The sequence below is a fragment of the Protomyctophum bolini genome (assembly GCF_963924005.1).
Source record: "Protomyctophum bolini genome assembly, chromosome: 4".
Classification (NCBI taxonomy): Eukaryota; Metazoa; Chordata; class Actinopteri; order Myctophiformes; family Myctophidae; genus Protomyctophum; species Protomyctophum bolini.
The window spans coordinates 2,394,339-2,504,200 of record NC_137865.1 but is presented as its reverse complement, the minus strand read 5'-3'; the positions used below and the strand labels follow the sequence as shown (position 1 = coordinate 2,504,200).

At 43.4% G+C, this 109,862-nt stretch overlaps 2 protein-coding genes across 2 annotated transcripts; both read right to left on the bottom strand.

Annotated features, from left to right (window-relative positions):
• Positions 1–679: 679 nt before the first annotated feature.
• LOC308313873 (fibroblast growth factor 4A-like) lies at positions 680–12,493 on the bottom strand (the record flags this gene model as incomplete). Its single annotated transcript, XM_080761201.1, has 3 exons — positions 680–3,290; positions 9,783–9,889; positions 12,025–12,493. 3 exons carry the CDS (start codon positions 12,491–12,493, stop codon positions 3,111–3,113), a joined length of 756 nt encoding a protein of 251 aa, XP_080617327.1. The 3' UTR covers positions 680–3,110.
• Positions 12,494–25,796: 13,303 nt separating this feature from the next.
• Positions 25,797–102,361, bottom strand: LOC308313872 (solute carrier family 45 member 3). Its single transcript, XM_080761200.1, has 9 exons — positions 102,243–102,361; positions 69,426–69,713; positions 58,843–59,039; positions 55,844–56,128; positions 55,288–55,583; positions 54,305–54,477; positions 37,107–37,372; positions 31,633–31,853; positions 25,797–31,572 (listed from the first exon to the last, which is right to left on the bottom strand). Exons 2-9 carry the CDS (start codon positions 69,574–69,576, stop codon positions 31,335–31,337), a joined length of 1,827 nt encoding a protein of 608 aa, XP_080617326.1. The 5' UTR covers positions 69,577–69,713; positions 102,243–102,361; the 3' UTR covers positions 25,797–31,334.
• Positions 102,362–109,862: the final 7,501 nt, after the last annotated feature.

The window sequence follows — 109,862 nt, the reverse complement described above, 5'->3', positions numbered from 1 at the left end:
AAATTGTCAATATATTTAGTCATACTTTTAGTCATCATAGCTTAGTTTCAAGTTAGTTTTAAATTTAGTTTTTTCAGTGAAAGAAGGTACTACAGTCGACAGACATTTTTAGTCATAGTTGAGAAACAGTTCACTCTAAGGCACGTTCTCTCCTCCGCGTGAATCAGTGCCCATACCCAATTGACGATATTCACACGGCGGCCATCTTGCCAGCAAGGTGCTAACTAGGTGCAACTTCCCATAGAACAGCCCATTCATCCACACAGAACAGTCCTATCTAATTGTATTAAATAACGTACCAAACTCACCAACATTGCACCACTCGGTTCACACGTGTGTGATTTTTATGAAACAAACACATTGCAGATAGTAAGACGATAACTCAAGCTTTTCGTACAGCTGCAATGTTGGTGAGTTTGACGTCATCGAATACAATTAGATGTCTATGGGAAGTTGTACCTATAGTTAGCACCTTGCTGGCAAGATGGCAGCCGTGTGCATATCGTCAATTGGTGGGGTTGGCAAAAGGGCCTCTTTCTCTGTGGACTTTGCATGTTCTGTCTCCATTTGTATTCCTTCAACAGATTACATTTTCAAAATAAATCGACCACGGGATCTACAGAAAATGCACCGATTATACACACGTGTGAAACATTAAATCCACGAGATTTCTTTACAAAACATCTTTTTTATTTTCATTCCAGGAATACAGTCGACTGCTGTGCACAGCACATGTACGTACAAAAATAAAAGGAACACCATTTGTAATATAGTATTATTATGTTTCATTTGTCATATTTCCTTTCTTCAGAAACAAATGATTGGAGTCATGTCCGTTTCAAACTAATTCACAATAATTTTCAATAAGTCAGAACTAAGGCAGAAAGGTGAGGTATATGTTCAAACAAGAGGAGGAAGCACTCTCTCCTCAGTGCAGGAATAGAGAAACTGAGAGACACATGAGCTTGATGATTATTATTATTATCAGCTGCGGCGTACGGCGGTGTCGCATGCCGGAAATAGCAGACCTACAAGTCCACGCATGTGCAAATAGCTCAAGCTATTACAGTGCACAACTCCAGCTATTAGCTCATACCGGTATAAGCTATTATTATTACCTCACAAGCTATTAGCGCAAGTATATATTTGCAAAAAGATTCACGTAACACATTAACTCACGATTCAAGCTATTGGCTCCACAAGCTAACAGCTACACAAGGTAAATGGGTCACTCACAACAATGCAAATATATAGCCAATGATTGCAGACCTATACAAGCGCACGGCGCATTGCGTCCGCGGCGCCTCGCGAGCTAGCATGTCTGCGGGGAGCACATACGTTTGTTAGACTAAGAGCATGACAGGCATTAGTCCGACAACACCCGTCGCTCCCAACATGCGCGGCCGGTTATACAACTAACCCGTGCCCGGGTTAAAACTAACCCGTGGCTACCCGACACGTGTGGCACATCTGAGCGTCTTTAGCCCACTGACACATAATCTTTATTGTCCCGATGGATATTTGTCTTCACACACACACACACACACACACACACACACACGGCAGGATTGTCAAAAAAGTTCCCTTGGACATAGCTGTGGGTGGGTGGGTGGGGGGGGGTTGAACGACATCTCCAGTTCAGGCTCTCCATATCGACCGAGTGACTTAAGTGACTTAATTGATCTAATTATGGAAGGAGAATCAAGCACAGAGTTACTTCTGGCCCTCTAGGAATTGGGTCGAAGACTCTGCAAGAGTGTCTGTTGAGAGTGACTTGCGTTTCATTCCTATTTCTGACTTGAGTAGGGGTGCATTTCTGGCACGCGAGGGTGGGTGTGTGTGTGTGTGTGTGTGTGTGTGTGTGTGTGTGTGTGTATGGGGGTGGGAGTGCCAGCTGGAATCCAAGGCAACTACCCCCCACCCCCCGCACTCGCTCGCCAACTCATGCCAATGCAAGCAAAGCTGCCACCGCCCTCACATCGAACTGTACCCACTCTCACAGCGGGGCATCGAACTGTACCCACCCTCACTGCGGGCATTGATAACAACGAAACAAGGGGGGGACAGGGGACGAAGGACGGACAACGTCCCAGTCCGTGGGGAGCGATGGCGTATAACATAACAATGTTTTTTTTGGGGGGTTTTTTGCCAGCAAACAAAGCATTCTTCTTCTCCTCTGTAGAAATGCCATATATATACACGCACTATACTTCTTCCACTACGACTAATCCTTCTTCATGTTGTCGGGACATGACGCGTTGAGGTAATAAAAGACATTTCATCATTTTCATCATCGTCTTAATAATTATAAAGTGAATGAGGGACAGGTGCGCAACCTCCCCGGTTCAGACCAGAAAAGGAGGGGGGAATAAATAAATAAATAAAAAATAAATAAAAAAAGCAGCAAAAAGAATGGCCATGTCCATAAAGTTCTAATACAAAAGTCACCCAAATATACATATACGGTTTTTTGAATAAATATCATCATCTAAAATATATATAGTGGCATTTCTTTCTTCTTGCAGTCCGTTTTCTTGTAAGTATGCATGTATACTTCATCATAATGTGTGTGTTACCTGTTGGGAAATAATCCACATGTGCAAATGGGGGTTGGTTACTGCCAGAGCCTGCCAGAGCCTGCCATCGCGCAAACTCCAGCTTTTCACCAGAGGAGAATTTCTTCTTTTTTTTGTTAATAGCAAAGGCAGACTCTTCACATATATAACTAGAGCATGTCTGAAATAAGTGTCAGAGCTGAAATCTGCATGTAAATATGTAATAAATGCTTAAACATGTAGCTAGTGTAATGTTAGAGACCACAGAAGTGAACCATTCAACTCGCCGTTTCTCTGCCAAGACATTACTCGATAAGCCATATCTCCAAAACTGATGGGTCAAACTGAACAACCAATATGTCCATTTGAAGCTATATTACCTGCTTTCATATTACATGAAAAAAAAACGGAAATTCTAAAATATCCAATGGCAGTCCCTCAGTCAAATTTGGTCACATTTGTGTGTTTACCTGGCGGGGAAATAATCCACACGTGCAAATCGGGGGTTGGTTTACTACTGCCAGTCTTTTTTTTTTTCTCCTCCTGCTCGTCCGTCTATATTATCCGCGGTAGGAAGTGTGTGGCGGTCGTGGCGGTGGTGGCCCTGTCGCCTCGCTTGGCGCGGCCGCGCTTGCTGAGGGCGATGTAGGAGCCACGGTGCGCCCAGGACTCGTAGGCGTTGTAGTGGTTGGGCAGCAAGCTCTCCTTGAACTTACACTCGTCGTGGAAGACCGTCTGGGGAAAGGGGGGTTGAAAAGGAACAGGGAGTGTTAACTCTATCTCTACCGCTAGCTGTTAGCATAAACCCCAGTTCCCAGGTGCCCAGCATACGCGTTCACTTTAAAAGACGGAATTTGCCAGCCCCCCCCCCCCTACTCCCGCCCCCCACACACTCGCTACACACACTCTAGCAGCAATGGAACAAGCACACACTATTTTACCTTTCGTCAGAAGCTTTTACATGGCGGCAGCGTCGCAGTACACAAAAGGCACAAATTAAATGGATGGCAGAAAATGCGCCAAGGACATGCTCTCCTGGATTCCGACTTATAGAGGTTTGAAAATCCTCCTTTCAACTGGTTTGCACTGAGATTATATTTGCAGTCCCATAGTTGGAACGGTGGGGCGTTGCTATAGGAACCGGACCAATGTTAAAAGCTTCCGTAGGACTCAACCATTATATAGACGGAGTATACGTTGGGGTACGTGTATATACGGATTACGGACCTGGGGGAGAAAGATTTAAACGATGCAGCCCCGTGTAGTTTTAGTCATAGTCTTTCGAATAGGTTTCACTTAGTTTTAGTCACATTTTAGTCACTTGGAATGCTTTAGTCTTTAGTCTAATTTTAGTCGACTAAATATTATACCTCGTATGAATCTGATCTCAGGTCAGAATGGGTTAATGCATGTGAAGTTGCCCGAACGGCCAATGCTCCAAGAACAAGTCAGAAATGTTAGTTAAGGGCTTTTATTTTCCCCTAACTCCTCCACCAAACCTCCAGACAGTTTTCTTCAGTGCAATTCACATACACAAACTAAATACTGGCCAACAATAGACCAACAAAACAAATACTTATAGGCAAACATAATTGAACAAAACCAAACGGGATGAGAACTCTCTTCAGGTTAAACCTTGGTCACACAAGGCCCTGTAGCTCTCCCTCAGGACTGTTACCCGTGTTAAAGCCCACAACCAACTAATAGTAAGGGCATTTTATCAGGTATTTGACCAATCTGGGAACTAAATCTTTACCAAGAAATGTATAACACCAATGTGTTTCTAAAGGTGTCTAATAACATGTACTAAAAGTTTGAAATTCAACTCCTCCAAAGTCCAAATTTCATCATTCTTTCAGTAGCATGTGACATATGAAACATTAGCATTAGCATTAGTTTTGCACAAAAAACACTCCTTGGGAGGAAAACGGCCATAGCCGTCATCACACACGTGATGACACATTTGGTCAAGTGGATATGGCCTAATTTAGCCCAAGGAGTGTTTTTTGTGCAAAACTAATTGGAATGGATTCAGAATCATGAAAAACCCCTAGTTTCATATGTCACATGCTACTTAAAGAATGATGAAATTTGGACTTTGGAGGAGTTGAATTTCAAACTTTTAGTACATGTTTTGACTTTTTGGCCTTATATAGGATGTTATGGGTATGGTTACATATTATGCTAATAACTCAATTTCCCACAGGAGTTGAATTTCAAACTTTTAGTAAATGTTATTAGACACATTTAGAAACACATTGGTGAAGAAATGTCTTGGTAACGATTTAGTTCCCAGATTTTCATAGATTTCTCTTACTATAACCCTCCTGTCCCTGCAGCCTCCATTCAATAGGGGTGGATCCTACGGCAGGTCACAGAGCAATTAGCAACCTTTCTTCTCAATAAATACTTATAAATAAATACTGCCATAAATAATCGTAATTGTATAAAAGTAACCTAAACATACTAAAGATGTGTTACCATTAAACCAATATAAATAAGCATGAAAACTCAATGACAAATACTCATTTGAAGTAACCCACCCCTCCCCAGCATAGCACTTGGCCCCTTCCTAAATCAAGGGAAATGCCACCACCAGCAGTGCAGGAGAGACAATTAGCAAACAATCAGTGAACACACAGTTTTCAATATACAAGTTTAAAACATTAGTCCTTGCATGTTATAGAAAGCAGTTATACTATACGTATTAACTTGTGTAAAGGTCAGAAATGAGCAATAGTAGGGGAGAGCCGCCTTGGATGTAACGCGTCACGGTTGTAACATGGACGTTATCTCTTGATTGGTCAACGCCACCATGACGCCATCGCGTCAGTATGTGTACAGCAACGTACTCTACGTGCCCAGGAAGTTTGAAGTGTTTACCTTCATCCTGCGGGGAGCTATTGGCGAAAAACTGACTTTTTTCAAAATGCGTATAATTTTACACCTGGAGTATTTGTGTTCTACAAGTTTTTTCTTTGGTGTTGGTGAATAAAAATCCACATGGATGTCTTCATGCTTATGTTCTTCATTAGTTTGCATCGTGTTTAGACGGAATTCACGTTCATTCTGGTCTGTAAGCAACGGCAAAGAAAACTTCGGAGGGAGGGTCAATTGTAACATGTGTTACAAATGGTCCGCTTCCATTCAATGCCATTATAAGTAATATTTACATATTTGACATATTGGCCAATATTATATGTTCTAAAATTGTATTGTATTGTGTAGTGTATTCTAAAATTAGTTTAGGGTTGTATAACATTGTACAACTCAATCAATCAAACGTTTGTTTAATCAATGTATTTCCCCATTGAACTGAAAAAAAAGCCCAAACTGCACACCCGATACTATTTAATATTTCCCAATATGTTTGATACATTTTCTTATCACATCCATGGTATGAAAACAATGCTAAGGAGTTGCTTCAATGAAATATAATTGCTTTAAGCTGAAAACGATATGTTTAATGGTGTTTTTTAGCGTTGTTACATTTATACTCCATGCTGTTACAATTAATCCGATATGCGCAGCAAATGTAACACTGAAACAGCGTCCACGTTCGGTTTAATAACTCCCGACCTGTTTTATCAAAAAAATAACTTGAAGTGGTTTATGGTAGCTGACATGTGTAGGTCCGTTGCCTGAAAATATTACATGTGTAGCTAAACGGATCTCCGAGTAAAAAAATGAAACGTGCAAAATGTTACATCTGTGGCGGCTCTCCCCTACAAGTAGTGCCAGTAGCATGAACCACCCGTTTCCACTGATATCAATCGACAAGACCGCAGCTGTGATCACTTAGTATCAGGACGATTGTTTTCGACAAATATGGGCATGCTCTGCTGACTGAAAAAAGAAAACCCGACAGGATTAAGGTTGGCGAACATGCGTTAATATTAGGACCGCGCTTGCGACATGCTTGCGGTTATGTTTAGGGGAGGGTATGAGGAGGCTTGTCATTTTCAGTAGGCTCAGTAGACCTGACTATAGACCGATAAGATCGGTTAACGTGTCATCAACGCCAATCGTAGCCAGTATAGGCTCCAGGCGAGCCGATCGGCTGGATGAGATCGGCGTAATAAGTAATCTATACTGGGAATTATCGGTTGATTTGCGGTCGAAACGGCTGCATGAACAAGAGGTTGTTTCGAGGTACAAGGGAGTCCTGAAGCAGCCACGGGAGGTATAACAGATCTGAGAGAAAGAGGAAGATTGTTCCAGTCAGATGGAGCTTTGTATAGTGGAATTAATGACCGGCGTCCAGATTCAGAAAATATTCTTTTGGGAACAGTATAGGATGTTGTGTGTGTGTGTGTGTGTGTGTGTGTGTGTGTGTGTGTGTGTGTGTGTGTGTGTGTGTGTGTGTGTGTGTGTGTCAGAGTGGATATGGAGATGTATATGGTTTCAGTGACTGTTTCAAGTATGGAGGATAGTTATGGGGTAGTTATGAATGAATGAATGAAAAACGTTATTCCGAACATGATGAAATTAGACAAAAAAAGTCAAAGAATTAAAATAAGTGCAATATAGAGACAATAAAATAATATTCCCCAAACAGAAAACAACAACAAAAAAACAAGCCTCACTGGCCGCAAGTATAATTTTTAGTTTTTTCTTTTCTTTTTTATATAATTATAAAATTGCTGTTTTAGTTATAACACATTTGAAGAGGAATAGGTACCAGTGAAATTGTCTTCTTGCCTTATAGGCTGCAAGCCAATGAAATTAGCCCCAACCTTTTTTCTATAAATACACTTTTGCTGCTCCTACTGTAGTATTGATGATTTCTTGTATAGTATTATAGTCTACTGTACTGTATGTCTCTTATATTTATTGATGAATTGAATACACAGGACCACAATGTGGGGGGAGAAAGCCCTACAGGGATTTCTATGTTATCCTTTTAGCATCATTGCATAACTTCTATAACGCTATACTTTTTGCAAACTGTTATTAAAGCATTCAATCAAATCAAGCAAGCAGTGAAAGTGCCAAAAACAGTTTTAGAAAGGGCGTGTTGGTCATTTTAGTCTAGTGGAATGTTCATGAACCGAGAAATGTTGGTCAGTATAAACTTTTGTGATTCAAATGTCATCCGCGTAGAAGATGAGATCAAACTTGTTTGCTAAAACGTTGAGCAATTTCAGTCATTAGCATTATGTACCATTAACATCCTGTATAAGGCAAAAAACAGGGCATGTTGGACGACTTACATTTCGAATTTCGTCAAAGATGAAAGTCACAAGTTTCGCAAAACTGCAACCACCATATCCGAACTACACTATACGTGGCAGCGCAGCCGCGTGTCCGATCGATTCACGTGGCTGATAATCTGTGCATTTTGTCATCGTTAATAACGACGGTGGAAAACGTACGACAGCAGAGCCATTCACATCCATCTAAAGAGCGCTCTGATGAAAGCCTTAATTCAATCAGTGTTCAGATCAACAGTTTCCAGAGATTATCCAGGGCACACACACCATCACCCCTGAGCCACTGATCGCCTCGCGTTGTGTTCCAGAGATTAGCCAGGGCGCACACACACCATCACCCCTGAGACACTGTGTGTCAAGGGTGTGTTGACTGAGGCTCCCACATGGAAATGGCAGCACACAATATGGAATAGGGGTGGGACGATATCTCGATATCGCGATATATCGCTGCAATATATATCGTATCGTCCTGCCAATATTGTTGATTAATTAGTGCTAGTAGTAGTATGCTACCCATTGCTGTGGACAGACAAGTTGCGGACAAGTTGCAAAGTTGCATTCAGTGTTTTACAGTGTGGAGGAGGCAAGAGTCATTATTGGCCAGTTCATGACACAGAACATATTTGTTAAGATTTTGGAATAAATACATGATTCCAGATTTTTGCCTTTTATGGTTATTTATTGCATTTTCAGTTAGAGATATCAAGATATAATCGTTGATGAAATCTCTTGCAATATATTGAATATCGCAATATCACAATTTATCGAATATCGTGATATAATCATTATCGAAGGCTTAACAGTGGATTGTGCCTTATACCTGCACTATTCAAAATGAATTCGTCATTTTAATGCCAATAGAAAAGTCTGTGACATACACACTATATCTCATTCTAACGCGGTAATCCTATAGTATTATACCCAGTCCTGATGGTGGCGGTAACGTCACCATTATGCCGATTTTTACCAAATAGAGCTAATCTGGCGATGTCATTTCCAGTTCTACGGATCACAACATCCGCTAGTTTTCTTCACTGTGTTACACAGTCAGATGTCCGGGATGCTAAGCTATCATCATTTATTTTAATAACTAAGTCAAATTAAGCTGTAATCAAGCCCCAACTATCGCATGTTACGCACGCAGACTGCGCGTGCGTGCGAGAGCGTGCACGCGAGGATTTCGGCCGTTAGCCAAACAAGCTAAAGGTTGCTACATTTTGCTACATCAAGCCCCCGATTATAGGGAATAAAACGTGTACGTCATTTACGTCAACGGTTATGATGGCTTTTTTTCCCTTTAGTGAATAGCCATAAGGGGGTTAATATCGCCACAGATCGTGAGGTAGCCATATCGTCCATCCCCTAACGTGAAAGCCACGGGTGAGTCTTAAACCAAAACCGGTCTTAACTGGCCACACATGTCGGGAGCCACAGGCGAGTCTTAACCGGACCAAAAGGGGTTCCTGCCCAGAATGGATTAAGCCTAATGTTAGGCTACAGCTTAGACTAGTTTGTACTACTATACTTTTGAGAGATGCACATCCTCCACATGGGCTTCGGGGCTTTGACTTGACCCCCTTTCACATACAGCTCTGTAAAGCAGTTACAGTATGTATGTACAGTAGCCAACATAAGTCCTATGCGATACGTGGTATGTTAACGGATTTGGTGCTCAAAGCAGCCTCATTTATATAGCCCCGACCACGCCATAGTACTACAACGGCTAAGAAGGATGACGACATTGTGCGACTATTTGGCACACAGACCCTCTAAGCTGTTAAGGGGTCACAGAATAGATCGTCTATGATCATCAGGGCCAAAGAAGCCATGCAACAAGCACACACAAGCGCGCCAATCCACAATAATGGCATCCTAATAAAAACCGGATCGGGGCTGCCCAATAACACTATAATTATACCAGCAAGCAAAGGCATAGCATGCATGAAGTGACTATTTCAGGGAGGCCGTTAATAAGTCAAATATGCAAAATGGAATAGCTTTGTAGCGTACCTACCGTTGCGTACAGCCGTCCGCGGCCGCTCATCGCGACAAAGCGCCCGCTCTGCACGCCGTAGAGGCTGACGACCCCTCGCTCCTCCACCGCCGAGATCTCTATTAGACCTGTTAGCAGACAAAGTGCCGTTAGATTATTAGGCTCAGTGGTGGGGAAAAAAAGTACTCAGTTCAGTTCCGTTTATTTTTCGGAAGGAGGACATACATTCATACATTGCACACAGTTTCCATGAATCTCGTATGAATCTGATCTCAGGTCGGAATGGGTTAAGTAAAAGTACCAATACTGCAATGTAGAAGTACTTCGTTAGTGTCAATCTGGGGGTCCTTTAGGCATGACAACGTTTGGGAAGCACTGCACTATAGAGGGCGCTGTTCCCCTCGGTTCGTGTTTTTGAGGGGGCGCTATAGCCCCAGCTTTGTGTGTGTAGTGTACCCCATAGCGATGATTCGATTGGCTGAGCACGGAATTGAGGATAAAAATCACACCTGTGTGAACCAAGTGGTGCAACTCCCCTCTCTCTCTCTCTCTCTCTCTCTCTCAGAGACACAGCACTACCCCTCTCTCTGTTTCTGGCGCCCCCTACTGCTATGAATAAGTCACATACTCGTGCTCATTGATGTACACAAACAGACAAACACGTACACACACGGACACTGCAAGCTGGTTGTAGAAGTGGTTGCACCACTTAAAAACTAAAAAGGTGAGGACAGACAAGTGAGGACGGCAATTGTGATTGGCTGCAGAGCATGGAATTGACGGATAAAAAAATCACACCCGTGTGAAGTGAGAGGCTCTCTTATCATCCATGATCCATCGTACATCATCATCATACATCATCTCACTCCGGTATAACTCTGTAATTTCTCAAAGATTTCTTTCCAAAAAAAACCTGAACCCACCTCACCCCTGCCCACTTTGACAGGGCTGGAATGGCTTAGGGTCGAGGACAGAGTACAGCATCTTGCAATGGGTCTGGTCCACAAGATTCGCTATGCATGCACCAAGATACCCATGTATACCTGTCTAAATACTTCCTTAATGTCGCTGCAATTCGAAACTGGCCCCCGTAAAATCTGAATCCCCCTCCCACCCCTCACTGTACATTTTTTTCCCCTTTTTTTATGATGAATTCCTGTTTTTGGCTACATTGTAGTGTATATTTGTACGTCTCTAAATGTTATGATGAATTGAACATGGTGGACCCTATTGTAAAAAAGTCTAATGCTCCATGGTGTCATCCACTCACAGTTAACAGTTCTTGTATTGAGTTGTGCTTGAAATGTAGGCTACTGTAATTCTCCAAAACTGTTAATAAATTATTCAATCAATCAATCAATCAATCCATACTTCAATACAGTACAGAGTACAGTACAGTACAGTACAGTACAGTACAGTAATGTATAGTTGTTTTATGTATTTTTAAATCATGTGAAGTGAGGGGCGCTCTTATCATGATACATCATCACATTCCGTGGTCAGCCAATCAAATCATCACAAATGTCATTCCGGCCAATCACTTATATAGGCGTCTTCACTTGTCTACCCTCACTTTTATCTTCAATTTTATTAATATGTACTTTGCTCATGTTCTCAGAGACACCCAAAGCTGTGCATATAGGAGGGGCTCGCGCCCCTCAAAAATAAAACACGAACCAAGGGAATAGTGCCACCTATCTGCAGTGACGTCAGGACTTCAGTGCTATGTCCACCTTAAACCTAGATTAATTTAAATAACTGTCACAATGTCCATTCTTTAGTGCTTGATTTATGTATCCGTTTCTGCCAACTCTGAGATGGGGGGCAGGGTCCATTTGGTACCCCCCACCCCTTCAAAGAGTATGTGTAGGGCAGGCTAATGGTTAGGCTACTATGTTATGTAGCCTATACAGGCTCTGCTCCATAGCCCTAATGCCCTTTGCTGCCGAAGGCATTAGAGCTATGGTCTGGAGCAGAGCTACATGTTGTGTGAATGAAGCGATCTGATTCTGAACTTAAACCGATGGTCGGTCAATATTTCCGAATGAAATTTCATTTGGATGAAGAAACCCATTTAAGCTGCGGCCATAATATATAGCCTTACGTGTGTGACTACAGTGTGACATAATATGATCATCATGTCATCATGATGTTAACAGAATAGGCGGGGGTAGATAGTAGTCTAGCCTATCGCAGATCGATATCCACTATAGTAGGCCTAGGCCTATTGATCGATCAATCATTCAGCATAACACCAACTCACTGTATTGGTTCTCTTGGTGCGCGCCGCTGATCCTCCCGTCGGGCAGCACCTCCAGGTGGAAGCCGATGCCCGCGTTGCAGTAGAGCCTCCGCAGCCTCTTGGTGCCCCCCAGCAGGTAGCCCCCCAGATGCGACCCCCCGGCGGCGGAGGATAATGAGGAGGAGGAGGACGAGGAGAGCCCCAGAATGGAGCGGGACAGCAGCGACTCCCAGTCCCAGGCGGAGGCTGCTGCAGGGCTCCTCGCCGGGTTGTGGTGGTGGTGGTGTAGGAGAACCGTGCTGGGGTTAGGGGAGGAGGAGGAGGACACGGACACGGCCGGGTGGTGGCGCTGCACCGTGGCCGCGGCGGGGTAGCAGGACACCGTGGCGCCCGCCGCCAGGAGGAGGGCCAGCAGCGGCAGGGTCAGAGTACTCAGCGTGCGGGTCCAACAGTGCGTGGTGGTGCCGGTGCCCCCTGCCTCGCAGGACATAGTCCTTATACTACCGATGAGGAGCGAGGAGCCTTATGTGCGCAATGTGGCCATATCATATACCCCCACCACGCCGCGCCGCGGTGCGTGGCGTGCGAGGTGTGTGTGTGTGTGTCTGTGTGTGTGTGTGTGTGTGTGGGGGGGGGGGGTATTGATGACCCCTAAAAATACCCAGCGCAGCAGCGCCCATGCACCGTCCGTACCGACCCCGCGTCGCAGCCAGCAGGAGTCGACGTCTTGTTTTGCTAGTTTCAGCATGCCGCTGCAATGCATGGCGGAGGGGGGGAGGGGGGGGGGGATATTTCGGGAGCAGCGCGGAGTCGGAAGAGCGAAGGGGGGCCATGAAGCGACGCGAAGAGCCGAAGAGAGAAAGAGAGAGAGAGAGAGAGAGAGAAAGAGAGCTCGTGTGTGTGTGTGTGTGTGTGTGTGTGTGCGTGCGTGTACGCGGCCGTGGCCCGTGGTATGCGTGCGTGCGTGTGTCACTGCTGCGTGCAGTAGATATCATATTAGTTTGGAATTTAAGACTAAAATCACTGCATAGATTTTACTTTTAGTCTGGAACTTCAGACTATATCACTGCATAGATATTAGTCTGGTACTTCAGACCAACAAACAACACTATTAGTCTGGAACTTCAGACCAACATCACGGCGTATATATTAGTCTGGAACTTCAGACCAACAACACTGTGTATATATTAGTCTGGCACTTGATCAGACCAACATCACGGCGTATATATTAGTCTGGAACGTCAGACCAACATCACTGTGTATATATTAGTCTGGAACTTCAGACTAACATCACTGTGTATATGTTAGTCTGGAACTTCAGACTAACATCACTGTGTATGTTAGTCTGGAACTTCAGACTAACATCACTGTGTATGTTAGTCTAGAACTTCAGACAATCACTGAGTAGCCTATATGTTAGTCTAGAACGTCAGACCAACGTCACTGTGTATATATTAGTCTGGAACTTCAGACTAACATCACTGTATAGATATTAGTCTGGAACTTCAGACTAACATCACTGCACAGATATTAGTCTGGAACTTCAGACTAACATCACTGCATAGATATTATTCTGGAACTTCAGAGTAGTACCTACCACAGATATTAGTCTGGAACTTCAGACTAGTATCACAGATATTAGTCTGGAACTTCAGACTAACATCACTGCACAGATATTAGTCTGGAACTTCAGACTAACATCACTGTATATATATTAGTCTGGAACTTCAGACTAACATCACTGCATAGATATTAGTCTGGAACTTCAGACTAACATCACTGCATAGATATTAGTCTGGAACTTCAGACTATCATCACTGTATATCACTCATTCTTGAGATGAGGGACAAAAGTGGAAAAAACATGTCCCACACATAAGAGCCTTATTTTATGTAAAAAATAAATTAATTCATAAAAATAAAAGCACTTGCAAAGTTAAGTGTAATACAGTTGTGTATTATTATGCCCTTAATTTCATTATAATTGTTTTCATATTCCATCTGAATTAGTTAAAAGCAGGCCCTGTACCCAAAAAGGCCTGTATTTAGCCTGTCCCCAGCAAGTGGCCACAATTTCAAACTGCCAAAAAAGTGTCTAATACTGTCACAATCACATAAATATACATACTAAATTAAAGTAGATTGTCAACAACATAGCAAATAATATACACAGTTAATTTTTATTTATATTTTCTATTAAATATCTCATATCAAATGTTCGTCCCACGTCTCCGTCAACTCCGTCAGGTTTTTTTAAAAGTCTTAAATTAATCAGAAAATATTGTCGACAGATTTAGCCTGAAGACTCCTTTTCCAAGTCCCATTTATATTTGTTGCAACAGTGGAGTACCTGGTCTGACAAGCATTCAATTGTTTGATATTTTAAACAAACAATGTTGATAACAATGTGGTCACAGCTTTTACATGTCAACTCCGTCTGCACATTTTTATGATCTTTGTTAAGAATTCCAAAATAATGTTTATTATTTTAGTTTAGGGGTTAGGTTTAGCTAACAAAATTAAGCAAAAACAAAATGGCTACATTGTACTAAAGAGGGTTAAGATGAAAACAAATGCCATTTTGTCAACTCCGTCAGACGTCAACTCCGTCAGATTTTGTGTCTGACGGAGTTGACGTGTATCTGACGGAGTTGACAAAAGTGTTCCTAAAACAATAAAATTATTGTTTTTGAATAATGGGCAGTATTCTAATTTGGCACACAGTTAGAGCATGCCTTAAGGAACATTTTTGGCTATGGGGCCATCACAGATTTGTCTCGTGGTGACCATGGCAGCCATATTACAAAAGAGCCGCCACCTGATGTTATTTTACAATAACTCAAGTTCTACACCACCTAGGATCTTGATTCTGGTGACTAAGACCTCATTTTCAAGGATGAGGGATACAGTGGTACAATTTAGACTTTCCCTGTGACCATGGCAGCCATTTTTCAAAATGGCCGCCACCTGCTGTTATTTTACAATAACTCAAGTTCTACACCACCTAGGATCTTGATTCTGGTGACTAATCATACATTTTCAAGGATGTGGGGTACATTGGTAATATTTAGATTTGTCCTGTGACCATAGCAGCCATTTCTTTTTTCAAAATGGCCGCCACCTGCTGTTATTTTACAATAACTCAAGTTTTAGACCACCTAGGATCTTGATTTTGGCGACTAATCATACATTTTAAAAGATGAGAAATACAGTGGTACTATTTAGATTTGTCCTGTGACCATGGCAGCCATTGTTTTTCAAAATGACCACCAACCTGCTGTTATTTTACCAATAACTCAAGTTTTAGACCACCAAGGATCTTGATTCTGGCGACTAATCATTACATTTTCAAGGATGAACTTTCTCTGGGAGAAGTAAGGGCTTATTTCAGGTGCAGGTTGAGTTTCTACTGACAGGACATTAAAAGGAGGTGGGCTTTCTGGCCTTTGACTTGCCCCTTTCAGGTACAGATGCACAGTTTGACTTCACTGGCCACTGCAGGGAACTGTGGGGGAGAAACTTTGGTCTCTTGACACCCCGATTAGGTTCAGGGTTTTTTTTGGTGGAGACTTGCCTTTCATGACATCTTTACTGCAGCAGTTGATCTCCTTACTGCCAGTGGTGGCACACTCTGGGTCTCTGGGGCATTGTATCTTGGTGGCCTCCTGCCAGTGTTTCTCCATCCTTCTCCTGAGCTCTGTGTTCTGGGGCTCTGTTATAGTCAACTTACATTGTCTTGGCTGGAGATTGCTTTCCTGCAGGGTCCAGCCCAGTCTTGTGCAGATGGCTGCTGGCCCACCTGGAGGCCCCAACCTCACTTGTTCGGTTGGTGTGATTAGGTGGGGTGGTCTTCCCCAATCAGGATGAGGGGTTTGACCCTTTCAAACGGCAGTCTGGCCAAGTGTCTGTATTTAGTTGTGAGTTTAGATACAGGATACGATTGCTCACCCATCCCCAGGTGACATGAGGTGAAGGCTCCTTTGATTTGGTAACATTGCTTTGGTTGACATGCTGGGGACACAGAGAAAGACACTGATGCCTTCAGTGTCTGCACATCCTGCCTGATGGTCCTGAAGCCAAATCTTCTGTCTTCAGTCTTTCGCTCACTGTTCACTGCTCACTGTTCACCTCACCGAATTTAGCCCAAGGAGTTTGACCCCTAGTTTGGCCATAGACCCCCTAGTTTGGCCATAGCCACTTGTCCAAATGTGCCGGCATGTGCTGACCTCATCACATCTGTGATGATGGCTATGGCCGTTTTTAGCCAACGTAGTGTTTTTTGTGCAAAACTAATGCTTGGAATGGATCCAGAATCATGAAAAGCCCCTAGTTTGACATGCCACATGCTACTTAAAGCATAATGAAATTTAGAACATTTAGCCTTATATTGGTTGTTGATGGTACCCAACTTTCAGCAGCTGTCAAACATGCCCCTAGGGTGGTCAAATAGAAACCAATGTGGGATATGTTAGTAGACACCTTTACAAACATTGGTGAAGAAAATTCTTGGTAAGAAATGTATTCACAGATTTTATATTATTCTGATAATATTCCCTGAGTAAATTGGTAAAATAATAGCAGGTCCACCATTTTTGAAAATGTCTACCATCCATGGTCACAGGATAAATCTAAATAGTACAACTGTATTCCTCACCCTTGAAAATGTATGATTAGTCACCAGAATCAAGATCCTAGGTGGTGTAGAACTTGAGTTATTGGGAAATAACAGAAAGTTGGCGGCCATTTTGAAAAATGTCTACCATGGTCACAGGACAAATCTAAATAGTACCAATGTATCCCACATCCTTGAAAATGTATGATTAGTCACCAGAATCAAGATCCTAGGTGGTGTAGAACTTGAGTTATTGGGAAATAACAGAAAGTTGGCGGCCATTTTGAAAAATGGCTGCCATGTTCACAGGGCAAATCTAAATAGTACCACTGTATTCCTCATCCTTGAAAATGTGGGATTAGTCACCAGAATCAAGATCCTAGGTGGTCTAGAACCTAAATCAGTTAAACTTGTCAACTCCGTCAGATGTTCGTCAACTCCGTCAGACGTTCGTCCCGTGATGTTTTTGTTAATTTCCAAAGAAATAGAAAATTCGCTGTCAAATCTTTTGTGCTTATGTATTGAAACACCAACTGAAATGATACGTAATGATGTTTTTTTTTTCTTTTACATGGTTTTCATGTTATAATATTGAAAATAAAGGTTGAAATGACAGTTTTGAGAAATTGGATATTTCATAATAGTGTGATATTGGAACAAAATAATATTAAAAGATTTGTATTACTTAACTTGATTACTGAAAGCCATTATAAGATAACTGAGGACTTTATATTATTGTTGAAATGATAAAATTCAATTTAAAGGGATTTTAGTGTGTCTGACGGAGTTGACATGAATCAGGTATTAAGTGCATAAATGTCCCATTTTAGAAAGAAATGTTATGCGAAAAACCTGTTCCTTCTCAAGATTGGTAGTTGAGACCTGTGTCTACAAATACATCTATTTAAAAAAAATCCAGTTTGAAAAAAGTTTTGTCCCTTATCTCAAGAATGGGTGATATATATTAGTCTGGAACTTCAGACTAACATCACTGCCTATAATATTAGTCTGGAACTTCAGACTAACATCACTGCACAGATATTAGTCTGGAACTTCAGACTAACATCACTGCATAGATATTATTCTGGAACTTCAGACTAGTACCACAGATATTAGTCTGGAACTTCAGACTAGTATCACAGATATAAGGGTCGATTCATACTCCTATTTTAGAGCCGAATAAAAGTCGGTTCGGCGCTGTAGAGCCTACAATTTGACGTCATTTGAGGTTCGGGGGGGCGGCCCGTCCTAAAGTCGGCTCTTCGGTGCTACTGACATTTTCTGACGAGCCGAAATCATTTCGGCACTACAGCGCCGAAACAGGAGTATGAATCGGCCCTTAGTCTGGTACTTCAGACTAACGTCACTGCAAAGATATTAGTCTAGAACTTCAGACTAATTCGTCTGGTTTTCAGGCTCATCATCATCATCATCATAACCTTTATTTAAACTCGGAGTACAATTGAGGGGCAAGCCCTCATTTTCAATGTAGCCGAAATACAAAGCATAAAATACAAAAAACAAACTCAACAACATATACAATACAGCAATATCAAAATATGAAATGTAAAACAGTGTCCAAAGCTAGAATAAATATAATAAATAGATGAGGCTCAATTAAAACAGTTACATTGCTGAGTAAAAGTGCTAGAAATAATTTCCCTGAATTGACCTAGGGAAGGCAGCTAGTGATCTGATTTTTAAGGATTTTTGGAGTTTTGTTCCAATCAAAAGGAGCACTGACAGAAAAAGTTGCTTTGCCATGTTCAGTTTTTGCAAAAGGAACCTTGAGGGTCAGGAAGTCACCCGAGCGGGTCTGATACGGGCTAGTTCTGCAATGCCAAGTGTGTGGAGACACAACCCTGAAGTCAAAATCCAAAACCCCAAATCTCAGCCACTCGCTCACCCACACTCGAGCACTCCAGCATGGTGTTGTTACGGTGACATTGGTGACCTGACAAAATGTGTGACCATCTTGTGGACTTCACACAACTTACAATATTTTGTGCTGAACAAATGTGTTGTAACTTGTAACCTGCCGTTTTTTTCTTCTTTCTAATTGTTCTGCCCAAAAAAATGGTGTCACATTTGTTGTCATGATTTGTCACAACTCGAGTTGTCTTTGTACGAGGCTTAAAGGGTCTTTAAATACAATAAAAAAAATGTTTTGAAATGTCTATGGGGGAAATTAACAGGGAATTATTTCCTGGGTCGCCGTAGAGCAGTGATACTCAACCTCAGGCCCGCGGGCCACATCAGGCCCGCGGGACCATGACTGGCCCACCAATGAAAATCTAAAAAAAAAAAAAAAAAAAAATCTGAATGAAGTTATCTTTAATTACATTATTATAAGTAATACTATTAGAGTTGTACTATTACTCGAACGAAAATAAAAGCTTGGGGGGGGGGGGGGAGATGCAATGCAAATGAAAGACATATACTGTGTATCCCTATTCCCTGACATAATTTTATAGCTAAACGGACAGAATTCTATTTTATTTGAATGATGAAACCCAGCTGCCATTAATAGTTGGAAATGGAAATGGAAATTGCGGAAATTGCGGAAATTGTAATTGCGGAAATTGTAATTGCGGAAATTGCGGAAATGATGGAAATGGAAATTGCGGAAATTGCGGAAATGGTGGAAATGGAAATTGCGGAAATTGCGGAAATGGTGGAAATGGAAATTGCGGAAATTGTGGAAATTGTGGAAATGGAAATTGCGGAAATGGAAATTGCGGAAATTGCGGAAATGGTAATTGCGGAAATTGCTCTTCACTTATAGCTATCTATTTTCAGGTAGATTGTTTTATTTTACTCAGTCAGCCATATCACTACTCATTTTTTTTCATGAAAAATGTCATAGCTGGGTAATCTATTTTCAGGCAAATTGTGTTTATTGTATTTTATTTTACTCAGCCATAACAATTTATTTTCTGTTAACCAACTTGCTGGCTGGCAGGCAGGCAGACAGACAGCTACTCATAGACAGGCAGACAGACAGACAGCTACTCATGGAGAATTGGACAGGCAGGCAGTCAGACAGCTACTCATAGACAGGCAGACAGACAGCTACTCATGGAGAATTGGACAGGCAGGCAGACAGCTACTCATGGACAATTGGACAGGCAGGAAGGCAGACAGCTACTCATAGACAGACAGACAGCTACTCATGGACAATTGGACAGGCAGGAAGGCAGACAGCTACTCATAGACAGACAGACAGCTACTCATAGACAATTGGGCAGGCAGGCAGACAGCTACTCATAGACAGACAGACAGCTACTCATGGACAATTGGACAGGCAGGAAGGCAGACAGCTACTCATAGACAGGCAGACAGACAGCTACTCATGGACAATTAGGCAGGCAGGCAGACAGCTACTCATAGACAGGCAGACAGACAGCTACTCATGGACAATTAGGCAGGCAGGCAGACAGCCCTTGCAAGTATGATCGAACCCTACAAACCCTCCCGCTCACTCAGATCAGCCAACGCAGGGAAGCTGGAAGTACCGTCACTAAAAACGCCGGGACAACGCTCCACACGTCCCAAACTCTTCTCCCTTCTGGCTCCAAAACTGTGGAATGCACTTCCCATTGCAGTCAGAACTGCAGCATCACTCCCAATCTTCTGCCGTAGTTTGAAAACCCACCTTTTCAGACTCCATCATGGCCCATAGCTCTTACCCCACCCCCTTAGATAGCAATTCTGTAGACTTAGATAGCATTTGATACAGACTTATAGCATGTTATGTAAACAGCATAAGTGCATTGTATGTAGTCATAGCACGTCATAGTACATAATGTATATCATAGTAGTATAGATGTATAGCTTATATGTATAGTTTCATTATAGATATTCCACTGTTACTTTCTTAGCTTACACATGTTTCATGATAAATGTTTTTATGTGATTCCCCATGCTTTTTGTTCTTGCTTAATGTAAGTCGCTCTGGATTAAGAGCGTCTGCTAAATGCCTAAATTGTAAATTGTAAATTGTAAATTGTAAATTGTACAGCTACTCAGACAGGCAGACAGACAGCTACTCATGGACAATTGGACAGGCAGGCAGGCAGACAGACAGCTACTCATAGACAGGCAGGCAGACAGCTACTCATAGACAGGCAGACAGTAAGACAGCTACTCATTGACAGACAGACAAATAACTACTCATGGACAGACAGACAGACAGACAGACAGGCAGGCAGGCAGGCAAAGAGCTACTCATGTTATGTTATTATGTTATTATAACAGCTACTCATGTTATGTGCAATAATTTGTGCAGTTATGGAAACAGCTCTTTGTGTTTATGCAAGAAAATGTAACACATTTATTTATTTACATATTGTGTGCATGCACATTGTACTTTGATACATTTTGCGAAAATAAAGCAATTGAAAGAGAGAAGTTATCAAGTATCATTAATGTCGTAATTTTATCTACTGGCCCCTGGCCCCTTGCCATTTTTGTAATGTGGCCCACAGGTAAATCTATTTGAGTATCCCTGCCGTAGGGGGCGCGATTGCAACGCTCTATAAACAAACAACTGCAACAATTCACATTTCGGACACGTTGTGTGAAGTCCACAAGCTGGTCACATATTTCGGCAGGTCACCAATTTCACCATTGCCAATGTGGAGTGACCGAGTGTGAGTGAGCGAGTGGCTGAGATTTTGGGTATTGGAATTTAGCTTGAGTGTTTGGCAGCTGGATTTGACAGTGCACTTTCAGCATGGTGTGCGTCTCTGGGCTCATGATGATGGAACCCTTTGGCAGTGGGGCTCCTGAATTGGGTCGGTGGTCATATGTCTTTCCTTATTTAGAAGGTGGGACCGTGTAAAAACACGTTGCACTTGCTTATCACCGGAGAGTGGTGGTGGTGGCTTTTCCTTTGCGGCGAGGGACACTTCAGCCACATACTGCTGCTATTACAAACTTTCTTTATTTCTCCACACACCCTCCCGGAAAATGTCTCCTTTGGTTAGCCTGGACTCTAGTCTAAATCATATTTCATTCTTGTTACAATTAACACCATGCCTGGGGGGAATATATAGCCTATGGCCCATAGCCTTGCATAATTATACGGTGTGTATTCCTTCCTCCTAGGAGACTTGTGGTGGGAAGCAAACAGGATAGGCCTGTGGCACTGCATTGCTAGCATGCCATTCCCAGCAGCGACATGATAAGCTCTCTCATCTTTTCCATGTAACAGATAATGCCTCTAGCAGCAGGCAGCAACATTGGCTCATGCATCGCATGCATACGTCAGGGGTGTGAGGGCCGGTTCCAGGCATAAGCATTATAAGCGGTCGCTTAGGGCCACAACCACTAAGGGGGCCACGTCACAGGGAGAAGATTTTTTATTCCCCTATCCATCCCATATAGTGTGGTACGAGGTGTATTTCCGTAGGATCTTTTTGCTAAAAGTGTTTTTTTTTTGCTTTGTTGGCTTTCATAGGGACCAAACTGTCAGAAAATTATGGGGTTCAAATTTCTCTCATCTCAGTATACTCATATCTCAGTATACTCATTACATTCCTCGCTCTGCTCCTGTTCCAGAACAATACAAAAAAGGGTAGTAGTTAATACCAGGGGTAGGGGTCTTCCACAGGGGGCCGGGTCTAGTTTTGCCCCTATTCTTGCACCCATATATGTGATTTGCAAGTATTTCGAATAGTATTTCTATCTTGCTTTTATGTAAAGTACTTTGATAGTTTATTAGTATTCTACCATTATTGTTGACAGATGTTACTGCAGGGAATAAAGGTATTGCAACTTCTCACTTTGGGCACGCAGAACGTGTCCATTTCACACAGTGTGCTCACACTAACAACACAACACACACACACACACACACACACACCTATCCTCTTAAAGAGCCCATGGTCAATTATGCCTACAATACATTATTTGTAGGATCTATTCATCTTCGTCATCATCATCTTGAATGTCCTCCCTAATAGTGTTGACACAGTCTCCACCATAGCATTTGCAGAGAGGAGTGCAAGGCAGGTTATTGTTTGAGCAGCTGCACCGTCCCTTGCAACCTGCTTTGCAACCACATTTGATGAGCTCAAGTACTGCCTTTGGAGCAGGGAGGGCAAGACACCTGACTGAAACATACCCTCCACTATCTGAATTCCATCCATTTGTTCGATTGGTGGAAGCTCAGGGAAATTTGTCAGGTATGAATGACTTATCCCGCATTGTGACGTATAGTTGGCACAGAATTGGAGGTAGCACCTCACCCTCCAAGTTCTTTGACCGAAATAGTTCCCATCTGAGTAATGGCAAGGTTGTTGGGCCTTTTGGACTGTAAACACGGCATGCAAAATGCTCCAATGACTCCAATGGTGATGGAAGCTTGCCGTTAACAAGCTCAGGAGGAATGGAACCCATTCCAAGGTCCTTGAAGCAATTAATGGCAGGATCATCATCATCAAGCCTCAAGTAGGCATTGACCCATGTCTTCTTGGAGATTCCAACTAATTTTCCTCCCCAGTCAGCACCAGAAAAATTGTGTAGGCCCAGGAAGAATGTCATTTTTTGACATTTTTTTGACAAGCGCTGATGAAACCAGACTCTTCAAAGGTGTGTTCTCTTTGAACAGATTGTCTCCACAGTGCAACTCAATCAATTTACATTGCTTGAGAGCATTTTCTCTTGACCTCTGATGTGGTAGACCTGGAAGCTTTTGGGAAGCTGTTGAGGTAGTGATTCACTAGACCAGAAAGATGAGGTGTGGTATAGTGACTAGTCGGTCCAGAGCTGCTTCATCTCTACTGAGTACAACCATCCCACCATGTCCCTTTAGCTTCTTGATTTCCTGCTCAAGGGCTTGCTCTGTGAAGAGATGAGTGAACGGTATGTCTGACTTTGCCACCACAAATTCACCTGACTTCAGTGCGTTCCATGTTTCTGGGTCATCCTGTTCAAGAGCGTTCATTTGGGCAAGATAGACTGGCATCAGTCGAGCATATTTAAGGAGATCACGGGCAAAGAAATACTTGATGAGTATCAAGTAGCCCTCCCAGTCACCTGACCGACAACAGAAAGACAAAGAGAAAAGAGAAAGACAGCAGCAGCCTGGCTGATCTTTATTTAGCAGCAATATTTGCTACACTTGGGTCTGAGGTACCTTACTTTGAAAATAGCTGATCTACAAGCTCAAACTACAACCTTGTAGATCAGCTATTGTTGGCTTTGTTTGTTTGTTTGTTTCTCCTTGGAAAAGGGATGCTATATGGCAGGGATACTCAAATAGATTTACCTGTGGGCCACATTACAAAAATGGCAAGGGGCCAGGGGCCAGTAGATAAAATTACGACATTAATGATACTTGATAACTTCTCTCTTTCAATTGCTTTATTTTCGCAAAATGTATCAAAGTACAATGTGCATGCACACAATATGTAAATAAATAAATGTGTTACATTTTCTTGCATAAACACAAAGAGCTGTTTCCATAACTGCACAAATTATTGCACATAACATGAGTAGCTGTTATAATAACATAACATGAGTAGCTCTTTGCCTGCCTGCCTGCCTGCCTGCCTGCCTGTCTGTCTGTCTGTCTGTCTGTCTGTCTGTCTGTCCATGAGTAGTTATTTGTCTGTCTGTCAATGAGTAGCTGTCTTACTGTCTGCTGAGTAGCTGTCTGTCTGTCTGCCTGTCTATGAGTAGCTGTCTGTCTGACTGCCTGCCTGTCCAATTATCCATGAGTAGCTGTCTGTCTGTCTGCCTGTCTATGAGTAGCCTGCCAGCCAGCAAGTTGGTTAACAGAAAATAAATTGTTATGGCTGAGTAAAATAAAATACAATAAACACAATTTGCCTGAAAATAGATTACCCAGCTATGACCTTTTTCATGAAAAAAAATGAGTAGTGATATGGCTGACTGAGTAAAATAAAACAATCTACCTGAAAATAGATAGCTATAAGTGAAGAGCAATTTCCGCAATTTCCGCAATGACCATTTCCGCAATTTCCACAATTTCCATTTCCGCAATTTCCGCAATTTCCATTTCCGCAATTTCCTCAATTTCCATTTCCGCAATTTCCGCAATTTCCATTTCCACCATTTCCGCAATTTCCGCAAATTACCATTTCCGCAATTTCCGCAATTTCCATTTCCGCATTTCCGCAATTTCCGCAATTTCCATTTCCGCAATTTCCATTTCCAACTATTAATGGCAGCTGGGTTTCATCATTCAAATAAAATAGAATTCTGTCCGTTTAGCTATAAAATTATGTCAGGGAATAGGGATACACAGTATATGTCTTTCATTTGCATTGCATCTCCCCCCCCCCCCCCCAAGCTTTTATTTTCGTTCGAGTAATAGTACAACTCTAATAGTATTACTTATAATAATGTAATTAAAGATAACTTCATTCAGATTTATTTATTTTTATTTCATTTTCCAGATTTATTTTTCTTCTTTTTTTTAGATTTTCATTGGTGGGCCAGTCATAATGGTCCCGCGGGCCTGATGTGGCCCGCGGGCCTGAGGTTGAGTATCACTGCTATATGGTTCAAGTGGTTTAATGTAAAAAAAGAAAAAAAAGTTCCTATCCCACAAATGATTTGGTGGGCCCCTGTATAGTAACTCTTAGGACCCGCTAGGGGTCATGTGCCCCCTGTGGAAGACCCCTGGTATAGGCTACTACTATTTTTTTAAATATCAGAGCCCAGCTACAAATACTTTTATGCTTTATTTGCAGAGCAAGGAATGTAATGAGAACTGGGATAGGCCCAGGGGTCAGTCCGGGAGGTCCCCGGTGAGGAAACAGATTCTTCTAACCACTTTAAAAGTTTAAGAAATCAACTCAGAATGTTTTAACACATACAAAATAATTATAATATTATGAAAATCAGACATTAACTGGCTGGCATACACACACACAAACATTGTTTGTATTACATCTAAAGTGCCTTGCAGAGTCGAACGTAAGACGCAAGAATACATACACAACGGAGGGTGAGAGAAATGTCTCCCTTGTATTGCGTCAGTTACGTGATATGTCTCGTTCCGTAGGGGTTGAGATCTGATCCCGAGCCGACGCAACCATATTGCTTGCGTTGCATACAAAGGCCCAATATTCCTATACAAATGCTAACACAAAAGTCATTTTGGGGACAGAATTTGTCGTTATGAAATTACTAGACAAACAGAACCACAATGTATTCATAATGCAGTTTATTTTGTATAAAATCTATTTTTGTAACTGCACAATTATAGACAATCTTACACAAGGAAAATAAAATACATCTTTCTGTAAGGGATGGATTATGCAATAATAATAATAATAATAATGGCACTGGTATGGTATACAGTTAGAAAAGTGACATTTATGTCCTCTGAGAAGATGGTACAAATTATGTGAAAATAATATCCCTGAACATCTTTGTGTACGTGTGCTTGTGCGTGTGTTGTGTGTGTGTGTACAGGCACTTTTACCGTCTGTAAATTAGACAGCAATATTTAGGCAAAAACAAAGGGCCTGGTGGATGTACTGAACTGTACACTGCAGTCCCCTAATTATTCTGGGGGGTGTCCCCAGACGAATAGCTTAATGTGCAACATTGTTTTCCTCACTCAACAGTTAACAAACCAACATGCGGTAAAGAAGTGTGTATCTTGCACATCTCTTAAAGTTACAATTTAACCGAATACCCAAGTATATCCTGTACGTGTTAAGGGAGAGGCCACACATTGTGGAAATAGCCGACCCCTTACAGTATACAAGCTCAAAAGGTCGGTTTGAGCGAGCTTGTCGTTCGGCGGGCATTTTGACAATGTTTACATGTTAGAACGTAGAGTCAAACTAAACGTAACGCCCCTAACCACACCACATAGGTCAAGACGGTTGCACGTTGACCCACGTAGTGATTCAACGCATGGAATTCAATGGCCCCAAACCACAACAAAAGGGTCAAGACGACGGTTTTAGCTCCTTTAGCAACCGTTTGGGAACCAAGGAGTCACAGCATTGGTGACCCTTTGGTGTGGTTATAAGGCTTAAGGCGGCCTAACAGGCTCTATAGTGCTGCATGTATGCTGAACATCAACTGTAAGAATAGTAAGAAATAACAAGTGGTTATGATCCAGTTAAAAGCAGAAGAGACAAAAAATTAACAGCTTGTTGCCTGCATCTCAACCAACACATACAATACAAAGATGGTCGAAGAAACCCCACTGAGGTTTTAGTCGCGCGGCTTCGCGACATGCCGTGAGCTTATATAAAACCAGCTAGATTTCGAACTCCTGTTCGAACAGCTCAACAGGGATACGTTTTTATGTTAACCGAGTTTTAAGACCCTCCCGCTGAGCAATTGTCGGCTTTTAGACGTCTAAATGACTGTCTAAATAAATTGGGTTTAAATAGTCTAAAATTTTAAGTTGTTTAGCAGTCTAGCTAGCCTGGCTAATCAAGGTCTAAATGTATAGACCTTGAATATATAGATAGAATATATTATATTCTATAATATATTATATTATATAATATAATAGATAGAATATATACAGTTTCAATGTCTTATCTAAGCCTAGACTGCTAAGAAACTTTCATTTTTAGACTATATTCACCCCAGTTTTTAGACCAATTATTTTTGCCATTTAGAGTCTATTAGACTACAATAAAGCTCAGTGGGCTATTTTTCTTTTAATATTATTATGATTAAGTATTTGGAATAGGCCATGCAGCATATAAGGTCCATTTCAACAGCCCCAGCAGGACGCTATCAAAGCTATACAGTAAACAGGTGTGTAAAATATTAATAAATTACAGCCTCCTTGAGTAATAACGAGTCATAGGACACGTTCGTACAAATAATTTATATTCTTCACAGAAATAGCCTCGTCCTCGTGGCGCCCCCCCCCCCCCCCGTGACCCGTGCCAAAAGAAAGGCCAACGTTTTATGTGCTTATAATCCGTAGTAAAAACAAAAAAAAAACAAACAGAATAAATAAATGTATATTATGTACAACGTCGTGTTTATCGTGTGTAGAGGCACTTTGACGAGGGGGTTATATTATAAACCTTTAAACCTGAATCTTCAAAAAAGGCTGCCGAGCTTTTGATTTAGTCGTATTCTTCATGAATGTGAATGTCACTTGGTTTTAGTCATAATTTAAGTCATCTGTAATGTTTTTCTAGTTTTAGTCTATAGTCTCAGTCGACTATAAATATCATGAGATTTTAGTCGACTGAATCTGCAGTTTTGCCTTCGATTTCTTTCATTTTGTCCGTGGTGGTAATGGCAGATTTTTACACTGCTATTTCCAGAGCATAAAAGGAGTCGTCTTTTTAGCTCCACTGGATCTCGATCGGGGGTGGAAAACAAGGTACTCGACAGATAATTGTCGTCATAGTTTTGGTCGACGGAGCCCATTTTGGTGTTTTATACTTTAGCTATTGAAAAATAGCAGATCTACACGCTCATACGAACTTGTAGGTCTTCTATTTTTGAAAAATAGGGAAAATGTGCCTCAAATCTTTGAATATATATTATTACAGAGTGAACTCAAACCTTTGCTTTCCCTGGAACAACATATTTTCAGATGGGGGGGGGGGCAAGGGCATATAACATATTTTTTGGGGTCCTTGACATGAAATATTGAGCACCACCTGATACAGAAACATAAGGTTTTTCAGATTTTGAAGACATTTTGTTTAATTTTCGATATTAATCGGGCCTGAATGGGTTAAGCGGTCAGATGGGTGAGCCGTTCATCTGAACGACAATCAAACGATCGATCAATCGTGTTCCTATACTATAGGTGGCTAATTTGTGCCAGATGAAAAAAGGACAAAAACAAACAAACTATGATAAGCTATAATAAGCCTATAGATAGATGCCATTAATTGACTGTACTTCCGTGCTTAGACATACAGTACATACAGTACATACATACATACATACATACATACCAAAACAAGCCCCACTCAAAACCACATGTCCTAAATGGCAAACATCAGTCAATACTACATTTCTGTGCGTGGTATTTAGCAATTTTTAGAAGAAAAAATAAAGAAGGTTTTAATTGCTTAGTTTAAAATGATGTCAATGTATTTTAAATAGTTACTGTATCGATTTCAAATCATTGAATCGTATCGTATCGTATCGCCATAATGAACCAATATGGTCCATGTATCGCATCGTCAACCACGGAACCATAAATGGACCCTTACGGGTCGGTAACTCTGAGAGCGTAACACATGGAACCAAATGGACCCTTACGGGTCTGTAACATGGAAACTAAATGTTTATTTTTTTTGTTTTTTTTTGTCAGGCCTAAGCTGGACATACTATACTGGACTGTGGTGTGTTTGTTCAGTAACAGGGAGTCTTTCCCTTTCTCTTTAGTAAACATTAACCCATTTTGATCGGGAACCCGTTTTGGTGTTAGAATCATGTTATGCTTTAGCTATTGAAAAATAGCAGATCTACAAGCTCATAGCGCGCCACCGAGTGGCGCGCTACGAGCTTGTAGGTCTGCTATTTTAGAAAAATCGAAGAACGACTGACATTTTTTAGAATCTGATCTCAGGTCAGAATGGGTTAATCAGACCCAGTGTGTGTCCAGTGGAAACCTCGTATGAATCTGATCTCAGGTCAGAATGGGTAAAAATACATTTTCAGGTGGGGATACCAACCCTAATAGTTGGCTCTCTTGCCTATCTTTCCTGCAAGATGTGCTATTATTATTATGTCTGTTAAAATAACATAGGCTATGGTACCAAGTCGGCCATAGGCCTATATACCACCCATGACCAAAATGTGCATTTAAAACAAAAACGTGAGACATCAGTTTGGATCCGATTCTGGTCACTAAAAAGGGCATTGAGGGGGCTTTTTCCAGTTGTTCTGTATAGCTGCTGTCTATGGAGGTCTATAGTGGCTCAGTGCAGGGTGACAGGGTTTGAACTGCATGGCCAAATTGTGTCTCTTTATAGACGGTGTTCTCAGTTGATATTCTGGTTGGTTTACATTACTGGTCAGGTCAGTGGTCAGGCTTGTTGTGTACATGAGGAGGAGAAAGGTGGGCACACACACGCCCAGCACAGCCGAGAGTGTATAAGAGGTCGGACACCGTAGAAAGCTTTAGAGTAGATTTGCACTCAATTCTACGCCATTTCAGTTCCTCCCATGCAGTGCACTAGTTAGAGCACTAGGGGGCAGTGCAGGCAAGCCTATACGTCTTTGTTTGTAAACTGTCGACTGTACATGAGTTGGCTCTGGAACTGCGGGGGCCACGTCTTTACGTCTAGATATAGAACAAATCTTTTCGGAAAAATTGCAGATCTGCTATCTATAGATCTGCTATTTTTGGCTAATGTTCCGCCCAGAGTGTGGATGATGGGGTTCAAGTGGTCACACGGTCACACACAGACACAGACACACACACACACACACACACACACACACACACACACACACACACACACACACACACACACACACACACACACACACACACACACACAGAGGCAGCATGGGGAAACCTGAAAGCGTCCAAAGTAATTATGACCAAAAACTGTTACTTTTCACGGCTCAAATTCCAAATTAGCAAGACTAGCTGTGTTGAGCTTGTAGATCAAGCTCAACAACACGCGCCACATTTTCTGAGATTGTGGATCAGCAATTTTTTGGCACATTTTTATGACAAAGTAGAGCATTCATTTACGAAATACGAATAAACATTAAAAGTTTTAAATAGGCAGATAAGACAACTTTCTACCCGACAGCAACAGAAAGCAACACCAGCGCACCGGTAACAACAACAACAACAACAACAACAACTGAAGGCATTGTGGGGAATCGTAGTGCATTGTGGGCCGAGTCGCGTTCCAAATGACAACCTGAACCGGAAAACCACCAAAAAAATGAATCCATAATTTTCCGCGACTGGCGAGTCCGTGAACTCGCATACGCGATACTAATAATCACAGCATGGATATTAGTCTCGTCCATAGACATACAGTATATAAAGGCTAGATGGCTCAAGGCGGAGTCTCTGACGTAGTTCGCCCGGCGGCCATCTTGTTCCGGGGCTACAGTACAGTATGTTCTATGGCGGCTCAAACAAAAACAAGTCATAACTCGCTCAAATCTTGACGGATTTACAACCGGGGTCGGTTTATTACAAACGTTGTCAACGGGGGCTATATGATTCAGTCAGGACTGCTTAATTTTGTTTTACATATGAACGTCGTATAAAAGCATATAAGTATGCGGACGTCTCTGGCGTTTATAACAAACCAAACAGTTTGAAAAATCGGTTGAAAATTTTGAGTAAGTTATGGTTATTTAAAAAGTACATCACGCCCCCCATAGACACAATGTTATGCTGCCCCGAGGTAAGATGGCCGCCACGTAGCGACGTCGCTCTCCATTGGCCAGCAGCGCGGAGTGAGCCATCTAGCTTTTCTTAGATATTTCTATGGTCTCGTCCCTCTCAGTTCCCCCCCCGCAAATGTCCCACAACCCCATATTTGCATACTGGGGGCCCTGGTTGGTTACAGCCTGGTTCCAAGACGAATCTGGTTGGCTATACCTCACCACATCGGCCGTGAAAGTCCTCCCACAATTGAGAGGGGGGGCCCAGACTCAATCTGCCCATAGGGGGGCGATGTTGCATTGCAAAAGGCAGATGAAGGCGGCTATATACTCTTCCAAACTCGCCCAGCAGCCTGCCTCTCTCTCACTCTCTCTCTTCAGGTCCGCAGGTCCTTCTGCTCGAAGACGATCCGATTGGCCAGGAAGATGGCGACGGCGCCGAAGAAGGCCGAGCAGGCGATGTAGGCCGTGACGGACTGGGCGAGCTGCACGATCATGCCCATGAGGAGCGTGGGGAACACCTGGGAGAGGAGGAAGGTGCTGTCCAGGATGGCGAAGTCCAGGCCCACGCCGCGGCGCTCGAACTCCGCCGCCTCCGCCGCCTCCTGCCCTCCCCCCCCCGCCGCCGCCCACCCCTCCCCCTCCTCCTCCTCCCCCCCCTCCCCCTCCTCGTGCTCCTCCAGGCTGTCGGGGCCGTTGTAGTAGGAGTGGCCGTTGTTGGCGACGCCACCGCCACCGCCGCCGGCGGCCATCTTGTGGTTCAGCGAGCCTTCCTCGACTGCCGCCGCCGCCGACGACGCCTCCGGCGGCGTCAGAAGCAACGTGGAGGAGGAGGAGGAGTCTCTCTTGACGCCGTTTTTATGTTTGCTCTTGCTTTTCCTTTTTGGCATAAACACCTGGACGAGATAAATGAAAGAAAGAGAAGGTTCCTTAGACCAGTGTTGATTTCGTCGACTACTAAAACTAAGACGAAAGATGTTCGTCGACTACTAAACTAAGACGAAAGATATGTTCGTCGACTACTAAACTAAGACGAAAGATATGTTCGTCGACTACTAAACTAAGACGAAAGATATGTTCGTCGACTACTAAACCAAGACGAAAGATGTTCGTCGACTACTAAACTAAGACGAAAGATGTTCGTCGACTACTAAACCAAGACGAAAGATGTTCGTCGACTACTAAACTAAGACGAAAGATGTTCGTCGACTACTAAACTAAGCCGAAAGATGTTCGTCGACTACTAAACTAAGACGAAAGATGTTCGTCGACTACTAAACTAAGACGAAAGATGTTCGTCGACTACTAAACTAAGACGAAAGATGTTCACCGACTACTAAACTAAGACGAAAGATGTTCGTCGACTACTAAACTAAGACGAAAGATGTTTGTCCACTACTAAACTAAGACGAAAGATGTTCGTCGACTACTAAACTAAGACGAAAGATATGTTCGTCGACTACTAAACTAAGACGAAAGATGTTCGTCGACTACTAAACTAAGACGAAAGATGTTCGCCGACTACTAAACTAAGACGAAAGATGTTCGTCGACTACTAAACTAAGACGAAAGATGTTTCGTCGACTACTAAACTAAGACGAAAGATGTTCGTCGACTACTAAACTAAGACAAAAGATGTTCGTCGACTACTAAACTAAGACGTAAGATGTTCGTCGACTACTAAACTAAGACAAAAGATGTTCACCGACTACTAAACTAAGACGAAAGATGTTCGTCGACTACTAAACTAAGACGAAAGATGTTCGTCGACTACTAAACTAAGACGAAAGATGTTCGTCGACTACTAAACTAAGACGAAAAATGTTCGTCGACTACTAAACTAAGACGAAAGATGTTCACCGACTACTAAACCAAGACGAAAGATGTTCGTCGACTACTAAACTAAGGCAAAAGATGTTCGCCGACTACTAAACTAAGACAAAAGATGTTCACCGACTACTAAACTAAGACGAAAGATGTTCGTCGACTACTAAACTAAGACGAAAGATGTTCGTCGACTACTAAACCAAGACGAAAGATGTTCGTCGACTACTAAACTAAGACGAAAGATGTTCGCCGACTACTAAACCAAGACGAAAGATGTTCGTCGACTACTAAACTAAGCCGAAAGATGTTCGTCGACTACTAAACTAAGCCGAAAGATGTTCGTCGACTACTAAACTAAGCCGAAAGATGTTCGTCGACTACTAAACTAAGACGAAAGATGTTCGTCAACTACTAAACTAAGACGAAAGATGTTCGTCGACTACTAAACTAAGACGAAAGATGTTCGCCGACTACTAAACTAAGACGAAAGATGTTCGTCGACTACTAAACTAAGACGTAAGATGTTCGTCGACTACTAAACTAAGACGAAAGATGTTCGCCGACTACTAAACTAAGACGAAAGATGTTCGTCGACTACTAAACTAAGACGAAAGATGTTCGCCGACTACTAAACTAAGACGAAAGATGTTCGTCGACTACTAAACTAAGGCAAAAGATGTTCGTCGACTACTAAACTAAGCCGAAAGATGTTCGTCGACTACTAAACCAAGACGAAAGATGTTCGTCGACTACTAAACTAAGACGAAAGATATGTTCGTCGACTACTAAACTAAGACGAAAGATGTTCGTCGACTACTAAACTAAGACGAAAGATGTTCGTCGACTACTAAACTAAGACGAAAGATGTTCGTCGACTACTAAACTAAGACGAAAGATATGTTCGTCGACTACTAAACTAAGACGAAAGATATGTTCGTCGACTACTAAACTAAGGCAAAAGATGTTCACCGACTACTAAACTAAGACGAAAGATGTTCGTCGACTACTAAACTAAGACGAAAGATGTTCGTCGACTACTAAACTAAGACGAAAGATGTTCACCGACTACTAAACTAAGACGAAAGATGTTCGTCGACTACTAAACTAAGACGTAAGATGTTCGTCGACTACTAAACTAAGACGAAAGATGTTCGTCGACTACTAAACTAAGGCAAAAGATGTTCACCGACTACTAAACTAAGCCGAAAGATGTTCGTCGACTACTAAACCAAGACGAAAGATGTTCGTCGACTACTAAACTAAGACGAAAGATATGTTCGTCGACTACTAAACTAAGACGAAAGATGTTCGTCGACTACTAAACTAAGACGAAAGATATGTTCGTCGACTACTAAACTAAGACGAAAGATATGTTCGTCGACTACTAAACTAAGACGAAAGATGTTCGTCGACTACTAAACTAAGACGAAAGATATGTTCGTCGACTACTAAACTAAGACGAAAGATGTTCGTCGACTACTAAACTAAGACGAAAGATATGTTCGTCGACTACTAAACTAAGACGAAAGATGTTCGTCGACTACTAAACTAAGACGAAAGATATGTTCGTCGACTACTAAACTAAGACGAAAGATGTTCGTCGACTACTAAACTAAGACGAAAGATATGTTCGTCGACTACTAAACTAAGACGAAAGATATGTTCGTCGACTACTAAACTAAGACGAAAGATGTTCGTCGACTACTAAACTAAGACGAAAGATATGTTCGTCGACTACTAAACTAAGACGAAAGATGTTCACCGACTACTAAACTAAGACGAAAGATGTTCGTCGACTACTAAACTAAGACGAAAGATGTTCGCCGACTACTAAACTAAGACGAAAGATGTTCGTGGACTACTAAACTAAGACGAAAGATGTTCGCCGACTACTAAACTAAGACGAAAGATGTTCGCCGACTACTAAACTAAGACGAAAGATGTTCGTCGACTACTAAACTAAGGCAAAAGATGTTCACCGACTACTAAACTAAGCCGAAAGATGTTCGTCGACTACTAAACTAAGACGAAAGATATGTTCGTCGACTACTAAACTAAGGCAAAAGATGTTCACCGACTACTAAACTAAGACGAAAGATATGTTCGTCGACTACTAAACTAAGATGAAAGATGTTCACCGACTACTAAACTAAGACGAAAGATGTTCGTCGACTACTAAACTAAGACGAAAGATGTTCGTCGACTACTAAACCAAGATGAAAGATGTTCACCGACTACTAAACTAAGACGAAAGATGTTCGTCGACTACTAAACTAAGATGAAAGATGTTCACCGACTACTAAACTAAGACGAAAGATGTTCGTCGACTACTAAACTAAGACGAAAGATGTTCGTCGACAACCTCTTTTTCACGACGAAAACTACAGGTACATGGAAACTAAATGAAAGGTAAGCCACGGTGACTAAAACTAAGACTAAACATATTGACAATTTTGTTAACAAATAAAAACTGGACTAAAATGTTAGGAAGGGACTAGTTGACAAGAGATCCAGTATAAGTAGGGCTGCACATAAGCGGTGCGCCAGTGCGCATGTGTCATCAAAATTCATTATGCGCTGTCAATCAAGCGCCGGGAAGCGCTTCTGCGTACCAACCTATACTCTAAGGTACCAACAGCTGGGGCCGCCCAGAATTATTATTATGGCCAGAATACTAGTAAATTCTGTGGCGAGAGCATTTCCCACTGACTGCCACTCAAAGTAGCTACTACTGGCCAATCACAGCACGTCTTGCACAAGTGCACTGGCCATTGTGGCTAATCACAGCGCGTCCTTACTCAAACGAGGGAGGATTCCATGCTGCTCGCTTCTGGGAGGAGGGAGGTTGACAGGAGGAGAGGAGTTTACTACTGAGAAAACCTGACACAAATGGTTTGGCTTCTCCGTACGGATGTGGAGCAAACTAAAAAGTAAAAGGTGTAAAAGGGCATGCTTTGGATGCTTTGCACACCGACTTTTTACGAGTACAGGGACTGCTGCTGCACAACATGAATTATTATCGTAAAGTCGGGTAGTGTACACTGTTCATTTTGCACCGAGGAGCCATGTGTGTCTGACTGTCTGACTCGGTGTTGACTGTACATCGCCTCGGCTAAAAACAAAAGGGAAGCCTGACGTATGCTTCGCTGTACGACGTGTTGTATGTTAAACAAATAGCTGATCTGCAAGCTCACAACGTGTCGCCTCCGCGACACGTTGTGAGCTAGTAGATCGGCTATTAAAAATAAATAAAAAAAAGTATCTCAATATTGCTTTGATGCTCATATTATCCTGAGGAAGTATTAAGAAGTTTGTATTAGAATATGCATACAGGGCTGGACTACACGTGGACCTATAGCTGCAATTTGCAAACTCTAGATTATTTTTTTAAATGGGATGAATCTAGAGTTGCAACACTCTCCATTGACTCCCCAGTCCCCACTTATCCAATAAATATCGTTTTGCTATAAGTTATTCACGCATCCCTCTTTTATCCATCCGGCGAGACGGGTCGCCGCATTTTAGGAGCACCAAGTGACTCCTCCAGGTGCTCCTCTGAGTACTAGACCAAAGAAAGTTGTGTGCAGCCCTGAGTACAAGTCATTTTACACTTTGGTTGCATACTGAAAATAGCAGATCTACAAGCAAGATCTATATACAAATCAAAATTTGCTGCCAAAAACAACAACAGACTCCATCTCCCAGAGGTCTATAGTGCATTGAAACAGGGATGCGGACTCCATCTCCCAGAGGGACCGACCCGTACCCAGGGTTCCCTCAGCCCTAGATCTGATCCATATCCTTCTACTGCTTCTACGATTCTGCCCCGCGCAGTACAAGGATATGGGACTTCCAATGTTAAATCTCAAATCGAAATCAGACCAGCCTCTCCTCTTTGGCGTAAATAAAAAGAACGTTTTTGCTACTCACCAAAACAAAGGCGGGTTGTGTCAATAGAAAGACTACTTTCCTTAGTGGACGCACTCTGAGCCCCCCACCACACGTATAAACGGTACTTTTTGGCCAAAAAGCGATATTTTTTCACCGGAGGAAAAATATCCTCTATGAGGCAGTTATCTGGGCAATATCAGTAGAGGGCGCAGCGGAGTAACTAAAAATGGGATTTTTTCCGGTGGAAACAAAATCCCTTTTTGGCCAAAAAGTACAGTTTTTATTTACACTAAAGAGTAGAGGCTGGTCTGCATTCATGCGAGCGGCGGACGTTGATAGTAACATAGCTCTAATGCACGCATTAGAGCTATGGACCAGAGCTACCTCAGCCCTATATGTTTCCCTCACCACCTATATCACAATATACCGACCTCTTTGTGCTTGTGGTAGTGGCAGGTGAGCGTGTAGGGCAGCGTCTGCAGCGTGGCGTAGGCGTAGCCGGTGAGCGCCGCCATGGCGGTGACCAGCAGCACGCTGCTGGACAGGCAGATGACCAGCGACGACGCCGTGAAGGTCACCATGCTGCTCAGGTAGACGCGGCGGGAGCCGAATCGCCCCACCAGGCGGCTCATGGCCAGCGAGAAGACCGTCGAGGTGGCGCACTGCAGGAACAGGCCCAGGCTGCCCATGCGGATGCCTGTCGTTAAAAAAAATAATAACACGCAGGTTAGATTAGATCGAACAACATGAGGCCCCCCGGCCGGGGGCTGCCCCCAAATGCGGATGCCTGTATACAAATAACATGCCGATTAGATTATTAGATTGAACCAGGGGGGGGGGCAGTGAGGCTGGATTTGTGTGAAGCCATCAGTAAGGAAATCCTGACTTCCTGAAAGTTCATATAATATGGCCTGTTGTGGCGCTGTCATTGGGGCCCAAAAAAGCTCCATATGTTTGGGCCCAACTTCACCTAGACTGTATTACCTTAATAAACATGGTCACGAATACTTTCTGCTTCCAGTCACTAGTTTAAAGTCTCATGTCTCATGTCATAATGTTATTTTTTGGAAAATGATGGTCGCATTTATTAAAGAAATTACCATAAAGTTGAGTATTTTGTAAAAAATATTTACATATGCTCGAATGCCCCCGCCCCCCTGTCAAAAACAGCAAAAAAATCCCTAAAACGAAAGAAAGCAGCAAATGAAAAAAATAATTACACTCATCTTTTACTTTCTCTCATAACAACCTAAAACATGAACCTAAAGTTGTCCTTTAGGAAAGCATTGTCTCCCGTCTTTCCACAAAATAACGCTCGATAGCGGGCTCGATAAGGCGTTATTCATAGTCTGGATTGTCGTTGGTGAGGTGACCACCGGACTACAACATGACGTCACTGAGCCGCGGTGAAGAGCAAACCCACCGCCACCGCCCCGGCCCTTCTCTCTGTTTTTACCCACCACCGCTCAACGTTTTCTCATTTGGTCACCTCACCACCGAAAATCCAGACCCAGAGCCTTGAAGGCTCACACATACTCCGTCCCTACTTTCGACCTTCGCAAGGTAAGTAAGCACGTAGTACATGTTTACAATGTCACAAAGTGCTGTACAATGGACACAAATATAAACAATCAAGACATAATTAATGCAAAATACAGTACTCCAAGGATTAAAACAAAACATAGACCTGTATAAAGATTCAAGAAACTCAGGTGGCAACAAGAGGGAAATGTTGACGAAGGTAAACCTTTCCCGATTTACGAAGGTGATCGATTAATCGGATTATGACACTTATTTAGATACAAGTAAGACGCGCAAACGCGGGAAGCGAACGCAGCTCGTACATTTGTGTTTTTTTAAGATTTTTTTTTAAGTAATTTTTTTTTAAGTTACGTTTTTTTAAGTTAAGTTTTTTTAAGTTAAGGTGTGTGTGTGTTATTTTTTAAGTTAACTTTTTTAAGTTAAGGTGTGTGTGTGTGTGTGTATTTTGTGTGTGATACAGCTGCGCCCTCTGGTGGCGGGCAGGTGGTGTAACAGCGGGACAGACACACAGACAGACAGACAGACATGATCTGCTAGGTCTCATAGTTAGTGCTCATTGCGTTCGCAATCACCTCTCAAAAATATATTTGATTGGCTGCCGATGGGCTGCTATTCAAATAAAAGACAAACACATTTTAAATTAATTAAAGCAACTCATGGTGTCTTTAGACCTATTCTGACTAGAGTTCTCATTTTCTGCCCGAACCCGACCCGGCCCAGCCCGGCCCGACATTTTAGGGCCGGGCCGGGCCCAAAAAATATGCTAATTAGCCGGGCCGGGCCGGGCCTCGGGCTCTGTGATTTTCTGTGATTTTCTTTTTTCAAAAATGTTATTATAATAAAAATAGCAATTCTGTTATTTGTGTAATGTGTAGGCTATATAGCCTACAAGTATGTATTTATTATGAAGAGGGCTGCGCTATGGCGATTCACTTGTGACAGGAGGAAGACGGAGGAGTGGAGGTGGGGGGCTTGGAATGGATTACTGACTGCGCGCAGGCAGAGAGAAGTGAACGGTGGGGTGGTTGTTTAATGTTTATACCGCTGGCTGGCCTCTGGTTTGTGGCGCACCAAATGAGCTTCAGTTCATAATGCTAAATGTTTTATAAATCAATCGGATTATCACACGATAGACTGCAACATAACAAAAACAGTTGCACTGAGCCATCTCGTTAAACCCAGCTGGCTGCGATGAATAACCTAATCATTAGGCCTAATCAACGTCATATAGTCACCAACGATCCATATTCTGTAGTGTATGATCTGACCACGCAATGTTACAGTCCACTGCAGGCTACAGGCTAATGGCTATTTGTTTACAAAATTATTAGTATTATAACCGCCGTCCCTCAGTGCGGCAGCGGCGCTCCTCGTTATATGTGCCCGATTTAAAATAACAGATCTCTAAGCTGTCGAGAGTCGAGACACGCCATGAGCGGGTGCATGGATGGTTTGTAAACTTTGTAGGCTATGTTTGTTCTTTTGGACACCGAACGGGGACGATACTTGGGGTCTTGGACATAGCTTCACTTCAGAGGAAACGGGGAGCTACAGTAGCCTACTCACCACCACTGGAAATGGAATCCATTAGAATGATATGGAAATGGTACATAAATGAGCTACATAAATCCTTTATTTCGGCGATAAGTCCATTGAACACCGTTCTCACTCTCACACAGACACACACTGAAAGAAAAAAAAGAACGCCACTTTATTGCATGGCCAGCGCAGCAGCATGCGCCGTCAGTGACCCACTGACGGCGCATGCTGCTGCGCTGGCCATGCAATAAAAGTGGCGTTCTTTTTTTTCTTTGTCGGGCTTTATAGGGCTTCGGGCCTAACATTATGGTATTTTTTAGGGCCGGGCCGGGCTTCGGGCTGACCCAGTTAGGGCCGGGCCGTGCCGGGCTTCAAATTTCGGGCCCGATGAGAACTCTAATTCTGACTGCATACGTTTGATTAAAGAACTATACTATAATCGTCATGTGTCATATTTTGCTTTGCAGTCGCTACTGTACATGTCATCAGATTGTAAGGGAAGAGAGATGGATCACTCCTCTTCAGTTTAGTTACATTTAACACTGGAAAAACTATGGTTTAAAACTATGGTTAAGTTGGAAAACACCTATGATGAATTGAAAAAAAAATCTCTAGTGATTAGTTGCAGATTCGAATCGATTACTAAATTAGTTGACAACTAATTGAATAATCTATTTGATTGCGATTTATCGATGAATCGTTGTGCAGCCCTAATTGAAACAGGGATAGACTCCATCTCCCAGAGGTCTATAGTGCATTGAAACAGGGATAGACTCCATCTCCCAGAGGGACCGTACCCAGGTTCCGTCAGCCCGACGTTCCCTCAGCCCTATGTTCCCTCATTCCAAAACAGACCCTATATGTTCCCTCCAGTGGGGGCTGGTGGTGATTTGGGGTGGGGGGTGGCTGTAAGGCATCAATTATACTATAATGCTACCCATAGTTCACCCTGCAGCAACAGCAGCACATTGCAGATACCAAGTTACAGCAATGACACTATACTTTTATACTTTTTTTTAAAATATTCACACTTTTAAATATATAGTGTCAGGATGACATGCTCATTAATATGTTGCAGGAGATTTGTGGTATCGAATGCGATATCGGTACCACATTTGTCACGGTATGTGCGAGTCAAGTCAACTGTATGCCCACAGTGGAAAAGAACACGGCACGACATAATTGTTAAAGAGGGCAGAACTGGACAAGTGAATAGTTATATATTTTTTTGTCAGTTGAGAGAAAGTGTCAAATTACAATTACAACTAAATCATAACAACACTCGACAAGCATAATCCATGGAAACCCTTAATCCACAGACCTCCTCCTCAGCTCTGATCAAGGTTGGGCACCCCAATCAAACTGTTATTGTGACACTGCATTCCTTTCACCCATTCACACACCCATTCATACACCGATTGCGGCGGAAGCCATGCAAGGCACCAACTGGCACATCGGGAGCAATTTGGGGTTCAGTGTCTTGCCCAAGGACACTTGGACATGTAGACAGGAGGAGGCGGGATTCAAACCACCGACCCCCAGGGATCATTGGACGACCTGCTCTACCTCCTGCGCCACAGTCGTCCTCTGAAAGGCCATCTGCAATAACCCAATATGAAGTATACTGTGAACCCATTCGCCTTTGCAGCTAAGTGTCCCTTTCTCGGACTGCAACTCTGTAGCCTACTTACTGTATTTTTATTGAAATCCCAAACATGGAATATACTTGGACCATGCATTATGCCACATATGATGCCTGTCTCAGGAAGGCCACCTGCCAGTATACAGTGGATAACTTTCCAGTCTTGCTGGGTAAGTTAATTGGGTAACTATATATCTAACTACTTTAACCCTGACATCCTGATTTTGGGCATGTCATTATAGGCTAAGAAGAAAGGACAATTGCTGATCTACAAGGTCACAACATGCCGTAATGCGTAGTGAGCTTGTAGATCGGCTTTTCCTCCCCCAAATAAGTTTTGATAAATGTGTAGCGCAGTGGAATAGAGTAGACACTATGGCACGTCCAGAGTCAATTAGTACTGTGGGCTATACATTTGTGTTCTGGTAATATCATCGATCGCTTGTTTTGCATGTCCGTGGCAAAAATAAAACATTAATGGAAATGTCCATTACATTCACAAGCTGGCATAGTGATGCCCCCGGTGGTGAAGGCAATACTAATAATTTTTGTTTAAAATATCAAATCATGTGTCGAGGATCACACAAGAATAGCATGCACTTTATGAACAAAATAACACCCAAACCAGACAAGGTATATTCAGTGATTTCACTTAATTCAAATATCACTTGTGTTTTTTGCTTGGTTGTGATAATCCTCCCTACTATAGAATGTGCTGACCATATAAGGAGTTCCTCCCTGTCCCCAGTTAACACCTGGGTGTCAAAAAACCTTGGGTTTCGTTTTTAGCTAGGGTGGCAAAGCCTTCCGCCAATCATGATCGAGCGGGGGCGGGGCCTTGATGTGTGTGTGTGCTGTTGGCCTGTCGCGTGTCACCCCACTGTACTGTGCATGCATGTGCACATCTTGTTACCGGGGCGGACCGGGTTTTTTTTTCCCAAATCACCCAATGCTCCTTTAATTAAAAAAGGTTTCGTAATTTCAGTCTGCTTGAGGTGTAATGCAACTTTAAACAAAATAGCAGACAGTGGCACTGGTACATATCTGAACTCATCTTCTCCTCCTACAGTGCGTGTCAACCACATTAAACCCCATAGCCGACACTGGCATGGGCCCTTCTCAGCGTCGATGTACTCATGCACTTTTGCCCAAGACAAATTTCCCCTCGTGGGACAATAAAGTATATCTCATCTCATCTCTCAAGACGATTTAGGCTGTAAAAACACCCATGTTTAACCTATTTTGTTTTTCTTGCAAATATTTGATGCTGCTGCTTTAGATTCTATACCAGCATATAAACACAGCAGAGGCCAGTTCCAGGGACCTCTTGGTGCCACAGGCACACAGTTTCATTCCACTATGAATGGGCCTTTTTGCGCCGTGACACAGTACGTTGCCCGAGGGTATAAATGCACGTATATTCGCCATGCGAAAACTTTACATGCCTTATTATGCTTCAAGGGCTAACTGAGTTGACAGTCCTGGTCCACCTAAATGCTCCGGGGTATGCCCTATTAGGTACCAGGGTCAACTCACGTACGTTACCCCAACCTAAAAGTCTATGTACGTGACCTGCCTCGTCTAGAGGCGACACCCAGGACTACAGTACAGTACGTGAGGCATAGCAAGTAGGGCTGTGAATCTTTTGGCGTCCCACGATTCGATTCGATTCGATTCCGATTGACGATTCAATTCAAATTCTTTCTTTTTCCCAGATTCAAAACGATTCTCTATTCAAAATGATTCTCGAGTCAATACATAGGATTTCATCACAATATACTCGAGTCTTATGAACTGAAGTGACTATAGAGCGTCGCAGTCCCGCCGCCCCCTACCATGGCCCAGGAAATGATCCTCCGTTCATTTTCCTCATAGACATTTCAAAAAGTATTTATTTAAAGACGTTTACGCCGCGGACAAAGCCAACTCTTGTCGTGACAAATCATAACAAACAAACAACAGTTTTTTGGGGCCGAACAAATAATTAGAAAGAAGGAAAAAAAACGGCAGGTTACAACACCTTTTTGGTTGTTTTTCTTCTTTGTAATTATTTGTTTGGTCCAAAATATTGTGTTTGTTGTCATGAGTTGTCACGACTCGAGTTGGCTTGGTCCGCGGCGTAACCGTCTTTAAATAAATACCTTTTGAAATGCATTGGGAATCATTTCCTGGGCCTGGTGTCGTCATGAAAGGGGGTGGGACTGCGACGCTACAGAAACTTGAAAATGACTGAAGACATGATGTTCACTGTGATTAGGGTAAGCTTACATTTCATATCACAAACACCATGTAGTGAAAACTCCTGTAACTGTAACCAGAACAGAATCTAAAAATAATAATAATAATAAAATAACACCCCTAATAGCAAGCTCTGCCATGTCCAGGTTATAGAATCTTGCAAAAACTTGACGGAGATGACCAACTTGCAACCGTACACACATGACACATCCTGTATCAAAACACCCTTGAATAGTGCCCAGGGTGCTGCCATAGCCTGCTCTATAAGCAGGGTATGGCAGCATCCTGTGTCCTCAGGCCTTCAGGAGGCTGCAACCCTGTACTGGCATAAGCCAGTTGGATGGCCTCCACAATCCACCGGGAAAGCCGTAGTTTAGTAATAGGGTTTCCTTTAGCTCCGGGCACCCCATGTCGCAAATACCCATACCCTTCCTGAAGGGAGATGTCTTGGTCATGTATACAGTCTCAATATTCCATATCAATGGTCTTGTCAGGTGTGTGCTGTGAACAACAAGTGTGACTCAGCCTTTTTACACATTACCAAATTTAACCAGTCAAGGAAGGTAAAAAAATATATATATATATACAAGGAACACTGTAAAAATATACTCGGCTCAGATTAAAAACCTATGGAAACATTAAGGACAGTTCCGTGAGTGGTGGTATTCTCTTGTTTAACAGGTTCTTTCCAGACCGTGCACCCGATAAAATGCTCAGAGACATTAAGATGAATTGCAGCCGGGGACTCCATCTCCCAGAGGTTTAGCGCAATGAATCAGGGATAGACTACATCTCCCAGTGGTCTAGCACATTGAAACGGGCATTAATTGAGACTCCATCTCCCAGAGGTCTAGCGCATTGAAACGGGCATTGAGACTCCATCTACCAGAGGTCTATAGTGCGTTGAAACGGGGATAGACTCCATCTCCCAGAAGTCTATAGTGCGTTGAAACGGGGATAGACTCCATCTCTCAGAGGTCTATAGTGCATTGAAACGGGGATAGACTCCATCTCCCAGAGGTCTATAGTGCGTTGAAACAGGGATAGACTCCATCTCCCAGAAGTCTATAGTGCGTTGAAACAGGGATAGACACCATCTCCCAGAGGTCTATAGTGCATTGAAACGGGGATAGACTCCATCTCCCAGAGGTCTATAGTGCGTTGAAACAGGGATAGACTCCATCTCCCAGAAGTCTATAGTGCGTTGAAACGGGGATAGACACCATCTCCCAGAGGTCTATAGTGCATTGAAACAGGGATAGACTCCATCTCCCAGAGGTCTATAGTGCATTGAAACAGGGATAGACTCCATCTCCCAGATGTCTATAGTGCATTGAAACAGGGATAGACTCCATCTCCCAGAGGTCTATAGTGCATTGAAACAGGGATAGACTCCATCTCCCAGAGGTCTATAGTGCGTTGAAACAGGGATAGACTCCATCTCCCAGAGGTCTATAGTGCATTGAAACAGGGATAGACTCCATCTCCAAGAGGTCTATAGTGCATTGAAACAGGGATAGACTCCATCTCCCAGAGGTCTATAGTGCATTGAAACAGGGATAGACTCCATCTCCCAGAGGTCTATAGTGCATTGAAACAGGGATAGACTCCATCTCCCAGAGGTCTATAGTGCGTTGAAACAGGGATAGACTCCATCTCCCAGAGGTCTATAGTGCAATAGTGCATTGAAACAGGGATAGACTCCATCTCCCAGAGGTCTATAGTGCAATAGTGCATTGAAACAGGGATAGACTCCATCTCCCAGAGGTCTATAGTGCAATAGTGCATTGAAACAGGGATAGACTCCATCTCCCAGAGGTCTATAGAGCGCCGCAGTCCCTCCCCCTTTCAGAAAAACGAGTGGCCCAGGAAATGAAACCCCAAGCCGCGGACAAAGCCAACTCGGATCGTGACAAATCATGACAATGAACACAATGTTTTGGGGCCGATCAAATCATTAGAAAGAAGAAAAGAAAGTCAGGAGACAACACTATTTGTTTTGTTTTTCGACTTATAAATTATTTGATCGGCCCAAAACATTGTGTTCATTGTCATGATTTGTCACGATCCGAGTTGGCTTTGTCCGCGGCGTAACCGTCTTTAAATAAATTATATTAGAAGTGCCGATGGGAGAATGCATTGGGTTTCCATTTCCTGGGCCACTCGTTTTTCTGAAAGGGGGAGGGACTATAGTACGCTCTATATACGCTCTATATACGCTCTATAGTGCATTGAAACAGGGATAGACTCCATCTCCCAGAGGCCTATAGTGCATTGAAACAGGGATAGACTCAGTGCCGTTTCTACGGGGGGGCACTAGGGGGCACTGCCCCCCCAGATAGACTTTGTGCCCCCCCAGTCCAGAACCCTACCCCACCATTATTTTTAATGTTTTACAGGTTTAAAATATATATAATGTGTTATTTTCATGTTCTTTGTGTTTATAATAAATTTACATTTTCTAATTAATTCATAGTAATAAAAATGCAATAATAACAAGTACACTGGCACCTATAGTCGGTGCACCTAGTCGGATTCGTTTTGATGCAGCGCACCAAAAGCTACGTCATTACCTGTGTGACTTCAGTCCATGCTTCAGTCACAGTGAAAACAAACCCAAACCGGTAAAATTGAATCATGGATATTAGGAACTGGCTCAAAGCCAAAACACCAAACTCTATAAACCCACCAGCACCTTCAGAAAGGCAGACTGATGACGATACTGAAACCAACACCATGTCGCCTGTTGTTGTTAATATTGCGGGCCATTGCGGGGAGTCGAGCACCGAGCACTACTAAATGCACAACGAAATTCGGTCGTCGGATGGGGTTCGCGAGTGTCGGATAGCATTATTCCAGTGAGGCAGAGGGCTGCTGTCGCAACTTCCACAGCAGCAGCTCAACTTTCGGACCTCCACCACCACCGCATGCTTCTCCACCAGAGGTTCTTGGTTCTGGCACACCGTCACTGAATCAGGTAAAACGGGACAAATACCCAAGTAGCCTTCGGGCGCGTTCGGAAATAGCGCACTGAGCCCACTGTGCAATGCAAACTAATAGGAGAGTGTGCTCCGGTGTGGTATTTCCGAACGCGCCCTTCATAATGGCAAACGTGCAATCTGCAGACGCGCAGATCCCCCCCCCCCCTTTGCCTCCCGACATAAATACACTATATAGACTTGTTGTTTTTGGTTGGTGCATAAACTTTTACTCATATTCCCCTACCGTGGAGATGGCCACATATAAAAGACACTATAAGCCTAAATGCTCAACTATTTGTTGGTGATTAATGGTTGGTGCATAGGCTATAGTCTTTTTTTCTACTTTCCTCCCGCCGTGGAGATGCTCATTGTGTTCATTGTGTTGTTGGTGCGATGCGATCGTGTTTCCACATGACAGTATATAGGCTATGTTTGTTTGTTTGTTCTGTTGGCTACAATAATTAGGCTATATTATTTGTTTTGGTGTATAATTGGAACCTATACTTGTAGCCCTTCTCCAAGCCTTTTGTGTTGTTTTATTGTATAGGCCAATGTGAGAGCTTAATTGCTATATATGGATGTGAACTTGAAAAATCAAGTGCCCCCCTTGGAAATATGAATGCCCCCCTGCTGATTATTCCCTGGATACGGCACTGGATAGACTCCATCTCCCAGAGGTCTATAGTGCATTGAAACAGGGATAGACTCCATCTCCCAGAGGTCTATAGTGCATTGAAACAGGGATAGACTCCATCTCCCAGAGGCCTATAGTGCATTGAAACAGGGATAGACTCCATCTCCCAGAAGTCTATAGTGCATTGAAACAGGGATAGACTCCATCTCCCAGAGGTCTATAGTGCATTGAAACAGGGATAGACTCCATCTCCCAGAGGCCTATAGTGCATTGAAACAGGGATAGACTCCATCTCCCAGAGGCCTATAGTGCATTGAAACAGGGATAGACTCCATCTCCCAGAGGCCTATAGTGCATTGAAACAGGGATAGACTCCATCTCCCAGAGGTCTATAGTGCATTGAAACAGGGATAGACTCCATCTCCCAGAGGCCTATAGTGCATTGAAACAGGGATAGACTCCATCTCCCAGAGGCCTATAGTGCATTGAAACAGGGATAGACTCCATCTCCCAGAGGCCTATAGTGCATTGAAACAGGGATAGACTCCCGCACCCTGGCTGATAATAACAATAAGCCTCTCTGACTTACTTACTGCCTCTTATTTGACAATTTGGCCAATGCATTTATAGTATAATTGATTACTTTTGATGCAGTAATGGTTTCTTTCTTTCTTTCTTTCTTTCTTCCTTTCTTTCGGTATTAAAAAAGGTCTTAAAAGCCCTTTACATTGTCACTTTACCGTCATCCTAACCTTGTTCTTTGTTGTTGACTTATTCTGCATGGTCGCTAATGGAATTATGACAAAAAAATATATATATATATATTACTTTAAGCAACAAGCTTATAAAGGAGGGCGGGAGAGACGGCTTGCTCTCACGGAAAAAAACAATCCTTTTAATTGAAACCAAAGCCCCCCTGTGTATGCATGCATGTATGCATGCACGGGCGGTCGGCCTGCATTTGTAGGGTTTTTTTTGGCAGTCTGGTTATTGAGAGAATTATGGGTCGGGGCTAGGGTTCACCGGCGGGCCACTTCATCTCTCACATGAACAGGAGGAGGATGGGGGGGGGGGGGGATCGTGTTACTGTTTGAGGGGAGAGAGGAACTCTGCGCCCAGTCTGCAAACATTGCAGCAGACCATGAATGAACGAAGCACGTTCCCTCTGGAGTGTTGATGTTGGAGACAGCAAATACTGATATTGTTTTGTTTTTTTAGTCGTAGTCTTTTGAATGACAAAAAAAATCTAGAAATGTATTTTTTTTTGCGGGTCGCGATGGCTTTGAAATGCCCGATTAATACTCGGGCTGTGTTGCGGAAAATAGCCGATCTACAAGCTCACAACGTTGTGAGCTTGTAGATCGGCTATTTTCGGAGTGTGACACCTAACACGTAACCGACCATAGAATGACTTGTCCTTTAGTTCTACTGGATCTCTTCTCCACTAGTGCACTCCCTAACATTTTAGTCTGGTTTTTGTTGGCGAAGTTGTCAATATATTTAGTGTTAGCCATCATAGCTTAGTTCTTATTTAGGGAACTGTCCAAAAGTGTTTCCTTTCAGGAACCACGTTTCAAGCTTGTAGATCTGCTACTTTAGATTTTCTTTTGTGAGCTTGTAGATCAGGTATACATTGGGGCACTGACACTTTTACTGACATAAAAAACAAGTATTTGGAATTTATCTTAATTCTTTTTTTTTGGTTTTCTGAGCTTAATTGCACAAAAAGAAAAAACCCTGAACTTTTAACATTCAGTAGATTTTCTGTGGTCTGGGGTTTTTTCTGGCTCAAACAAGTGCTCTGATTCCCCAGCTGTTTGTTGATGTCACAGCCTGCAAATCCCACATAACAGGATTTGCCAGCAGATGTCACTGTTTTCACTGTGTTGCCCTGTTTCCATCGCAGCTCAAAAGGCTTCCAACCCCCAGAGAAAACTCCAGACCACAGAAAATCCACTGAATGTTCCAAAGTTCAGGGTTGTTTTTGTTGGGGGTGTAATTGAGGTCACATAATATACCTAAAAGAAAAAAGAAAAATAAATGAAAATTAATGTCGTGAGACGTTTATATAGGCTACAACATGTGAGGAATTCTTCCAACAGCTGAATGGTGAAACTCAAGTCCATGTTGCATTGTGGGAGCACATAACATTGATTCTTCTCCTCGTGTCTATTTGCAGCAATGCAACAAATGCATATTTATCATGGATGGATAGATGGCCAGATTAACCACATGGACCCTATAACGTTCCTATTCTGGGAGCTGTCCTAGAAGTGGACTCGTAATATGCCGTAGTATGTCGTGGTAAATCAGTGTCATACCCATTTCAAAGAGAATCTGGAGACTTGACGTTCAGAAATTGGGACTTATGATTAACCTATTAAGGCCCGACGTCGACATTTAGAAAATTGACAGTTTTCTGAAATAGCTGTGTTTCTAAAATCAGTGGTGATCAATATTTAATGTCGAGGACCCCAAAAACTATATGTAATTGGCCACCGACCCCCATCTGAAAATATGTTGTTCCAGGAACCCCTCAGAAGCAACGATTTGAGTTAAAAGACGTTCGCTCTGAAATAATTATATACTTTTCACGATTAAAAAATAAAATAGCAGACCGACAAGCTCGAGTTGTGAGCTTGTAGATCTGCTATTTTTCCCAATAGCTAAATTATAACACAATGCTTAAAACACCAAAAGGGGGTTCCCGTACAGAATGGGTTAAAATAAGAACATTCTAATGGCTTGTACAAAAAAAACAAAATTGCTGAATTTGCCACGGACTAACTCGTCCGTGCGGACATGGGCTATATCGATGGCCCCTGGTTAAAAAAAACAAAAACGTGACCCGTGAGTGGCTTTGAGCGTGACGGTGTAATGGCGCCGTGTAGACCGTAGGTGGTGGTAATGAGATTAAACGGTTCCGTCGACCCTGACCTGAATGAACATGCTCTTTGTGTACGGATGTCTTGACATTCATTCTTTGTGAGTGTGGCATTCCTCGTGGCGAGAGAGAGAGAGGGAGAGAGAGAGAGAGAGAGAGAGAGAGAGAGAGATAGAGAGAGAGAGAGAGAGAGAGAGATAGAGAGAGAGAGAGGGGGGGGGGGGTGAGAGATTGAGAGAGAATGCTGAGAGAGTGAGGTAACAGAGGAATGGAGGGAAAAGAAGAGGACAGGGTGGAGAGAGAGAGAGAGAGAGAGAGAGAGAGAGAGAGAGAGAGAGAGAGAGCTGAATCAAGGAAGGTAAAGAATGTGTGTTAAAGAAAGCAAAGAAAGCAGGAGAAAAACAGAAAAAAACTGGAGGCCAGACGACGTCTCATCCTAGACCTAGCTGGTTCATGTCAAAGCACCCCCAGATTAACATGTACTCGAACCACGGACCCCCCGCCCCCGCCCCCCCATCTGGAAATATTTAGTGCCAAGGAACAATTACAGGCAAACAATGGCGCCGCAATTGGCAACCGAGATTGGCCGCTCGATATTCGAGGACAACGTTTGAGGAATTTTAGACAGTAGAGGACAGACCGACCCTACTTACTACGGTCTATACAGTAGCTGGGTGAAATGTACTCGCAATGCACTCAACCAAATTCACGACATTCGGTTAAAGAAAGAAAACAAACACTAAATACTAAAACTATATACAAATTTAACCCATTTAGACACCACGACGGCGATTCTACAAATGTCTTCTAAATTGTAAAAGTTTCCAGTGGTGCTCAAACCTTTTTCATCTCAAGGACCCCCAGAATTATCTGTATTTGGACACGGACCCCCCCCCCCCCCCCCCCATCTCAAAATATGTTGTTCCAGGTCGTCCCCCCCCCCTCCCAAGAAGCAAAGATGTGAGTTTGCTCTGAAAGAATGTATTAAAAAATGTGCGCCACATCTTCACAATTTTTCAAAAATAGCAGACCAACAAGCTCGTAGCGCGGCACACACAATAGATCTGCTTCTTTTTCCAACAGCTAAAGCATTTATGATGATTAAAACACCAAACGCCCAGAATGGGTTAAGTCGATGTAGGCATAGCAGATTCCAGAGTGACTTACACTAAGCAATTATCGTATCGTCAACCATGTATCATGATACAGTACAGTATCTGTGAGATGGAGGATGACTGATTTAAGCACTCACACCTGGCACCTGTCAAACTAGAACTGGGTATGTGGCTGCATGCGCACCTGTTGTGCATGGACTTGATCAAAGGCAAAAGCAGGATGAATCAGTCATATCTCCACAAACACTCAAGAGAGAGCTGTCCGGACGGTGGGGGAGCTATCTGCTTCCCTGTGTAAAGTAATATTAATGTGAATTATTCCTTGAACAGAGAGAAATAAACTACTAGCTGCCCTGTGTTGTGTCCTTCCTTTGCCCTGGGTGGTGACTAGTCGGTCACAGTATCGCTGGTTAAATGTATCCCTATACGTCCCTCGTAGGGTATACCCTCACGAAAGACATGCAGTGATCCTGGTCTCCAACTGCCTCCCTCTGGCCTATAGGGGTTAAAACTAACAGGCAGTCCATATACTGTCTCCGACCACCGAACCTTTCGTCGGAAAGAGCAGACTTGAATTTCTTTCTCCGAAGTAGAGTTTGGCGAGTCACAACATCTGGGAGTGCAGCTTTCAGAACAAAAATTCGGAGGAATGCGTTTCAGAAGTACGGTACCCCCCCCCCCCCCCCCCCCGAACCTCAAATGACGTCACATTGTAGGCCGAAAATAGGAGTATGAATCGCGCCTTGGATGAACTCTGTTCATTGTCACGCTAATGACAGGCTCTGGGGTGCCACGTATACACCAAACCAGAAAATTCACTGCACTTATATAGACATTCAGCCTCACCCAACTCTTTTGTTTCTGATCTTTCTGATGGTATGAACGGATCGTTAACACCCGGTCCCATTCAGGTGTGCGGTTAGGTTTAGGGAGGACGCCTCAGATCAGGGCTATAGGCACATTTGTGTCAAACTGTTGTGACACTGACTGCATTCCTTTAAATCATGCCATGCCCTTCATTAAATCAAAGCATACTGTACACCTGCTTGTACAATACATAATTGCCTTGTTTTGACTCTCAGGTATTCTTCCATCGTTTGCATACTTTCTCATCACACATAAGACTTACAGCAACACACCTTAACAATGGAAGCTACGTTGGCAAACAAAAAAACTAGTTTAGCTTGTAGAACTTCTGTCTCCTTCTGTCTCCTCTAACAATGTCCTCTGAGAAGCCATCTATCTATCTACCGTAATAACCTAATGTGAAGTATGATGTGGTAAATGGTATAAGTGGTGCATTTTTATAGCGCCTTTATCCAAGGCGCTTTACATATATTGTGCATTACATTCACCCATTCACACACGCATTCATACACCGATTGCGGCGGAAGCCATGCAAGGTACCAATCAGTGTCTTGCCCAAGGACACTTCAACATGTAGCCAGGAGGAGCCGTGATTCGAACCTCCGACCCATGGATCATTGGACGACCTGCTCTACCTCCTGAGCCACAGCCACAGTGCACCCATTCACCTAAGTAGTGGCCCTTTCTCTCCTGCAACTGTACTGATAAAAGACCCAATTATTGAAATCCCCAAACATGGAACATGCATAACGCCACATCTAATGCCTGTCAATGGACTGACACCTGCCAGTATAGTATATAGTGGATAACTTCCCAGTCTCGCTCCTTAAAGGTATATTCAGTGATTTCACTCAAAAAACCTTAGGTTTCGTTTTTGGCTGGGACCTAAGCCTTTCATCCAATCAGGATAGAGAGCCAAAAACGAAACCTAAGGTTTTTTGACCCCCAGGGGTTAACTGGGGACAGGGAGGAACTCCTTATATGGTCAGCACACTCTATAGTAGAGAGGATTATCACAACAAAACAAAAAACAAGTGATATTTGAATTAAGTGAAATCACTGAATATACTGAATATATAATTAACCCTAATGTCATTAATTATAGGCTAAAAAGAAAAGAGAAAATTGCTGATCTACAAGCTCACAACATGCCATGATGTGTTGTGTTGTGAGCTTGTAGATCCGGCTTGTTTTAAAACGTGTAGCGCAGCGGAATAAGAGTAGACGCTATCGCATCAAGAAGTCCTTTAGCACTGCGCCGGGATTCCTTCAAAATAGAAGCTCTGGGGTGCCGGGAAGACATGGCCGCTTTTACTCTGTAAAGCCCCCCAAGAGTTATTAACGTTTTAATAGTTTTGGTCTCGTCGGCTACAGGGGGGGGGGGGCATTTTCGATGACGTCTCACTGTTACGCAACATCGAGTATTGCACAACAGGCGATATCAATAATCTTCGTCTTTTGGATGCAACGTCGTCCTGGGCGCTGGGGCGTTAACCCATTTAGACCCGAGAACGATTCTACAAATGCCTTCTAAATCCTGACAGTTTTCTGAAAAACATCTGTTTCTATATATATCAGTGGTTCTCAAACAATTTCATGTCAAGGACGCCCAAGATTATTATGTAATTGGCCGCCGACACCCCCATCTGAAAACTACGTTGTTCCAGTGACCACCCAGAAGCAAAGATATGAGATGAAAACGTTCGCTCTGAAAGAATATATTAATCAAACATTTGGGCCACATTGTCACGATTTTTCAATAGCTAAAGTACAACATAATGGTTAAAACACCAAAATCCTGGTCACTAAACTGCCTCGCCCTGGCCAGCCGGGGCGCCTGATGGAGGGGAAAGGAACTGGTTGGAATAACGTGTTCCTTCCACGCGCTACGTCCAACCAGGGAAACTCCCCCCTGTCAGGTGTAAAGGAGCAACTTGGACACTCAGGCATGAAGGGAGCATGAGTTCAAGTCCGTTGCTCTGCCCTTGTCCCCCATATATGGGGGACTAGGTTGGTGGAGGGTGTGTAGAGCCCAGGATCACATTAGGTAATTGACACAGGGGTGAAACATGGGTTACAAAATCGTGGGATAAAAAATATATTAACCAAAAGGGGTTCACGCCCCAAAATGGGTTAAAGACGTGCTAAAGCTGCCTTACGGCGTCAAAGCCGCTGAGAGCGCCTCACCTTCGTCGTATCTCTGTCGGGACGCGCTCCCCGGCGAGGCACTGGGCACGCCCCCGTAGAGCCCCTCCCCCACAAAGTCTGTGTAGAACAGCATGAATGACATGACGGCCATCCAGCTGCACAGCTGGGCCACGCACAGCTGGCGCATCACACGGGGAACGTGGCAGTAGCACCTGCACACACACACACACACACACACACACACACACACACACACACACACACACACACACACACACACACACACACACACACACACACACACACACACACACACACACACACACACACACACACACACACAGACAACAACAACAACATCATCACCATGGGGAACGTAGCACGTAGCAGTACTTCAAGCTGGTTAGATTTCCGGCTCGAAGGACCACCACAATGTCGTATTGAGACCGAGGGAAACCTAATCCTGGGAACGTGGCAGTGGCACCTGATGGAGACACACAGACAGGTTCTGATCGACAATTACAATTATTTTCATCATTTTCAAATTATCTGAATCGGATCGAAATAAAATACAAAACGTGATAGGGAGTCAGGGACATCCCTAGTATCAATATTATATCCATATCATGATATTAGACTATAGATATTGTCTGTAATTTGGGATATTGATTTGGGCAGCTCAAAATCAAATGATTGGGACCAAAAACCTGATCTCAAACATATATTCTCAACAATTTACGATGCTTGTTATCGACTCAGGGTCCTAAACAATTGGACGTTTCAGCTCTGAAATGGTTGAAACGGATGTATAGATATAAGATGCATAGATAGACAATGTCAGAAATATTATCATTCTGTTCGTGTCACGGCTCTGTCCGTTCCGGGGCCGCGGCGTCAACTCAATCTCACTGGTTTCTCGAACATACTGTAGCACGTTTTGTGTGCGTGCTTGTATATAGCAGGCGTCATAGGTCATATATATATACACCTGTATAATAGCAGGGGTCATAGGTCATATATACCTGTATATAGCAGGGGTCATGGCCCAGCAGGTCCTCAGCAGACAGAGCAGGGGGCCGGCCCTCAGCAGCCTCAGCTTGCACTTCAGCAGGTAGCAGCAGGAGCGGGGGAGGGGCAGGGCCACGCCGCAGCGCCCCCCCATTGCCCCTCCTCCCCCCTCCAGAGAGCCTCCCACCCCGCCGCCCCCCGCCACCAGCCCCCCCCCGGACGCCAGCAGAGACCCCCCCCCACCTCCCCCTCCCCCCCCTGGCCCGCCCGCTGCCATGTGGCCGCCGCTGCGCGCCGGCTCCTCCGACACCTGGAGACGGAACGGAAAGACACGACACGGATTTAGACGTATAGAATAAGACATTTAGCAATGAACGCCAGTGTTGTTTTTGACGGTCGGACAACGGTCGGAAACAATACCACGTCTAAACTAAAAGCCTGTACCCGTTCAATGACTTAAAAAAAAAAAAAAAGACAAACTAGCGACGGTAACACGGTTACACGTTCTCAGTAATGAGAACCTGGTAAAGAACGAGCGCGTTTCATTCGTGCATCCACGGTTGTGTATACCTTCATGGTGACGAGGACGCTGGAGACGAAGATGAGGATGAGGATGGAGAACAGGCACTCAGCCTGGCCTCCCAGGTAGACGGACAGCAGGCCGCCCCTCCAGTCCAGCGCCGGCAGCAGGTAGCCCACGCAGCCGCCCAGGCTCACCATGAAGCTGAACATGGCGAAGGCCTGGCCGCAGTCGTCCTGGTCCTTGTACAGGTCAGAGAGCAGCGCCTCCAGCGGAGTGAAGCACACCTGGCCGCAGAAGTCCAGCAGCCCCACCCCCAGGATGAGGAAGAACACCTAAAAAAAAAAAAAACACACACACACACACACACACACACACACACACACTTTAGATTTCCGGCTCGAAGGACCACCACAATGTTGTTATTGGGACTGAGGAAGAACACGTGGAGACAACCACAGAACCCTAACCCGCAAGATGAGGAAGAACACCTAGAGACGATGACACGGCGCCGTTAAGATTTGACGGGCAGCTATAAGGCAGAGGAAGGAGAAGGTCCCAGGTTCGATCCCCCCCCCCCCCCCGGCACAAGGGTGCAAGGATTACTATCAATGTAGAGCTGTTGAACACTTATTTTAACACAAAAAAACAACGGCACTCCCCTTTAAAGTCTTCACTACATTGAGGTTATTTTTAATTTTCCATTAATTTGTTTAATTCGTTTTTGAAAAAGGAAAAAAAAAAAACTCTAATAACCCAGAGATTAAAATAGGGTGCATTTAGCATTCCAAAACGCAGTTTATATTTGTGGGACGCAATAAAACAACTACTGTACTGTACAGTTTATTTTGCTAGCTTTAGTTATAATAATTTCTTCTTGGCACAGGGGTGAAAAATGGGTTACAAAATCGTGGGATAAAAAATATATGTAGAGGATAATAATTTCTTCTTCTGTTTTCTACATGAATATAAGCACATTATTAAAAAAAAATATATATATATATATATATATATATATATATGACTCCTAACGTCGTTCATACAATGTCCCTGCATATCTAAAAGACCATCCCTGCATCCCGGGACTCGTTACATTGAAAACCTATTTACAACCATATTATAACCACGGCCTGGACAGACAGGGGTGTACACAGCCACAGTATTACATTCCCCCACAGGGGTCTTCCTAGCCGCAATTTGCAACTCTAGATTTTTTTTATAATGGGATGAATCTAGAGTTGCAATACCCTCCATTGACTCCCCGCTCATCTTTTTTGGTTTGCGATCTGCTTGTCTTAAACAAGGTTAAACTCACCAACATTGGAGCTGTAGTACAAGCTTGAATTATATCCTCTTTCAATCTGCCGAGCTTGTTTTTCATAAATATCCTACTTTCTGTCAAGACCTCCTCTGCAAGTGATTATTTTTTTAAAGTGCTGGAGTTTGGAAGCACTCGTCGTACGTCACTGAACCTTCCGCGTTACACCTGTTTCAAATTTGCACATAATGCAGGAGGCAGCAGCGCGACCCGTTAATAAAAACGAGTGCTTTTTCGACAAACCCGATGGAGAAACGCAGCAAAAACATCCGAAATGCAGTGTCCAGTGTGCAGGGACCTTTACAGACCCGTAAGGGTCCTTTTGGTTCCAAACATCTAGCTGGGGGACCCACTGGAACTCCCTCAAGGACCCCTGGAGAACCACTTGCACATCCACAGATCGGATCGCCATACATACACAGATCACATCACCACAGTGTCATATGACTCTAATATCAGCCTGCCTCGCCTAACCCATTCTGACCTGAGATCAGATTCTATAAAAATGTCAGTCGTTCTTCGATTTTTCAAAAATAGCAAAGCTCGTAGCGCGCCACTCGGTGGCGCGCTATGAGCTTGTAGATCTGCTATTTTTCAACAGCTAAAGCATAACATGATGCCAACACCAACATGGGTTCCCGTTCAGAATGGGTTATACGCAACACCAGTCGCCATGCGGTCCTCAGTCCCTCCCCCAACAGACCACCAGTTGGCAGCGATACGTCAAACTAGACAAATTAGAAGACCCCCCTTCCTTGTCCTCACACTATGAATCACTCAAGAAGACACCTTGTGGCTCCATTTTCGTCGCTGCTAAAACACTTATCGCTAAACTTCTTTGCCTTTTTTTGGAAAAAGAAATGTAATAGTTCAACTAGCCAATCTACATTGACATGCGGTGGGCCATTTTAACTACCGGTATTCAAAAATGTTTTGCAAAATAGTAAAAAAATAAAAAGGCAAAGAAGTTTAGGGATAAGCGGTGACGAAAATGGAGACCTTCATGTCTTCATGTGTGCCCTGCATATAGTCTAAAATGTAATATTGTCCCCTATCCCATTTTGAGACGCGAACCACCTTTTTGGTGTTTCAAAGCATTATGTTTATACTTTAGCTATTGAAAAAAAATAGCAAATCTACAAGCTCATAGCGCGGTATAGATCTGCGGTGCCGGCAGCGCTATGAGCTTGTAGAACTGCTATTTTTGAAAAATCTTGACAATGTGCCTCAAATCTTTGAATACATATATATATATATATATATTATTACAGAGTGAACCTTTTAACTCAAATCTTTGCTTAACCCATTCTGAACGGGAACCCATTTTGGTGTTCGCATCATGTTATGCTTTAGCTATTGAAAAATAGCAGATCTACAAGCTCATAGCGCGCCACCGAGTGGCGCGCTACAAGCTTGTAGGTCTGCTATTTTTGAAAAATCGAAGAGCGACTGACATTTTTAGAATCTGATCTCAGGTCAGAATGGGTTAATCAGACCCAGTGTGTGTCCAGTGGAAAACCTCGTATGAATCTGATCTCAGGTCAGAATGGGTTAAAAGTCTGGTAATAAGGGGCCTTTCTCTGCCCCCCCACACCCTTCTCCCAGAAAAGCCCGTATTGTTTGGGGCCAGGGCCGAGCCTCGGCCAGCCCCTCCCCTCCCCAGGTCGTCACGGTTACCTGCAGTGTATTGTGCCCCCCCCCCCCTCGGTGGTTATATATATATATATATACCTGCAGCGTGTCGCGGCCCCCGCCCCAGGCCAGGCGGGCGGCCAGGACGTGGGCGCGGGGGATGATGACGAGCGCCAGCAGGACGCCCAGGGACAGCAGCCAGATGAAGGGGCGGCGGCGGCCGTAGCTGCTGTTGCAGTGGTCGCTGGCCGAGCCGATCAGCGGGATGAACAGGAGGCCCAGCACCGGACCGATGCCTGATCCCGGGTCAGAGAGAGAGAGAGAGAGACTCAGTTGACAATCCAGGCATTTAGCAGTATACGCTCTTATACCCCATTCTGACCTGAGATCAGATTCTAAAAAAAAACGTCTTCTATACATCCTGATAGTTTTCTGAAATAAAAAGCTATGTTCCTGTGTCGGTCGTTCTTCGATTTTTCAAAAATAGCAGACCTATACAAGCTCGTATAGCGCGCCACTCGGTGCGGCGTGCTATATACGAGCTTGTAGATCTGCTATTTTTCAATAGCTAAAGCATAACATGATGCCAACAACCAAAAGGGGTTCCCGCCACCAAAATGGGTTAATCCAGAGCGATTTACAGTAAGCGAGAACAACACATGGTACAGTATGATACCGGTCATCATCAAATACATGGAAATAGCCATGTACTAGGGTCATATTAAGCAAGCTGAGAGCCTAACATCTGTCTAAAATTAGAATATCTATATATATATACTATACAAAGCCATGTCTATACGTATTATGCATCGAAATGACATCATTCTAGCCTTTGCATATAAGCCTGCAATTGGTCATCGAGGCTAGTGTAGGCGCTACGGGGTATAAGATTAAGCATGAACAGCTGAGCTTTCAGACTACGGCGGACGATTGGGAGTGAGTCTGCAGTTCTAGTTTTGCAGCCAGAAGGGAGGAGAGTCTGGGACGTGTGGAACGTTGTCCAGGGTGTTTTAGGGAAGGGAGAAGAGTCTGGGACGTGTGGAGCGTTGTCCAGGGCGCTTTAGGGAAGGGAGAAGAGTCTGGGACGTGTGGAGCGTTGTCCAGGGTGTTTTAGAGAAGGGAGAAGAGTCTGGGACGTGTGGAGCGTTGTCCAGGGTGTGGAGAAGAGTCTGGGACGTGTGGAGCGTTGTCCAGGGTGTTTTAGAGAAGGGAGAAGAGTCTGGGACGTGTGGAGCGTTGTCCAGGGCGTTTTAGGGAAGGGAGAAGAGTCTGGGACGCGTGGAGCGTTGTCCAGGGTGTTTTAGGGAAGGGAGAAGAGTCTGGGACGTGTGGAGCGTTGTCCAGGGCGTTTTAGGGAAGGGAGAAGAGTCTGGGACGTGTGGAGCGTTGTCCAGGGTGTTTTAGGGAAGGGAGAAAGAGTCTGGGACGTGTGGAGCGTTGTCCAGGGTGTTTTAGAGAAGGGAGAAGAGTCTGGGACGTGTGGAGCGTTGTCCAGGGTGTTTTAGAGAAGGGAGAAGAGTCTGGGACGTGTGGAGCGTTGTCCAGGGTGTTTTAGAGAAGGGAGAAGAGTCTGGGACGTGTGGAGCGTTGTCCAGGGTGTGGAGAAGAGTCTGGGAAGTGGAGCGTTGTCCACAGTGTTTTAGAGAAGGGATAAGAGTCTGGGACGTGTGGAGCGTTGTCCAGGGTGTTTTAGAGAAGGGAGAAGAGTCTGGGACGTGTGGAGCGTTGTCCAGGGTGTTTTAGGGAAGGGAGAAGCGTCTGGGACGTGTGGAGCGTTGTCCAGGGTGTGGAGAAGAGTCTGGGACGTGTGGAGCGTTGTCCAGGGTGTGGAGAAGAGTCTGGGACGTGTGGAGCGTTGTCCAGGGTGTGGAGAAGAGTCTGGGACGTGTGGAGCGTTGTCCAGGGCGTTTTAGGGAAGAGAGAAGAGTCTGGGACGTGTGGAGCGTTGGCTTGATCTGAGCGAGCAGGCGAGTGTTGTAGGGTTGGATCAGAGATTCATATTGATTAGGACACAGATATCCAATCTCCTTTGCATCAAGCTGCTAGGGATAGTCAGTCGCCAAAGGCAGCACAGCAGCTAAAGATACAGTGCCGGAGAAGTAAAAGACATCGCAAAAGAACCACATCAGTCAAAACCTCTTGCGGGCTCCATTTTCGTCACCACCTTATACCTAAACGTCTTTGCCTTTTTTTTTTTCTTTTTTTTTTTACTATTTTGCTAAACATTTTTGAATGGTTAAAATGGCCAGTCTACAAGCTCACAGTGTGTCAATGTAGATTGGCTATAGTTGAACAATTCAAAAATGTTTTTCAAATTAGTAAAAAAAAAAAGGCAAAAAAGTTTAGGGATAAGGGGTTTAGCGCTGACGGAAATGGAGCACATTCATGTCCAAAAAAAATTTAACTTTTCAGGATTCAAATTCCAAAATAGCACAAAAAAGAAGATCATAGCTTTGAGCTTGTGTATAGATCTGCTAATTCTGCTGCGGGGGGTTCAGTCAATGACCAAAGCCACATTTTCACGCTGCGAGCTTGTATGTAGGTCTGCTATTTTTCAATATAGCTAAAGTATAACATAATGCTTTAAGACACCAAAAGGGGTTCCCGTCTAAAGTGTGTTAAATCAAACAAAAGGGATGGTTCTCAAAGTGGGGGTCCAAGGGAACCCCGCAGGGGTGTTCTTTTATTTTCACTATTTTAATTACATTTCTAAACAATCAAGTTTCAATATATTGTTCATTAACTGCCCCGGCCCTGTACTATACCACAGATACACACTAGAAGTTCACATCTGTAGGCTAGACACACGCGCGCACATACACGTGCACGCACGCGCGCACACACACACACACACACACACACACACACACACACACACACACACACACACACACACACACACACACACACACACACACACACACACACACACGCAGTAACAGAAGAATAACATCTGAGGCCGCAGGTCTGGAAAGTATCACATGTACAGGAAGCACACACACACACACACACACACACCAGCTGTGCGCACCCATCAAAACAATCCACACATGCAGAGATGATGTTACGTCTCAGGAGTTCAGGAGCTTGTAGATCTGCTATTTTGGGGGCGATCAATGCAGACACACACACAATCCACTATGTCCACATGCTACACACAAAGCAACGTATCACATGCATGCACACACACACACACACAGTCTCACACACACACACACACACACACACACAGCAGATCTACAAACACACAACGCATCACATGGCTTTCACCTTATATCTAATCATCTATACCTTACCAGAGAGAGAGAGAGAGAGAGAGAGAGAGAGAGAGAGAGAGAGAGAGAGAGAGAGAGAGAGAGAGAGAGAGAGAGAGAGAAAGAGACAGAGAGAGACAGAGAGAGAGAGAGACGGATGTCTAATGGAATACAACCTTCGGGATTACTAATCATTACAGAGTGATCTCAGTATACATAAAAAAAACACAGAACATACAAACCCATCAACTATACCTCGGTTTAATTAAAACACATTTGAAAAATGTGCTGCCATTTTGTCCCAAAGGTCTCCTTCAAAGTGAACACAACAAATCGTTGACATATACTGCTGTGGAAATTTACAGTCATTCTTCTTTTTTTTTAAATAAGCTCTGCGTGGTCGTGTAACCGTTTCCGGTGCGCGAGAACGCCACGCACGCCACAGTCCTCGTAGTGGATGCTTCCGATTGGAGCAGGGCTTCTAAATGGGTGCGTTTTTTTTTGATGGTTCCGGGGTGAGGACAGCAATGTCTCATGTTGTGTCAGGCACTGCCTATATGAACCATGTGAAGTGTGTTTAGCATTGGACATAAAGCCTCCATCCGTAATACATGCAACACCATGCGAAGTGTGTTTAGCATTGGACATAAAGCCTCCATCCGTAATACATGCAACACCATGCGAAGTGTGTTTAGCATTGGGCATAAAGCCTCCATCCGTAATACATGCAAGACCATGTGAAGTGTGTTTAGCATTGGACATAAAGCCTCCATCCGTAATACATGCAACACCATGCGAAGTGTGTTTAGCATTGGGCATAAAGCCTCCATCCGTAATACATGCAACACCATGTGAAGTGTGTTTAGCATTGGGCATAAAGCCTCCATCCGTAATACATGCAACACCATGCGAAGTGTGTTTAGCATTGGACATGAAGCCTCCATCCGTAATACATGCAACACCATGTGAAGTGTGTTTAGCATTGGACATGAAGCCTCCATCCGTAATACATGCAACACCATGTGAAGTGTGTTTAGCATTGGGCATAAATCCTCCACCCGTAATACATGCAACACCATGCGAAGTGTGTTTAGCATTGGACATAAAGCCTCCATCCGTAATACATGCAACACCATGCGAAGTGTGTTTAACATTGGACATAAAGCCTCCATCCGTAATACATACACCACCATGCGAAGTGTGTTTAGCATTGGACATAAAGCCTCCATCCGTAATACATGCAACACCATGTGAAGTGTGTTTAGCATTGGACATAAAGCCTCCATCCGTAATACATGCAACACCATGCGAAGTGTGTTTAGCATTGGACATGAAGCCTCCACCCGTAATACATGCAACACCATGCGAAGTGTGTTTAACGCAACAAAAGTTGCACCCCAAGGCCAGAAAACGTAATTAACTTTGACTATAGGGTTTGACTGGATTGCCGAATTCCTTCAATGCCCATAATGCTTTGGAGCACTGCCCCCGCACTGCCCCCCCCCCCCCCCCCACCACCACCACTTGCGTGGAAGTGTTGACGTGTAGTCCCGGAAAGGAAGTGTGACCACATTTGTCATGATAAAATGTCGGTCTATGAAGATATAATATATACATTTGTCATGAAAAATGTCATGACTAAAATATCTAAAACACACATTTTCGCCCAGGGGAAAGTGTTTCTTGTGTCCTATAATAAACATCATTAACGCTGAACATAAAGCCTCCATTCACACAACTCAACTCAGTACTACTGACCTACATGCAGGAGCACGATGTATGGGGCTAAATATAACACACCTATGGCCTCCCCACTGCTGTGTGTGTGTGTGTGTGTGTGTGTGTGTGTCTGTGTCTGTGTGTGTGTGTGTGTGTGTGTGTGTGTGTGTTCTAAAGCTTGAGCGGTATATCAGATTGGTATCAGTCATTAGAGTCTTTGAGTAGTGCAACCACTACCAAGGAACAGCAATGTCCCTATATTATGTCCACCTGTCTGTACCTCTGTCTGTCCCTATGTTTAGAGTACCAGTAGGGGCAAAAGTGGCGCTGTTGTGCTAGAAACAGAGATAGAGAGAGAGAGAGAGAGAGAGAGAGATAGTGTTGCATTGTTGCCTGCTAATTACACACACAGAGAGAGAGAGAGAGAGAGAGAGAGGGGTGTCTGCTAAATGCCAATTCCCCCACACAGTAAATCTGTCATTTCTCGAACCGTTTCGGACGTGGGGCGGCTCGGCGCTCCTGTGGGTTCCCGCGGGAACCCACCGGGAACCCCCTCACAGAGTTGCACCACTCAGTTCACCACTTATTTAAATAATAATAATAATAATAATAATAATAATAATAGCTCAAACTTATATAGCGCTTTTCTAAGTACCCAGGGGGGGAAGAGGTATAGCACAAATTTAAAAACATCTTTATTAGAAAAGAAATAAAGACTAAAAGCTAAAACACCTCCATCTCCATTTAGTGACTAACAGGTGGAAGAATATGTTCCAAAAATCATTCAGGACGTTTTATTCAAAACTAACAGCCAACCAACCATGCGTCCCAACGTGATATAGGCTGTGAGCTTATTTGACAGCTCATTTGACATAACACAATGAACAAGACAATGCATGTATGCAAATCGTCTTGTTCTTTTGTGTCGTGTTGTCAAAACGTGTGTATGTGTGTTCTGCATACTCGGCTGCATGGGTCGCAAGACGCATGTCAGTGTGAACTGACAATAAAGTACTATATCATATCATGTATCTTATATAAAGATCAGACTTCAGTTGTGCTTTTAAAAAGACATTCTTTTAAGTTTCGACGTCAGGCCTAAATGGGTTAAATGAAACAACCCCCCCCCCCCCCGGGCGTTTGTTTCCAGCTACAGTATGTGGTGCGTAAAAAATAAACCTAAATGCCGCTTCCTCGAGTTTATTTTTAGTTTTAGGAAAGCAGAAAGCCGACCTTGTTATTTCCCCAGATGACCTAAACGTGTACGCAGGCACACGCACGCACGCGCGCACACGCACACGCACACACACACACACACACACACACACACACACACACACACACACACACACACACACACACACACACACACACACACACACACACACACACACACACAGAGAGAGAGAGAGATGGATAGATGGATAGAATGTCCCTCCGTTTGTACTGGCGTATACTGAAACCGACATCATTACATGCATGGACAGGAATGTGTTTCATCCAGTCTGAGCCCTTCAGAAAAACACTGATGTCAGGTGGCCCAGGTTTAGCAATACTGTATATATAACCCACTTAGAACTATATACGTTTGATTCTACAAAATGTCTAGGGAGAAAAAAAACTCATGATTCTATCATGTGCCATGCGTGAGTGGTTCTCAAACTATTTCATGTCAAGAACTCCTAGAATTCTATGTATTTGGCTGCTGGCTGCTGTCTGCTGACCCCCCCCCCCCCCCCCCCATCTAAAAATATGTTGTTCCAGGGGACCTCCACCCCCCCAGAAGCAAAGATTTGAGTTAAAAGACGTTCGCTCCGAGAATTAAGATATTCAAATATTAACGCGACATTTTCACGGGTTAAAAACGGCAGAACTATAGCTATGAGCTTGTATATATCTGCTATTTTCGAATAGCTAAAGTATAACACAATGCTTTAAAACGCCAAAAGAGGTTCCCGTTCAGAATGGGATAACTCATGACATTATCATGCATGGAATGGAATGGAATGGAATGGAATGGGAATGGAATTCATTTAATGTAGGTGGTGTGTAACATCACAAAACAACAGTGGGGCCGGCTGTGGCTCAGGAGGTATAGAGCAGGTCGTCCAATGATCCCTGGGTCGGCGGTTCGAATCCCGGCTCCTCCTCCTGTCTACATGTCGAAGTGTCCTTGGGCAAGACACTGAAGCCTATACACACATTGCCTCCAATGAGTCGGTCGGTGTGTGAACGTGGGATAGTGAGGACGCTGGCGTCGCCTGTTCGCCGCTTCACCCCCCCCCCCCCCCAATGTATGAATGAATTGTTGTAGAGCGCTTTACTTTGAGCACTTGGAAAAGCGCTATACAAATGCAATTCATTATTACAACAGCAGTGTTGATTTCGTCAACTAAAAACTACGGTGGAAAAAAAAAAGTTTGTCAACCTTTTTAAATTGGCAAAAACCAAATGAAAAAAAAATCAACTGCAGAATGCAGATTTAGTCGACTAAAATCATTTTATATTCAGTCGACTAAAACTAGGCTAAAATTAAACGAATTCGGGTGACGAGGAGGAGGTGAGAGTTAGGGGCTTTGTCCTCAGCATGTCTGAGGTCTTTCTGTCTCAGTCTCCAGTAGGCATGTAACGATATATCGTATATCGCGATATATCGGTATTATATCCCGACGATATGTATCGATTTATTAAAAAGAAATGTCAGCTGTAATCATATTCCATCATATTCACATCATTTTGGAGAGAAATGAGACAGTAGAGGCTTGGAGAGGGGAGCTGTATATGTGTCTGTGACTGTGCCCAGGTGATGGTCGTTATTGATGCTCATTGATAAATCAAGGAAGGCAATTATCTTTGCAATGTAGTTAAATAAAAATTGTGAAAAAAGCTTTGGGGGGGGAAGATAAATCATTAAAAATAAAAATAAAATAAAAGGTAATTTGTCTGGAAAATCATTGTGTTGAAAATATCGTGAAAAATCGTATCGTGAACCTCATATTGTGATACGTATCGTGAGTTGAGTGTATCGTTACATGCCTAGTCTCCAGTGGAGAAGACATAGGATGAGGAGGAGGTGAGAGTTATATATAGCTATATACTCAGCTCATGGGGGCTATAGGTCCAGACTCGATATATATTACTCCAGTTTTGGCTTCACTGCACTGGCTTCCGGTTGTTTTTAGGATTGATTTTAAAATTATTGTACTCGTTTATGAAGCTCTCAATGGTCTCGCACCTTCCCACCTACATGACTGCCTGCCTAAATATGCCCCCCATTTATAATTGTAAAATCAATGTTAATTAAACTCTGAGAGTGAGTTACAGACCCCATAAGGGGTCCATTTGGTTCCAAACTATCATTTAGCTGAGTGGGGGTGGGGGGGGGGGGGGGGGGGGGGGGACCCCTGGAACTCCCTCAGGGACCCCTGGGACATATGGACACAGGGAACGGTGAGGTCAGAGGTCACCCACTTTAACCTTTTTTTTACAGACCCGTTTTAAATCCAACTTCAGTGGATTTAAATGTGTCACAATATCGCCAAAATGCACGCACACACACACACACACACACACACACACACACACACACACACACACACACACACACACACACACACACACACACACAGAATACTATATATCAATCAGAATCTGATTGATATATCGCTACTACTAGCTATTGTTAGAGGCAGAGCCCTGGAGCCTTCCAAAGCCACACCGTCTATCTATGGAGTCTATATGTGCCCTGGTTAACCCCACGCTGCCCAACAGGAAGCGCCCCCACAGAGACGCCGTTCCTCATTAAAGACACATTCACTCTCTCTCTCTCTGCTCTCTAGACCTGTGAGCATATACTGTATACACTGTACAGGAAGCTGAAAACAGCACCGTTGGCCAAACAGACAGCTTGTGACTCAATGTGGGTAACAAGACAAGTTTTTTTGTTTTTTTCATCCATTTCGAATTACGACGTCGAAATAAAATAAAACATTTGAGCTAAAAAAATCAGACCTACAAGCTCGTAGCGCGGCACTCTGTGCTACAAGCTCGAGCTTGTATAGGTCTGCTATTTTTGATTATTTATTGAAAAATCATGAAAATATGGCGCAAATTTGGACATTTTAAACTAACATTTTTTTGCTTCTGGGCAGGGTAACTGAAACAACATATTTTCAGATGGGGATCCGCGGCCAAATACAGATAATTATGCGAGAAAAAAGCTGCAGATCTACAAGCTCATATAGCGTGCCACTCGGTTGGCGCTTTGAACTTGTAGCTCTGCTATTTTTGAAAAATCGCGAAATGTGGCGCAAATCTTTGAATGTATATATTCTTTCAGAGCGAACGTTTTAACTCAAATCTTTGCTTCTGAGAGGTTCCTGGAACAACATATTTTCAGATGGGGGGGGGGGGCGGGGGTCGGCGGCCAAATACATATATTTTTGTGGTTCCTTGACATGAAATATTGGAAACTACCGACAGAAAATTGTCATGATTTAGAAGACATTTTTTAAATGTCAGGCCTCAATGGGTTAAAAAAAGTCATACATCAAAAAAGTCATACATCAATGTCTGAATGAATGTCTGAATATCAGAAACAGCGCGTTATCTCATCATTGCCTGCACCAATCACTCCCCACTCACACAGGCATTGACCATATGAATATGGAGGTCTTAACGGAGCCCTTTTTTCGATTTGACGCATAATAATTAATTTATTAGTGAATTAAAACACACCCGGACGCAGTACCCCCCCGTGGCCACAAGGGGGGGGGGGAATATCTCACAACGGGTAAGGGCTAATACATATAATTTGTGGGGTCCTTGACATGAAATAGTTTGAGAACAACTCATATAAACATACTTTTACTCTGAAAGCCCCTTCCATTCCGTACGAAAACCGGGAGGCATAATGTCGCTTGCTCACCTCGCTATATGATTACGATCGAGTCTCTCTAGAAGCGTTAATAATATGACTATTTTGTTGAAGTCAGAAATGAAGACAGACGTACAGCCATCTGGTCAAAACCACGGAGAGCTCCCTAGACTTCGCGCGGGCGAGCCTTTCTTTCTGAGCGCTAAACAGGGAAGTGAACGGCAGCGCGCATGCGCGAACATGCAAGGAGTACATTGCAATTCAAAACTGGCCCCCGTAAAAATCTGAATACCCCCCCCCCTTTTCCCCCCACTGTATATGTTTCTTTTCCCATTTATGATGAATTCCTGTTCTGTTCTTTGTCTATTATAGAAGTGTCTATTTGTACGTCTCTAAATGTTTTGATGAATTGAACACGGTGGACCCTCTTGTGAAAAAAAAGTGTAATGCTTAATTGGGTCGTCCGCTCACAGTTAACAGTCTTTGTACTGAGTTTGTGCTGTGCTTAATGTACTGTAATAAATTGTTAATAAATATCAATCAATCAAAAAGCGCGTTTGTGCCCTGTACCTAGCACCATGGCCACGTAGCGCTGGTGTTAGCATCATGCTGTGCTTTAGCTATTGAAAAATAGCAGATCTACAAGCTTGTATAGGTCTGCTATTTTTGAAAAATCGAACGACTGTGACATTTTTTTAGAATCTGATCTCAGGTCAGAATGGGTTCATCAGACCAGTGTGTGTGTGTCCACCAGTGGAAACAACCTCGTATGAATCTGATCTCAGGTCAGAATGGGTTATATATAAGCAGTGTGTTTTTATAGTACCCTGTACCTAGCACCATGGTCATGTAGCGCTCCGGCACGCCGGCCTCCAGCAGCAGCGGCGGGACGTAGGTGATGCCGGCCGCCACGCAGATCTCCAGGCCACAGGTCAGCGAGTTGAGCAGGACCAGTCTCCACTGAGCCCTCCATCCTGCAGGCATCCTTCTTCTTCTGCTCCGCTATGCTGCTCCTCTCCTCTGGGACAGTGGAGGAGGAGGAGGAGGAGGTGGTGACACACTGCACACGCACGTCTCAGATGACCTGCAGGGGCCATGACGCTCTCCTCTGCATTATGGATCTGTGGGGGACACGGACACACACACAGAGGACGCATAAGGTCAGTGGCGTGCACGGATAAGACACCTATAGGGGGTGCTATAGAGCACCACCTGCCCTTTTGCCCTCTGGGACAGCAATATATAATGCCCGTGTAACCCATTCTGACCTGAGATCAGATTCTATAAAAAAATGTATTCTCTACACACCCTGACAGTTTTCTGAAAAAGCTATATGTCAAGTGGGTTCTTCGATTTTTCAAAAATAGCAAACCTATATAAGCTCGTAGCGCGCCACTCGGTGGCACGCTATGAGCTTGTAGGTCAGGTGGGAGAGAGAGGGGAGTTGCACCGCTCAGTTCACACAGGTGTGAATTTCATTATGGTTTAGTTTTGGTTTAGTTTTAGAACTTTTTTTTTTTTAGTTTGAATTAGTTTTGACTTTAAAGTTAGTTTTTAGAGCGCTTTGTTAGTTTTTTATTAGTTCTTGTTTTTTTGTGATGTTTTTATATTAGTTTTAGTGTAAAAACTAGACTAAAATGTTGGACAGGGACTATAGTGGGACAAGAGTATCCACTATCCGGTATAAGGCATCTTACACTTGGTTTGCATGCTGGAAATAGCAGATCAACAAGCACACAACGGCTCGCAGCGCGACGCATTGTGCGATGTAGATCTGTTGTTTTGGAGCATGTGTAAAATCAGTCATTACGAGTTACGACGGCATCAAGATACAGCTTTAGTCGACTAAATCAACTGTAGATTTAGTCGACTGAAACTAGACTAACACTAACACATTCCGGGTGACTAAAATGTGACTAAAACTAAAAAGGAAACTATTCAAGAGATTGACTAAAACTAAAATCCCCCCTCTCTCTCATTAGCAAGGAAACAGTGCAGCACCATCTCTCTCTCTCTCTCTCTCTCTCTGTGTTTCTGGCACAACAGCACCACTTTTGCCCCTACTGGTATTCATAGTAACATAGTCACACACATAAGTCACATACATATAGGTTGACACGGACATTATACTGTTCCTTGAGAGTGCAGGTTGCACCACTCAAAAACTCCCCACGGCAGTATCTCATCTACACACACACCTTCTCTGAGAATACTTTCAGCACACTCGCATGAGAGAGAGAGAGAGAGAGAGAGAGAGAGAGAGAGAGAGAGAGACAGAGAGAGAGAGAGAGAGACTATACTATATAGCGCTCGTCACAAACAGGTGACATCTCAACTCCATCCTCTCAGCAGGTGTTAAAACACATGCACGGCTTCACGCGTTTAGGTGTGAATCATCTGTCTGCGTGGATGTTGTGTCCATCTGTTGTGTCACACACACACACACACACACACACACACACCTCCAGCTAATAACACAAAGCCGTTTCAGACAGGGGGGGGGGGGGCATTTTCAATGAGAGACGGACGTTCATTTTTAGACGGGCAGAGAAGTTCAAATGATCGCACACACACACGTGCACGCGAGCGACTGCATTATTTTAAAGGTCTATTGACTGGTCATATACAAACGTCACAAATGATTGAAGTTCAACATCTATATGTTGTATTATAAACATACTTGACAGACAAGTCGCCACTCGTTCCTTTTGCCGGTTGCCTTGGCGACCGGCTCCATTGAGGGGACACTATACATGCAGTGGGGAAAAGAACAAAGTATACCTTCTAAAAAGTACCTTCACACCCCCATGGTGTGTGTGTGTGTGTGTGTGTGTGTGTGTGTGTGTGTGTGTGTGTGCGCCCACAGTAGACTTTGACAAAGAAGACATTTTGAGGACAACTATTATTTTCCTGGTCCTTACAAGAGAAAGAAAACAATTTGGGGAGTTATATAGGGCTAAATCTTTGCCATTTTTTGGTGTGTGTGTGTGTGTGTCTGTGTGTGTGTCTGTGTGTCTGTGTGTGTGGGCGTGTGCGTGGCTGGCTCTATAGCCCCAGAGGTCAGCCATGCAGGTCTCTGCCCTATAAGAGGAACTCTCTTGACATCTCTGCCTATACCACTGGTTCTGCTTTGTTTGTTTGTGCGTGCGTGCGTGGCATGTGTGCGTGTGTGGCATGCGTGCATGCGTGTGTGCGTGCCCCTCTTGACATCTCTGCCTATACCACTGCGCTCTGCTTTCATGCCGGTTGAATGGCTGTGAATCCCCCTCCGGCAGGCGTCGAGACTCCCCGCCAGGCCTTCCCACCAACCACACACAGAAGGAAAAGGACCCCTCCGAGAAGTAAAAGTTTTGAGTTGAAAAAAACGTTCGCTCTGAAATAATATACGTTCAAAGACTTTGCGCCACATCTTCACAATTTTCTTCAAAAATAGCAGATCTATACAAGCTCATATGAGCTTGTAGATCTGCTATTTCCCAATAGCCTAAATTATAAAAGAATGCTTAAAAAAACACCAAAAGAGGTTCCCGTCACCCAAAATGGGTTAAAACCTTAGAGTATATATACAATAGAGAAGACACCCAAGTTCTCCTCCCGTCCACTTGCATTGAGTTGCTCAGAAGCGCATGAGGCGAATCCACTCCTCCTTCCGGTTTAGGAACAGTGTGCATTCTGGATGGATTGTCCTCAAACACATGAACGCGCGACGACCGGCGGAGTGGACGGAGCCTAGTGCGCGTTCATGTGTTTGAGGACCAAACCTTACCAAACTGCAATACCTTCTTCGGCCACTATGTCCATTGCGCTTCAGGATTTCCTCTGGGTGTCTTCTCTATTGTATAATAACTCTATGGTTAAAACACCAAAAGGTGTTATTTGTGCAGCCATGCAGCCCGGCAGCCGGTGAAAACTAGAGTTCTCAACAGGCCCCGCAAACGTAAGACCCGGCCCTATACCTGCATGGGTGGGCCCTCAACAAAACCTGTACTGTACATTCAAGGCACTATAGATCTCCATATATGGAGCTGACCATGTTCCGACATTCCATATGTTGATATATGGTCATCGCGCTCTGTAATATAACCCATTTTGGGGCGGGAAACCCTTTTGGTGTTAGCACTATGTTATGCTTTAGCTATTGAAAAAAATTGCAGATCTACAAGTTCATAGCGCGCCACTCGACCTTGTATAGGTCTGCTATTTTTATTTTTAAAACAAAGAACGACTGACATGGAAACATAGCTTTTTCAGAAAACTGTCAGGATGCAGAAGACATTTTTTTTAATCTGATCTCAGGTCAAAATGGGATGAACTCAAGACACGCTCCATATATGGCCATGCAGTCGCTTCTCGCCCTCATAGTCAGGCGTCTTACTGGTATTGTGTGTGCGTGTGCGCGCGCGCGTGTGCGAGTGCACACGTTTACTCTTGTCATTACAAAACTCTCAATTTGCCCCGGTCCTATTCAGCGACCGGCCCCCAAAATCAGCCCTAATTGACTCCTGCCAAGCACAAACAGGCTTTGTGTATACATTGAGCCAGAGAGAGAGAGAGAGAGAGAGAGAGAGAGAGAGAGAGAGAGAGAGAGAGTTCCATCGGGGGTGTTCTTCATATAAGCAGAGTGTTGGGTCTCAAGAGGAGGTGGTGTGTGTGTGCGCGTGTGTGTGTGTGTGTGTGTGTGTGTGTGTGTGTGTGTGTGTGTGTGTGTGTGTGTGTGTGTGTGTGTGTGTGTGTGTGTGTGTGTGTGTGTGTGTGTGTCTCCGAGGTGACATCAGAGCCACCGTGGTTGTGGTGGGAACCTGGGTCTGAGAAAGAAGACGTGGTTTTTGGCTCAAGCTGAATGGCTTCCAGAGCCATTAGTGACTCTCTCTCTCTCTGTCACTCTCCAGCACCAATCAAAGGGACCCCTTCAAACATAGCAGATCTACAAGATCACATTGCAGAGATTAAAATAGGGTGCATTTTGCATCCCCAAAATGCAGTTTATATATAGTTAACGCATTTTGACCTGAGATCAGATTTTTAAAATAAATCTTACATCCTGACAGTTTTCTGGAAAAGCCATGTTTCTGTGTCAGTGGTTTCTTCGATTTTTCAAAAATTGCAGACCTACAAGCTCGTAGCGCGCCACTCGGTGGCGCGCTACGAGCTTGTAGGTCTGCTAAAGCATAACATAATGCTAACACCAAAAAGGTTAAGGGACACAGTAAAACGACCTCTGCATCCACTGGATGTAGGCTACTACTGTACTGTTAAAACATTTTTTTTTTTTTTCAGAAAACCGTCATGATTTATAGAAGACATTTTGTGGAATCTGGTCTCAACGGGCAGACAGAGAAGCCGCGACGACGGAAGAGACAATGACATTCAATTAACCCATTCTGACCTGAGATCAGATTCATACGAGGTTTCCACTGGACACACACACTGGTTTGATGAACACATTCTGACCTGAAATCAGATTCTAAAAAGTCAGCCGTTCTTCGATTTAAAAAAATAGCAGACCTACAAGCTCGTAGGCGCGCTATGACCTTGTAGATCTGCAATTTTTCAATAGCTAAAGCATAACATGATGCTATATAACACCAAAATGGATTCCCGTTCAGAATGGGTTAATGTCATCAAAAAGGACAGACAAGCATAATATATAAAAGGCTTCTATAATCATATACGCTCTGGCTCAAAATGTCCAGTGTATACTCTCCCCCCTCATCTCCCGCATATAATTACACCCAGTGACTCAGAATCCTCCAATTTTGTTTTTACGTTTAAAAAAGAAAGAAACATGAACATTTATATGTGCCGGGAAACTATATGAAGATTAGTGACTGCCTTAACCCATTCTGACCGGGCACCCATTTTGGTGTTGGCATCATGTTATGCTTTAGCTATTGAAAAATAGCAGATCTACAAGCTCATATCGCGCCACCGAGTGGCGCGATACGAGCTTGTAGGTCTGCTATTTTTTTAAATTCGAAGAACGACTGACATTTTTAGAATCTGATCTCAGGTCAGAATGGGTTAATCAGACCAGTGTGTGTCCCGTGGAAACCTCGTATGAATCTGATCTCAGGTCAGAATGGGTTAAACCGCTCTCATCTTGAGCCACGGCGTACGGCGGGTTCCCGTTTGTCGGGCGGGAGGAGGACAGACATCCTCCCGGTGGGGGCTCCTCACTGGCGTGGCGTGAGCCAGACAGACAGTATATATAGGAACAGCATCCTGCATATATATATATATATATATATATTATATAGGCTCGTTTCTTGTACAAAACTAAATTGGACACGAGGTTGTGTTTATGTAAGTCGTCGCGTGACGTCATCATTTCCGTGACTGAAAGAAAACGAACTGAGCAGTGCAACCATACTTGTATTTTGATAGTCACTGTACTGTACTGTACTGTACGTTACATTGTTATTGTTATAGTTATAGTAGTACAGGCAGCTTGAGACTATTCATGGGACTCCTCATGCATAGAAGGAAGCATGAGGTCAGTCCGCTGACCCCCCCCCCCCCCCCCGTTCGTTCGCTCTGAAAGAATATATATTCAAAGATGTGTGCCACATTTTCACGATTTTTTCCAAAAATAGCAGATCTACAAGCTCGTAGCGCTATGAGCTTGTAGATCTGCTATTTTTCAATAGCTTAAATTATAACACAATGTTTAAAAACACCAAAAAAGGGGTTCCCGGCCAAAAATGGGTTAAACTGTATTTTCTGTAATATACGTTTGAAACTGGCTATGGTTTCGTTTTGGCTTATGTTGTGTATTATAAAACTCTGCATAATATTAGTATTATAAAACTCTGCATAATATTAATAATATCCCACTTCCAAAACAAATGGTGTCGGTTAGCCTACTTGGAATGCATTAGAACGTGTTCTGTAAACATCATCGATGAATTATTAATGGCTTTTTTTTTTTTTCATGCATTATGATAAGTTTGTTTGATCATATCTATTGAAACGTGTCTCTATACCAGGCGGATATCTCAGGCCCCATTGTGTGTTGTGTTGGATCATGTCCGGCATGAGCAGCCATAAGGAAAACATTCCAATCGGACGTTATATAGGCTCGTTTGCTAAATGCTAAACGCTAAATGCCTAAATTGTTTCATTTAGTATATCGTTAGTATAGCGTTCCTTTGTCGAGTCTCAGTGGCAACAAGGATCTGTGCCGGTGATCTGGCGAGATCCGTGACGCCTACTTTTTTTAAATGAGTATAGAATTTCAACCCATTTTGAGCCTGGAACCCCTTTTTGGTGTTTTCAAGCATCGTTATACTTTAGCTATTGAAAAATAGCAGATCTACAAGCTCGTACGAGCTTGTATAGGTCTGCTATTTTTGGGGGAAAAAATCGCGAAAATGCGGCACAAATCTTTGCATATATACAGTATATTCTTTCAGAGCAAACGTTTTTAACTAAAATATTTGCTTCTGGGGGAGGTCCCTGGAACAACACATTTTCAGATGGGGGGTCGGGGGGGGTCGGTGGAAATCGGTTGAAATGTTCGACGTCAGGTCACAAAATGGGTTAAAGCATCTGCGTTTGAACAGTTCTCCTTAACCAACTCCGGTTGGGAGAACTCTGAAGTTTACCCCACGTAGCTCCACCCTCCAGCTATGACACAACGCCGTGTGTATGTATATGGGGGACGCTAGCTATAGGTAATCGTGTCAGGTTCGGGTTCTTGGAAACGCCCCCCCCTGAGGTTAGGTTTAGGTATAGTTTTATACCGAGGTTAGGGTTAGGGTTAGGTTTAGGTATAGTTTTACTGAGGTTAGGGTTAGGGTTAGGGTTAGGTTTAGGTATATAGTTTTACTGAGGTTAGGGTTAGGGTTAGGTTTAGGTGTAGGCTGTCAATCACAGCGACTGGCCAGTCACAGCGCACCATTTCCTCAAACCCGGCACGGAGACCTCACCAGCATGGGGGACACACATAGCTGGTCCTTGGAGCGGGTTATAGGCAGCGCTCAAAAATAAACGATTTACGTCCTATAAGAGCTCCCTAAAACAAAACAAACATCCCATATACAGTATACAGTACAGTAGACCTGGCTTCCATAATATGACACAATCTTCAAAAGCCCGCGGCGTGCATTGAACGGAAGACAATGAATAACCACAGACTCACAGACTCTCTCTCTCTCTCTCTCTCTCTCACTGTCCGTCTCTCTGTGAAAGATGTTCCGTCATCTTCAGCACACAGCTGTGTACAGACAGTTCCTTAACGTACGTATACGCTATATATATACGGTGGAGGACATGTGGACACGTCCCGGGGCGAGGGACAGATGTTTGGACACGTGACAACAACGTCCCAAACACGTCCACGCATGACTGACTGACTGACTGACTGACTGCAGGCTCCTTCTGTCCTGCCACACACACACACACACAGTCACCCTGGACAACATTTAAACCAGACTATTTACATCCCCAGAGCTCACATAAACACCCTCCTCCCCTTACACGTTCACACACACACACACACACACACACACACAGAGAGAGAGAGAGAGAGAGAGAGAGAGAGAGAGAGAGAGATAGGGAGAGGATAGGTGGAGTAAAACGATACTCACTCATCCCGATGAAGAGATGGAGGAAGTGATCTCCAGACCTCCATGACTGACTGACTGACTGACTGACACCAGGAAGGTATAATTCCATTCAGAGCACTCGTCTTGATTTGATAAACACTCACTCACGTTCACTCTCACACACACACACACCTCGCTGCGCGGAGCACAGTCCCTCCGGCTGTTTTTGACCACCTGCTCGACTCGCATCTCGCTCTCTCACTCTCCGAGTGCGTGTGCGTGCGTGCGTGTGCGCAGACCTGTCATTCTGCCATCTGGGGAAAACTCCCAAAGTACTTCAGGAATCCCGTCACTTTCGTCTGCCTGTCTGTCTGTCTCTCTGTCTGTCTGTCTGTCTCTGCCTGCTTGCCTGTCTGCCTGTGCTCACTGCACTCACAAAGTTTTCCCGCGTTCGTCCGTCCGTTCGTCCGTTAAGTTACGGCAGCAGCACGCGTGCACATGTCACAGCACGACACGGCGCAAGCCTCGCAGACCTTCTCAGCGTTGGCGACACACAGACACACAGACAGACAGACAGACAGACAGACAGACAGACAGACAGACAGACTGCGACTAAACCCTAGAGAGTAAACTCTAAGAAATCTGTCTTTTTTTTTAACCCTGAATCAAGCATTCCAGGACAATATTGTCATCACATAATATATTAGGGACGATATATATATTTCCCAAATTCTACTTGTGGGGGGCATTTCATGAGCATCACAGGTATAGTAATAGTTAGTAAAGTACACACACACACACACACACACACACACACACACACACCCCCTCGCGGTATGCACAGGAGGAGGCAGTCGGGATTGGGGAAACAAAGAGTGAATTGATATGACCACAGTAATGCACACCGGACCACTCCCCTCTCTCTCTTTCTGTCGTATCACTCCTCGCTATGGGAAACCCTATAGAATATTACAATAGAATAGATCCTCGACGTTGGTGTCATGTTCGGCTTGAATAGCCAATCCGGACGCATGCTCTATATAGTTAAACCCCCACCACCACCACCACCATAGACCACTCGTTTTGTCTGAATGCGGGGACCACTTTAAAGGCCTTTTAACCCCCCCCCCCCCCCCCCCCCCGCTGCTGCTGTGCCTGTTTTTGGGGGGCATGCCATTGTAGTCCGAAATGTTTACAAAGTTTCACATTTCTTTCTCTCTACCCCCCCCTGCCAAAAGAACAAAAGTATAGCCGCTCTACGAGCTCACAACGCTCACACGCTATAGGTTTTGGATCGGATATTGTTTTGCTATTTGTAAACATGTCTATATAGGGATGGGGGGGGAGGGGGGGGATATGAAAAGATCATGTTCACAACATTGAGACCGACGTAAATATAATTAAAGGCATATTCAGTGATTTCACTTAATTCACTTATTCTTTTGTTTTGTTGTGATAATCCTCTCTACTATAGAGTGTGCTGACCATATAAGGAGTTCCTCCCTGTCCCCAGTTAACCCCTGGGGGTAAAAGAAACCTTTAGGTTTCGTTTTTGGTTCTCTATCCTGATTGGATGAAAGCTTGGGTCCCAAGGCAAAAACGAAACCTACGGTTTTTTGAGTGAAATCACTGAATATACCTTTAACAATATTCTCATGGCAATCAATGACGATGCCTATAAAACTCTTTTTAAAAAGTATACACTTTTGCGTCTAAATCCGATTTGCGGAATTAATTTCGAAGCAAAAACATTGGAAGCTGAACGATGCGCCAAAACAAATACTGTGCTTTATCAAAACAGGTGTACTATACAGTAACTTTCTTTTAAAATAAATACATTTCCAGCGAGTCGCGGGTTCAATTCCCGACCTTTGCCGCGTGTCAAAGCCCGTTTCTCTCTCTCCCCGTTTCCTGTCATTCTCAAATAATAATAATAATAATAATAATAATAATAATAATAATAATAACATTAATAACAATAATAATAATAATAATGACAATAACACTACTACTACTACTACTACTACTACTACTACTACTACCAATAAGTTAATAACAATAATCCCATCCTATTCACACAGGAGGGAGATAACTAATGTGTGCTGGGACGACCTCAACACCGGCCTGGATGTCAACTCATTCCACTGGAGCAGCAATAGTGCTGTATATATATAGGTCCGCCTGAATCAGAGACGTCCACCACTGCAGTTTCTACGTATTCAATAATTCTCCTTTACACTTTTATAGTTCCATTTTAAGCCACTGCGTTGCCACCGTTTAGTTTGTCGTGATGCGCGAAACGTACTAAGAGTCCGACAGGCATTAGTCCGAACCTAACCCTGACCTCACAGGGAAGAAGCCACGAGAGTTTTTTAACCCGTTTGTTTGCCAAGACGTTTTTTTTTTTTCAAAGTCCCCGATTCCAGGTCCACTGCATTGGATAGTATACAAAACGTTGTCGGGTGAAAAAAACATCATTATGTAAAACAAAAAACCAAAACGTTTACATAAAATTCCAAAACAGCAGATTCCCGCAAGCTCAAAACACGTCGCAGTGGGATGCGTTTTGATCTTGTATAGATCGGCTATTTTTGACGCTTTTGTTGCGACACTGTATGAGAAAGTAAGGCTGTTAATTAACAAGAAAAACAAGTCCATACCAGTGGTTAACAGTACGTCCTCCCGGTGGGGGCTCCTCACCGGGAGGTGAGTCAGTATAGGATACAACAGTATGTCCTCCCGGTGGGGGCTCCTCACTGACATGTGAGTCAGTATGGGATACAACAGTACGTCCTCCCGGTGGGGGCTCCTCACTGACATGTGAGTCAGTATAGGACACAACAGTATGTCCTCCCGGTGGGGGCTCCTCACCGGCAGGTGAGTCAGTATAGGATAAAACAGTATGTCCTCCCGGTGGGGGCTCCTCACCGGCAGGCGAGTCAGTATAGGATACAACAGTATGTCCTCCCGGTGGGGGCTCCTCACTGACATGTGAGTCAGTATGGGATACAACAGTACGTCCTCCCGGTGGGGGCTCCTCACTGACATGTGAGTCAGTATAGGACACAACAGTATGTCCTACCGGTGGGGGCTCCTCACCGGCAGGTGAGTCAGTATAGGATACAACAGTATGTCCTCCCGGTGGGGGCTCCTCACCGGCAGGTGAGTCAGTATAGGACAAAACAGTATGTCCTCCCGGTGGGGGCTCCTCACCGGCAGGCGAGTCAGTATAGGATACAACAGTATGTCCTCCCGGTGGGGGCTCCTCACCGGCAGGCGAGTCAGTATAGGTTACAACAGTATGTCCTCCCGGTGGGGGCTCCTCACCGGCAGGCGAGTCAGTATAGGATACAACAGTATGTCCTCCCGGTGGGGGTTCCTCAGAGTCAGTAGGATACGACAACAGTGACAACAGCAACACACATGTGAGGGGGGAGGAATCAATTGGCATGAAAGGGGATATGAGGTTTCAGCCTGAGACGCCTTGCTTTCCCACCCGGTTGGTTCCCAATAGGAACCGGTTCAGTTCTTTGTGCATGCGGGGCCAGAGCTCCAAAATTGTAACGTTATAATTATGAAAACCATACCTATATTAGATTGTGATCACTCAATGGAACTTCCCCCAATTGAATACTTATACAAGAAGACAATTATTTATTGTATTACAAATGTTATACATTTTTGAATGCCAAATGAGGCATTATGTTGGAAAATATGAAAAAGCTGTACTACTGTGGAAGGGTTACTGTGTGTGTGTGTGTGTGTGTGTGTGTGTGAGAGTGTGAGTGTGTGGCTGTCCACTTCCGCATAGAGCAAAGCGCCTCCTCACGGAACCTATAGCACCGCACAGCCCTGTCCTCCAACCTCAATCTGCCCCTGCATGCATTTACACACACCAAACATTTCTAACAATCATGTTAATTAAATTAATTTGCGTCAAAATCAACTCATCTCCCCGGGAAAATCACGTGTCACCATAGTGTCACCACCGAAATGCATCTTGGGACGGCAACAGATTAATATTGGCACACAGTTTTCCGTGCAACATCCCCTTTGCCGCCCCCCAACCACTGTGACCGCACCTCCAGCCCCACACACACACACACACACACACACACACACTTGTAGCGCAGCTCGAAGATCTGCTATTCTGGAAAAAAATCGTGAAAATGTGTCGCAAAACATTGAATGTATATTCTTTCAGAGCGAACGTTTTCAGATGGGGGTCGGCAGCCAATTACATATTTGTTTGGGTCCTTGTCACATGAAATGATTTGAAAACGTATTAGGAATGCGACACAAAACAAAGATAATATCCATAGAAGTTCAGGTGCCCACGAGGTATAGGTAATCGATGGGGGAGAAAAAAAAAGGCATTTTGGGGGTGAACTATCCCTTTAGGATTGGTCTCATATTAATTTAAATTAGTCAAATATTGGATTATTGGCTATTATTCATTTTTAAAGGAGTAACAAGTAACTTACTAACTGCATGCTCTACACAGTGCCAATGGTGTGTGCATGTGCACGTGTGTGTGTGTCTGCGTGTGCGTGCGTGCGTGTGAATGTAAGGTACGACTGCAGACCATTTTCATCTCATCGTCCTGCGATTACCTTCCCTGTCCAAACAGTGTTGTCTAGAACACACACAGCCTCTCACCAATCATTAACCAACTGTGTGTGTGTGTGTGTGTGTGTGTGTGTGTGTGTGTGTGTGTGTGTGTGTGCCTCTTAAATAACCGGTTATTATTTGACTTTTTTTATTCAGGCGATTATGAATCTTAAAAAAAAGTGTCTAAGCTTAGCAGACAAAATTGCAATAAAGCCATTTCATGACTTCTTTAGAATGTGTTTGTTTTAAATCATCATTCCTGGTCTCTGTGTGTGTGTGTGTGTGTGTGTGTGTGTGTGTGTGTGTGAGCTGCAGTGGTCAATGGGTCTGTGTGTGTGTGTGTGTGTTAGGCTGCGCAACAGTGACACTTTAGGTCGCCCATGGTATTGCCGTACTCAAGCAGGCATGCATACATACATTACACACACACACACATACACACACACACACACACACACACAAACACATTTGGTGTTCCTACGTAAAACAAAAAAAGCCTTACTCCATCGTACTACAGCGCCGTCACGCAAAAGTAGCAGATCTGCAAGGTCGAAACGCGTCGCTTCGCGGCGCGTTTCAAGCTTTTAGCTCTACTACATTTGCTGTTCTTTTGTTTTTGTTTGTTTTTAAAAGTCCTGAAAAAGCAATAGTTGTGGACATATGAGGTTTTCCTCCCGACATTGGACGGTGGTATATAGTCACACACTAGTGCAGTGGGTTAGCAAGCAGGCACTATGTCACAAATGTCGCTTGCTGTGGTTAGCTGGCTAGCTAGCTAGCTATAGCAGGCCCAGAGACTCATTAAAAGCTAAATGTCAGCCACATTATGGATAGCCTGAGCGATGGGAGGGATCAATCACGCACTGTGTTGGTCCCATAGCAAATTAACCTTTAAAAGTAAATACGTGACGCTAATGCTAAAACACATGCAGCACTGCTGCATGCACGTCACACGCACGCATGCATGCACGCACGCGCGCGCGCGCACGCACGTCTTGCTCAAGGACACTTCTGATAGTAACACAGCCAATAAGGGGGAGCCCGGGATCAAACCGCATGGGAACCTTCCGGTTCCCGAATCCTGGTCCACATCCAGCTGTTGTTGAATAATTAAGGACCCCCCCCCCCCCCAGGGGTCCTCACCTCTCCAAGGGCCCCCAGGGGCCAACCACTAACGCCCCAGTTCATACACGCATTGTGGTCCAAAAATAAACAAGCTGTCTCGGCGTTATTGTCAGGGAGGTGTCTCTGTATCGTTTGCGACAGTCAAGCCCATAGCACACACCGGGTGCGCAGAGACGCCGCGGCAACGCCTGGATGGCGTATCGGAAAGCGTCAGGCGTGAACACGCGTCGGACGCCGCCGGTTGTGGGATATATGTTCATTGAAAATAACGGAGGCGGAGGCTGTTTTGACGCACGGCGTTCGCAGACGGTGTGTGTATAGGGCTTCAGTCTCTCCTTATGATAGTCTGTAACTAATTCAGTAGCAGTAACAATAGCGCTTTCTCCAAGTCAGTTGATTCTTCATATCCATACGAGTGAAACGACCTGTCTCCACCGGACAGCAATATATGGTTCTGTATCAGTTTGATCGGATTCCATTCAAATCGGCTACTATACGACCGCCTATGAATTCAACAGGCCTGCATGGGTATATATATACGACCTGGCCTGGCGGGGATATGCCGCTCAGCGCTCACGGCAAGCGAGTCGTGCTCCGTTTGCGCACCTGAAACCGGCTTTGAACGATGTCAATCGTGTCATGACTGTTGTATATGCAACAGCTGAAAATGTCCCAGGTTTAGATCGACGCGCGAGGCCTCTCACAATGACTATATGATTCATTTCCATTCATGTGTGTATATGATTAAGATGAACCCAGCTGGATTAAAAATGTCATATTTCTTTCGTTATATCTCAAACGACGTCAAGCACACAACAAACCCAACAACAATAGAAGCACTTCAAAACGGGGAGTCTCTCTTTTGTCCGAGCCTGGGGGTTTCGAAGCATGGGCGCTAGCATGGTGACGCTTGTTTTACAACGCCGGTTGCTACTAGTAGGGTGTGGTTATATATATAGAAGTGCCCTGTTTGCATGAATGAAACTGTATGTAATCGCGCCTGTGTGTGTGTGTGTGTGTGTGTGGGGGGGGGGTGGCTTACAGACGTGCATGTGTGTGTGTGTGTGTGTGTGTGTGTGTGAAATCCAAAGTACTCTGCAGTAGCGCCAAAGCGATCGTTGTAATGTTAATATCGGCACGAAGGATGAAGACGAGTCCCTTCCTTTCCGCCTCGCTTTTAACCCATTCTGACCTGAGATCAGATTCATACGAGGTTTTCCACTGGACACACACACTGGTCTGATGAACCCATTCTGACCTGAGATCAGATTATCTAAAAAAAAATGTCAAGTCGTTCTTCGATTTTTCGAAAATAGCAGACCTATACAAGCTCGTAGCGCGCCACTCGGTGGCGCGCTATGAGCTTGTAGATCTGCTATTTTTCAATAGCTAAAGCACGACATGATGCCGACACCAACATGGGTTACCGATCAAAATGGGTTAATTGCGTCCCCCAGAGGCACACCCCCGGAAACTTGGACAGACATCTGACTGGCCCCGAAGACGACATCAGAGACAGACACTTGTGTTGTTTACAGTCTGAGAATCTGCTGGAATACGTTTTTCTTTCCATTCCCAGGACTTCCCAGTTTGATATGAATTATAGCAGTGCTTCTCAGAGCTTCTCATGTCAAGTAACCAAATTAACATGCATTTGTTTGTTACCTGCATGAGAAAGCATAGCACTGCAGACAGTGCACGCTGCGAGTTACTCTTCACAATTTAGGCATTTAGCAGACGCTCTTAATCCAGAGCGATTTACATTAAGCAAGAACCAAAAAGCATGGGAATACATCACATAAAAACATTTATCATGAAACATGCGTAAGCTAAGAAAGTAACAGTGGAATATCTATATAATTAAACTATACATATAAACTATACATATATACTACTCTGCTATACATATATGTACTATGACGTGCTATGACTATACATACATACTAGCAGTTCCTATATAGCGCCCGCAAGGATATATTGGACATTTTGAAGTTATCAGAAACTACAAATTCCCCCGGGGCCACTCGTTCCGGCAAATCACAAATTGCGTCCTCACTTTTATCTTCAATGTTTTGCATTTACACAGACACGGAAAGCTGGGCACAGGAGTGGCTATAGCGCCCCTCAAAAATGTAACTTGGCAGGGCTGAAAGACACTCACAAATAAAGAAATGGCGTAACAGTATTTAGAGACGTTTTTTTTTTGTGAACGTCCTTATTCCCGGGTGGAACAAAAATAGCAGATCTACAAAGCTCAGCTATACAGGACTTATAACCTATACAAGTATAGACTTCATGGCTACAAGCTTTATACAAAGTGGATTTGATGTGTCGACAGGGGGTTTTGAGTGGTTATGAGCATAGACATTAACCCATTCTGACCGGGCACCCGTTTTGGTGTTAGCATCATGTTATGCTTTACCTATTGAAAAATAGCAGATCTACAAGCTCATATCGCGCCACCGAGTGGCGCGATACGAGCTTGTAGGTCTGCTATTTTTGAAAAATTCGAAGAACGACTGACATTTTTAGAATCTGATCTCAGGTCAGAATGGGTTCATCAGACCAGAGTGTGTCCAGTGGAAACCTCGTATGAATCTGATCTCAGGTCAGAATGGGTTAAACCATTTTGGCCTGGCGTCGACATTTTCAAAAAGTCTTCTAAAAATCCTGACAGTTTTCTGAAAAACCTTATGTTTCTGTATCAGTGGTGCTCAATAAAATGTTCACTCTGTAATAATACGTTTGAGGCACATCTTCACGATTTTTCAAAAAAAAGCAGACCTATACAAGTTCAATAGCTAAAGTACAACATAATGCTTTAAAACACCAAAAGGGGTTCCCCCCAAAAATGGCCGTTGCAGTTAATTGGAGCGACGTGTTATTTTTTGAAAAATCGAAGAACGACTGACATAGAAACATATAGCTTTTGCAGAGAACTGTCAGGATGTAGAAGACATTTTTTTAGAATCTGATCTCAGGTCAGAATGGGTTGTTAAGCACATAATGCTGTATACTGCAGAGAGTTTAAGTCACACAGGCACTATAGGCTCTGGTCTGGAAACAGTGCACCAAAGCCAACAGACTTATAACTCCATAGACCCCGGCCCTCTTTCTTTCACTCACGCACACACACACACACACACACACACATCTCACATCTCACATCTCACATATCAAAGGTCTTTGGAGCAGGCCTTTCAGCCAGGCTACATGAAAGCCCTATATACACCACGGTTGTCTCTGGCACTTTCACAGTGTTTTCAGACACAGGGCCGCGACTTCAAAAGACGCTTAAATCGCAACCTTATTTTTTCTCCTCTCTCTCTCTCCAACAACCTCTCTCTCTCTCTCTCTCTCTCTCTCTCTCTCCTCACTCCAACAACCTCTCTCTCTCTCTCTCTCTCTCTCTCTCTCTCCTCACTCCAACAACCTCTCTCTCTCTCTCTCTCCTCCTCATCTATAGCTCAGCTCGATTCCTGACTGTGATTATTATTATGGGTGCTTGATAAGCACGTGGCGACAACGAATCGGAAAATGGCACGGTTGTTAAAGCCCCGCCTCCCCCCCCCCCTCCCCTCTCTGTGTCTGACACGATATATACTTTAGTGTGTCTGACTTGACGTGTGTGTGTGAGAGAGAGAGAGAGTGAGTGAGTGAGAGACAGACAGACAGACAGTATTACAAACATGTGTTCACGTTCTTATCACCATGGGAAAATGTGTTCAGACTGACTGGTGCATTATCCCTGCAGCTGCAAGGGTCTCTCTCTCTCTTTCTCTCTCTCTCTGGTGCCTTCAAGCTATACATTGTGTATACGTATTATACAACAGGTCGTTTCGAGGAAGCGATCCGATTGGTTGAAACGGCTTCTATATAGCCGCGTGGATCAAACCAGCACCGTTCACCGCCTAATGATTATAGGCGGTGAATGGTGCTGGTTTGATTATAGGCCCTAATCAAAACAAATAATTCAGCTGCTCTGTTTTCCCAGAGCGCTATATAGCAAACTCGGTGGCTATAGGCTATAGCTAGTTTATTGGGACATCTGTGGTCGTATAGTGACTACATGATCAGTCATTAAAAATATATATATTTTTTCAGTTTTCTTAGTTTTAAGGGTAACTGTTAAAAGCGAATACGTGACGCTAATGCTAAAACACATGCAGCACTGCTGCATGCACGTTGCACGCACGCACACACACACACACACACACACACACACGCACTTTTCTCTCGTTCCTGACCGCAACACTGTCGTGGCAATAATCACGTTAAACCACACCCTCTCGTGTAATATTGCTTAAGTCTGCACCAGTACCGTACGGCCGTGACTCTTTGCCCACGTTCCGGCACTCAAAAGGCCCATGGAATAAAGATAATATGCCATGACCCATGACTGAAAATGTAATGATGACGTTTAGGGTATAGGTATTGCCCTTCATCTAAACCTATATGTTGCTGCTGTTCTACACAGTTGAAGAAATCACGGATCGAGGTTGCTTTTATGACATTTCTGACCAGTCATGTTGATGATGCAACATTTATTTGAGCTTGTTGACATGTACAAGAAGCAAAGATTTGAGTTGGCTCTGAAAGAATATATATTCAAAGATTTGCACTACATTTTCATGTGTGGTGCGACCACTCCTACAACCAGCAATGTCGCACCACTCGGTTCACACAGGTGTGATTTTTTTTTTTTAATGGCAGCCCTACAAGCTCGTAGCGCGCTTGTAGTCGACATTGTTCACATTTGTTCAAGATTTCCCGTCGCTAACTTGTAGATTGGGCATTTTCAAAAATAGCTGATGTATACATGCATGTTTAAGAGATTGTTATGCTATATATATATATATATATTAACTCATTTTTCACAGAGGGGACCCCCTGAAACCACCCTCAGGGACCCCCAGTGGTAGGTCCCCCAGACCACACTTTGACAAACAATGCAGTTTTAGACATGAGTCATTGTGAACAGGGCCATATAGCACCTTCCAATACCACGCACGCACACACGCACACACACACACACACACACACACACACACACACACACACACACACACACACACACACACACACACACACACACACACACGGAACTTTGTAAAGTCAAGTTAAATTGAATTAAGCGAGGAGGGGGAGGGGGGACGTGGGGGGGGCTTTCTGAACTGTTAATTCTGTTGTTTTCCAAAAAGGAAGCTAAGCACTGCCAGCCGGGTTTTGTGACCGATGACTAACTCACTTAAAGTCCCAGTGAGTCAGTATACTCACACAGTCCGCGCGCGTGTGTGTGTGTGTGTGCGGCGTCAGCAACCCCATTACCCAGCAGCGCTGCTACGTGGAGTCCAAGATCCGCTGGCCGTGCCAACTCTACGTTTTATTCTGCCAAGTTTCTGACGCCCGATTCAGTAGCGAAGGAGAAAGACAGGCAGGCAGGCAGACAGGCAGGCAGGCAGGCAGACAGGCAGACAGGCAGGCAGACAGACAGACGGACAGACAAGACAAGTCTCCAGACATACTGTATACAGACATACAGCTCATAAACTACATCGGCACTTTTTTTCCCCTCTAAAACTAAAAAAAAAATTATATGATTCAAACTCATCACGGCTGTCTGTTGACAGCACTCGACACTCAATGTCACATTTAGCAACGTCACAGCTAGAAGATTCTTCTTTTTTTTTCTCTTTTCGGTTCACAGATTCGTTATTTTAACACATTGTAGACCTGGAACGTATTTCCGCGTCACCTTGCTTATAGCGTTTCATTTATACGTTAAGCTGTTGGAAGTAACAACATATTTTGAGATGGGGGTTAGCGGCCAATTACATATTAATATATGTGTGGGATCCTTGACATGAAATAGTTTGAGAACCACTGAAATAGAAACAACAGGGGGTTTTTTTTCCAGAAAACGGTTTAGATTAGATTTAGAAATAAGACATTTTGTAAAGTCTGGTACAAATTGTAGATTGGCTGTAAAAAAAAAAAAGAAAAAAAAAAATCCACAACCTTCATCATCTTTGACATGATGTGGAAACAGTGGCTTCGGTGGCTCTTCTCCACTCTTCTCATTCTAATTTAAAGAATACCACGGCTTATTTAAAATGTTATATATCGTTGAACAATGAGACCCAGTGTGTTACACCACAGTCTTTTCATTTTAAAACGGAGATAGCAGTTGGAGCGTGTGTGTGTGTGTGTGTGTGTGTGTGTGTGTGTGTGTGTGTGTCCGCCTGCCCAGGAACAAACCCTTCCCCACGCTGGCACCCAGAACACTCAATGCCATCCATCACCAACGCTGGCATGTCCATGTTTCACCCATGAGACACTCCATGCTCATGCTGGCATGTTCATGAGCAGGGAGGTGCACACATAAGACGCCAAAGGGGCCTTCAGCCCCTAGATGCCCTTTTTACCCGTCTGTAAAACAACTGCCCTCTCCAGACCATAAATGCAGCATTTACTATACACAGTGAAAGAAATGCAAATGCCTCCTCTCCTTTCCATGCCATGTGCCGTAATAGCCTGGCTATAATAAGCCAGACCGAATCAGCCCGTTTGAGGCCCGAGAGGCTCAATTGTACGCCCATTTCCTATACACCGGAGAACTGGTGTGGCCAATCGGGACACGGTATATGCAATATGGGCGGGCTTTGGTACAGTGACGTTCAATCCTTGAGACCTTTGACCGACAGTAGCTCTGACCAATCGCGTCAAAGAGAAAACAAGATCCATACACAGCCTCTCCAGACTCAAATACCACACGACTGTGTGATTTGAGTCTGGCTTAATTAGCCAGGCCGGAAGGCAGCATTCAGGAGAATTGCTTTACACTTGGTTGCATGCTGAAAATAGCTGATCTACAAGCTCACAAAACGTTTTGAGCTTGTAGATAAATCTGTGTAAAATCCAGTCACGAGGACATCGAGGCATCATGCCAAAAAAAACATTTCAGTGGACTAGATCAACTGTAGATTTAGTCGACTAAAATCGCAGGACATTTAGTCGACTAAAACTAGACTAACACTAAGACATTCCATGTGACGAAAATGTGACTAAAACTAAAGTGAAAACTATTCAAGAGACTAGGTTTCCACTGGACACACACACACTGGTCTGATTAACCCATTCTGACCTGAGATCAGATTAAAAAGAAAATGTCAGTCATTCTTCGATTTTTCAAAAATAGCAGACCTACAAGCTCGTAGCGCGCCACTCGGTGGCGCGATACGAGCTTGTAGATCTGCTATTTTTCAATAGCTAAAGCATAACATGATGCCAACACCAAAATGGATTCCCGTTCAGAATGGGTTAACGATTTGTGTTTTTGGCGTTGGAACATTTAATATGAATAACAATTACATTTTGGTTTGCCTTTTATAAGCTTTGCAATGTAAAAGTGCACAGGGCAGATATGACAAATAATTGAAATATACCACGACATTACTGGCATTTGTATATGTTTTCACTTTAAAAGAAAATGTAAATAGTGTAAATAGCTGAGATAGCTGATAGATTCTGATCATCTTTAAACATGGAAACGATTATGACAATAATTGCGATTATATCAAATCATTGTGAGGTTCTAAAGACTAAAATAATTGCGATTTGCGTTTTTTTTTTGCTACCAATCCGACTCCGATCATTTCATTTTGAGACATGCAGATACCGATTCTTCCCGGACCCGATCTTTATATTTATACAACACTTATGCCATGTGAGAAATGCATGGTTTTTTTCAGCATGCAACAAAGTCTAAAATCAGCCACTACGACACCATCAAAGCGACTAAATCAACTGTACAGTTAGTCAACTAACACTAAAGGTGTATTCACTCACTCTTGAAACATAATAATCCATTGGTTTCTGTTGCGTTTGAACAATAATAGCAATTCAAATCAGCCGTCCTCAAAACCCACACCTCCGGTCGCTGCCATAAGAACGGGACTTGTGTACGGCTGCACGCTGATGCGTCATTCTGTGTGAGGGTTATCTAATAAGTCCAATAAAACAGGCTGTACACATATATAACTCATGGATTCACAAGATCTGGCATTTATTGATTGCCCTTATTTATCCCAAATTGAATGGTCAAGTGATATGCCTATGAACAGCAAAGACACATACGACCGGTTACATCACGAATCAGATTCGATCATATATCAGTCCGCAGATCGGGGCGCCCCCTCGAAGCGCTAGGCCAGAGGGGTTTGTCTGTCCTGGAGAATTCTGAAGTGTCTCTACTTTTCCAGACACGATAATATAGGAATCTTTCTGTCTCTCTGTGACCTTGCTCGAGCACAGCTCGGGTGCACACTCTTATAAGTAATGGTAACTGCTTAAAGGGTCTACTTTCCCCCCCCATCAACGCGCACCTGCAGCCCATCAAGTATAATGTATGCTTTGTCCCCGCGACGGTGCCGCGGCGCAACGCAGACCTCTACGCTCACAACGGTTGCGTCCGCGATGCGATGTGAGCTAGTATATCAGCTGTTCTCTAGTGCGCAATACTGTTGCGCTTTGAAGTATAAATAGGGTGCATCTCACTAGCCAACACACACACACACGAGGAGGTTGAATGGACTGAAACCAGCGCTCCCTAAAACAAGAGAGTTTGGAGATCTGTTGTGAATTGATTACATGAAACAGAGTCACCCGCGCGCCGCCCACAGTCCCAATGTTTGTAAACAAATAATTGGTCTATATATAGTGTCTATTTTTATGTCATGATGATGTACGATGACAAGAGCGCCCCTCACTTCACGCGGGTGTGATTTGTATCCTCAATATGCACTTTGCAATTGTTTGGAAAAGAATCACACCCGTGTGAAGTGAGGGGCGCTAACATATTAAAGTCCAACTCGTAACGGTGATGTAAAACAACCACAGACACAAACATTAAACGCCATTAACAATAAAGACACAACATGACGTACAAAGTCGTACATTTTACCCTTCATTATCAATGGGCGTTTACAAAACAAACATTGAGAACTAAAAACAAACATTAAAACCTTCATATAGGAAGGGGCTATAGTGCCCCTCAAAAAACAAGACAAAACCGGATTAATGACAATGCCCACCCCCCCTCAAAAAAAATGACATCACCGAGGTGACATTCCAATGTGGCGTGCTTGGCTGCGAGTCATATATGCTTAATTGATCTGCTCCATTAGAGACACCCCCCCCCCCCCCTCCCCTCCCCTCCCCTCCCCCCAGCACAGCTGGCTTGGGAAGACTATTACAGGGGAAGCCGTTTCAACTTTGACCCCTGAGGCCCTGCTGTATAGGGGCTGGGAAACGCTTCAGTGTGCCTCCCGTTCACCCCTTGGACCACTACCTGTCAGGACAGGAGTAACAAAGTACTTTTACTTAAATACTAAACTGTATATATATAGCATCACAGGAGTAACAAAGTACTTTTACTTAACCCATTGTAGACCACGAGGACGATTCCCAATTCCACAAATGCCTTCTAAATCCTGACAGCTTTTTATCAATTCTACCAGGTTGTAAGTGGTTAACGTTAACGAACGGGAAATATCAGCTGCATATTAAATGTTGATACAGAGGTCATCCAACAACAAAAAAAAGGAAAATAACAGCTAATAACTGTGATTCTCAAAGTGGGGGCCATGAGGCCGGGAACCCCTCAGTGTTGTTTCCACTGAAAATGAATTGGGACAACAGAAAAATGCCAGTTCTGTATAAAAGGGCGGTTTTGCTCGACGTCGCGGTGCGACAACGCAAGCGTATAGTTACTGTACGTGAGCGCGGCGGTCGCGTGAATTTGTCGTTTGTGTGCGCACGTGCTCGTTACGAGGCCCTTTAAGAAATCTAAGAACAGAACCAGCTGTAGAACTAAAAGTGATTTTTTTGGTGGAAAAAGGAACCAGTTGTATAGAACCAAAGTTCTGTTGGGGGAAAAGGATGGCCTCAAGAGTGACGGAGGAACTTTGAGAACCACTGCGGCCTCGTAAAACAGACTAAAACTATAAGACTGAAAAATGTCCCGTCGACTATGCCTTATTTCACTGACATGGAAACTAAATGAAAACGAAGCTATGACGACCAAAACTAAGACTAAATATGTCGACAATTTCATCAACAGATAAAAGAATGTGAGGAAGGGACTAGTGGGACGAGAGATCCCAAAAAGACAAGTCATTTTACACTTGGTTGCATGCTGAAAATCGCAGATCTAAAAGCTTTGTGAGCTTGTAGATCGGCTATTTAAGTGTAAAATCAGTCATTATGACTAAATCTCCTGTAGATTTAGTCGACTAAAATCGTATGATATTTAGTCGACTAAAACCAGATACATTCCAGGTGACTAAATTAAAATGTGACTAAAGTGGAAACTATTCAAGAGACAAAAACTAAATTAGAAAAGTCGCTGCCAAAAACAACACTGGCCTTTTGTAAACCATTTGCCAGACCAGATAATACAGTATAAGCATGGCCGGAGGCCAAAAAGAGATCTTCACCACCCTCCTTCCCACATTTCCCTCTGGCTCCCAATGAAGCCGCCACAAACTGATCCGTGTTTTTATAGCGATTAAAGGGACGCGTCTATATAGCTCAACATTAAACGTACAACAAGACCGCTTCGGGCTGTTTGCACAGCGATAACCGTAAAACATGCACGCCAGGCAGGGCTTGACAGATGCACGCACGCACGCACGGAAAAATGGGATTCGGTCAGTGTTGTTTTTGGCAGCAATTTCTGATTTATAGTTTTTAGTCATAGTCTTTTGTTTTGAATAGTTTTCATTTAGTTTTAGTCACATTTTATTTTAAGTCACCAGGAATGTCTTGGTGTTAAGTCTAGTTTTAGTTCAAATGTATTTAGGCGGGCCTTAGGATGCCGTCGTATAGTTTTTTTCCACTTGCGCCGTGACGCGCTGTGCGCTTGTAGATCGGCTGTTTTCAGCACGCAACCAAGTGTAAAATGACTTATACTGGATCTCTCTTGTCCACTATAGTCCCTTTCCACATCTTAGTCTAGTTTGTATTTGTTGAGGAAATTGTCAATACATTTAGCCTTAGTTTCCGTCATTGCATAGCATAGCATAGTTTTCGTTTAGTTTCCATTTCGTTTTCGTCAGTGGAAAAAGGTAGTCGACGAGACCCCCAGGTGTGGTGGGGAGAGAGTATGTTTTGCACTCTGTCCGTGTGTGTGTGTCTGTGTGTGTGTGTGTGTGTGTCCGGCACCGTTGGCCCGATCCATGACAAACTTTGCACACACACACACTCCCTGGATGCCAACGATGAACAACCTCTGCCCCAAATGTTCCTGAACGGCCTGTTATAGCGCCATCAGGAGGCCGACTTTTGTAAAAGCACATGCTTTGCCATTACTCCTCCAGATTGTGTCCAAAACAATCTGCAAATCGCTACACCACCATCTCTACAGTCATGTGTTCAAGGTGGATCATGAACGCAGTGTGCAATTTAAGTGACTTTCTTTTTCACGCACTTTCCTACTAGGCTGAGGGATATATCCCACCCTTTTCACATTGGCCTGCAAAACTACATTTTTGGAACAAAATGCCTCAAATCATACAAATTGCCATCCAAGGCGTAAGAACAAATGGCACCCTTTTCACATTGGCCTATTATAGCGCCACCACCAGGAGGCCACAACCTGACCTGCCCCTGGTGGAGAGACGTGTGCCCCACAAGGGTCAGCTTTTCTAGTCACTTGCGCAAGCCAGAGCGTGCAAGTAATGTTATATCAGCCAGGTGCTACGATGCGCATGTGTCCCTTATAGCAGCATATGATATGACGTCATATGCTGGTATGTTTTTCCGTCATGCTACCCATGACGTGATGAAGATATGTACCAATGTCCCTTAGCAGCAAGAGATATGACGTCATATGCTGGCACGGGACATATACGGAAAGCAGACACATTGTATGTTTTCCGCGTATGTCCCATGACATGATGAAGATAATGTACCAATGCCAGGGTATATAATTAGTTTACGATGGTGACGTAATGATATTTTTCAGTGTCGGGTATATGACTCGGGTTGATTAAAAGGGACATTACGCATCAAACCACCCGAGTAACCACATTATTATACCACTAACCAACTCAGAAATTACATATACATACATATACATATGAGCATATGACGTGATGAATATATATACTACCGGGTCTTCAACAGCTGGTGTAGTGGGAGGCTGGGAGTCGTTTTGGTTCATACAGTGTATACATGGGCCACTGTCGGCCACCTGACAGCAATGATCACATACATATATATATATATATATATATATATATATATATATATATATATATATATATATATATATATATATATATGTGATCATTGCTATATGGAGTCAAGTGTTTGTTCAACAGCGGTCTCCATGTCTCTCCTCCTGGTCTTCAATACACAGACAACATTTGAGGTGGTTTAGTCAGGAGAGAGAGAGAGAGAGAGAGAGTACTGCTTCAGCATTATATACTGTTCCAGTTGACATTTTGTCCGTTAATTTCTTCGTGCCTATATGGCATCACTTTCAACGTTCAATCTTGTATCCTTTGAGGATCTACTTCCAATTTGATTAAATTGGTATCGCGACCTGAGAATGTTGTCTCTGTTTGGAGGAGAGGAGAGGAGAGAAGAGAAGAGAAGAGAAGAGAAGAGAAGAGAAGAGAAGAGAAGAGAAGAGAAGAGAAGAGAAGAGAAGAGAAGAGAAGAGAAGAGAAGAGAAGAGAAGAGAAGAGCGCCCACTCCAGCAGAACAAAACAAAAAAGCAGAGAGCAGTCTGTCTTGACTAGTCTATAGTTGAAGTGAATGAAACAGTGGAGTGGTCCTCAGAGAGGGTCTTTGTGTGGCGTTCGGGGGGGGGGGGGGGTCACGGTCATGGTGACAATAATATAACAGTCTCTCTGTCATGGCTCGGAGCTGTTTAACCTTTTTGATCCCTTTTTTGCTTCCTTCGTGATGTGAAGCTTTTTTAGACGCCGCCGTGTTCCTATATACTTCAAAAAAAAGGACTCCAGATGCCGACGGACAAAAGGAAATGTGGACCGTGGTAAAATTAACAACAGTGTAAAAAAAACTAAATACTACAGTAGTACAGCATTCAATACGTACTTTAAAAGGTAGGGTATTCTTCGGTTAAAACAAAATGTTTTGTTAATAGCCAAATAGGTTGCTATAGAGCAGGGGTTTTCAACAGGTGGTCGCTGGACCACTGGTATTGCAAAGTTATATAGTTACAAAAAAAATGTTTGCTTTGAAAATATAAGATTTGCACGCACGTTCACGATCTTTTCAACAAACAAAACAATCGACAAAAGCTTATGGCGGCGGCACAACGTGACGAGTCATGACATGAGCTTGTACATCTGCTATTTTCAAAAAAACAGCCAAAGTACATTTTGGTATCCAATGTGTGCTATACTGTACATACTGTATCTCAAATCTAAAGATGACACGGCATTTCCGCATGCGGAAGTGCAACCGAGCGCTCAATGTTAACCCATTCTGACCTGAGATCAGATTCATACGAGGTTTCCACTGGACACACACACTGGTCTGATTAACCCATTCTGACGAGAGATCAGATTCTAAAAAAATGTCAGTCGTTCTTCGATTTTTCAAAAATAGCAGACCTACAAGCTCATAGCGCGCCACTCGAGCTTGTAGATCTGCTATTGTTCAATAGCTAAAGCGTAACATGAGTGCCAACAGCAAAATGGGTTCCCGTTCAGAATGGGTTAAAGCCCAGCTGCACGGGGTTTCCTCGCCATGAATCCACGGGTGTCCGCCTGCAGTCCTTCCTCTTACCACTAGGGCCCGAGCGCTTCAACGTTGGAGCGGCCTCGCTGGCCCCTTGGTCTTAACCCATTTTGGGTCGGGAACCCCTTTTTTGGTGTTTTAAGCATTATGTTGTACTTTAGAAAAATAGCATATCCACCGAGTGCCGCGCTATGAGCTTGTAGGTCTGCTATTTATTTATTTTTAATCGTGAAAATGTATAGTGCAAATCTTTGAATATATATTCCTTCAGAGCGAACGTTTTCAACTCAAATCTTTGCTTCTGGGGTGTCCCTGCCTGGAACAACATATTTTCAGATGGGGGGGTCGGTGGAAAAAATACATAAATTGTTTGGGGGTCCTTGACATGAAAATGTATGAGAACCTGCACTAGACATAGAAACATGTTTTTTTTTTTAAACTGTCAGGATTTAGAAGACATTTGTAGAACCGTCCTCGGGTACAAAACGGGTTAAAACAAGGGAACTAAACTCTATAGTCTATAGAAGACACAAAGGGGTGCCGAAAGAATAGCACCAAATCTGAGGGGAACATCTCTCGGGTTGCTTTATTACAGCTCCTATATATGTTAATAAGCACCTATACTTAGTAAACCCTATACTTAAAGAGTTGACATGGGAGTCCCTCAGGGCTCCGTGTCAGGACCTCTAAAGCCCTCCAGCGTCTTTAGCTCTCTCTAATAAGACTCTAAAAAACGCAATCTCAGCCGACGAGTCGACGACGTGTTGCAACAACTCGGCAATGCTGCTCCTTTTGGCGTTAGCATTATGTTATACGCTTCAGCTATTGAAAAATAGCAGATCTACAAGCTCTTAGCGCGCCACCGAGTGGCTCGCTATATATACGAGCTTGCAGGTCTGCTATTTTAGACAAAATCGAAGAACGACTGACATTAGAAACATGGCTTTTTTTTCCAGAAAACTGTCAGGATGTATTAGAAGACATTTTTTTTAGAATCTGATCTCAGGTCTATATAGATGCGGGGCAACCTTCAGCCAGCACATTGCAGGCGCCCGGCCGGCGCTGGCCTATAGTGGTCCAGGCGCATCATTCATGCCACACATATATAGGCTCTTGGGCCTGACAGCGTGTGTCGGGTCGAGTCCCGTTCATGAGGACCTTTTGCTGCATGTCTCTCCCCCTTCTCTCTCTCTCTTTCTTGTCTGTCTTCACTGTGACTATCAAAAAAAAGGCACGGAAAACAAATCTAAAAAACTAAACTAAACAAAACGCCCCATTAATAGCCTGGCTGGTATAGGGCTGTCATAAAAAAAAACAACAACACGGAAATAGTTGATCTATTGTAACTTGTAGATCTGCTATTTCTACAACAACAACAACAACAACAACAACAACAAAAATGTAATGTATGGACATTTTTCAACATGGAAACGACGGACGATTATGCAAAAGAATGATTGCGATTTATAGGCAACGATGTAATAATTGTGACAGGCCGTTCGTTGCCAGAGAGAGATCACACAAGCACATACACACAGTAGGGATTGTTTGTGATCGGCCAGGGCTATCACAATAGGGTTCAAGTGCTTCAAAGTACTTGTGGAGCACATTTTGTCAAATAATGGTTACTGTTAATGGACTGTATATAGGCTAGCGCTGTTATCCAAGGCCACACACACACGCACACGCACACACACACACGCAGACACACACACACACACACACACAGTCGATTTCGTCGACTAAAACTAAGACGAAAAATTGTTCGTCGACTACCTTTTTTCACTGCTAAAAAAACTAAATGGAAACTAAAGCTGTAAGACTAAATGTAGTGACAATTTAATCAAAACTAGACTCAAATGCTATAGGAAGGGACTATAGTGGACAAGAGATCCACTTACAAGTCATTTTACAATTTGGTTGCATGCTGAAAATAGCCGATCTACAAGCTCACAACGCGTCGCAAGCTTGTAGATCGGCTACTTTCAGCGAGTGTCAAAAAAGAAAAACTGCCATTATACGACGGCATCAAGGCCCGCCAAAATACAATTTAGTCAACTAAATCAACTGTAGATTTAGTAGACTAAAATTAGACTGAACACCATTCAGGTGACTAAAACTAAATGAAAACTATGAAACTAAATGAAAACTATTAAAGACTATGACTAAAACTAAAATCAAAGTCAAAATGTTCTGCCTAAAACAACACTGTAAACATCTTTGTCTCAGTACACCGCTGCAAGTAACCGTTTCATCCTCAGCACCCCTGAAGTACATACTGTTACTTTATCCCATTTACGTAGGCCTGACGTCGAAATTTAAAAAGTCTTCAAAAACCTGACAGTTTTCTGAAAAACCTTATGTTTCTGTATCAGTGGTTCTCAATATTTCATGTCAAGGACACCAAAAATGATATGTAATATGCCCCCCCCCCCCCCCCCCCATCTGAAAATATGTTGTTACAGGGACCCTCCAGAAGCAAAGATTTGAGTTAAAATGTTCACTCTGTAATATATTCAAAGACTCGAGGCACATTTTCACGATTTTTCCAAAATAGCGGACCTGCAAGCTCGTATAGCGGGCGCTGTGAGCTTGTAGATCTGCATTTTTGTTCAATAGCTAAAGTATAACATAATGCTGGAAACCCAAAATGGGTTAACAGTACGTAAAAATGTAAATCTTTGCCCCGAAGAGAAGACACAGTATGTCACGAGGGTTGAAAAACTGGAGAGAATATAGACAGAGTGAAAATAACTTTTATACACTCGGAGACTCGGTGTTCCCAACAACTTAAACCTGCACTTCTTATTCCAGGGGGGGAAACCGTCACCAAGATCTACAAGCTCACAACGTGTCACAGCGTGACACGTTGATCAGCAAAAAAAAGTGGTTTACAAGCTATACAAGCTTGTAAACCACCATCTACAAGCTATACAAGCTCACAAGCTCTACAAGCGCACGACGCGTTGAGAGCTTGTAGATCGGCTATTTTCGGGGTGCCACCCAGCACTCTTTAGCCAGTGGAGATGTGGTGTAAATTAACGACATGGATTTCGAAACAAATTAGTTAATTAAAAAAAGCAATTCTCCTGAATGCTGCCTTAACCCATTCTGACCTGAGATCAGATTCATACGAGGTTTCCACTGGACACACACTGGTCTGATAAACCCATTCTGACCTGAGATCAGATTCTAAAAATGTCGGTCGTTCTTCGATTTTTCAAAAATAGCAGACCTACAAGCTCGTAGCGCGCCACTCGGTGGCGCGCTATGAGCTTGTAGGTCTGCTATTTTTCAATAGCTAAAGCATAACATGATGCCAACACCAAAATGGGTTCCCGTTTAGAATGGGTTAATCCGGCATGGCATGGAAAGGAGAGGAGGAAGGCATAATTTGCATTTCTTTCACCATGTAGTAAATGCTGCATTCGTGGTCTGGAGACTATAAGGGCAGTTGTTTTACAGACGGGGTAAAAGGGCAGGGGCCGAAGCCCCCTTTGACGTCTAATGTGTGCACCGACGTCCCTGGTGTAGTACACGAGTAAGACGCGCAAACGCGGGAAGCGAACGCATGCTCGTACATATTTGGGTTTTGGATGTATATAGCTGCTTTGGGGACTCCTTATATGGTTATGGCTGAGTCATGGTGACGTATAACAGCGGGACAGACACTTGCATCAATCACAAACAAATCACTCAGCTCCATATATGGGCACAAAAGCGGGACAGACAGACAGACAGACAGACAGACAGACAGACAGACAGACAGACACACAGACAGACATGATCTGCTAGGTCTCATAGTAAGTGCTCACTGCGTTCGCAAATATAATATAATAAAAAGGTATACAGTCACAAAAGCCACTTGGTACTAAAGGAACAGAGCCATCGTTGACTGTTCAATGAATCATTCGAATACTGTAATTCTGTGACATGAAAGGGGACGGTGTAGGGTGTATATATATATATATCGAGCACAATAATAGTGCGAAGCGATTATGTACAGGCTAGCCTTTTAGTATAATTAAAATACTTTATATACCGAGATTGAATAGACCTTTTGTATATGTATACAGTACACACACACAGTCACACACACAACGATATCCCATTCACGAACCCGCTTCAGGGCATGCAGCCAAGCAGTATAATACAACACAAAGTATGCAACTTATACGACATAGTATACACAAACATTTACATGAAAAAACAGAAACATTTTAAAACGAGGTTTTTTTTAAAGAGCGCAATTAAAACACGGCGTCGTTAAGCCAAGGAGAGATATAGCAGCACGTTTAAGGAATTAATTCAAATATATATATATGACTATATTCAAATGTATTATGGAACCATGCACTTAAAACAGCCCCATGAGGATGTTAGGGACTATGTGTGTGTGTGTGTGTGTGTGTGCTATGTGTAAAATAGCCTTGCCCTAACATTAATAGCCTTTAGTATAGCCTGTAATCATCTCTGAGATTTAAGTTAACTAATAGCTTTAAGACGGAACTTATATGAGCTCCCCTTTGAATGTCTCTACACAAATGTAACCGAATGGACCCGTTGCATTCAGGACCGTGTGTCAGTCAGTTTTAAAATAATCTCCCTCTATAATAAGTCTGCTGCCCCCCCCCCCCAGCCATGTGTCAAACAGCAGGGTCTCTCTCTCTCTATCTCTCTCATATATAGGAATTAAATAAAGGTGTAAAACAGAGCTGCATGTATGGCTGCGTTACATTAACACTCCCCTGTCTGTGTACCCTGAATTCTACAAACTGTGGAATACAATGTTCAATGCGGTCATGTATACAATAGCCTACCTACCTTACCTACAAGTGTAAACAGTAGCCTACAGCCGGGTGGATCAGTGAGTGTGTGTGGCTGCCACTATATAGTGCCACCATGGCACTTGGCACCACGTCAATCCCCAAAGGAGACTCGATCTCTCTCTCTCTCTCTATCTCTCTCTCTCTCCCAGACTGGGTTAAATGTATAAAAGGAGGGACCACCACACCACGCTTTAACACACACACACACACACACACACACACACACAAAGCCTGACGTTACCCCGTTAAAGAGCCGACCAAACACGCCGACGTGGATCCCATTTTAACCCACAACATACATACAAACACACACACACACACACACACACACACGCAATCGCTCCTCGCCGCCGTTAACGGACCATAAATAGTCGCAGATTTTACGCACGAGTAGTTATTTTTGTTTTGTCCCAAAAGTGAAGCCGCGTTGGCGTTATACTAGTGTATGTGTTCAGTGTGTGTGTGTGTGTGTGTGTGTGTGTGTGCTCCGAAGAAGAACGTATATACTTCTTCTCGGCTGGCTTCTCTCTCTCTCTCTCTCTCTCTCTCTCTCATACTCATACAGTCTCCGAGTGAGATACAATGAAGAAGTTTGAAAGAAGAAAAGCCCGCATGCATGTTGTTTCTAACTGTCGGATTGACCAGAAAATAAGCCTCGACCATCGATCCCTCCAAGCAGCTGAAAAAGTTAACCACACTGCGTGTGTGTGTGTGCGTGTGCATTCTTTCTTTCTTTCTACAAGTTCTACAGTTGCGTTGTTTTTACCTTGAGTGAGACTCCATGAAGTTGCTGACTACCAGTCGACCACCATAGATCCTTCCTCGGCCGATGCAGCAGCACACACACACAGAGAGATGTTGCTCAACTCAACTTGTAGTAGGAAGGACTTTCCTTTACTGTGTGTACTGTGGAGTGGTGGGAGGGGAGAGCGAGGGAGGGGAGAGGAGCGGTGTATGTTTTCGTCGACTAAAAACTGTGACCCAAAAATGTTCGTCGACTATACCTTTTTTCACTGACGAAAACTAAATGAAAACTAAGCTACGGTGACTAAAAATAAGACTAAATATACTGACAACAAATACAAACTATAGGCCTACTATAAAATGTTAGTAAGTGTAACATGTTAATAAGTCATTTTACACTTGGTCCATGCTGAAAATAGCCGATCTACAAGCTCACAACAGCGCGACGTGTTGTGAGCTTGTAGATCGGCTATTTTCAGCAAGTGTTGTCATTATGACGGCATCAAGGACTGACAAATTATCTTTTTGTCGACTAAATCAACTGTAGATTTAGTCGACTAAAATCGTATGATATGATATTTAGACGACTAAAACTAGACTAAGAAGCACTAAAACATTCCAGCCTTCCAGGTGACTAAAATGTGACAAACTGAATGAAAGCTATTCAAGAGATATAGCCTATGACTAAAACTAAATTAGAAATGTGCTGCCAAAAACAACACTTTTGGGGGGGAGGGGAGGGGATGTGCCACCAAAATGTGGAACGCCCTAACAACAGTCACTAAGACATGTGAATCCCTTGACTCCTTCAAAACCGCTCTCAAAGGGCACCTACGGACGGCTGCAATTCGAAACTGGCCCCCGTAAAATCTGAATTCCCCCCCACCCCCCTTTTCCCCTACAGTATATATGTTTCTTTTCCCTTTTTGCTTCCTTTATGATGAATTCCTGTTATGTTCTTTGACTATATTGAAGTGTCTATTTGTACGTCTCCAAATGTTTTGATGAACTGAACATGGTGGACCCTCTTATAAACAAGTGTAAAGGTCATTACACACTGGTGAATTAGCGACGCAACGCGAATAAGCGATCTGAAAATGCGAATTGTTCGCACAATTAAATCGCGTCGCCAATATTCGCCAGTGTGTATGACCGTAATGCTTAATTGGGTCGTCCACTCACAGTTAACAGTCTTTGTATTGAGTTTGTGCTTGAAATGTACTGTATAATTATGCAAACTGTTAACTGTTAATCAATCAATCAAAATACATTTTGACCTTGTAGATCTGCTGTTTTTGCCGTTATCTTTTTTTTGGTGGAAGAATCCTGAAAAGTGGAATGTGTGGAATGTAAAATATAAGAGCACTTGTTTGGTATAAAATGGTGCATTTATATAGCGCCCTTTATCCAAGGCGCTTGCCGCTTTACATGTAGGTTGTGCATTGCATTCACCCATTCACACACCGATGGCGGCGGAAACCATGCAAACCCTTAATGCAATTAAGGGTTCAGAGTCTTGCTCAAGGACACTAACTCTGGGGGGGATCAGCCCCGGGTTCGAACTAGCAACCTTGCAGTTAAGTTACCATCCGGTCACGGCCGCCCCGTTTGACTATAATGTGTACTGTTTCACTGTTGCTGTATAGGCCTATTTAAAAAATATACTGTGAACCAATAATCATATTCATAGCTATAGGGCAGGCCTACTATATCTAGGTATTTGGCATAACAATTTAAGTAGGACTTTTTTATTATCACACAGCAACAGGAAAGTTTTTAAAAAAAAGTATTGAATTGGACGGTAATAAAACATATACCTATAATGTATTAATTTTATAATGGACAATTTACTTTTCGGGCAGCTGCATGGGCATGACCTTTGGGCGAAGTATATAGAACAAGTTTTCACCCACCTGAACTTAAGCCTCGCCCATAGCTGTGTGTTGTTGTGTGATAATGTGGGAGGGGTTAGGCTTATATGATGTCACAAAAATGGTGTTAATTTGATTGGGCGATTTGACTCAAAGGCTTTCAGCTTTCAGGAAGAAACCAAAAGATTATGAATGTTCTGCACCAAGTTTCCATGACAAAGAAAATGAGAAGATGTGGAGACAATAAAGACTTATTACCATTATTATTGGAGGTGTTTACACAATATCTCGGGGGCATATTTAGAATGAGTGCAGGGTTGAGTACGTTGAATCTAGTTTGCATTAATACGGTCTCTAATGGGGGATTTTAGTTGACACAATTAAATCAAAATGGCGATGGTATTCAGCGTGGGGCATTATATAGACGGCCTGTCACAAGCCAGATTTGGGAGACCAGTTGCTTTGTTGTTGCGAGGAAAGCGGTAAAATGAGACTTTTGTTTTAGTCTCAGAGTTAGTTCCGACGGAGGGACATGCACAGCATAACTCTATGGGGACACAAAACTGACAAAAGCGACCCAAACGTATAGGACCCGGAAGTATATGGAGGGGGCACTTCACGTCACAGCTATAAAACACTGAATTGGTTGAGAAACAGTGGGAAGCATATAGATAATTATGGGATGCATGTGTAGTGAAAAAAATACATACACCCATAGGCGGACTTTGAACTTGACGCCAGGGGGTGCGACTGCTTGGCGAGCGACTTTTTAAACCTTTATTTTATTATTTTAGCGTTTTTACAATGCCCTAACCCCTAAAAATGAGTTATTTAGGTAGTACAGCAGCTCACACACATACACACATGCACTACAGCCGTACAGCGAGTCATCATATCATGATAAGAGAGATGATTACAAACTAGGCCTACAGTCAGAAGCCATAAGTTAAGTTTAAAAAAAAAACACCCCCTGCACCCCCCCAAAATCCGCCCATGCATACACCCATACCCATATCCCCCCACCCAACACAACAGTGGTCCACAGGTTGACTCTTTAAGTCAGAGTGGTGGTCCCCTGGTTCACAATCAGTTGAAAACACCTGATTGTTAACATTGGCGTGCCGCCACGCGAGCTTGTACGTCTGCTATTTTTTTATTTATTTTTTCATTTTCATTTCCCAGTTCTCAATGGGTTAAATGGAATAATTAGGTCTTGCACATGTTGGTGTGGAAAAAAACATGGGGAAGTGAAACGCTGAAAATAACCAGTCTGTTGGTTATTTTCAGCGTTTCGCTTCATACTTAACGTGTGTGTGTGTGTGTGTGTGTGTGTGTGTGTGTGTGTGTGTGTGTGTGTGTGTGTGTGTGTGTGTGTTTGTGTGTGTGTGTGTGTGTGTGTGTGGGTGACCAGTGAGTCAGTGAGTCAGTGCTTCTGAGCAGTATACGTGGTGGGAAAAGATTTTCCTATACTTAAGCAAAAGCATTAAAATACTGCAATATATAAACAAAAGTCAGGAATTGAACTAAATTCACTTGAGTAAAAGTACAAAAGTATTGGTATCAAAATGTACTTAAAAGTACCAAAAGTAGAGAGTAGGCCAACTCTTTATGCAGAATGTCGCCGTTTCACAATTTTTCAAATGCATAAAAATGTCAAAAAATCTTTTGAAAAAATGGCAGATCTACAAGCTCAATTTTTTCTTATAGAGCTTGACTTTCTCTTAGAGCTTGAGCCTGCTCTGACTTTATATGGTACGTTAGCCATTCAAATCAACATTGTACTAAAGGTGATGGCTGTTTTTGGTCGTTTTGGGGCAGTTTTATGCCATTATATTGGCCTATATACCCTTTCCGGTGATAAAATGGCCACCAACGTAATCAAAAAAGTCAACCAAAAGAACAAGATTCCTTTACACGATCTCCTCACTGGTCAACAAAAACACCTCGAAGACCTTAACAGGAGCCCTCGTACAAGGTTTCTCTGACTATGCATGCACCTCTTGGTATACCACAGCACCTCTAAGGCCCTTAAAACAAGGCTCCAGACATCCCAAAACAAACTGGTCAGGCCCTACCAACAGTCATTAAGACATGCAAATCCCTTGACTCCTTCAAAAAGGCTCTCAAAGGGCACCTACGGACGGCTGCAATTCGAAACTGGCCCCTGTAAATTCGGAATCCCCCGCCCACCCCTTTATCCCCTCACTGTATGTTTCTTTTCCCTTTTTACCTCCTTTATGATGAATTCCTGTTCTGTTCTTTGCCTATATATAGAAGTGTCTATTTGTACGTCTCTAAATGTTTTGATGAATTGAACAAGGCGGACCCTCTTGTAAACATGAAGTGTAATGCTTTATCGGGTCGTCCACTCACAGTTAACCGTCTTTGTATTGAGTTGTGCTGGAAATGTACTGTAATTCTGCAAACTGTTAATAAATATTAAAATCAATCAATCAATGCCTCACTCACACTGTTGTAACAAGCATACAACACTTGTCTTGTGTCTTGTCCGTGTTTAATGGCCGCCCCCCAATGCATTTCCAATTTAAGTCACATGGTTTGACAAAACATTTGTTTGATGGCTGCGTTGTTCCCCCCTCCCCCGCATCAAACACAAAAGTTTTGTCAAACCATGTGACTTCCATTGGGAATGCATTGGGGGGCGGCCATTAAACACGGACAAGACACACGACAAATGTTGTATGCATGTTGCAACAGTGAGAGTGAGGCCTGCAGGTCTTACGTCCATCTGAGTTAGAACACATTTTAAATCTACTGTATATACTGTAGGGATGCACGATTCATCGGTATAGCATAATCGGAAACGGCCATATCGGTCCCAAAGTAATACAGATTGTTTAATCGGTTTTCAGCAGCAAATTGTTTTTTAAATGAAAAATGTTAAAAAAAAATATCATCATCAATCAATGTGTTCAATACAATTGAAAAGTGTCTAGTACCTCTCTAGTCACCATGACATTTTTCTACATTTAATGTTGTGTACTCATTGTATTCAACTCATTGTTTTCACAACTGTATTCAGTTGTGAAAACAGACACAAAAGAGTATAGGCTATTTATTGATTGATTGAAATACTTTATTAACATTCCATTGTTTCCATTGTGGTCCTCTGTATAATATCGGAATCGGCAGACATTGACCCTGCAAATAATCGGAGATCGGACGTCATTTCATAATCGTGCCACCCCTATTAATTATAGTTTAGATATAATGGATGGCCCTAGCTTTGCAGGGAACACAATAATGACATCTGAATATGTCCAAGTGCAAACCAAAAACAACGCAGGAAATACCAAAAGACGTTTCTATAGGCCTATGTAGTGTCTGTGACAAGCTGGCGGAGGCTTTTCAAATACAGTTTCAATGCCGTCAACACCCATCAGTTTCACACAGTATAAGTAACTATATGACAACATGTCAATGCAACTGACGTAACATCAATCAATGCCAAGATTGACTATAGGCCTCTGTCTGATCATCCCTTCTTCAGCTTTAGGAACACTGCCACCTGCTGGTCAAGAGGGTCTAATGCACGGACTCCCCCACACGTTTCACGCTTAAAGGAGAATTCCATACTAGAAGGCTTCCTTACCTTTATTTGTAGTCGTTACGTCCCCACCAAAGAGGCCCAGGTGTTATTTTGTGCAAAAGTGCATTATTGGCTATTTCCCCTAATATAGAGCGTCGCAGTCCCGCCCCCTTTCAGAACGACGAGTGGCCCAGGAAATGATTCTCCATTCATTTTCTCCATAGGCTTTTCAAAAAGTATTTATATAAAGATGGTTACGCCGTGGACAAAGCCAACTCGGATCGTGACGAATCATGACAACGAACACAATGTTTTGTGCCGATCAAATCATTTGAAAGAAGAAAATAAAGGCAAGGATACAACACTATTTGTTTTGTTTTTCCTCTTACTAATTATTCGATCGGCCCAAAACATTGTAATTATTGTCATGATTTGTCACGATCCGAGCTGGCTTTGTCCGCGGCGTAACCTTCTTTAAATAAATACTTTGAGAAAATGAACGGAGAATCATTTCCTGGGCCACTCGTCGTTCTGAAAGGGGGCGGGACTGCGACGCTCTATGGGGGTTGGGTTTTTGTGCCAATTCACTTATTCCCATCGAAATAAGTAGTAAAGTGTGCCGCTTGGGATACTATTTACATTATGAAGAGAGGATATATATTTAATGAGCGATGGAAATAAGCGAATTAGCACAACACCCCTATATAGCCCCATTCAATTCACTATCTGTACCAAGTATAGACCGCTAGACCTACTGCACAATGCACATGCCATCAGAGCTGCTATACGTTTAAACACATCTTAACTCATTCTGACCTGAGATCAGATTCATACGAGGTTTCCACTGGACACACACTGGTCTGATTAACCCATTCTGACCCGAGATCAGATTCTAAAAAATGTCAGTCGTTCTTCGATTTTTCAAAAATAGCAGACATACACTTTCAGGATTTATAGAAGACATTTTGTAGAATCGTATAGCTGAGAAGAAAAAAACACGCTATTTGTTCCATAAAAGCGACAAAAAAAAGTTCAGATTCCCATGGGAAAGAGTCACATGGTCTATTTATTTACAGAATGTAAAAATGAAAAAGAAAAAAAAAAAGAATAATAGAAAAAGATTTTGTAAAATGATCCAAAGTATACATGATGTGAGCAGGCATGGTATACATCATTATCAGACAACTCAACTCGTTGTCAAATAAAACCCATTCTGACCCGAGATCAGATTCATACGAGGTTTCCACTGGGACACACACTGCATGGTCTGATTGACCCATTCTGACCCGAGATCAGATTCTATAAAAATGTCAGTCGTTCTTTCGATTTTTCTAAAATAGCAGACCTACAAGCTCGTAGCGCGCCACTCAGTGGCGCGCTATGAGCTTGTAGATCTGCTATTTTCCAATAGCTAAAGCATAACATGATGCTAACACCAAAAATGGGTTCCCGTTCAGAATGGGATAAGTATACGTTTAGTAACTTGTGGGTGATGCGAGTGGGCCACCACACAATTATTTTATTTTGATAATAATAATACAACATTAATGTAAAATGAGTAGGAGCTATACAATACCGACACAACATTCCTTTGCACTTTTCCACGACCATCTTCAACAACTTGGAGACGCCGCCGCTCGTTTTTTTTTAAAAATAAAAAATCCTCCCTACTATAGAGCGCCGCAGTCGCCGCCCCCTTTCAGAAAAGCGAGTGGCCCAGGAAGTGGAAGCCCCATGCATTCTCCCATCGGCACTTTTAATATAATTTATTTAAAGACGGTTACGCCGCGGACAAAGCCAATTCGGACCGTGACGAATCATGAATCAATGAACACAATATTTTGGGACGATCAAATCATTAGAAAGAAGAAAAGAAAGTCAGGAGACAACACTATTTGTTTTATTTTTCGTCTTATAAATTATTTGATCGGCCCAAAATATTGTGTTCATTGTCATGATTCGTCACGATCCGAATTGGCTTTGTCCGCGGCGTAACCGTCTTTAAATAAATTATATTAAAAGTGCCGATGGGAGAATGCATGGGGCTTCCACTTCCTGGGCCACTCGCTTTTCTGAAAGGGGGCGGGACTGCGGCGCTCTATAGAGCACCGAAGTCTGACGTCACTTTCAGTAGAGGGCGCCGATACACAGGTTCATGTATTTTTGTTTTTATTTGCAGTGAAATCTCCATAGGTCGCTTCATATAAGAACTGTGTTTGAA

What these genes read in the sequence shown, in the direction of transcription:
- LOC308313872 (XM_080761200.1), bottom strand. Translation starts at nt 69,576, where the DNA reads ATGCCTGCAGGATGGAGGGCTCAGTGGAGACTGGTCCTGCTCAACTCG. An exon ending in GGGGCCGCGACACGCTGCAG is followed by an intron (nt 56,129 to 58,842) that starts GTATATATATAT and finishes TTTTTTTTTTAG; the next exon opens with GTGTTCTTCCTCATCCTGGG. An exon ending in GCGTCCTCGTCACCATGAAG is followed by an intron (nt 55,584 to 55,843) that starts GTATACACAACC and finishes TTCCGTCTCCAG; the next exon opens with GTGTCGGAGGAGCCGGCGCG.